Raw genomic sequence first — 113,468 nt, 5'->3', positions numbered from 1 at the left:
TGAGAGCCCTGCTGGGGGGAGTTAGTTGAGGAAGTGAGAGCGTCGCCTCTTTGCTGCGTGTGACTGAGATCTGTGCTTTACCAGGCCTAGAGTCTCTGGGTGGGGGGGGGGGGGGGGTTGAAGGTGGCCCCCTCATGATTAACTTGTGCTTCTAGCAGACGTCAAGGCAAGTTTATTTGTCGCACATTTCAGGGACATGACCATTCAAAGTGCTGAACATCAACAGAACATGACAGAAGTTCTAGTGGCAGGTAGAGAAGAGATGGACTATATAAAAGGAGTCAACAGTTTAACAGTTTAACTCGATCCAAAACAGCGGTGTTTAAAGATTTTCAAATGGTTCTCCTTGGGGAGGAAACATTTTCTATTCTGTGAAGCATGCCTCAGCAGCGTGGTCCTTAAAGTACAGCAAGCGCACAGAATGAGCCTGAACAAGCCAAGACAGAAAGACAGAAGACCACCAGAGCACTTTGTGTTGTCCCTGCACTGAAACCTGCTAAACAAATAAATTTGCCTTGCCCAGATCAAAACAGGACCAAAAGCCCCACCCCCCAAAGGGACATCGTAAGAAAACGCTTTAAGGACAATGCAACGGAAACTTTTATTCAAGCTTACTCTGATACTTTAACCTGGTCTGTACATTATCAATCTGGTTCTGCTCCCATCAAACCCATTCGGGGAAAGGAGGGAATTTCAGCAGAACTCTCTGAGCTGATTGGGCGAGCGACACCTAGTGCCCGCCTACCAAAGGTTGGTTTTAGCCAATCACGGTATCAGGTTAAAACAGAAGCAGGTCATGAGAAACCAGAACAGGTTACGCTAGTCAAGGCGCTTCTTCCTGTTCTTCTATCAAAGAAGAAGTCGTGGGTTCTGACCAATCAGATGTGACAGCAGCTACGGCCTCCTGTGGTGCCATGCATAGACATAATATAAGAGTAGACGCGTCATTGGGCGGGTTCTGTCTGCTGCGATGCGTCAGAGCGTCCGCCATCTTAAATGTGGCAAATCTGCAGTTACTCAGTCACTTAAACAGTATCAGAGGGACTTTAATCTCTGAATATACTTTGTATTCGTAGTATTTTTTTGTAATATTACAAGTTTATTTTCGTATCCCTTTAGCTTAATTCTCCTGAATTTATTCTCCTAAAGAATAAAAATATTTAAAATAATCTAACCTGGCCCTATTACTCCAGGAGTGAAATAATTCTGCAAACTGTGATTATTCTGGAAATGTTCCCCCTTAATTCTCATAATATGATGTTTTTATCATAAGATTATCACTTTTGTGTTTGTTTGTTTATTTTTACTTTATTGACCTAGGACTTTTTTTCCTCATTTTATTAATTTTACCTCTTTAATACTCACCCAAAAAGTCTGTTCCTAAAGGTTCACATGTGACACGGTTTTATGAAATAATGAAGACCATAATGTTTAGATTTAACAAATTTATCCTTATATTCATAACACATACACACACAAAAAAAATAATAAAAAAAATAAAAAATATGTATATATGTGTGTGTGTGTGTGTGTGTGTGTGTGTGTGTGTGTGTGTGTGTGTGTGTGTGTGTGTGTGTATTTATTGCAGCACAGGAATGAGGCATCTTCTCTGATCCACGTTCACAATAACAGAACTCAACTTTTTTCTGCCACATACAATATGGCGGTGACGTTGACGTGCGAACCTGCGCCCTATGACGCGTCTACGTATATATGTCTGTGGTGCCATGTTGGTTCAGCTGTGGGCTCAACCGCTCTTGCTTTCATTGTCTGTCCCGCCTTAAACATCAATACTGCAACGTGATTGGCCCGAACCGTTTTTGATTCGGACACAAAACGGTTGCAGTCGGTGCGACACAAGATGGATTCTCCTGTTTGTGAACGCACAAGTTAAGTAATCTAAATGTTATGTGAGATATATGGGAGGAGAACAACTACATTATGAGAACATCATTATTACAAGCTGCAGGGTCAGAATAAATAGCTACATTTAAAAGGTATAAAATAGGATGCAATCCTTCAAACTAAGATAGTATTCCTACAAGAAACACTTTTCCCTTCAACAGACGGACAAAGGACGGCCAGGTCAGGCATTCATTCCTCCCCCCAGGCTGGAGGGTTGCACCTCCTATAACTAGAGGTGGGTAGTAATTAGTTACATTTACTCAGTTACATTTACTTGAGTAACTTTTCCAGCAAGTATTTGCTGAGTATTTTTACCTCTTAGTCCTTTTTACTTTTACTTTAGTTAAGAGTACATGTGGACAAGTTAAAACGCTTTACAATTACATGCCATTCACCGTTGGAGTCATATTATTAAAAAGTATCACTACCCTTACTTGAATAGTTTCTGGCTGCTCTGTCCACCGTGAGGAACTTCACAGAATAAAGAAGAGACTTGTTTTGACCAGAATGCACCAGAAACACCCACAGTCTCTGTTAAAGTGAGACTTCTTGTTTGACCACAAGCGTTTGTTGTTTTAATGTTATTTTCTCTCTGCTGAGCTCATCCAGCCGTTTGCAGTCAAGTGAACATGCAGTAGAAAGTGTCGCTGGAAACGCTGTCCTAACACCCTGTATGTACATTAACTGCTGTACGGTATTTTTCAGAATATAAGGTAAACTTTAAATCCTTAAATTTTTCTCAAACATTGGTAGTGCGCCTTATAACCCGGTGCACATTATATATATGATTACTGTTGCGCTTACTGAACAATTTATGTGACTCAATGCACTGAAAAATGTGTTAAAATGTGTTAAATAACCGACCTGCTGCGGTCACCCCAGGTTCTTTTTCTGAATAATGTGCTATTTATATAGTAGACTTCTGTAGTAGCTAAAGACTGAAACCAGAACTATATTTTACCATATTTAATCTAAAAGGCAGAGGGATGTTTAGAGCTTCAATGCTGGACTCACCCATTCAGGGCGTGCCCAGGAGGATATCAGTGTTCCTTCATCACACTGGTGGAGAAGATGATGCTATAATGCAGATGTGTCCTAGCTGACACATTTCTGTCCAGTCTAAGCATGTCAGACTCTGTGTATCCAGAGTCTGTATATCTGTAATTTCCATGGTAACTGCCGTTTGCAGCCGTTCTCTGTAATCCGTAACAAAGTGTGAAACTCCCCTGAATTTTTATTCACCGGACACAGGACAGCTATTTACTGTATTCTGTTCTAGTTCTGGTCCGTTTCTCTAACAAAAATTTAAAAGATGAAATGAAAACAAATAATGCCAATTGTGGAATAAATTGGAGTTTAAATAAAGAAGTGCAACAGAAATTATTTCAGTTATGGCTAAACTGCAAATTTGGGACTAAGGAAGCCCCGAATAGAAAGTAGAAATAATTAACTACAGACCAAATATTCTAAGTCTGACCAAATTCTTTTTTCTTATATCTGTAGAGGTTATCTGCAAGTAAAAAAATATAATATTGCTGTCGTTTTTCTTTGGTTTTGTTCTGCCCCGAAAGAAAAAGTTTATTTTTCTGCTCTTGTAATACTCTGTTCTGCCACTAGAGGCACTGGAGTCACACCCCAGGCCTTCACTAACTGCTGCATGTGAATTAGAAAGAACTGACTAGATGTGGTTTAAAGGTCAAATTCATCATCTGAATCACAGAAAAGGAATTAAAAGAACATAAACTTTAAAAAAATGAAACAGCAGGGGAAAAAGTTTTCATTTGTCTTTTGGTGCTTGAGACAAAAACTTTGAAAGACTTTGGAAAAATAAACCAAGATTAAATAAAAAGTGTATTTTTCTTAATGAGTTTTTATTGAGCTGTTTAGACTGAAATATAAATTAATAAATGCATCATAAATACATAACATTAAAGGATTCTTGCCTTCTGATCTATTATACCCTTTTCTAATTTATTTTGAAGTAATGATAAGAAGATAAGAACTCCTTTATTGTCCCACAGCAGTTAAATTCAGCTAAAGACAGAAAAAGAAGAAGAAAAGAGGGGGACATTGTCCATCAGAGGTTCTCCTCCAGTTTTCTGTCTCTGGGTCCAGAGGACATCCCGGGTCAGAACCGGTCCTCCTGAGGACTTTATCAGCTGCTGCTCCATCAGACCAGAGAAGATGGCTGGTGCCTCCACAGAGTCAGAGAAGGTCTGCAGCAGCGCCCCCTGCAGGCCAGAAGACCTCCGCCTCCTCAGCAGGTAGGTTCTGCTCTGACCCGTCCTGTAGGACCATCAGGGTAATGGGTCCGGTCCGGTTCATGGTTCTGGAGTACACCCAGGTACTGAGGAGAGTCCACCATCTCCACATCAGTTCCCTGGATGTTCTCCTGGATCAGGGAGGTGGTTCTGGACCTGAAAAAGTCCACCAGCAGCTCCTTTGTTGGTGGTTCTGCTGGTACCGGTCCACAAAGTTCTGGATCCACTGTCTGGACTGCGATGAGAGCGACTCTGGCAGAGTCATCAGAGAACTTCTGCAGGAGGCAGCCTGGAGATGGAGAAGTCTGCAGAGTAGCAGGTGAGCAGAACCGGTACCAGAACAGCCCGCTGAGGTTCTCCTGTACATCCTGTCAGAACCACAGCCCCGTCCTCACATACCGGGTCGACCAGAGAGGTGATCCAGAATCCTCTGGGACAGGTGGAGGTCCTGACCGCTCCAGATGGTCCTTCAGGAGTTCTGGTTGGACGGTGCTGAACGCTCTGGAGAACCAAAGAACCTGATCCTGACGGTGCTGCCAGGGTTCTCCAGATGGACCAGAACCCGGTGCAGCAGGTAGATGATGGAACCATCCAGAGAAGACCTCACCAGGGGGAGATGGTTGAGGACCAGCCTCTCCAGGGTCTCCATCAGGTGTTGGTGGTACCAGCCTGTAGCTGCTGAGGTCTCTGGTTCCGGTACCATGCTGCAAGTTCTAAGGATGCAAGACGGAACGGTCATGATTTCATTTGTCCCTCAAATATCCTGGATCAGCAGGTGACTGTAGGTCCCAAGAACAACATGAAGTTCATGTTTCACTTTACAAAGATCTCATCTAGAACCTGGGTCTTGGAAACTGAGCTGGTTCCATCCCAGGTGGAACCGTGAAGGAACCGTAAAGGAACCATGAAGGAACCATGAAGGGACCATGAAGGAACCGTGAAGGAACCATGAATGAACCATGAAGGAACCATGAAGGAACCCTGAAGGAACCATGAATGAACCATGAAGGAACCATGAAGGAACCCTGAAGGAACCCTGAAGGAACCGTGAAGGAACCATGAAGCTTGCAGAGAAACGCTGATCTCAGGTTCCACATGCTGGACGTTCCTGTGTCAGAGGCAGAAACAGAGGCGTTCTCCTGTGAAGGAGCGAGGGAGGAGAAGGAGGAGGAGGAGAGACTGGGGCAGAGAAGGGAAAGTGTGAAGATGGAGTGATAAAAGCAGAGAAAGTGATGCAAGTGAAGGAGGGAGCTGGCAGAGAGAGATGGAGAGATGGAAGGAGGGATGAACGGAGGGGGAGCAGTCCTGCCTTGTTGCTAGGCAACAGAGCAGCTCCTCTTTGAAGTTTCCATCATTGTTTCCCTGACAATCAGGTCACAGCGGTAACCATGGCAACCGCCTTAGCACCACGCCTGCCGGCCATCCTGAGCGGGCCGACCCGGTCCACCGGTCCCAGCAGAACCCTCAGAACCAGAGGAGGTCCTGGGGTCCAGAACCAGGAGAGCCGCGGCGCCTCCTCCTCCCCCTGGGTGTGAAGGAGGAGGCGCCGCCTGGAGGGAGAACTAGGAGGAACCGGAGGAGGAAATGGAGGAAAACTCCAGAACCTGCAGGGATCCAAAGCGTGTCGGCTTCGTTCCGTCAGAACCGAGGTTTAGAACCGTCTGACGGTTTCTGGGCTAGCTTCCTCCTCCAGGCCCAGAACCGAGGCTTTTACAGCGCAGAGAGGTTCTGACCCGGCGTCACATAAACAGAGACAAACACTAGCAGATGTCAGAGGAACCTCAGAGGAACCTCAGAGGAGGATAAATACAGAGAACCGCTCCAACCTCATAAACTCCTAAACGCCACATGTAAGCGGCGCCGGCACCGCTCCAGATGTGCTGCTGACAGTAGCTGCTGCTCAGAACCAGAGCCACGCATGCTGCTGGTGGCTCCACGCCACAGAACCAGGGGGGGGGGGGGTCCTCCTCCTCCTCCTCCTCCTCCTCCTCCTCCTCACCTGGACCAAGCATCGGGTTCCTCCTCCTCTCAGGGACAGAAACAGGAGAGAGAGGAGCGGAGGGCGAGCCCCTCAACTGGTTTGAATTAAGGAAATTACAGGGAGGCAGTGAAGGCGGCTGATTACAGGGTGACGGTAGCTGCAGTCTGAACCTGAACCTGAACCTGAACCAGGACCAGGATCTGGACCAGGACCAGGACCAGCCCTCAGTCCTGCTTATTCTGGGCCGCCTCACCAACCCTCTGCCTGGCTTTAATAAAACCATCCACGTCTATTATTAGGCACCTTTCAGCCAATCACAGCCCTCTGAGCTGAGGCCACTCCTCCAGCAGACCTTCTGAAACATGCAGTCAGGAGAACATGGATGTTCTCTCTGCACATGGTTCTCCATAAAGGTCCGGTGAGAACGTCGGGGGAGCCATCTGTGCTCTGGGAGCCTGACTGCAGGCCGTCTCTGTGAAGCCACGTGATGCACCAGGACAACTTTCCATTCCTCATGGGTTCTGTTCCTCAGCCAAACCGTTTTCCACTGCAGCTGGACGCAGAGCTGCAGTTTTCATGTTTCCCTTAGAAAAACACAGAGGAAGCTCCTGAAGATGGTTTCTGTCTGGAAAAGTTCTCCTAGGAGTTAAGAGAGTTAAAATTAGCTCCATTAGCTTGTTGTTCTGTTTGAGCTTTGTTAGCTCCTGATAGCTCTGGTTAGCATCTGCTTGTTTTGTTAGTTACTTCTGTTACTTCAGTTCAGTTGTATTTCTAAAGCACCAATTCACATCACATCATCATCAAGGCTCTTTCCAAAGTCAGACTCCATCAGATCCTCCAGGTTGGTGAGAAAGTTTCCTCTCTAAGGAAACCCAGCAGGTTGCATCAAGTCTCTCCAAGCAGCATTCACTCCTCCTGAAAGAGCGTAGAGCCACAGTGGACAGTCGTCTGCATTGTTGATGGCTTTGCAGCAATCCCTCATACTGAGCATGCATGAAGCGACAGTGGAGAGGAAAACTCCCCTTTAACAGGGAGGAGAACCTCCAGCAGAACCAGAACCAGGCTCAGTGTGAACGCTCATCTGCCTCCACCCACTGGGGCTTAGAGAAGACAGAGCAGAGACACAGAAAGCACAGAAGCTCACATTGACCCAGGAGTACTTTCTATGTTAGAGAAGACAGAGCAGAGACACAGAAAGCACAGAAGCTCACATTGACCCAGGAGTACTTTCTATGTTAGAGAAGACAGAGCAGAGACACAGAAAGCTCAGAAGCTCACATTGACCCAGGAGTACTTTCTATGTTAGAGAAGACAGAGCAGAGACACAGAAAGCACAGAAGCTCACATTGACCCAGGAGTACTTTCTATGTTAGAGAAGACAGAGCAGAGACACAGAAAGCTCAGAAGCTCACATTGACCCAGGAGTACTTTCTATGGTAGATGGTAATAGAGGATGATCTGCCTCCCCTGATGATGTCACAGCTAACAGAACACCAGACCAGGTGTACCTTCTATGAAGAGAAAAATGACAGAGAACAAAAAGTTAAAAGCTGAAATAACAACAAACAATGCAGATTGGAGAGCAGTAGGAGAACTCAGCAGAGGGAGAGAAATAGACCCTGATGTCCTCCAGCAGCCTAAGCCTATAGCAGCATAACTATAGAGGTAGCTCAGGGTAACATGAGCCACTCTGACTAGAAGCTTTGTCACAAAGGAAAGTTTTAAGCTTAGTCTTAAAAGTAGACGGGGTGTCTGCCTCACGGACCAAAACTGGGAGTTGGTTCCACAGGAGAGGAGCCTGATAGCTAAAGGATCTGCCTCCCATTCTACTTTTTAATGTTAAACTCTCAGATGATCTGCTCACCCTTCATTTATAATCTGATTAATTTCAGGTTCCTGCAGCTGTTTTCTCCTGATCTTTCCTAGGTTCTTTGTTCCTGATAAAGTTTCATGTAAACGTTCCGTCCTCCTGATTAAAGGCCTGAGCTGAAGAGGCTGCCTGAACCTCAATGTTGAGGAGATGAAGTTTGTTGGTGAAAGCAAAGGAGTCCTCCCACCAGGAGCCACTGCTGCAGAGATATAGGCCATCATGTCTGCTTCACTTTACTGGAGTTCTACCAGGAGAACCTGCTTGTTATTGTTGTCTATTGTTATACAACAATAGACTGTCCCTCCAGATTAGGTAGGATTCCTCTTGGTGTGTAGAGCGCCATTTTCTCTCCAATTTCCTAACATTGTGCTTCAAGGAACGCAGCTCTGAATTAAACCAAGGAGCCAGCTTCCTGTGAATAATCACCTTCTTTTTCAAGGGAGCTACATTATCTGATGCAGAACGCAATGAGGAAGTCACATTGTTAGCAAAGATATCAGTTTGTGAACGGGAAGAACCAACATGGCCGCCATCTGCAGGGCCACACCAGGTCCTGACCAGATGCTCCTCCCCCTGATTATTTATTTATTACCTCAGACTTCCAACATTTTCCTTTTTCCCTTTAGATTTAGATCATAAATGTTTATGTTGATTATTTATGGTTTTAAATGTTTTAATACATGAATACTCCTCACTGTAGCCCGTGTGTGATGCTCTACAAATAAAGTTTAATCTAATTATCTCCTCAGCGTGTCTGTGGCTCCAGGAGCAGGGGCCCTCAGGGGCCTCTGCTCCTGGAGCCACAGCTTCACCTTCAGTGTTTTCAGGGTTAAACTGCAGACAGAGGTGATGAAGTGTGAATCTCCTCCATCCCTGGTCCCCCCCCCCCCCCACCCCCCACCTTTACCCCCCCCCCCCCCCGGGTTTTTACCCCCCCCCCTGCAGCTCCCCGGTGGCAGTCAGCGTCTCTCAGTCAGTCTCTCTCCACATCTGGATCAGGGAGGAGGAAAGCAGCAGATTAAGCCGCTGGACGGAACCAGGGGGCGGATGTGGGGGGGGGGGGGGGGGGGGGGTGTAACTTTGTGTGAAACGTGGACGCGCTTCGCTCCGCGCCCCCATCTAAACAGCTCTGCTGTGCGCGGGGCTCACATGGGCGCGCACAGAGCTGATTAGATCCGTTTAATTGGTTTATGTGGCGGTGCGTGCACGCGCACCCCCCCGCGTCCACGTGCAGGTGGTACGGTCCAATGGGGGGGGGGGGGGGGCAGTCCTCCGAGCAGGACCAGAGAGCCGAGCCGAGCTGAGCCGAGCAGGCTGAGAGAGTTCCGTAGCTCTGACCCCAGGCTGGATTATATTATCTGGTACCAGGTTCTGACGGTCCGGACCAGAACCTCCCCCCCCCCCCCCCTCAGTCCGCCAGGTCGGGGCTCCGCGGCAGCAGCAGCAGAAGAAGAAGAAAGCGGGGCAGCGCGTGGCACTTTGGATTTAAATACCTGATTGGACTTTCTGCGCGTGCTCGTCCAGGTAGGTCCGCGCTCGCGGGGAAGTCCGGGAGGTCCGGTCCGGTTCGGGTGGACGTGGATCAGGGTCGGTGGTGCTGGAGGGAGGGGGCGCCCCGCTCCGCGTGGAAATTTCCTCCTTTCCCCGTTAGCTGCTCCCTGAGTGGGGGGTGCAGGAGCGATGCTGCACCTCCTCCCTCTGTGGGCTCGGAACCAGCCAGGGTTCGGTGCTGGTTCGGCGCCTTCAGGCCGCCAGCGTGTTCTGAGCGGAGGGGGGGAGGCAGCGCGGCTCCAGACGCCGATCCATTAAGGAAGAACAAAGGGGCGCAGGAGACGGTCCAACCCGCAGCAGAACCCCAGAACGGTTCCGAACCGCCGCCTGCTGGTTCGGCCTCTCGGCCCACCTCCGTCCAGGGTCCACGGGCCTGAGGAGCAGAACCGACCCATTTTCTCCCCGGGTTCTGGTTCTGACCGTCGGCGCTGCAGACGGACCGGGCCGGACTTTATCACTTTATTGACCCGATTGCTTCCGTTCAGTTGATCGATTCGGATCAGATCCAATCAGTTCATGAAGAACCGAACCAGTCAGCAGCAACTGGACGGAACCGACTATTAGAAGCCAGAATATTGTGCAGTACCAGCCATTGGGCCGATGATCAATAGTCTGAGGGAAGGTCACATGTGGACCAATCAGGAACCAGAGTCCAGTCTCTGACGGGTTCTGACGGGATTTCCCCTGAACCCGACCAGAACCGCTCCACCGGCCCGGACCTGTTTATTTACACTCTGGGATCAATAAGCCACCAGCTGATCCACGCTGACCGTGTTCTGCTGGGATCAGCCCACGGCCCGGTTCCCCAGGCCCAACATGAATCCACTGGGTCGGTTCTGGTTTCACTGGATCTGATCCACAAACCTGGAAATCTCAGCGGTTCTGGCTCAAATTGACCCAATTGATCAGCTGATGAATCACTGATGAAGATGATCCACCGACAGAACTCTGAGGTCCGATCTGAGGCGGTTCGGTACCAACAGAACTCTGAGGTCCGATGGTTCGGTACCATCAGAACTCTGAAATGAGAGATTAGAAGTTCATTAAAAGAAGAATAAACGGGGGAAGGCGCCGGACTTTAAGGCCCGAAGGCTCGGTTCCAGGAGCAGAGGTGGTTCTGTGGTTCTGGACCTCGGTTCTGGTTTAACTCATTATTTCTGCATGCTTGATGCTTCCTGCATGGGGGCTGCTGCATTTTAGACCAGAACCTCCAGAACCAGAACCAACACACCTGAGACTTTGTGGTTCCTGCAGCCTTATCTGAACCAGCATCAGTTGAAGCCGGGTCAGAACCGTGGGTTCTGCTGCACGTTCGCTCACAGACCGGGTCGCAGCTTCCAAACCTGTGGAAGCTCGCTGGCTGGGTTCTGCAGTGAAGTTCTGCCGGGCCTGAGGCGCCGTCTTCCTGTTGAAGTGGACCTGCTGTGAACCTCTCCATAAATGTTTCTAGAGACGCAGTAGAAGATAAATCTGTTTTTTTTTCACGTCTCCAGAACCTTTAGATCAGAACCAACGACTGTTTGGACCCAAACTAAATATGGGCAAGAAAGTCAAACGTTAATGTGAGATAAATCAGCCGAAATGGACCAAAGCAGAACCATTCAGCCCAAACATCAGTCCCTCTCCCAGCCGTGGTTCTGGACCCAGTCGTGGTTCTGGACCCAGTCGTGGTGAGCTGGAGGTGAAGCTGCAGTGCATGCTGGGAAGGTCGGAGGGATCGGGCCCACTGTTTTGTTGGAGCGGGTCAGGGTTCTACGTGTAAACCGGTCCGGTTCTGGTAACCTGACAGCCGTTTAGATCAGTGTGATCTTCCTGTAGAAGTCGTCATTCAGGGCATCAGAACCGGGTCAAAGGCGGCTGTTCTCCAGGTTCTGGTCTGAATGCTGCTGGTCGGTTCAGAACATGAGGTCCAACACGAAGGACCGGTAGAACCTGGTGAGGTTCTCCTTCTGGACGTTCCTGAACCTCCCAAATCGGGCCGCTGGTGCTGATGCTGGTAAAACGCTGCAGGCGCCGTCTGAAATGGACCCGTCAGTCGGTTCTGTTCAGTTCAACAATACTTCATCAGTCAAAGGCAGCGCTGGGAACCGATTCAGATTTAAAGATTCGGTTCTGATTCTCAACATTTTGATTCTTTTCTCAAGTTGGATTTATTGCTATTAAAAGCTTTTTATTGACTTGGATCACATGACCGTATGGATCCTAGTATAATTTTAACTTTATTATTATTATTATCAAATTAACCTATTTATTATTATTATTATTATTATTATTATTATTATCAAATTAACCTATTTATTATTATTATTATTATTATTATTATTATTATCATCACATTAACCTATTACTATTATTATTATTATTATTGTTATCATCATCAAATTAACCTATTTATTATTTTTGTATTATTATTATTATTATTATTATTATCATATTAACCTATTATTATTATTATTATTATTATTATTATTATTATTATTGTTATCATCATCAAATTAACCTATTTATTATTATTTTTATTATTATTATTATTATTATTATTATTATTATTATTATTATTATCATATTAACCTATTACTATTATTATTATTATTGTTGTTGTTGTTGTTGTTATTATCCTTATTATTATTACCATATTAAACACAGTGAATGGATAAAGTAAAGACAGATCCAGGGTAGAAAACACTCTGGCTCACACCTTTAGGTTCACAGAGGAAAATTAATCTTTTAACGATCTTTGCTTTTATGAATCGATCTTTAATTAATGAGAGAATCAACAGATTTTCCTCAGCGCCACCCAGAGGGAACTGGAATGCTGGAGTTCCTCCTGGGTTCTTCAGGGGTTCTTCAGAGCTGCTGTAGACGCTGATGCAGGCAGGAAGGCTCTCCTGATGAAGAGGAGGCTCTGTTCTTCGTTTAATGGAGGATCCTCCTCTGCGCAGTCTTCTCTGGAGGTTCTGGAACGGTCTCCAGAACAGAACCTTCTGTGTCGGCTTCTTTAAGCCTGGAGCTGCTGCCCAGCACACCTACAGGTGGTACCTGCACCTGTAGAGCTCCACCAGCTCCAGAGATCTCCACAGCGCCTCACAGCACATTCAGCCGCTTAGACGCAGCAATCCCTCATAATGAGCATGCACGCAGCGACAGTGGGGAGGAAAACTCCCCTTTAACAGGGAGGAGAACCTCCAGCAGAACCAGAACCAGGCTCAGTGTGAATCTGCCTCGACCCACTGGGGTTTAGAGAAGACATCTGCCTGGTTTGATAGGCTGATGTTGCTGTGATGTCACAGTGCAGTGCATCATGGGAGTGTGGCCATTGTTACTGCTGGGCCACAGTCTGAAGAAGAGAACCAGAAAGGTTCTGTTGGGACCAGTCAGGTTCTGGTTGAATAACAACGTGTCTGAGAAGCTCCTGAAGTCTTTCTAAAATGAAAGTATTCTCAGAGCGACGTTCCATCACACGCCAAGAAAGGTTCTGTGGACCGGTTCTGGTTCTGTTGGGTCAGAGAGGTGACAGCAGAGAGGCATCGTGGTCACCCATCAGGTGGCTGCTGACCAATCAGAGTTCTGCTTTCTGGAAGCGTTCCTTAAATATGAAATATGAAACTCGATGTTCTGCTCCGTTTCTGGGTCGGACATTCATGCTGGTGGAGACGAAGGTTCAGGTTCTGATGGAGCAGGAGAAATGGACCGGACCAAAGCCTCGTATGTCTGAAGCTGCTCTGAACTTTGTTTCTCCATATAATCCAGCAGCTCAGGACTGCCAGATTATATGGATTATATTAGATGACAGGAGATTTGAAAATATGACTAATTATGTGTTATTAAAATATTATTGAAAATACCAAACAGTCTCTGAAAAAGGCTGTAAATACTGGTTTAACAAACAAACATCAGCTGTTTGCACTGAAGATGAAGCCTAAACATGTAACTCTGGTCACATTTAACATTAAAGTGTTAACTAGGAGCCCAGGAATAAAAACTAGAAGAGTTCTGCTGAGCTTTGACCTTCCAGAGCCTCTGGTGGTCCATGTGAGCCCAGAAGGTCCATTGTCCTGTTTTCTTCTGGGTGCCATGGTGGAGGGCAGCGCACCTTGGCTGTAGGTTCTACCAGAAGCTTCTATGAGAACGTGAGGATCCTTTTGGAGCCCGATGGTTGAGACACACCGGACAGAACGGCACAAAAAGCCTCGACTATAAAACAAAGCGTGTAAAATGTTAAATTTGCTAACATTTTCCTGGTAAACCGGCATTAAATGAATGTATGGAATATTATTATTATTATTATTATTATTATTATTATAGTCACATAATACTAGACATGCTTACTGCAACTAAATCTAGGGCCAACTACCAATTTTGGGTTAAATGAGTTAATTTCATGTTTACCATCGATGGCCGCGTAGGAAAGCTATCTATGCTAGCTTCCATGCTAGCTTCTATGCTAGCTTCCATGCTAGCTTCTATGCTAGCTTCCATGCTAGCTTCCATGCTAGCTTCCATGCTAGCTGCCTCACCTAGCCGTGGGTCGGCTAACGTTAACCAAATGGGCTCAGTGGCGTTGAAAGGAATGTAAGCATGAGATGAACAGGTGGTCCAGCAGTCAGTGGTCTGATATTTAGATATTTTTGGTGGAAAACTCAGCGTGTTCTCTAGAGAGAAGCTACGAGCGCCAGCATCAACGCATCAACGCATCAACGCATCGCGGCGGTAGAAGAGGCGTCAGTTTAAAAATGCTGAGGGAAGCTGGTGCCTCAGGGTTCTGGCTTTGGTTGGTTGGCAGGCAGGAAATCAGGACTCCATCAGTCCAGCCACGTTCCCCCTGCCTACGCTGTTTATTAGCCACCAGCTAATGCTACGTATGCAGCTTTAACTGCAGCTTTAACTGCAGCTTTAACTGCAGGAAACTGCGTCTGGTCCACGAAAACGTGGTTTCCAATGAAACCAGAGAGTAGACAGAACCTTACGTGATAGACAATAAGCACCACAAACGTCCATAACCCGCTCCACACCAGAGCCCCCCCCCCTTTAATTTCCATTTTTATGTATTTATACTCTAATGGGAGCAAAGTGGAACCCAAGTCAAACCTGGTTCTGACTGGTTCTAACTGGTACCGGTACCGTGTCTGACGAACTGGGCTCCAGGTGTAAACATTTTAACCCGCAGGTACCGACCCGCAGGTACCGACCCGCAGGTACTGACCCGATCTCCTGAACAACACCTACCACTTTGTCACCACAGTCATTCCTGGATGCTTAAACTTTATTTGTTTAAAGTAAAATCAGTTCCATGTTTACCTTTAAATAAAGAACAAAACGTTTTTAGGTTTCTCTGGACTGAAATGCAGGCTTCAGAACCGAGGTACCAGAGCGGGTTCCTGTGGAACCGTAACAAGCAGCAGGAAGTCCTGAAGCTGCTCCTGACCCATGAAGACCTCAGGAAGAGCCGAGGAAGCGATCTGCTCACCTCCTCACCTCCTCACCTCCTCACCCGGCGCTGCCGCCTCATCTGGCTCAGGAAGCTGATTCCTCTGGGCTGTGCTGACGGTCCGAAGTTCTGGGCTGTCAGCAGCACCTGCTGCCGTGTAGCTGTGAGCTGCAGCTTCTTTCCATTCGCTCAGTGAACGCTTGGAGCGTCTGAACTCCCAGTGACCTGCTGCAGGGCCTGCATGTGGCTGCAGAGCGCGGGCGGTACCGTGGGCGGTACCGTGGTTGGTACCGTGGTTGGTACCATGGGCAGTACCATGGGCAGTACCGCTGTGCAGCTGCCGGGCCAAAGAACGGCTTTCTGCTCCAACAGGGCGGCTGTGCTCAGGGTGGAGTCCCGGCTCGTTTGACCCATGAAAGGAGCGCTGCTGCCTCTGAGGAGCGGGGGTTAGGCGGCCTGCGACGGGAACGCCGGCCCGGAGCGGCGCCGCTGGTTCTGGGAGCAGCTGACAGCCCAGCTCCTGTTTTGGAGCCGGTTCTGTGAAGCCGACTCTAAAGACCTCGCAGGAAACGGCTTCGGTTGCTAGGCAACGGCACGTTAGGACACCGGGGCAATAGGTCAGGTCCAACTGAGACCAGAACCACTCCTCCTCCTCCTCTCTGCTTGGTTCCAACACCGCATTGTTTGTCTAACCGGGTCCATTGAGCTGGGTTCTACTGGACTTGGCGCTGCTGCATGTCCTGTCAGAGCCGGTTGGACCTGACCGGACCCAGAACCGAGCTGGTCGGGTCAAGCTGCTCATTTCTCGCAGGTTCTTCATTTAAAGTGAAGTTCTGGAAGTTCTGGAAGGCCCAGCTGCATCTGCATGTTCTGATGCTGGAGCAGATGAGTCGGATCAGCTGCTCCTCAGGCCCGGTCAGGATCACGGAGGACCTGACCAGAACTGGGTCTACACCGGCTGAGGAGAACTTGATGTAGAACCAGCTGTGCCAGTGCTCAGGTCCAGATGTGTTCTGGTGGTTCTCCTGCTGCTGAACAGGAAAGCAGCACCTTACAGGAGAATACGCTGACCCATAAGATGTTCTGGTCAGGAGTTCATGGACCCAAAGGTTCTCCTGGGTCAGGCCCTGAACAAACGGGTCTCTCCTGCAGGTCTTCCACTAAGGAAGCATGAGAAGAACCCTCAGGGTTTAAAGCTGATGGTTCTGGGAGTAGCTGCTGTGAATGGTTCTGGAGACAGCAGGTTCTCAGCAGAACGTTCTCCAGCAGCTCTGCGATTGGGCCGAGTTTCGTTCTCAGCTGCAAGGCGTGAAGTTTAAAGGTCCAAATGGGTCTGTGTGAGCATGAAGTCCAGCATGGGGGGGCGGGGGGGGGTTCAAGCCTGCAGCTGCTGGGTTCTGTTGGACCTCCAGGAATGCGGTTCCTTTCTGCCACCGGTTCTCAGGCCCTCACAGGCAGCCCAGGAACTTCTCAGGATGTTCTGGAGAGGCTGACTGAGCGTTCTCTTAGGCGGGTCCAGTTTTAATCAGAGTTCAGCTGTTCTGGTTCAGCCCGCTAGAGAAGGGAGAGCAGCCAGACGGCGTGTGTCGGGTTTCCTCTGCAGGAGCGGCTCTGACCCTCCCCCACTGAGCCGGGAGTCTTTGTTCCTCCTCCAGAGGACGGGTCTGCTGCCTGAGGTTCTGATCATCTGAGGTTCTGATCATCTGAGGTTCTGATCATCTCTGGTTCTGATCATCTGAGGTTCTGATCATCAGGGTTCTGATCATCTGAGGTTCTGATCATCTGTGGTTCTGATCATCAGGGGTTCTGATCATCTGAGGTTCTGATCATCTGAGGTTCTGATCATATGTGGTTCTGATCATCAGGGGTTCTGATCATCTGAGGTTCTGATCATCAGGGGTTCTGATCATCTCTGGTTCTGATCATCTGAGGTTCTGATCATCTCTGGTTCTGATCATCAGGGGTTCTGATCATCTGAGGTTCTGATCATCTGAGGTTCTGATCATCAGGGGTTCTGATCATCTCTGGTTCTGATCATCTCTGGTTCTGATCATCTGAGGTTCTGATCATCAGGGTTCTGATCATCTGAGGTTCTGATCATCTGTGGTTCTGATCATCAGGGGTTCTGATCATCTGAGGTTCTGATCATCTCTGGTTCTGATCATCAGGGGTTCTGATCACCTGTCGGACCTCATCTGCAGATTATTTTAAATAAAAACAAAGTAGCTTTTAAAGAAGTTAAACCAGGAAAAAAGTGATAAACTAAGATGATAATAATAATAATAATAATAATAATAGTAGTAATAATAATAATAATAATAATAATAATAATAATAATAATAATAATAATAATAATAATCCATTTTAATAAAATGGAGAATGAAGGAAAAGTAAAACTTTTCAATCCTGGATTTTTTAAGACAAAATAAAGGAACTAAATTCTTGGTTCTGGTCCAGCCTTGTTCCCCTCATGATGAAACCCAGTGGTGCTCAGAACCGGTGTAAATGTTCTGCTGGTTCTGGTCCAGCCTTGTTCCCCGTTAGGAACCACTGAGATGCTCTGCTGAGCAAACGAACGGTCAGAACCGACCGGTTCTGGCTGCTGGGGAACCAGAATCAGAGCCGGGAGTCTGAGATGTTCTGCTGGAGTCCGGCTCCGTCCGGCACCACTGGGTCCGATCCGCCCGGGGTAAATAAAGCTGCAGCCTGAGGCGCTGGCAGGAATAAACGTTTGGATTCCCAGCGGGTCTGTGGAGAACAGCGTGGCGGTTCTGATGCAGAGGAGGAGATGTTCAGATAGCAGCAGCTAAACCCACTAGCCTGCTGTTGGTTTAGTTAATTCAGCTGAAGGTGAATCTCTTTATTCTCCTCTGGCAGCATTAGAGGCCTTTACTACAATAATATATTTCCCATAAGCTCTTATTTGACCCTCATAGCTTCCCTTTCCTCCTGTTTTCATGCCTATCTTCCTCATATAAAAGCTGTTTGTGATGTTTTCACGGCAGTCTGGTGAACCCAAAGAACCAAAGGCCTTTTCAGAGCCGGAGGGAGGCGGGTCCAGAGCCCAGAACAGAACCAGTTCTGATAGAATTAAAGTTAAACTTTAAAGTTTCCTCCATGAAGCGCAGAGTGGAAAAACGCCTTTATCATCTGGATAATCTACAGGATAAACCTGTTGCTCAGCTCTGAAACGTTTAAAAATTGCTCTTTGATTATATCTGTTATTTAAACGGTGTCACTGTTTCTGCCCGGCTGGCAGACAACCCACACACCTGAATCTGCTGCAGGACGTCGTAGTTTAAGATAAAGTGAGAGAAAGTCCCATTTTCCACAAAGGGTTTTATTTTCTGCCTACCAGAGAAAACCTGTAGTTCTGTTGTTAGCTTAGCCGCTAGCCTTTGGCCTACATGCTAGCTGTGGAGTTAGCCTTTATTATTAAAACCTGTACACTCATTAGAAATGCATGTTCAGATTAAAGGCAACCTGCCTCAGTAGTGAGACCTTAAAGTTTACAAAATGTGCATAAAAACTACAAAAGATTAGCTACAGAAATGGGAAAACTGCAAACCCAGCAGGAATCTAGCTGCCTTAAGCCTTTAGCTTTTCTGATTTAGCCGTCGTGCTACATTCTGCTGCCTGGATTACTGTGAAAAAAGGATCCAGCATTTAGTCTGATAAAATCTATATTTCTCCAGGATAACCAGTTAAAGTCGGTTAGCTGCGGTAAGCCTGCATGTTGTTGTGATTCTGTTGGGTTTTATCTCTTCTGTTACGTTTTTTAAACAATTACTTCACAGTATTTGCTGCAGAGCTGCTTAACCAAGGCGTCCACTTCCTCCCAAAGCCGCCATTTTTATTTCTCTGAGTGATTTTTTAGTCCAAGCTGAAGGAATCTGAAGCTACAAGTGGATAAGTGAAAATGTTCGGTCGTTGGCCGTATTAACCCACAATTCATCACACCGTCTCCCAGGAAACTACAAAAATGGCCGAACGGGGTGGAGTGGAGCGCCCTGCGACCTGGAGGGGGCGGGTTAGAAGGCCGGCTCTAGATTTAAAGAGACGGCACCAAAACGAGTTGCTCTCAGACGCAGCTCAGCTCAGGGGGAAATAACGAGGGATTCAGACCAAAGCGTCGCTTTTAATGAGAAAAGGAAGGATTTAAAGCAGGAAACGTCCCCTTTGCAGGAGGCCTGCAGCGCCGCGTTAGCTTATCAGGCTGTAGCAGCTCCATTAGCCCTGAGATCTGCTCTTACCGCACATCTGAGGCTACACGCATCCTTCTGTCTGTTATTTCATTAGAGGCAAACCGTGTGGGTGATGTCGTGGCGCTTTAATGGCTCCGCCGATGGAAACCAGACACTCTGAACATGTAAACATTTCTGATCCTGAGCGGTTACCGCGACTTCAGTTTAAACAAGCTCTGTCCAGAAGGACCATATCTGTCCAGATAAACAGTCCCACAGAGACAGAGATCCCTCCTGAGCTTCTCCATCTTCCTTCCCTCTGCTGATCTCCATCCCAGCAATGAAACGTCTCAGGAAGCTGCTTACGCTGGCTTTAGGACCACTGAAGACAGGCAGCACCGTCTGGAGCTCCTCTCATGGATCCTCATGGATCCTCATGGAGCCGTGAAGCTCCTGAGGCTCTCAGCAACAGACAGGAGACTCAAATTAGACAAAGAACCCAACATTTCAGTCGGTTCAGTTCAGTTTGTGGAACGCTCTGGATGATTTTTGTGTTCTCCTCACAGCGCTTTGGTGTTTGGTACCTCAGAACCCAGCCAAGAGCTGCATTCAGACTGCTTGCTTGTTCAGGAAGTGTCTCCCCTGACCTCAGGACCTCAGCAGGTTGTTCATCCAGAAACGAAGCAAAACCAAAGAAAAAACAGAATATAAAACATTTCTGCTCCCGGCTAGAATCCAGCACAACTCCAGCCGGGTTCTGTTGTTCCTCACGTTCAGCTCAACGAGTCTGCAGCTCAGTCTGAGGTCCTCCAGAACCAGAGGCACCTCGGCCCGGTTCCTGCGCTGCTGGTTGGTAAAGCAACAGCCTGGGCAGCGTCAGTCCTGCTCTGGTTTAGCTCCAGCCATCAGAGGCGCTGAGCTTTCCAGATGGACCTGAAGGCATCGTGCTGTGTTGGCGTGTTAACTGTTAGCTGCAGAGCGTTGTAATTACAGGGCTGGCTGGGAGGAGGTTGCAGGGAAATTAATGCAACTCGTTGTGTTTAACTGGAATTAGCAGCAGATTAAATCAGAGCCGTCACTTTAAAGTTTGCAGACAGAAATCCTCCCTGGTTTCCTTCACTGCAGCATCACGTTGTCGTCTTTAGGGATAATGTGTCTGGTCGTTGGTCTCTGGTGACTTTGCTGTGGGGTTGTCACCATGCTGACATTTCACACACTATCCAGGAAAATATTCAATAAAGATGGGGATAGAAATATGACACATAATTAAAGGCCTCAGTCTCAACATGGAACTCTGCTTTCTCAGCAGAATCACAGACAGCAGTTAAATGTAAATAAATGCTAAATAAATACCCCAGATATCACACATGCCTAGTAGCATGCTAGCCACTGCTAACAATGCGGACCACCGGGCGTGCAAACATCAGTTTAATGTATTAAATTATGAAGGAGAGCTTTTATTAACCAGTCATAATTGATCATGAAGGCCAGGGTGTCGCTCCTTGAGATGTTTGTTGTGCTGCTTGACTTCATGTCCACCACTTTAAAGCCGTTTGCTCTCAGGCTGCTCAGGATCTTTGGGTTTTCCTTCTTCGTTTGCCTCGTATGCTAAACATTCAGCATGGTACCAGATTACTGTAGTATCCGCATACTGCGTTTGAGTAGCGATACTTCCCAGAGTATCAATACTTCTGCAGTCAGATCTCTTTGTGCCTCCTTGTGGTTCTTAATGTCCCACTTTGGGCATTTTGTGTTTTCGTCTGAATCTGAATCAACATTTTTCACCACGTTTGTGGATAAGGAATTTTTCACTTTGGATTCCAGCCAGTAAAAAACAGGAAGCAGAAGAGCAACTAGAATCTGTAACAGAAAAGACGTTATTCTGGGGAAATGGGTTAGAACAGGCCAGGATGTACGGCTGGCTGTTAGGTGTTCATCAGAGACCCCGCCTGGGCCAGAACCTGCTTCTGTGTCTCTCTAGCGCCGCCCTGGAGGTAAAAGTCTGAATAAGCTGAGCTGGGCCAGCAGCTATGCTAGCGGCCCTTTAACTGGACTTGTTGCTGCAGGAGGTCCAGTCTCTGCAGGATTCTTACATCCAGAGAGGAGGAGGTTCCTAGGAACCGGATGTGATTCACACCAGACACAGCGGGGTGTTTCTCAAGGCTCCCCACCCCCACCTGTTGCTGGCGGTCCGCTCTCAGGTCCGTCAGGAAGCCACTGATGGGTAGCAGGCGGCGCTGTGAGCTTCTGGTGGTTACTGGACTCTAGTGATGGTTCGTCTTCAATTGCTGTATCTCTATATTCATTCTTTCATATTTGTCTATTTTCACAGACGTTTCATAATCATTTTGTATTTTTAACCATAATCTGATGCCTCTTAGTTTATTTTGCGTCTCCTTGTGTTTTAGTTGTTGGTGTTCTGTGTCACAACGACTCCATCCGTAGTTCAGAGACGGCAGGAGAACTCTGGTTACCTGATGCTTGTATAGATTATAGATTAATGCGAGGCTGGAGGGATTTTTAGGGCTGGTGTGGATCAGTTAATCCAGGAGCCACTCTCATGGTGTAGTAGAGCACTCCACACCACAGCAATGCAGGAATGACGGCTAACGAAGGGTTCTGACGACCTGCTTGGTTCTGCTTTGGGTTTCTGGTGACGCAGCAGGAAGTGGCATCTGTTCCTAACAGGAAGCTGGAATTGTATTTATTTTTGGGGTTTTAGAGTTGGCTGAAAGCGTGAGCCAGAGCTGAACACCGGCGCTGGCTTTACAGCTCCTCCTCTGGCCTGGATGCCTGGTGGCAGCCTCAGTCTGGATTAGGGCCGCATGGTTTATAAAAAACAATATATATGATATATTTCTTATAAAACTCCAATATAACATTTTAGTAATATTTGCTTTAAAAAATAAAACTCAAAGGTACATAAAATCCAGAACGTCAGTCAGTGACAAATGCTGCAATCATAGACTGTTAGATGTATTGCAATATTGGAAATGTCCCCATTATTGAATAAAGTGATATCATGATATTGATAATTAATTATTGTCCACTCCTAACCTGGATCCATCCGCTGTGGTTCCAGGAACCAAGGTGGCTTTTAACCAGATTGTGGTGAGGAAGCTTAGTGTCAGACAGACCTTTGAGTTCACTGCAGAGTTAAAGAGTTAAAGTTCGGTGCAGCAGCCTAACCCACAGATGCAGAAAGAGACGGAGGTGACCTTCACACGGTCAAACATCTACGCCTGACTTGTAGCTGCAGCTTCCAGCTCTCTGCTGATCCTTCAGCACAGAACCACCCGGTCCATATCTGAGAGAAACATCTGAGAGAAACATCTGAGAGAAACAGTAAAACATCATCTCCTTAATCCAAATGTCAACCTGAGTCATTTCAGTTTGTGTCTCAGTCTGTGGATGGAAGCTTTGCCTATTACTGAGGGAGGGATGAAGATGGATGGATGGATGATGGATGGATGGATGGATGGATGAGGATGGATGGATGAATGATGGATGGATGGTGGATGGATGATGGATGGATGGATGAAGCTCTGAAGCAGAAACCAGGTTAAGAGTCGAGGAAAAAATCATGAATATAAAAACATTTATATCAAAATACTTTAATGTGTTTATTGGTGTATTTAGTAATTTATGCTTTTATGTATTATTTCCTTATATAAATTATAGAGGGTTGGTCGGATAGTGGCTAAGCTCGGCAGGCCTAGCCCAGTAATCTAAAGTGTTCTGCAGAACCAGAACCAGCACCAGAACGGAGATGTGCCCCCCCCCCCCCATAATCTGGTGATAACGGTGTTTCTATGCATTAGAGTTACAGCTAAAGCAAAGAAACACCATTATCACCGGTCTGTTTCTAATTATTAGGCTAAAAATGGACTTAATGAGGCATCACTCATTATCAACTTCCTCCTGCCTCACTGCAGCGTGCCTCTGAGCAAGGCAGCCACCAAGCTTCTGGTTCTGGTTCTGGTTCTGGGATGTTAGCAGCTGCTCCGGCTGGACCAGCAGACCCCTGAACGTGTCAGACGGTGGATTCTGGACCGTTTCAGCCAGAGAAGCTCCGTCCAGCTGCTGCCCCCCCCGCCCCCCCCTCATTGTGCTGCAGCTGGGAGAGCGGCTGCAGGGAGGTCTGATAAAGAAATGCCTGGAGGGCGGCGCTGGTCCGGGGAGATCCGGTCAGAACCAGCAGCTTTTAAACCTCATGGTTGTAGCGCCAGCAGCTGAAGCAGCGAAGGAACGCCTCCTGGTGAAGTTTAATGTTTCACCTCCTGTTTCATGTTCAGAAAATGTGAAATATTATCTAAAGTCATAAAATCCTTCCACCTCTTAACGCTCAGAGCTGGTGGACCCCCCCCCCCCCCCCCCCCCCCGTCACTGCTGCTCCATGGACCTTCTCCTGACTGACCCGGTCCTGCTGACGTTCTGCAGCACCAGAGAGGTTCTGCTGCACCAACATCTGGACCAACATCTGGACCAACATCTGGACCAACATGTGGACCGACGGAGCTGCTGAGAGCGGTCCATCTGAAGCTGTGAGCAGAACCGTCTCTGTTCTGCGGTTCCTCTGTAACCCGGTCCAGAGGAACCCAGTCAGAGGAACCGTGTGGCCCGCTGTCGTCACACACACAGAGGCAGTGAAAGATGAGCACATTAGCTAATTAGCCTGTGAGCTGAGAGGTCGACAGACGGACCGCAGGGCGTGTGGAGATGTGTGTGTCAGGGTTAATGTGGCGCTGGGCTTCCTGTGCGCCTCCACTGGACCCCCCCCCCCCCCATCATGTTCTCACAGCGGCGCCGCTGATCTGAGGAGGAACATCTGGCTTCACCAGACGTTCTGGACCACACAGAGGACAGCTGAAGTCCTCCAGGACAGCGTCATCTTCTCCGGTCCCACCCGGCTGAGGTCTGGACTTTAACTAGGCCATTGCAGCTGCTTTGTTCTAGACGCTGGGTTCTGCTGGTCACCCTCGGTTCTAGAACACTATTAGAAAGTTCTGTGAGGAACCCTGTGGTGAAGTTCTGGTTCTCTGTGCTCAGCCACCCTGACCTCGGTGAGCTGCTGTGTTTCAGCAGAACCTTCATCAGAACCATCATGTCTGCCTTAAACGGGTCACAGGAAGTTGGACTTTAGCCACTTATCTTTTTATTCTTTTTCCAGATTAAGTTTGAGAATCGTTTCAGATTTTCTCTGAATGTGCAGCTCAGTGTGACGATGGTTCTGACCCGCTAAAAATATTCAGAACCTTTGGGATTTACACCATGCCACCTTTATTTATAAAGCGCTACAAGGTAAAATACAACCATTAAAAAACTACGATAAAAAGAAAACAGCTAAAAAAAACAATAAAACGTTAATTTAAAATGGAAACGGGTTCTGAAGCAGCTGCAGACCAGAAAGCAGAGACTGATCCGGTCCACAGAATCCGTTACAGAACCCAGGCGGGATGATGGGAAAGCGTGGATCAGCGTTTTAAGGAGTTATCTGGAAGCTGATCCACGTCAAACATTGAATCTTTGGGATTTCTCTCTGCATCCAGACGATGGTTCCATCTGAAAACCCTCAGAGAGTCAGACTCTTCAGCCGGGGAGCAGGTCCACCATGATGCTGTCTGAGGAGGCAGGAAAGGAGCCTGGATGCTTCCTATCACGGCTCCTTTAGCCTAGGAACCTCACAACGTCCCTCATTGGTGCTTAGGAGCTAGGAAATAGGATCTACAGGAGCTAGGAACAGGAGCTAGGAACAGGAGCTAGGAAATAGGAAACAGGAGCTAGGAAATAGGAAACAGGAGCTAGGAAATAGGAAACAGGAGCTAGGAACAGGAGCTAGGAAATAGGAAACAGGAGCTAGGAGCTGTTATTAAGGGTGTTCTGATGGAGCCTCGATTCTCCTGCTGCTAGAGGACTTCCTGTTTTCTGTCCAATCAGAGCCCAGAGTGCATAGAGACTCTCTCCTTACCTCCCAGGATGGTTCTGGACCTGAAGGTTCTGAAGGTTCTGTTTAAGCTTGCAGATCTCTGACCCAGACAGAATGATGTGAATGTGAGGACAGACGCCTTCATCAGCTTCATCTGAGAAAACCAGGAGAGGAAAAGTTTCCCTGTCCAGCGCCTCTGATGTCCGAGTCCAAAGCTGTTATGAAGCTAAGGTCCAGCTGAGGGTTCAGAACCCACAGGAACAACAAGCTGCAGGAAGGAGCAGAACCTGCAGAACCTGCAGAACCTAGGCTCCTGCGTGGTGAGATGACTGGAGGGTGAGTAGCTGCCAAGGCAACAGATCAGATCTGGAGCAGATTTCCATCCAGCTCAGTTTTCCTGCAGCTTTTATTAGACAATCAGACGGAAACAGATCGATGGCTCTATCTGCCTGCATCTCTCCCTCACACACATCCTGGTGGAGGACCCGCTCTCTGGCCCCGCCCTGAACCCGACTCCTTAGTGCCAACCCCGGCCCAGAAAGCAGCCAGAACCTTTATTCACTCCAGAGTCCTGCTGCTGCTGAGCTTAAAGGTGATTCAGACGCTGCTGAGAGCGACGCTGACGAAGCAAATGACAGAAATGTTGACCAGGTGTGACGCCGTCTTTCTAGAGCTGTGATTGGTTGATGGTACAAGAAGAAGAAAGGAGAGCAAAGCGATTAGCCTGGATGAAGAAATGCGTGGTGATGATGACATTTAGATCGTCCCACAGCATGAAAATGTTTGAACGCAGCTTATTTCCATCCTGGTCATTACTCTGATGTGCTTGTTGACCCTCCAGTGGTTTTACTACCTTACCTGTCTGCCATTAACGCGCTCTCACCTGTCAGCATCCTGCTGCTATCAAGCGGTTGGATTTGGCAAAATAAGCCACATGAAATGGAGAGAAAAGGGAAAAGCAAAGGGCAGCGCACCTGTGCAGCTCTCTGGGAGGAGTGTTGGCAGGTAAACTGGTCCCTGCACTGGTGCCGGTGCAGATCCAGGGACTTTAAAGCGTCTTCCTGCAGGTCAGTGCGTGTTGTTCTCTGCGCGTCTTGGTGCTTTCTGCAGCCGCCTGGTGAGAAGCGCTGCGTGCAGCGATGAGGAGAGGAGATGCATCATGCAGGCACACCTAGACCACCGTTAGGCTGCTCACCTCATCATGCAGGACAGGAAACACTCAATCAGCTCTTATTCTCTCTGTCCAGGTGCATCAGCCAATCACCTCTTAGGTATTCTCTCTGTCCAGGTGCATCAGCCAATCAGCTCTTAGATATTCTCTCTGTCCAGGTGCATCAGCCAATCAGCTCTTATTCTCTCTGTCCAGGTGCATCAGCCAATCAGCTCTTAGATATTCTCTCTGTCCAGGTGCATCAGCCAATCAGCTCCTAGATATTCTCTCTGTCCAGGTGCATCAGCCAATCACCTCTTAGATATTCTCTCTGTCCAGGTGCATCAGCCAATCAGCTCTTAGATATTCTCTCTGTCCAGGTGCATCAGCCAATCAGCTCCTAGATATTCTCTCTGTCCAGGTGCATCAGCCAATCACCTCTTAGATATTCTCTCTGTCCAGGTGCATCAGCCAATCAGCTCTTAGATATTCTCTCTGTCCAGGTGCATCAGCCAATCAGCTCCTAGATATTCTCTCTGTCCAGGTGCATCAGCCAATCACCTCTTAGATATTCTCTCTGTCCAGGTGCATCAGCCAATCAGCTCTTAGATATTCTCTCTGTCCAGGTGCATCAGCCAATCAGCTCCTAGATATTCTCTCTGTCCAGGTGCATCAGCCAATCAGCTCTCTCCGTTTCCTCCAGCTTCCTGCTTCAGACTCTTCTAACATTTTCCACTTCAGCAGCTCTGAAGGCCTGAGATGTTTGGAGAAGAACTTTTATCTCACTGTAGTAAAATTCTAAGAAAAATCTTCTCTTTTTGATTTATGGAGTTATGAATAATCAACAAATCAGGAAAACTTTGGTGTAAATATGCCAGAATTCGTACAGCAGCTGAATTTCATCTGCTGTCCTAAGGTACCATTCGGGAAATTCTAAGATTTTTCCTAAAACGACATAAGAGCTGCTTTTAGTCTGAGGAATCTTTGTGAAAACAGGATCTATAGACCCCGTTTACACCCCCCCCCCCCCACACACACACACCTTTTTAACCGAGCCGAGAACGTTCCGAGTTCGGTAACTGAGATAACTATGGAGTGTAAATGGAACCCAAACTAAACTGAACCTCACAGACACCTGCAGGTGATCCAGGTGCTACAGACTCACTTCTATCCATAAACCTGTTATTATCTTCAGCTGTCACTTTCTACATGTATTAATTAATCCTGTTATTACCTCCAGCTGTCACTTTCTACATGTCGTATTAATTAATCCTGTATATTCTTCAGTGATGGTATCAGGTGTTGGTTGTTCCTGTAATACTTTATCAGCTGGTTCTGCTGTTCTTTATCTCTCTCTCTGCAGGTGTAGAAGCAGACTCAGAGGATGTTATATCACTCTCTACCTTTCATCTTTCTCCTTTTCTACCTTTTAGCATTTTGTCTCTTTCTCTTCTTTTTTCCTCTTCTACCTGTTTCTGTGTCCGTTGAACATAAAATATTCCCAGAATAAATTCTAATAAAGCTTCTTGGATAAATAAATCAAGTGGGGCTCTATGGAGAAAGCAGTAAGGCTCCACTGGTGAAAGTTAAACCTTTAAGACAATAATTCTTAACGCTGCCAGACAGGAAACACAGAAACGATCAGAACCTCATCGGACTTTATTGATGTTTATTTGTTTTCGTCTGTTTTTTGTTTTGTTTTTTTTAACTTTATTTTTATTGAGCTTTTTAGAATACAGACATAAGGCAGTCAAAACAATACAAAAGATAAGAAAATATAGAACCAACAAAACAAACATACTAGGGGGAAACTCTTATTCCAATATCTCAAAGATCAAGGGCATCCTTCATAACCTAAGTTAGTCCAGTAACGTTGATGTGAAGTTTATCCATTTTTCCTATTTGGCTTGACATTTTTCTTCCTGTGTTCTCAGTCTATGTGTTAGAACCTCCGTCTCATATAACATGTTTATAGTCTGTATCCATTCCTTTATAGTGGGGGGGTCAGATTGGCCCCACTTCCTGGTTATTACCTTTTTGGCAGCCACCAACAGAATTTTAAACAAATAACAGTCATTATTAAGAACAACATTGTCCAAAAGGCCTAGATATAGAACCAAACCGGTGTTAGGTACTTTTTAACCTAATATTGTTAAAAATCTTTCCGTGTATTTCGTTCCAGAACTGAATGATTTTAGAACAGAGCCAGAAATTATGTGCATGGTTAACATTAGATGCTCCACAATTTCTCCAACACAGTTGAACAGTAGATTTAAATTTACTGATAATTTAAGGTGTTATAAAAAATCTGATTATATTTTTCCAACAGTGTTCTCTCCAAATTCTGGAAGAGGATGTCGTAGTTTGGGTCCTCCAAATATTCGACCAATCGTCTTCCGTTATCTGAATTCCTAATTCCTTTTCCCATTTTGTTTTTATACCTAGAGTATTAGTGCCTATTTTCCAACAGATATTTATAGATTAAGGACACTGTTCTATATTTTTTCCTTTGTAGATCTCCATCAACATTTTGGCAATTCCATTTTCCTTTTGGTCTACTCTGTGTTTTATCTCTTTGTTATAGAAGTCCCTTAATTGTAGATATCTAAAATGATCTTGAGTTCCAAAGGCAAATTCTTGTTGTAGTTCCTGGAAGCTTTTAAAGTACCCATCTTTAAGAACTACACATAACGCTGTTAAACCTCTTTCTGTCCATTGTTTAAATCTTAGGTCCTGTGTAAAATATTTGTTGTAGGCTGGCCACTGAATCAAACCCAATTGTTCCTCTAATTTACATTTCTGGATTATATGTAACCATTTATCCAGGGTAAAACTGGTAACGGCATTAACTTTCTCAAGTATATTCTTAGTGGTCTCTATATCTCCAATGATACTCCGCAGTTCTCTTCCGTGGACTTTTTGTTCGATATTTTTCCATTTCGCCTCGTAATTTATGTCACTTATATTAATTATGGGAGTTAGTTAGGCAGCCTGGTAATATTCTCTAAGGTCCGGTAGTGCCATACCTCCTTTATCTTTAGGTAACTGTAAAGATACAATTTTTATTCTGGGTTTTTTGGCGTTCCATATAAATCCGGATATAATCCTGTTCCAGGTTTTAAACTGTCCATGTGGGATTTCTATAGGTAATGCCATGCAGAGGTATAATAACCTTAGTAATATGTTTGTTTTAATGGTTTCGATTCTAGAACTAAAATCTAGTGTTAAAGCGTCCCACCTTCTAATGTCCCTTTTAATTTCTTGGTCCACTCTAATAAAGTTAGCTTTATATAAGTCATCTATATTTTTTGTTAATTGTACTCCTAGGTATGTCATCATAGTAGAGTTCCAATTTAAATTATATTGTCTACGAATCTTTTCTGATGGTGAATAACCAAATGTCAAAACCTGTCTTTTTCAAATTTAATTTATATCCTGAATAGAAGCCAAATATTTCTGTCTGTTTGATCAGACAAGGCAGTGAATTTTCCGGGTTTGATAAATAGCAAATTACATCATCTGTGAACAAGCCTATTGTATGAAGTTTATTATGTATATTAATACCCATGAGTTCCTCATGTTGTCTTAAGTGTTGTGCCAGTGGTTCAGTATAGATTGCTAATAATGTTGGTGATAGACAGCAGCCCTGGCGAGTGGAACGCTCCAGTCTTATATTATCAGTTAGATTTCTGTTAATCTTGATTCTGGCCACTGGTGATTGGTTTAAGGTCCTTACACATTATACAGCCTGTTCATTAAAGCCACATTTTTCAAGTGTTTTATATCAGAAGTTCCAGCTTACGCTGTATTTCGTCTGTTTTTACATGAATAAAGTTACATGAGAATAAAATGTTTAACATTAAAGATGCTTTTATCCTGCTGGTTCTGACCCAGCAGCAGGGAACCAGCAGAACCGTCTGACTGTCGGACTCTCTGTGTCTCTGCAGCCATGATCCACTGAAGCTGAGTCTCCATCGGACCTGCAGCCAGATCTCTCCTCCTCCTCCTCCTCCTCTTCCTCTTCCTCTCTCTGTCCACCATGCTCCCCTCCTGTCCTCCCTCTCCTCTTCCTCTTCCTCTCCTCCTCCTCCTCTCCCTCCTCCTCTCCGTTCCGGCTCTGCCCACTCCTCCCTCCTCGGACTCGGGCAGGGCGGAGTTCCGGGCCTCCGACACGTCCTTCACCCACCTGACGGTCCACCAGAGGACAGGTGAGGTGTTTGTCGGCGCCGTCAATCGGGTCATCAAGCTGTCGGCGGGTCTGCTGGAGCTGAAGAGTCACGTGACGGGGCCGGTGGAGGACAACGCCAAGTGTTACCCCCCTCCCAGCGTGCGGGCCTGCGCCCACCGGTCAGTCTCTGGCCGTCTCACCTGTCCGCCGGCCCACGCCGGTACGCTCACCTGTCTGACCTGTGTCTCCCCCCCCCCCCCCAGCCTGGAGTCCACAGACAACGTGAACAAGCTCCTGCTGGTGGATTACACGGGCCACAGGCTGGTGGCGTGCGGCTCCATCTGGCAGGGCGTCTGTCAGTTCCTCAGGCTGGAGGACCTCTTCAAGCTCGGCGAGCCTCACCACCGCAAGGAGCACTACCTGTCCGGAGCCAAGGAGCCTGATGGGATGGCAGGTGAGGGGGGGGGGGGGCAGCTTTCTACAGAGCCGCTCAGTGACTAGCGACTCGTTACGTCTGAGCCTCCGTTTAACTCCAGCTCTGCAAAGAGGGAACTCTGAGTAAGTAAAAATGTTTGTGTATTTTTCATTGATTTGAGCAGCTAAATAAGATTATCTGCCAATGCAATAAGATATTAGCACTTAAAATAAGAACAATTCATCTCCATCATCTTATTTCAATTGCAGTTTATCTAATTATCTTATTTTAGGGGTAAAAATACTCATTCCATTGGCAAATGGTCTTAATTAGCTGCTCAAATCAAGGAAAAATATACAAAAAAATTTTACTTACTTTTAGTTCCATTTTGCAGTGAGGGTTCTAGTCTCTAACCTCCCAAAGTCTTCACTTCCCTGGGTTTAGTTTCCCTTCTCGTCCCGTTAAACTCAAAGTGGTTCAGAACTGCAAGGAGGAAGAAAGCGTTCATCATTTTACTAATAATTTAGTCTAATTCCCCGTTCTGAGTCAGAACTCAGTAGAACCCCCTGTGGCTGCAGGTTCTCTGCAGGTTCTCTGCAGGTTCTCTGCCAGGTTCTCTGCAGGTTCTCCTCCAGGGTTGTCCCTCAGCATGGCGCTGCCACCACCATGTCTCCTGCAGGATGGTGTGTTCAGGTCATGCTGTCCTCCATCATGCAGGCCAAAAGGTTGGGTTCTGGTCTCGCTCTGCAGCAGTTCTCCTACCTGAGGAGACAAACTCCTCCTCATCATCCTCATCATCCTCATCAGGAGCTACACCTGCAGGAGGTTCAGCAGCATGCAGCTACGTCTGCTGCTGCCATCAGGCTGCGAAGGCTCATCTCCCAGCTATCTGAAGCCATCGCCCTCCATGGAGGGAATCATGAGGTCATCTCAGCGCTTTCTGCTCCTTTTACCTTCAGCTGAGGAGCAACTGGTCCAGCTGCCTTCATGCTCAAACAGCCTGTGAACCTAGATGGTGTTTCCAGCTCTGCATTCGACCTGTTAGGTTTTTGTCTGATGGGACGTTCTGCATCAAACAGACGAGTTTTTGTTGACCCTGCTCCTCTAACCTGTGGGGTCCCACCAGCATTATTCTCCTCTATTATTATTCTCCTGGCATTATTCATGGTGTTTCTGACGCCTCCTATAACATCTATGCAGATGACGTCTAACTGTATCTGTAAGCAGCACCAGCTGGTTGTCCTCGTCTGTCTCTGATCAGCCATTGGCTCTCCCTGAGTCTGGTTTAGATATAATAGATATAATGTTTACTATATGTGGTTTTAGATTAGCATAACTTTAGTGTTTTATCAGGTTTTCTATTTTTCTCCTTATAAAACCGTGTTTCCCTGATAATCTCTAACAGAAGCTGTAACCCTTCAGACTCGCTGTGAACGCTGCTTTCATCTTTTTATTCTGTTTCTCCTGACTATAAAAAATGACTTTATTAATAAAGTTTTACTGAACGAGAAGTGAGGACCAAAGCGTCTGCGTGAAGGAGGTTGTAGCAGCTGCTGGATCAGGCGGTGGACCTCATGGTCCACATCTCCTGATGCATGAAGCTCTGGACGGGGTCTGTAACGTCTCCTCTTCCTCTGCAGGAGTGGTTGTGGGTGAGGATGACTGGACGGCCGAGTCCAGGAAGAAGAAGCCGGTGAAAGGCAGCAGCCGCCTGTTCATCGGCGCCGCCATCAACGGAAAGTCGGAGTATTTCCCCACCCTGTCCAGCAGGAAGCTGGTGGCCGACGAGGAGAGCGACAACATGTTCCTGCTGGTCTACCAGGACGAGTTTGTGTCCTCGCAGATTAAGATCCCGTCAGACACGCTGTCCACCTACCCGGCCTTCGACATCTACTACGTGTACGGCTTCTCCAGCCGCACCTACGTCTACTTCCTGACGCTGCAGCTGGACACGCAGCTCACCCAGATGGACGCCGGAGGAGAGAAGTTCTTCACCTCCAAGATAGTGCGCATCTGCTCCAACGACACAGAGTTCTACTCGTACGTGGAGTTTCCCCTGGGCTGCACCAAAGACGGCGTCGAGTACCGGCTGGTCCAGGCTGCCTACAAGCAGAAGCCGGGCCGGCGGCTGGCCCAGGCGCTCGGCCTGTCCGAGGACGACGACATCCTGTTGGTGGTCTTCTCACAGGTGACTCTCCTTCGTCTGGTCCTGTGTGGTCTCTGAGCACCAGCTGCTTCTCTCAGACTCTCAGACTCTGCTGGTGTGTTTCTGTCCAGGGTCAGAAGAACCGCTCCAACCCGCCCAGAGAGACGGTCCTCTGTCTCTTCACCCTGCACGACATCAACCTGGCCATGAGGGAGCGCATCAGCTCCTGCTACCGTGGCGAGGGCCACCTCACCTTACCGTGGCTGCTGAACAAAGAGCTGCACTGCATCCACACTGTGAGTAACGGCTCATCTCAGCAGAACCAACCGTCCAGGTCCGAGTCAGACGGCCTGAAGCTACGAGTCCAGGCGCAGCTTCCGCCTTAGAGTCGCAGTAGAAGCTGTTTATGGCCTCATCAGCTCCTCGTCCCAGCAGGACACCAGCACATGAAGACTTCCAGGTCTTTCTTCCTGCAAACCTGTGTTCTGGTGTCCCGTAAGACGAGCTTGTCCTCGTTCTGGTTCCTTCATTCAATCTGAGTTGAGAACGGGTCGGTACTGCAGGCAGCCCAGTCCAGCAGCTGGACCCTCCTCTTCCTCAGCCGGCCCCTGGAACGTGGCTCTCTGTGGTCTTGGTGAAAGTTGCTGCAGGTCTCCAGAGAAGATGTGGTTGTGAAGGCAGCAGATGTTGCTGTGGAACCTCTGCTGGACCTTCCTGGGTCAGTGCTGCACCAGAGGAGACGATCCAGTCCAGACCCAGCAGGATCAGGATCCAAGCTTTGTTTGCAGAGCGTCAGCTGTTGACGCAGATAAATGAGTCCCGTTAAATAAAAGATGAAACTTCTTCAGTTCCTCTGCAGTGAAATGAACTCCACTTGTTTCTACTGCAGCTTTTCTGTTTAAGGTGAAAAGGCTCTGCTTCCTTTGGTCTCCAGCAGCAGCAGATGAATTCAAAGTGTCCAATCTTTATTGTCTTAGTGTGGATCTGCTGTTCGGCCAGCAGCTGCCCGCGGCCGTAGCGCCAGCATTCACGCCCCCATCTCTGCAGAGCATTTCACCTCCACTAATGTTTCCTACACATGATGCTTCATCGCACAGTTTAAGCATTTCTATTTTTCTGTGGCTGGAATCAAATCAAATCCCCAGATTTGCTCCACAGGAGCTCAAACTTAGTCGTTTTGTGGGCGAGAAATAAAAGAAGAGCGGAGCAGAAGGAAATGTGTCTCAGTGTGAGTCTGCAGCGGGTTATTTCAGGTCGGGGGTAGATGATGTTCGTATTCACGGCGCTAATGGCCTGCAGTCGAAACCATGGCAACCGGGCAGGCAAACTCTGCCAGGCGCCGTTCTGGGCCGGGCCCGGTTCCGTGGGGAGGGAGGCGGGAACCGGCCCTCCAAGTGGACCCAGCCAATCAGCCACACGCTGCTGAAAGTGAGGAATTGTCAGAACCGATCTGGGACCCGTTTCCAGGGGGAGTCGGGGGCGGGGCTTGTGTCCAGCTCTGACCCGTTTCTTTCAGCACCAGCAGCAGCGAGTGTGTTCAAGCGTGCATGTTGGGAGAGAACGTGCCATTGTTCTTCACTAAGTTCCAGCAGCAGGCTTCCTCAACAGGCCACAATCTGTCCTCTGTGTGGACCTGTGTGTTGGTGCCGCCCCATCTTCTGTTTCAGAGAACCAGCCTCTGGGTTTAGATTCTGGGTCTGAATCCAACCACCGAGGTTCAGGGCTAACTCCTGCTTTTCTGCTCCAGGTCGTGTCCAGTTTTAAAGTACAAGTGTAGTTCATTATTATTATTATTCAGTGCTTTATTAATGGTTTAGAGGGGTTGTGATCAACCATTTTCAGATATTCTTAATTTTTGACTGTTGCAGAAATGTGGAAACAAACATGAGACATGCGTCATCCTGCAGCTGATTGGTTTCTCCACTCTGATGAGATCTGATTTATTAGTGTAGCTACATCTGCAAGATTAGAGAACTGAGATCACAGATAGAATGGTGCAATAGATAACACTTCTACAATGGCTTACAACAATCAACAATAATAAATACACCAAATTTTGAAACAGGATTTTGGAGTCATTATTGCAACATAGTTACAACATGGTAATTATAGATCAAGAAAGTGATTAGAATATTTGAAGCAACTACAAAATTATTACAGAAACAAAAAAGATTTGCTTGCAGTGAATTCCACAATTTGAATGTCTTGTGTTGCTATTAAGCTAAGTTACACAAATCAAGCTAAGCAATATAAATAAAAAATAAATAAATAAATCAACTAACATAAACTCATAAAAACGTGAAAAATAAACTAAAGTCTGGTAAGTTCAATAAAGTAAAAAGTACCTTAAATAAACTAAACCTAGGTGTGCAAGCTTAAATTCGTAAAATAAGGCAAATTAAAATAATATAAACTAAGTGAATCTGAGATAAATAAGCTAAGATGAACAAAATAATGCTGACATAAAAAAATTACACAAAGAAAAATTAAGACAACATAATAATCCAAGATAATCTATGGTAAAATAAAATACAACACTAAAATAAGGTAAACTATGCTAGGGCAACATAAACTAAGCTAAACTAAGGAATGCTAACCCAACATAAACCAAGATGCAATAACCTATGCCATGACAACAGAAGCTAAGCTAACTTATAATGAGCAAAGCTAACTGTAAACAAAAGAAGGTAAGATAAGTTATAAGCTAAGCTAAGCTAACTGTTAACAAAGGAAGGTAAGCTAAGACTAAAATTAGCCATGAACTAAGACATGCTCAGCTAAGCTAAGTTATAATGAGATAAGATAACTGTAAACAAAGGAAGATAAGCTAATTTATAATGAGCTAAGCTAACTGTAAACAAAGGAAGGTAAGCTAAGCTAATTTATAATGAGCTAAGCTAACTAAAAACAAAGGAAGCTAAGTTATAATGAGCTAAGCTAACTGTAAACAAAGGAAGCTAAGCTAAGCTAATTTATAATGAGCTAAGCTAACTGTAAACAAAGGAAGCTAAGCTAAGCTAATTTATAATGAGCTAAGCTAACTTTAAACAAAGGAAAGTAAGCTAAGCTAAGTTATAATGAGCTAAGCTAACTGTAAACAAAGGAAGCTAAGCAATATCCGTCCAGGATAAAATAACATAAACTCATAAAAAAATGAAAAATAAACTAAAGTCTGGTAAGTTCAACAAAGTAAAAACTATCTTAAAGAAACTAAACCTAGGTGTGCAAGCTTAAATACGTAAATAAGGCAAATTAAAATAATATAAACTAAGTGAATTTGAGATAAATAAGCTAAGATGAACAAAATAATGCTGACATAAAAAAATTACACAAAGAAAAATTAAGACATTAAGACAACATAATAATCCAAGATAATCTATGGTAATATAAAATACAACATTAAAATAAGGTAAACTATGCTAGGGCAACATAAACTAAGCTAAACTAAAGAATGCTAACACAACATAAACCAAGATGCAATAACCTATGCCAAGACAACAGAAGCTAAGCTAACTTATGAGCAAAGCTAACTGTAAACAAAAGAAGGTAAGATAAGTTATAATGAGCTAAACTAAGCTAACTGTAAACAAAGGAAGCTAGGCTAAGACTGAAATTAGGCAAACTAATTGAAGCCAAGCTAATTTATAATGAGCAAAGCTAACTGTAAACAAAGGAAGCTAGGCTAAGACTAAAATTAGGCAAACTAATGGAAGCTAAGCTAAGTTATAATGAGCTAAGCTAACTGTAAACAAAGGAAGATAAGCTAATTTATAATGATCTAAGATAACTGTAAACAAAGGAAGCTAGGCTAAGACTAAAATTAGGCAAACTAATGGAAGCTAAGCTAAGTTATAATGAGCTAAGATAACTGTAAACAAAGGAAGATAAGCTAATTTATAATGAGCTAAGCTAACTGTAAACAAAGGAAGCTAAGCTAAGTTATAATGAGATAAGCTAACTGTAAACAAAGGAAGGTAAGCTAAGCTAATTTATAATGAGCTAAGCTAACTGTAAACTAGGGTGACCAAACGTCCGTATTTCCCGGGACATGTCCGTATTTCACGTCCTGTCCCGGGCGTCCCGGGTTTTTTTTATAAAGTGAGGAAATGTCCTGTTTTTTAAATTACCTTCATTGGTACGTCACGCTGCGTGTGACGTAATCCCTGAGCCGCGTCAGTGTGGGCAGCCCTCCCTCGCGCTTGTCGGCCGCGCTTGTCTCTTCCCCCCCCCCCCCCCCCCCCCCACCCACCCCCCGGTCGGCCGCGTTTGCCTTACAATCACCCCCAACCCCCCCCCCCCCCCCCCCCCCCCGGTCGGCCGCGTTTGCCTTACAACACCCCCCGCTCCGAAGTGTCCTGGTTTTCCCAAATGAAAATATGGTCACCCTATGTAAACAAAGGAAAGTAAGCTAAGCTAAGTTATAATAAGCTAAGCTAACTGTAAACAAAGGAAGCTAAGCTAAGTTATAATGAGCTAAGCTAACTGTAAACAAAGGAAGCTAGGCTAAGACTAAAATTAGGCAAACTAATGGAAGCTAAGGTTAGCCATGAACTAAGACATGCTCAGCTAAGCTAAATTAGGATAAACTAAGGTGGGTCATTGTCAGTTAAGGAAAGGCTAAACTGGGGCGTAGGAACCCCGTCCTCTTGCCTGTTTGAACCCTGCTCCGTTCATCTCAGTCCTTGTGTCCTTGGGCAAGGCACTTCACTCACTTTCTCTGCTGGTGGTGGTAAGAGGGTCCGGTGGCGCTGACTGTCTGGCAGCCTCGTCTCTGCTCCAGGGCAGCTGTGGCTACAATGTGGCTCACCACCGTCAAGGTGTGAATGAATGGATGGATGTGAAGCGCTAGACTAATACAGGACAGTTAAAATTGATGCAATTATGTCCATGTTTAAAAGTAATAAGAAGAGGTCTAACAGCAGCTACATAGTTTTCATTTTAATCAATAAATTACAAACGTTCTAACAGAAATGACAGCATTTGTTTAAGTTAATCAGGCAATGATGACGTTTAGAGACTTTAATCTACCTAATGTAAGGTGACCAGACGTTTTGGATGATCTGTCCCCGGCTAAAGTTGTCCCCGGAGACGTCCCCTATGTCAGCGTTTTATAAATGAGAGAAAATGTTGTGCACATCAGTTGTCATAGTAGCTGGTCGTGCTGCTGTTAGCGTTGCAGACAGAGCAGAAGAAGAAGAGCCGTCCTACCCCCCCCCCCCTCCCCTGGAAAAGATCCAGTTCCTTCATTCTGTCTCAACATTTCAGTTTTTCATTTCTGAGCCTGAAATGATTTAATTTGACAAACCTGGTCACCGCTACGTAACGACAAGTGTTCGGTTCTGGGGGCTATAGTTCTATCACCTGTCAAACTGGTATTTTTGGGTTTTCTCAGGAATTCAGTCAAGCAAATTTAGAGTAAAACTACATGTTTTATGACAGGATGTGGATAACAAGAGCCTACAGTTCTGGTCTCATTCAAAACTCAGGAGCATTTTCTCTCAATGATCTCTAAGATCTTTACAAATTGTCAGGCGCTGTGAGTGACAAAGCAGCCAGAGGTCAAGGAAATAAACTGAAAGGCTCTCAGGAAGCCTGGAATGACCCAGACCACTTTAACAGATGAGAGGAACCTTTGATCACAGGAAGGAGAACGTGAAGGGATTAGGAGCCCAATCTTAAATGTAAAACCAGGTCATGTGACGCAGTGTTTATGACTGCTGTCATACTGGAATGATTTAGAAAGGTTTATAAAAGCAAACCAGCAGTGGCCAGAATTTCTCCATGAAATGAGGCATTCTTCATGTTCCTGTAAGACTAAAACATAAAATCACGTTATATACGAGTAAAAAGCTGCAGTGTGAAGTCAGCAGAGGACTAGGTCCGACTGATCTGGGATCAGCTGGAGGTCCACTACCAGAGAAATGTGCCTGGAAGCTGCTAGCAGCTGCTGCAGCTCAGATTCTGCATGTATCCTGTCGTATTGATCCGCCTGCAGCAGACCTTAGAGTTTAAACGTGTTCTACAAATGTTCAGAAGAAAGTCAGCAGACCTTAGAGTTTAAACGTGTTCTACAAATGTTCAGAAGAAAGTCAGCAGCCGTCTGGTTGTTGGAGGCAGAAGTTTGTCAGAGTTTCCTCCCTGCGCTTTAACCCGTTAATGATAGGGTGTTAGCCGACCTCTGAGCCTTTAATAACTCGTCTCCGCCCTGCTCCAGCCGCTCTGAGCTGTGGCAGCTAAACAGGAAGCGCGCTGACAACCTGAAATTTACCAACAACGTCGCTGACATGTGGCCTCCAGCGCCTCCAGCCGGTTCAGACATCAGAACCTGGTTCTGATGGAACAGAATGTCTGATCGGGTCCTCATGTCTCCACAGCCCAAGCAGATCGGAGACGACTTCTGCGGTCAGGTTCTGAACCAGCCGCTGGGAGGCCTGCGGGTCATCGAGGGACAGCCGCTGTACGAGGACCGGACCGAGGGCATGGGCGCCGTGGCCGCCTACACCTACGGAGAACACACGGTGGTGTTCGTGGGAACCCGGAGCGGCCAGCTGAAGAAGGTAGGATGGAGGGAGGAGGAGGGAGGGATGGATGATGGAGAGATGAGGGATGGAGGGAGGGATGACTCTGAACAGGGTGGATGAACGTTTGCTGCTCCTTGTACCGTGTACCGGGTCGGGGTTCTGGCTTCAGATCGGATCAGATGCTCTTCAGGAACCTGTGGAACATCTTGTTGTCTTCAGGCTGGATCAGCGGTTCTGTAACGTTCTCAGGTCTCACGTTCTCCTTCAGGGAGTTTCTGAGTGACTCTTTGAGTGGAAACCGTCAGACGGCAGATTCAGGCAGCGGTTCTGTTGGAGTTCTGGAACCAGGCTGGAGTTCTGGAACCAGGCTGGAGTTCTGGAACCAGGCTGGTTCTGCTGCAGTAACTCTTGATTATTAATAAGGTCTCATCCAATCGTTCTTCTGCTTCATTTCATGTTAAGGTTTCATTTCTTCTCCATCGAGGCTAAACCGACTCGCAGTTCATCACCAGAACCGACTCGTAGTTCATCTCCAGAACCAACTCGTAGTTCATCACCAGAACCGACTCGTAGTTCATCACTAGAACCGACTCGTAGTTCATCTCCAGAACCGACTCGTAGTTCATCACCAGAACCGACTCGTAGTTCATCTCCAGAACCGACTCGTAGTTCATCTCCAGAACGGACTCGCAGTTCATCACCAGAACCGACTCGTAGTTCATCACCAGAACGGACTCGCAGTTCATCACCAGAACCGACTCGTAGTTCATCACCAGAACCGACTCGCAGTTCATCACCAGAACCGACTTGTAGTTCATCACCAGAACCGACTCGTAGTTCATCTCCAGAACCAACTCATAGGTCATCTCCAGAACCAACACGTAGTTCATCACCAGAACCGACTCGCAGTTCATCACCAGAACCGACTTGTAGTTCATCACCAAAACCGACTCGTAGTTCATCACCAGAACCGACTCGCAGTTCATCACCAGAACCGACTTGCAGTTCATCACCAAAACCGACTCGTAGTTCATCACCAGAACCGACTCGTAGTTCATCACTAGAACGGACTCGTAGTTTATCTCCAGAACCGACTCGCAGTTCATCACCAGAACCGACTCGTAGTTCATCACCAGAACCGACTCGTAGTTCATCACTAGAACGGACTCGTAGTTCATCACCAGAACCGACTCGTAGTTCATCACTAGAACGGACTCGCAGTTCATCACCAGAACCGACTCGTAGTTCATCACCAGAACCGACTCGCAGTTCATCACCAGAACCGACTTGTAGTTCATCACCAAAACCGACTCGTAGTTCATCACCAGAACCGACTCGTAGTTCATCACTAGAACGGACTCGTAGTTTATCTCCAGAACCGACTTGCAGTTCATCACCAGAACCGACTCGTAGTTCATCACCAGAACCGACTCGTAGTTCATCACTAGAACGGACTCGTAGTTCATCTCCAGAACCGACCCGTAGTTCATCTCCAGAACCAACCCGCAGTTCATCACCAGAACCAACCCGTAGTTCATCACTAGAACGGACTCGTAGTTCATCTCCAGAACCGACTCGTAGTTCATCACCAGAACCGACTCGTAGTTCATCACCAGAACCGACTCGCAGTTCATCACCAGAACCGACTCGTAGTTCATCTCCAGAACCGACCCGTAGTTCATCTCCAGAACCAACCCGCAGTTCATCACCAGAACCAACCCATAGTTCATCACCAGAACCGACTCGTAGTTCATCTCCAGAACCAACCCGTAGTTCATCACTAGAACCGACCCGTAGTTCATCACTAGAACGGACTCGTAGTTCATCTCCAGAACCGACTCGTAGTTCATCTCCAGAACCGACTCGTAGTTCATCACCAGAACCGACTCGTAGTTCATCTCCAGAACCAACCTGTAGTTCATCTCCAGAACCGACCAGCTCCTGGATAAAACAGAACCTTGAAGCTGGACTTTGTAGGAAGTGTGTAGAACTTCCGTAGAACTGAGGTCCAGTGAGACCTTTTTCACCTTAACTTTGTTTTATTTCAGAAATGTTCTGTGGTTCTGGTCGGGTCTACAGCCAAGCTTTCAGAGGCTGAGTCAGAAAGTTCTGTTAATGGGTTTGCACTGGCATGTTCTGTTAAGGTTCTGTTAAGTTTTTGTTAAGGTTTTGGGTTGGCTCCATCCAGCACCAGAGCTGGTGTTGTTGGGTTGAGTTCCTCAGATACCGCTGAAACGGGCCAGGACCATGCTCCTTCCATTAGAGCCAGCAGGAAAAGGTTCTGCAGACGTTTCTGATCCCGGGCTGGACAGAACCCCCAGAACCATCTCTGCTCTGCAGGTTTTCTGATGTTCCTGAAAACCCAGACTGGAGTTAGAACATCCTGAAGGTTCTGAAGCTCTCTGGTGTCGGAGGATTTCCAGAACCGCTGCAGTTGGGTTTGAGTTCAGTCAGAAACCAGAACATTTCTGTTGGATTCATCAGAGCAGAACTTGGTGCTGGAAACCATGAAGACCTCCTGGTTCTGTGTGGACTGGGCAGCAGAAGAGGACAGCTGTGGCAGAACCGGTCCTGTCCCGGTTTAACTGGGTCACACAAACAAGGTCCAGGTCCATTTCTGCAGATCCCAGTTAGACAACGGGTTCTCTGGAGGTTCCATACAAGGAGACGCTGGAGCGGGTCAGAAACAGGAAGGTTCTTCCAGAAGAACGGATCTTAACCAGTGGGAGCAGCAGTGAAGGTCCGCTGCTGGGGGCGGAAAGGCGGACCTGAACCCGACGACAGGAATGACTGAGAGGAGCGGCTGGTGCTGATCCACTAAGGCCAGAAGTTCTGGAGAGTCCAGAAGGTCCGGATTAAGACGGCAGGATTTTATTCCACTGATAAAGTTCTGGTTGAACTGCGGTCCAGTTTCTGTCCAACTAGTAGTCAGAGCGGCTCTGATTGGACGGCTGATAGTGAGTCAGAGCGGCTGTGATTGGACGGCTGATAGTGAGTCAGAGCGGCTGTGATTGGACGGCTGATAGTGAGTCAGAGCGGCTGTGATTGGACGGCTGATAGTGAGTCAGAGCGGCTGTGATTGGACGGCTGATGGTGAGTCAGAGCGGCTCTGATTGGACGGCTGATGGTGAGTCAGAGCGGCTCTGATTGGACGGCAGTGCAGCGTGTCTCCCCTCAGGAAGCACAACCAAGCTTCTCACACACCCTTCCTCCTGGGACCCCCCAGCCTTCCTGCCGCCGCGCTCCCTCCTAACACTCTGGTGACATCACCCTGCATGAGCCAATCAGCTGTCAGATCAGCTGATGCAACCCGTCCACTACTCCTGTCTCCATGGGAACGGCTGCAGCTGCCATGCTTCACTTCAGGAAATCACCAACAGCTTCTCACTTTTTCCACAAGTTTTTCTCTCTGGCAGAGTTTGTGGTCGCTGAGCGACAGCAGAACCAGCAGAACCAGCAGAACCAGCAGAACAGCACAAACCCACCAGATCACCTCCTCAGAGGACCTCAGAGGATATCAGAGATCTTCAGAGGTCCTCAGAGGTCCAACCTCACGTACACTGAGCTGAGATGAAGGCACCAGAAGCAGGAAGCCGTTGAACGAGCTCCACACCTGGATTAATCAGGCCCAGGTTAGCAGCTGCTAGGTGGCAGAACCTTCCAGAACCTTCCAGAACCTTCCCACGGGAAGGCAAGCTGGCCTCAGTGTGACCTCTGCTCAGATATAACTCAGACTTTCCAGCTGTATTTCTAAAGGCCAACTTTCAGCATTTTCTACTCGGTAAATGTTTGTGAGTTTGCGTTAATTTGCATAAATCTGCATTGATCAGAGCAGAAGAAGAAAGCTGCAGCTTGTTTTCTGTCTCCTGAATAGCAGCAGGTGTTATCAAGAGGAGCATCGTGCTTTGGTGGCTGTGATGGTGAAATAAAGATTCATCTCCATCCAAATCATTACAATTATCTGGCATAGCAACAACATCCATCCCAGTCAAACGGTCCTCTGCATGGAACCCGTCCCCTGGTGGGGGGGGGGGGGGGGGGGGGGGGGCTCAGGAAATCTGTTTGTGGTAAAAATCATCATCATCATCATCATCTTCACGGCAAACGGCTTCAATAATTAATCTCCGTTAGATCCTGGAAAACCTTTAAATCCTCCTGAAAACAGACATAGAGGCTGAAAATGGAGATTGTGAGACGTGAAAGAACCTTTTAAGCAGGAGTTCATCATCAGAGCTGGACTAGATGCAGGTGAGGTAGTTCACCTGTTGGATTCAGGTGTGGAGGACATCCTGGAGGACGCCTGCCTTGATGCTGGAGGATTTCCTGGACTGTAGCAGGTCCTGGTGCTGATGGAGTCCAGCAGGTCTCCACCCAGAGACCCACAGCCTGCAGGCTCTAGTCGACCCACATTGTCCTCCCTGCATCTCCATCCTGGATCCTGCTGGGGTTCTTTGTCTGGTTCTGCAGATGTTCTCGCAGCAGGGGGAGAAACCTTGAGGTTGTCTCCTCTGGGCTCTCTGCAGCCGCTCTGCAGCGATGTCCTTCAGCTGCTGGGTGCTGCTGTGGACCTCCTGCACCCAGAAGCTTCCTGCAGACCCGACGTCTGCAGAGGAGGCGCTGAGCAGATCCAGCTGTAATTACAGGGAAACTGACGGGGATTGCTCATGTTGCCTCTCGGCTGAAATCAGCCCCAGGGAAACACTGATTGCACAAATCTCTGATTGTAATTGGGATTGGTCATGCTGCTTAATTCCAGCAGCAAAAACCCGTTTTAGCTTGAATCTAATTAGATGTTCTGCCGCTGCAGCTCCTCGTGTCAAAGAGGAAAACCATGAATTATTGTCATTTTTTGGTCTCCTCTCTGCAGATTGAATCTGACAGACTGAAAGCTTTTCCCTTCTTGACAAGAACACTTCCTCCTCTCCATTAGGACAAAGTGAATTAGCGGAGGAGAGTCGGCCAATCAGCTGCGCCGTTCACAGGGAACAGAGCCATTATTGGCTAATGAGACGAAGGGGAATTAAAGCTTTTATTCTAATAACAGTAATGTCTGTTTGTAAGAGAGCCGCCTGCACCTGCTTCCCGCTTCTTCCAAACACTCGCAGGGAAATGAATCTGTTCCTTCGGGTTCATACGCAGGATTATTATAATTATTATCAGCACACAGCTGCACCTGTTTGTCTCTTTCAGCGCTGAGCAGAACCGCTGAGCAGAACCGCTGAGCAGAACCTCAGACGGCTCCAGAGCGGGTCAAAGAGCTCCCAGCTGTTCCTTCTAGTGTTGATGAGCTGCAGCTCACCTGGGAATGCTTTTCATTCCCACCTGCAAAACCTCTGAAGACCCACAGATCAGGACCTGTCAGCCAATGGTTCTGATCCGGTCCACATGGTTCTGGGAAGATCTACATCCACCCACAGAGACTCTGAGGAGCTGAGAGCATCAGACCAGGTTTCAGAAAATGGACAAAGTGCAGAGAACCCCCCCCCCCCTTTGCTTCATCCAGGATCTGCTGATCCGATTCTTCATCATCATCATTATTGTCACCATCATCATCATCATCATCATATCTTCATCATCTTCTTCTTCTTTATCATCATCACCATCATCATCATCTTCTTTTTATCATCACCATCATCATCATCATCATATCATCATCATCTTCTTCTTCTTTATCATCATCACCATCATCATCATCTTCTTTTTATCATCACCATCATCATCATCATCATCATCATCATCATCATCATCATCATCATCATCATCCTCCTCCTCCTCATCATCATCATTATTGTCACCATCATCATCCTCCTCCTCAATATCTTTTTCTTTATCATCATCATCTTCATCATCATCATCATTATCATCATCCTCAATATCTTTTTCTTTATAATCATCATCTTCTTCTTTATCATCACCATCATCATCATCATCATTATTATCATCATCATCATCATCATCATCATCATCATTATTGTCATCATCATCATCCTCCTCCTCAATATCTTTTTCTTTATCATCATCATCTTCATCATCATTATCATCATCCTCAATATCTTTTTCTTTATCATCATTATCTTCATCATCATCCTCATCATCATCATCATCATCATCATCATCATCATCATCATCATCATCCTCCTCAATATCTTTTTCTTTATCATCATCATCTTCATCATCATCATCATCTTCTTCTTTATCATCATCATCATCACCATCATCATCATCATCATCATCATCATCATCATCGTCGTGGTCATTTCCTGCTGCTGAAGGAGGTTCTGCAGATGTTGGTCGTCATGTGAGGACCTGATGAGGAGCAGATCATCTTGATCCAGTAGATCCAAGCTTTACTGTGATGTAGGTGAAACCAGTTCCTCTAGAACCTGAAGCACTTTGAAGTTTAAACATTAAAGCCCAAAGGATTCAAACGAGGTAATCTGGAAGGTAATTATGGTCACAGACGCGCAGGAACCGAGGAAATCAGCTGGAAATTAGTGGTGAATAAATTTCACAGCCTGAAATTCAATCAGGCTGACAGCTGATTCCTGTTACTATCGTTTACTGTCAGAAGGCTTCATGGAGGCACAGCAGCCTGAGGTTCATCCATCCATCCAGCATCTATAATCAGTTATCCCCGGGGTGGGGGGGGGGTCTGGAGCTCCTCCTTTATTCCTTCATTGCTTTTAAATCCACACGGATGAATCCTAACAAGACAACTCCTGAATGAGAGGAGGACGCTCTGCTCAGACCACATCACCTCCCCCTTAACTCCTGCCACCTGGTAAACATGGCGGCGGCAGCATCATGCTGAGGGGCAGGAAGCAGGTCAGAGGTGCTGCAGGTGGATGGAGGCTGCAGCAGACCTGAGACTGGGTGGAGGTTCAGCTTCCAGCAGGGCGGCTTCTCGTCTACGGCGGCGTGAGAATCCGCCGCACTGACAATGTTCACGGCGCCTGATGCTCCTCCACCTGTGGGCCTGCAGCAGCGCCGCCGCCATGTTGGTGATCGTGACCAATGGGAGTTTTTCCTTTGATTTAAACCTGGAGGAATGCAGAGAAATGTCTTCAGGTTCTAACTAAGGAATCTGGCTGAAGACGCCTAAATGTGCTACATTTCCTCGGTGGTGAGGAGGAAACACCTGAAAGCAGCGACTGCAGCTTCTGGGCAGGTAGGCGACGTTTACGTGGCTTTTTCTCAGCGGCTTTAAAACATCATATAATCCATGAAGGCTGTTCATGTGAGCTTCAGTGTTGCTTTAAGTCAGTTTTTTATCAGAGACTTTCTGCTTGTTTTTCTCTAAAGTCACTTTCAACATTAGAAAGTCGGCGGCTGCAGCTTTTGGGCTTGTTTTTGAACGTGAAGTCGTTTATTTGGGCTTTTAACACCATTTCTGGTTATCGCACAGCAAAACCTGCCGGGCTAAAACTGTGTGAATACTTTTACAGGTTGCTGCACAGGTAGATGTAAGAGATCTTAGCTGATTGGTTGGTTTAGAGAAGCCGTTGCATTGGTGTGAAACCCGGTTCTGGTTCCGCTCTGTTCTCTTCAGATCATCAGGATGAGCTCCACTGATTGGTCCATCAGGTGAAGGTGACTTTATTATGCCGTACGTTTATTCTGTTACTTTACATCAGATCCACCAAAATGCTGATTCTGATCCGAACCCGAAGTTTCTGCATATGGACCCAGAACCGGCTGCAGTAATCAGCCAATCAGCTGCGAGGCCTGGAGGTTTGAGATGAACCGGCTCTGATTGGTGTGTGATTGCAGGAGGAAGCTGCACACCTGGGCTCTGTCACACCTTCTCCGTCTGAGGAGCAGCTGCTGTGTTTGTTTCGCTCTCCATTAGAGATGATTGGCAGTTTCTGGGCCCGGTGAGTCCAGGTCCAACTCGCCGTCGGTTCCTGTAAAGATCCCGCTTTAGATGATCACAGAGACTCCAGTGCCACTGAGGCTGAAACGTGAATTAAACGTACCTGAATGCAGCACGACTTCATGTGTTCCTGCAGATTTATCAGGGCAGCAGCTGAAATAAATCATTCGGTTCTGGTCGGGTCCGTTGCCCGTTCACACTGACTGGGTCTGAAAATCGCTCCTCTTCTCCTGCAGAGACGGACCTCTTGAGTTTGTGAGTTTAAATGTGGCAAGAGGTCCAGATTAGATGAGCGCTGACGTCCGCCCTGGAAAGCTTCCTTCTGCAAATAAACACGAGAAAGAAAAACAAACACATGAAAACTTTGGAGCGGCGAGCTGTTCCTGTTTGGTTCTGATTCCTCCAGGCCTGCCGCTGTGTTTAAACTTCATGTTTGGCCTGAAATGGTTCAAAGTGACAGAAGCTGAATGAAGAGTAAACCCGTTAAAGGGAATATAACTAACATTTCTTGGGTTTAAATTCTTCTTCTTCTCTGCAGCGCTTTGGTCTGAATTCTTCGTGCTTGTCGCCCCTCAGCTCCATTTTTTGCCCCGTTCCTCGTTTTGGCGCCGTCTCTTTAAATCCAGAGGAGGCGCTTTAAACCCCGCCCCCTCCAGGTCGTTGCACCTCACCCCGTTCGGCCATCTTTGCAGTCTGCTGGGGGAAGGTGTGACTGATCCACTAGTGACTGATCCACTGGTGACTTCAGCTTCCCTCAGCTTGGAGCACAAAATGAGAAAAAATGGAGGATTCATGAAGGTGGTCAGCTGGATGTTTAGCAGCTCTGCAGCAAATGCTTTGACATAATTGTTCAAAACACATAATAAAGAAGAGAGAAAAGTGAACGGATTGAAAAATGGGACCAAACAGAACCTGAAGCCCTCTCTGCAGGTTCTGGGCAGATTATAGTCATAATGTCTGCATGTAGCAGAACCAAATCCCTTATATTCACCTTTCTGCGCTCCTGCAGACTCCAAGGACACAACATTCATTTCAGGGATGAAAACGTGGATTTAGCAGGACCTGTCCATGTTATGGACGCTGGATGGCGGCTCGGTCAGCTCCATGGTCTGATTTGGACCCAGCTCCAGTTGCCCGCCTCCCGCTAATCGTCTCTAAATGGGTCGGTGAGAGCCGGCCGGGTCTGGGTGCAGATTTATGGGCCCGGCTGGACGAGCTGCTGCTGTCAGGAGCCGGCCAGACGCTCGTAAATCCATCCTCCTCCTCCTCCTCAGGTTCTGCGCTTGTTGGGCCGCCCTGTGTGAGGCGGTTCTCCTGGATGGGACGTGGTTCCTGTCGCAGTGTGGGCTAAGCATGTGGGGGCGCTGAGCGCTACAAAGTCTGCTGACGGTGCCGGTTCTGGATGGCTCCAGGTGATCCAGTGACTAACGGACTAACCGACCCGCTGAGGAACTCGTTTCTGCAGACCTGGTATGGTTCCCGATGCTGTGCAGCACTCTCCGTTCTGCACAGCATCGGTCTGGTTCTGCTCCTATCGGATCCGTCTGGGGAGAGGCGGGACATTCAGCAGAACTCAGCTAACGAGGCCCAGAGGCTCCACTAAACACCTGCATGGGTTTATTTCCCCTTTACACCCTCATGGTTGTTTAAAATGTTCCTGTTTATTTCATTTTACGTTCTTTCATCAATCAGCTAAATGTAGTTTAAAGTAGATTTTATGTTCAGATATAAAAATATACCATCAAATAATATTAATCACAATGCCATTTGTTTATTAGTAATATGTTTAACAACTTAGACCCTAACCCTGTTAGGGTCTAAGTTCTCTACAAATAAAGCTTATATCACTTTATTTGTAGAGAAAATAAAGTAACCAAACATTAACATTAGATGTCGTCTGACTGAGTCAGAAATCCAGCGGCCGTTTAAAAGCCACGTCCCGGGAGAAAGGCGCTCTGTCTCGGCCGCCGGGCCTAAAAACCTTTCATAAGTTAATTTTATGTCACAGAAAGCGTAATATTTTCACTCCTCTCCACCATTAATTTCCGGTTAAACAATCCTCCGTCATATCCGGCTCACGAAGGACGCAGTCCTGAATTTGGTCACAGCCCTAGTCCCGCCCACCAGAGGCTGGTTTGAGCCAATCACGCTATCAGGTGAAAAGCTACATGTGACGCACATGCCAGGATGTCCCGCCTTAAACCGTAATACTGCAACGTGATTGGTCCGACCCGCCGGAGCGGCACAACATGGTTCCAGAGTTCTTTAAGGACTGGTTCTCCATAACCCTCAGGGGAGTATTCTGGTTTTCCTACATCTCCAGATCCAGCTGAGAGTCTCCTCCACTGAGACTTGATGGCTCCTCTGTTGCTTTCTGAGTTTCTGCAGAGGTTCTCAGAGCAGGAGGCGGTTTATCTGCTCAGATCTCTGGACTGGACTCCTTATGTCTGCAAACACGTCTGCATACCATCAGTCTGACGTGCAGAATAAACCTGCCGTCTTACGCTGACAGTCACAGACATGAGTGGAGGGCTGATATAAAACCTGCAGCGAGTTTGAAACCATCTTCTTCTATTTCTGTTTGACTGTCTGACGTTCAGAACACATAAAACCTGAAAGTCGTGTCTCAGTCTGCTGCCTAAAAAGGCGCGACGCTGCAGCCTCTCGTCTCTGCAGGCGGCGGGTGGAAGATCTTTGTCTCATCATCCGCCCAGAGAGCGTCTCTGCTGGTGCTGATGAGCGAACGGGTCTGAACCTGTGGCAGCGCGCCGTAATGATTTACTCTGTTTACCTGACCTCCTGACCCCGCTCTGTGTGTGTGTGTGTGTGTGTGTGTGTGTCTGTGTCTGTGTGCGTGTGTGTGTGTGTGTGTGTGTGTGTGTGTGTGTGTGTGTGTGTGAGGGAGAACATTCCTGCACGTTTTACTACTAAAGTGGGGACCTTCTCTGGTCCTGACGTTTTGGGGCCAGAAGTTCGTTTTAGGACTAAGGTGTCAGTTAGTGTCAGTAAGGGGTGAAAATAATTGGGAGTCAATAGAAGTCGAGGCTTGATTTCATTAAGTATTAAAAATACGGATGTCTTTACTTCTTTACTTGTTTATCCATAATCACGTTGCGTCTGAAGACGGGCCGGCCCAGTTTTAACAACACAGAGTCCCGTTGTCAGGGTTCTGGTTCCAGCGATCATCTGGATAAGGTTTGGGTTAGGGCGGTAATAACTGGGCACAAGTGGAGTTACTAAAATTTAAGAAAATCAGTAGAGACTGTGTATACTGTAACGTTCAATGTATCTGTTTGAAGACCCTGGTAATTATTAGACATATGAGGACTCTGGTGGAATATTCTGAATATTCTGTTCTGTTTAGATTGACTGTTCAGTTCAGGATAGGAGTCATTGAACAGTGTTTAATTTAGTATTTATCATTAGTATTCTACTGTGCCAACAACCAGATAAATACTACATTTATGACCTCTCTCGGTGTTTGTGTACCTGGAGCCACGACTCCTGCTGCATTCATTCCCAGCGCTGCTTGGAGTTTGGAGTCGGTTCTGGAAAGCACAGCAATGAGACCCACTTAAAGCTACGCCGATTTATTTTCTTGGAACGTTTCTTGGAACGTGTCCCTTTTTGAATAAATACGTTAGACCATCTTAGCTGCTTTTCAGGGGAATCGCGTGAAAGAAATCCTCTCTGGTTTTATTTATTTCTACTGAGGCCTTCCTCTTCTTCTCTTAAATATTAATGCAGTTCGCTTCTTGCGGCTCTCAGCCATGTTCAAAGTCTACGGTGAGAGCAGCGGAGCTACAATGAACGGCTAACATTGAAGCTAGCCGCTAAGCTAACCGCTAAGCTAACCAGATACATAAACACTAGAAGTGTGCAGCCAGCAAGCAGAAACTATGAAGGAAAGAGCACGCTAGCGTTATGTGAGCGTGTCAGAATGATGGGATGTGGGACAACCTGTAGATAAGATGATTCATTCAGAACCAGAACTCTGACCAATCCTGGCCCTTCAGGACGAACAACAAATATTAGTTTTTACAGGCCTGCAGCTCCCAGAGTGAAGGATTTTTTTCTGAATAGATAATATATTTACTACCATCAGGATGGAAGGATGATTTTACTCAGTGTAACAAAAAGTGTTTCTGAACAGGATTACCAGCTATAGCTTTACTCTGGAGCAACACTTGGCTGTTTCCGACATTTCAAAATAAAGGCTGTTACTGCTACATAAAGGTTACTGCCACCTACTAGACCAGCATAAATTTCCTATATTCAAATTTTTTTTAAACTGGTGAGTTTTATTCTGGTTAAAGATTTCAATCAATCAATCAATCAATCAATCAATCAATCAATCAATCGATCAATCGTCTTTATCATCCCCAAGGGGGACAGATGTGCAGCACAGTAGAAATAAGAGAGCAGTCATCCTGAAACGACAACATATAAGAAACCATATCAGGTCATTTTAAGAGACCATTAATAAATGTTATGACGTCTGTCTGTCCTGCAGAATCGTACCAGCGTCCAGCTGGAAGCAACATTATGCATTAAAGAAGATCGTTTTGCACCAGTATCTGTTTTGCTTCTTGATGACTGGAACAGGGGCGGCGGGTCCAGCAGGTTTATTCCAGCAGTGTTTCTACATATTTTAGTGATTTCCTGCAGTCTATTCCTTTCTCTGACAGTTAAAGGTCCAAACAGGTCAAAGCAGACTCACTTTAGCTGTTTGTGACGTTTATGTCAGAAATCACTGCAGGTTGCGCTTCAGTGTCGTTCCTCCTAATATCTATAATAATCTCCTCTGCTTTGGAGACGTGAATCTTTAAAAAATGTGTTTTAGAGGAAGTAATAATATTATCTACAGTGGTGTCTGCTGCTGAGGGGGAATCACTGCGTCCATTTATGTGTTCATCCTCCTGCTTCACCTTGGGAAATGACTTCATCTCCATGTTTTTTATTTCTCTCCTCCTGACGGTCCTCCTCACCCTCTCATAATATATGACCCCCCCCCCCCCAGCCCAGCCCTTGTTATTGACTTTGTTTTAGAGATAAATCCATAAAGATTGTCTCCAGGGAGGCATTGTAGCTTGACGTCAGACACAAATAGAGTCGTATTAAAGCCGCGTGGTCTGCAGGAGGAGGAGGCAGCAGGTGATTGTAAAACAGTTTAAATCTCAGCATGCTCACAAAACCCTGACCTGCAGCACAGCATCTCCGTCTTTACGCCTTTGTCTTTGACTCACTTAGGTAACCCCCCCCCCCCACAGAGTGACCCGTCCTCTGTCCTCTGTCACCGTCCCTGGAGGGGGGGGGGGGGGGTCTGGTGCTGCAGCAAGTGAAGCAAATCTTTAATTAGTGTTTCATAATTAAAGAAAGGTCAAAAGGGGATTTTAATAGTGAGTTATTTTAGCTACACTTTATTTCCAGCTAAAGGTTTGATTTGCAGAATATTTAGTGGAAGAAAAGCAAAAATGAACATTTTCCTCTGGTTGCTATGAAAACATTTACTTTATATAATCCTGGCTTAAAGCTGCTTTGCTGTTATTTATGTTCACAACATGACTGCTGGTCCAGGTTAGAACTGGCCTTCCTATTCTGCTGTAGAGCATCATGGAGCTACTTTTTCTCTTTTCATTGATATTTTCTTATTTTTGAGCGGTCAGTGCGTGACTTTTATACGACCAGCGACCCTAACTCCACCCAGAACAGACATGAAACTATGCCTGCATGCAGGCTTTTATTGTGACAGGCTTCTGAAGAGGAAGCTCTTGTCTCTGAACAACTAACATCTGATGAAGTGACAGGAACTCTCTGATTGATCCAAAACCAGAGGAGAAAATCTACCGCTGTGGAACAACTGGATCGTAATCATCTCACATGTAGCATGAAGTCTCTGAGGTCCGTCAGACGGAGAAACAGACGGAGTCTTTGCTCAGAGACCAGAGTCTTTGGCCTCAGCAGCTGCAGGCTGGTGGCACCAACACCTGATGGAGACGCTGGAGATGCTGGTCCATCTCAGAGCAGGTGGAGGAGAATCAGGCTGTGCATGGAGCTGCTGCAGAGCTGCTGCAGAGCTGCACGGCTCCTTCCTCCCTGCAACACTTTACATCCTCTGCTGCTCCCACCGCTTGCATCATGCTGAGGGTGGCGCCGGTTCTGATCCGATCAGAATTACTTCCACGTCCCTCAGATACTGATGTCCATTTGAACACGCGTCTCTGAGGTGGTGCAGAGGTTTCTCACATCGCTCTGAACCTCAGCTGCTCTCTTTCCTCTTTTATCTGAAAATGTTGGATTATTTACCAATAATTGCTATAATTATATATAATTCTTTCTTTTCTGCTTAACAACTTAACTTTGGGTGTTTTTTCTCGCTGTTTTCTGATCTAGTGTAGAACTGTTTGTTTTTGCCACAGCAGAGATGTACGGGAAGCAGTGAGGGACAGTAGAGTTATTTCTATTCTGATCTATTATCGGGTTTGGCTGCAGAGACTCATCAGAAAGCAACATTTGCCTCTGCAGCAGCGAGGGACGATGCAGAGGAAGGAGGGAAGGAAAGAGAAAACGGAGGACAGCGGGGCTGGAGAAGAGAGGGATGAGGAAGGAAGAGGTGAAATAAGGGAGGATAATGGATGAGCCATGAAACAGAGGGAGGAAATGATGGCGGAGGCCTGAAAGCGTGGAGCTGATCCCAGAACAGGCTGGGCGAGCAGACGCCGATCCTTTGCTTTCCTGGAGTTTCATCACGCCAAACGCCGCCAGAGTCACTTCCTGCTCCAGTTAATCAGCTTTATGTCTCCTGAGCGCTGATCCAGGATCTGTCTGATCCCCGCTAACGAGCTCTGGATCTGATATCCAATCAAAACACTCATCTGGATTTAAACAAATGAGCAAAGGCTGCAGCTAATCTGCTGCCACTGTTAGCAGCAGCTCTGAGGCTTTTAACGGGAAATAAAAGTTCTGCTCCGTCCTGGTTGGGCTGCGTTCAGGAATCAGGCCCATGTTGGGTCAGAACCAGAACCATTCATGGTGACCAGGCTCAGAGCAGAGATCTCTGCAAAGTAGCCCTAAATTAAAACCACCATACTAAAGTACCTGAAATGGTTTATTTCCATCCGCAGACTGGACGGGTCCAACCTGAACCGGCCGGTACCGCTCGGCCCGCTGGACCGGGTCTTTGTTCTAGAACCAGTTTTATTTATGGATTTTTGGTGAAAAGTTGAATCATTTTGTTGCTGCATGAATGAATGTGACATTAATACTAAAGTTATATGAGCTAAAATGTTGACTTTTTATCTAAATATAAAATGATGGATGTGCAACGTTTTAATAAATTCACGATTCACAGTTTCACTCTCGGCATCAATTATTTATTTTCTGTCTTTAAACAGAGAATGAGAGTAAAAAAGGACGAATAAAGACACAGGAGGGAGTTCATGCTGTAACCGGCAGGTTGCTGGTTCGAATCCCCGCTCTGACCGTCTCAGTCGTGTTCTTGGGCAAGGCACTTTGCCTGCTGCCGGTGGTCAGAGGAAGAGCGTTGGGTCCTCAGGTTCTCCAAATCGTCCCGCTGTGGGGACATTTGGTCTGTTATTTTATTTTGCTGCTTTTATCTTATATTGTTTTTATTGTTTTATATTTAATTCAATTCAATTCAATTTTATTTATATAGCGCCAAATCATGAAACATGTCATCTCAAGGCACTTTACAAAGTCAAGTTCAATCATATTATACAGATTGGGTCAGATTATACAGATTGGTCAAAAATGTCCTATATAAGGAAACCAGTTGATTGCATCAAAGTCCCGACAAGCAGCATTCACTCCTGGGGAACCGTAGAGCCACAGGAAGAGTCATCTGCATTGTACATGGCTTTGCTGCAATCCCTCATACTGAGCAAGCATGAAGCGACAGTGGGAAGAAAAACTCCCCATTAACAGGAAGGAAAACCTCCGGCAGAACCGGGCTCAGTATGAACGGTCATCTGCCTTGACCGACTGGGGTTACAGAAGACAGAGCAGAGACACAACAAGAGAAACAAAAAAGCACAGAAGCACACATTGATCTAGTAATCTGTTCTACATTAGATGGAAGTAGCGGGTTAGCCGTCTTCTCTGGATGATGTCACAGTTAGCGTGTTTTATTTTGTTGTACAGAGCTTTGGAAACCTTGTTTGTTAAAATTGTTCTATATAAATAAAGCTTTAACCTTTGTCATTAAATCTGCTCTCCGGCGGTTAGAAGAAGGAAGATCCTTAAAGTTAGATGTGATGAAAATGACTTCTACATTAAACACAGTATTCAAACATTTCATTAAAATAAGTAGTTTGTCAATAATGTTGCGTTTAGATGGACTGTTGGGGGGGGGGGGGGGGAAACATGGCGTCGGTGTGAGCCGTGATAAAAATGGCCGACGTGTTTTAGTTTCCTGATTTCTGGGCTTTAATCTCTGCCTTCCTGGTTCTGACAGCGGGACCAGCAGTACCGGGGGGGGGGGGGGGGTACCGATCCGACCGTCGGGGCCTTCAGCTGCTGTGATCCCACCCGGCATTTTAGGTGGACTTCCAGGTGTCCGGTTCTGTTGGGGCGAGCTGCCACAGCAGCAGAACCCAGAACCACGAGAAGCTGAACGGGTTTGGTTCTTCAACGGTTCGCCTTTAGGGGAAAGGCGGTTAGCGGTTCTGGTCCAGGATGATCCGGGTTCTGGTCCAGGAAGATCCGGGTTCTGGTCCAGGATGATCCGGGTTCTGGTCCAGAAGAAGCTTCAGGGGGCCGGCTCCTGCCAACATTCCTGTGGGTTTGGATCGCTCACAGTTCTGGTGCCGCCTCCCTGTTGAAGGAAGGATGCGTGAAGTTGCATCACCGCCGGCGCCGCAGATTAATTATTATTCGGTTGCCACGGAGATGATGGAGGAAGGAGCGAATCCCTGAAGAGGCTCTTCATCCTCTTCATCCTCTTCATCAGCCACGGCGTCCAGGAGAGGAGACGGGGGGGTGGGTCCCTCAGGAACCAGAGCAGAGTCCGGGCCCGGCACCGGCTCCAGCAGAACCTGTTTATGGAGGATTTCCAGGTTCTGCAGGACCGGTTTGCTCAGGTGACCCGACTGCTGACAACACAAACCGCTGTTGTCCTGAAAACTCCTGGGTTCTGCTGGGTTCTCCTGGGTTCTCCTGGGTTCTGCTGGGTTTGACGTTTACTGCAAGACTTGCTGGGCTGAACCGGTTCTGATCCAACTGTCTGAGTAACAGGAAGCAGTGAGGGACAAACATGAGGATTTGGGAGAGGCTTGGTGGTCTCGCTGCAGCGTGTGGGGGATGGGCCGGTCCAATAAGCTTAACAGCCCCCCCCCCCCCCCCCCTTCACCCTTCACTGCCCTTCCTCCTCCTCCTCCTCCTCGTCTTCCTCCCCAGGGGTCCGATGGCTGACTGAACAATGTTTACTGTTGCCGCCTCCTCCTCTTTGTCTGGTCTGTGCTCAGGAAGGCCCGGTTCTGATGAATGGATCGGTACCAGCAGCTGTGGGGGAAGCCCACTCCTCCACAGGCAGGATGTTCCAGAACCGGACCCTTCATCACAACCAGAACTCTGACGAGGCACAAAGCTGCACGTGTCCCTGAGAGGAGAAGCTCAATCTGAGGTTCTGAGAGTCGGGTCGGGTTCAGACAGATGCTGCATGGTTCTCCAGAACTTGTGGTTCTCCAGAACTTGTGGTTCTCCAGAACCTACGGCTGTCGCTGTGACGACGGAAGGCCTTATTGTCTAATTTGTCCACATTATGGGGAACATGGAGAGGCAGCAGCAGCTGCAGGTGTTGAGTTTCAGGCTCTGCTAATGTGAATGGCAGCGAGAGGCGGACAGATCGAATGAGCCCAATGGGTCCGCTAACAGACGCTAATGGTTCTGACAGAACCGTCGGTTCCTTTAAAGCCCAGTTCAGGGTCCTCACTGAGAGAAAACTTAGCGGAGGGAATGTGACACAAGAAGAAAGTCAGGGCTGGTCTGGTGGAGGCGGGTCGCCACACAGAAGCTGACCCAACAGAACCGATATTGGTTCTGTTGGGTCAGTTTCTGATCAGCTCTCTTTCTGTCATCATTGTCCATGTCTGACGGGCTTCTGGCCCAAGTTTGCTCTCATTAATACGTCGAAGCACAAAACCATGAATGGATCCTGGAGAGTTCTGCTAACGAGGTTCTGATGAAGGTTCTGCTTAAACGCAGAAAAGGTCCGGATCAGTGGAGCTGCTGCCGATGGAGACCTGACAGTGTTATCAGCACCCAGGCTGTATGGTATCGGTTCTGGAGTCAGTTTATCTGAGCCGCGCCGACAGCTTTGCTCCGGCCAGCGGACCGGACCCGCCCACACACGCTGAGGGGTTCTGTTACAGAGGAATGCCGGGCCGCCGGCCCGTACGTGTGTGAGCGGCACCAGATCGGGTTTCCAGCAGAATGTGGCCCGCCGAGCAGAACAGTGTAAATGAAAAAGCCCGTTTAAAGCAAACTGGACCAGAGACAGTTTTATGCAACTGGTTCTGACTCTGGTTCTGACTCTGGTTCTGACCCGGGTTCTGACTCTGGTTCTGACTCTGGTTCGGACTCTGGTTCTGACCCGGGTTCTGACTCTGGTTGGAATGGGTCAGAAATGGGGAAATAGTCCAGAAGCCAAAGAGGTATAGAGACTCATGCTAAAGCTAATCGGGTGCTGAGCTGGTTCTGGTCACATGATCCCGGCGGGTCCGGGTCTGTCGGCGCTGCTCCCATCCCAGAACCTCCTGCAACACCTCCAGAACGTGGAGGTTCTGGGGGTCCGGAGGGGTGATGGCTGGCATGTGTTAACACAGGAAGGAGCAGCGTCATTGGGCGGGTTCTGCCTATGCTGCAATGCGTCAGAGCGTCCGCCATGTTGAATGAGGCAAATCTGCAGTTACTCAGTCACTTAAACAGTATCAGAGGGACTTTAATCTCTGAATATACTTTGTATTCGTAGTATTTTTTTGTAATATTACAAGTTTATTTTCGTATCCCTTTAGCTTCATTCTCCTGAATTTATTCTCCTAAAGAATAAAAGTATTTAAAATAATCTAACCTGGCCCTATTACTCCAGGAGTGAAATAATTCTGCAAACTGTGACTATTCTGGAAATGTTCCCTCTTAATTCTCATAATATGATGTTTTTCTCATAACATTATCACTTTTGTGTTTGTTTGTTTTCACTCTATTGACCTAGGACTTTTTTTTTCCTCATATTATTAATTTTACCTCTTTAATACTCCCCCAAAAAGTCTGTTCCTAAAGGTTCACATGTGACACGGTTTTATGAAATATATGTATATATATATATATATATATATATATATATATATGTGTGTGTGTATTTATTGCAGCACAGGAATGAGGAATCTTCTCTGATCCACGTTCACAATAACAGAACTCAACTTTTTTCTGCCACATACAATATGGCGGTGACGTTGACGTGCGAACCTGCGCCCTATGACGCGTCTACGTATAAATGTCTGTGGCACAGATGGTCCCTTTATCTGAGGCTGGGGGTCAGAGGTGGCGTGTAGGAGAACAAAGCTGCCGGTTAGAATCCCAGCCGGGAGGCACAGCTCAAAGGTCACAGGTCACTTCCTGTATTGCTCCATCAATGAGAGTTCCTCCGTCTTTGGCTTTCATTCACACCTCTGAAGCAGAGGAACCGGGTCTAGAACCAGGTCTGGGATCAGGTCTAGAACCGGGTCTGGTACTGGGTCTGGGACCGGGTCTAGAACCGGGTCTGGGTTTGCAGAACCTTCCAGGACGATGACGGCTCCTGCAGCTCAGCCGGTTCTGCTGCAGTGTCCTACTTTAGCGTCTCCTCCTCCGCTGCTCTCCGTTAAACGTGGGAGAGAGAGAGAGAACTCGTCAGCTCTAATTAAGGCGGGCGGCTTAACGAGCAGACAGCTAATTAACTACACACTCGTCCTTCGTCCCTCGTCTGACTTTCCCTTCCTACATCATCCTTCCTTCCTCCTTTCCTTCCTCCCTCCTCCTCTTCCTCAGCGGCGGTGTTTTTCTGGGTCAGGTGGGGGAGGGGTGTTGGGAGGTTTGGGGGAGTCTTATTTTAGTTGCTCCACATTTTGCAGCGTTCCTCTCTTCATCGGCTCGCTGCTGCGTTCAGCATCCCTCCTCCTTCTCCTCCTCCTCCTCCTCGCTCTTCCTCTCCAGTGAAATCTAATCCCATTACTCAGGCTGACGTCCATAAAACGGCGTTTTAATGCTAATCAGACGTGAGGCCGTGGCTCTGCTGCAGGGAACGGCTTTTATTAAATCTGGGAGGGATTTTCATCTCCTGAGGAAGACCATGAGGAAGGTGGTCATGTGACTGTTGTCGGGCAGACTAACGGATCTTTCTGACCCGTTTAACTTTGAATTCATCTCTGGAGCTCTGCTCACCATTCGCTTCTGATTTTCAGAGTCGTCCAGGTTCAAGATTTTTCTGCCATAAAGAAAATTAATTCTGCTCAGGTTCTGAAGTCTGGGAGGTTTTTGGTTTGGATCAGACTTTCTGATCTGGTTCTGATCTGAAACTTTCCAAACTGGTTTTAATTTGGAGTTGCCGGTGGTTCCAGTTTGGATTAGTGGTCTGATGCCCTGCTGGGTTTCAGCTGGTTCTGACCTGTTTTGGCCATTTGGACCCGGTTCTGACCGGTTAAACGTTTATTCCTTTAGGAAAACGGGCCGTCTCACTGTCACTGATCAGGTTCTGGTTCCTGTGTTTCAGATCCGCGTGGACGGGATCCCGCCGCCGGCCCAGAATGCTCTGCTGTACGAGACGGTGACGGTGGTGGACGGCAAACCCATCCTGAGGGACATGGTCTTCAGTCCGGACCATCAGTACATCTACCTGCTGAGTGACCGGCAGGTAAGAACACCTGGAGAGGGGGCTGTCAGACCTGGACCCGCAGCCGGTCTCTAGGTGGCGGCACCAACTAGTCCAGCCTCGGATCTGGTGTCTAGTTCTCTAACAACACGTCCGTGTTTCTGGGGCAGCCAGTGGGTTGAGCTCCGGTCAGGATCAGCGAGGTTCATCCTCCTCCCAGAGTCCAGACTCTTTGGTCTGATTCCTGGTTTTAACCACATTCTGACCTGTTGGCCAGAGATCTGTGTCCCCGGATCACAGCAGAACCGCTGCGGCGCCAGGAGTCATTACAGACGACCCGGTTCACACCCCATTAACGGCCTCCGTAGATAACGAGCTTCAAGGAGCCGTTATTCTGGTTGCATTGGGAATAACTGGGTCCCCACAGAGAGCGTAGGAACCCCAGCAGCTGGTTGCATCTGTGCACCAGGACCAGTTCCTGCATGTCGGACTCACGTTTCTGCTCAGACTGGCGTCAGCAGCTGTCCCTGCGCTGACTCTGCCATGGTCTCCTAGTTTAGGACTGGAGATCTCCATGGAAGAACCTCTGACGGTCCAACCACACGTTTCCAGATCTTATTCCTAGAACCAAAGGAGACGACAGTAAAATGTTAGAATCAAAGCCCCGCCTGCAGCTGCAGATGTTCTCCATGCTGCTGCAGATGTTCTCCATGCTGTGAAGAACCTGCTCACCCTATCTGCTCCTGGACTTCAGAAAAGCTTCTGATTGGCTCAGAGCTGAATATGTCGTCGGGTCTGCGTGGAACCGACTGATCCTGTTGTCCTGATTAAAGCGGAGCGGGTCGGGAATGGCTGGACCAGTTCAGGACGTTTCCAGCTGAGTCAGCAGGGTCTAAACTCTTGTTGAAATGAAAAATGGTCGGAATGAGAGAATAAGAAGAAGTGAGTCAGCAGGTTGGCTGCAGCGGCGCCGTCGCTTTAAGAGAAAACTGATAATGAGGTCAGAGAGGAGACGGAGCCGTCTGTGAGACACAATGAATGGATTCATGTGTGGACGGATGAATGGACCGCTCAGTGTTCCTCCTGTTTATGGTCCCCGTGCTGCAAGGACTTCTGGGTAAAACACACAAGGTTTGTGTTTCTGTCCTTGTGAAGACGCCCAGTGAGCGTCTGAGGCTGAGGCCAACAGGCTCCCAGTTTAAAGCTGCAGGACGTAACTTTAGATAAATGTATTTTTTACATATTTATTGAAAACATCACTTTGTCCTGACAGTAAAATATGAGACAGATTAAAAAAAAATCCAGCTTCCCTGGCGCCTCCCAGTGGTCCTGCTGCCATCTGCAGAAATCCACCGCTCCTGGTCAGAGCCAACCAATCAGAGCCAGGAGGCATGTCTGGCTCTGATTGGTTGGCTGTGCTCCTCCCCTCCCCCGCCCACCGCTGCCATCATCCCAGCTCCAGACAGCTGGTGGCCTGCAGCGGCGGAGAAACAAGCTGCTTTACAGGAAATCTGCTGATTTCTGCAGCGGCTCCTGCTGCAGCAGCTCAGACGTTCTGAGTGGTAACCTAACATAACGTTAGTGGTAACCCAAGCTAACGTTAGTGGGAACCTAAGCTAACATTAGTGGGAACCTAAGCTAACGTTGGTGGTAACCTAAGCTAACGTTGGTGGTAACCTAAGCTAACGTTAGTGGTAACCTAAGCTAACGTTGGTGGTAACCTAAGCTAACGTTAGTGGTAACCTAAGCTAACGTTAGTGGTAACCTAAGCTAACGTTGGTGGTAACCTAAGCTAACGTTAGTGGGAACCTAAGCTAACGTTAGTGGGAACCTAAGCTAACATTAGTGGTAACCTAAGCTAACGTTAGTGGGAACCTAAGCTAACGTTAGTGGTAACCTAAGCTAACGTTAGTGGTAACCTAAGCTAACCTTTGTGGTAACCTAAGCTAACGTTAGTGGTAACCTAAGCTAACCTTTGTGGTAACCTAAGCTAACATTAGTGGTAACCTAAGCTAACGTTAGTGGTAACCTAAGCTAACCTTTGTGGTAACCTAAGCTAACGTTAGTGGTAACCTAAGCTAACCTTTGTGGTAACCTAAGCTAACATTAGTGGTAACCTAAGCTAACGTTAGTGGTAACCTAAGCTAACGTTGGTGGTAACCTAAGCTAACGTTAGTGGTAACCTAAGCTAACGTTAGTGGTAACCTAAGCTAACGTTGGTGGTAACCTAAGCTAACGTTAGTGGGAACCTAAGCTAACGTTAGTGGGAACCTAAGCTAACATTAGTGGTAACCTAAGCTAACGTTAGTGGGAACCTAAGCTAACGTTAGTGGTAACCTAAGCTAACGTTAGTGGTAACCTAAGCTAACCTTTGTGGTAACCTAAGCTAACGTTAGTGGTAACCTAAGCTAACCTTTGTGGTAACCTAAGCTAACGTTAGTGGTAACCTAAGCTAACGTTAGTAGTAACCTAAGCTAACATTAGTAGTAACCTAAGCTAACGTTAGTAGTAACCTAAGCTAACCTTTGTGGTAACCTAAGCTAATGTTAGTGGTAACCTAAGCTAATGTTAGTGGTAACCTAACGTAACGTTAGTGGTAACCTAAGCTAACCTTTGTGGTAACCTAAGCTAACGTTAGTGGTAACCTAAGCTAACGTTAGTGGTAACCTAAGCTAACCTTAGTGGTAACCTAAGCTAACCTTTGTGGTAACCTAAGCTAACGTTAGTGGTAACCTAAGCTAACCTTTGTGGTAACCTAAGCTAACATTAGTGGTAACCTAAGCTAACGTTAGTAGTAACCTAAGCTAACGTTAGTGGTAACATAAGCTAACGTTAGTGGTAACCTAAGCTAACGTTAGTGGTAACCTAAGCTAACGTTGGTGGTAACCTAAGCTAACGTTAGTGGTAACCTAAGCTAACGTTAGTGGGAACCTAAGCTAACGTTGGTGGTAACCTAAGCTAACGTTAGTGGGAACCTAAGCTAACGTTAGTGGGAACCTAAGCTAACATTAGTGGTAACCTAAGCTAACGTTAGTGGGAACCTAAGCTAACGTTAGTGGTAACCTAAGCTAACGTTAGTGGTAACCTAAGCTAACCTTTGTGGTAACCTAAGCTAACGTTAGTGGTAACCTAAGCTAACCTTTGTGGTAACCTAAGCTAACATTAGTGGTAACCTAAGCTAACGTTAGTAGTAACCTAAGCTAACATTAGTAGTAACCTAAGCTAACGTTAGTAGTAACCTAAGCTAACCTTTGTGGTAACCTAAGCTAATGTTAGTGGTAACCTAAGCTAATGTTAGTGGTAACCTAACGTAACGTTAGTGGTAACCTAAGCTAACCTTTGTGGTAACCTAAGCTAACGTTAGTGGTAACCTAAGCTAACGTTAGTGGTAACCTAAGCTAACCTTAGTGGTAACCTAAGCTAACCTTTGTGGTAACCTAAGCTAACGTTAGTGGTAACCTAAGCTAACCTTTGTGGTAACCTAAGCTAACATTAGTGGTAACCTAAGCTAACGTTAGTAGTAACCTAAGCTAACGTTAGTGGTAACATAAGCTAACGTTAGTGGTAACCTAAGCTAACGTTAGTGGTAACCTAAGCTAACATTTGTGGTAACATAAAGTTAGTGGTAACGAGTGACGTTAGCATCATCGTCACCACCAGGGCGTCGGACTCACCACCAGGGCGACGGGCTGTGGGTCTGAGATGCTTTTATACCCGAACACGGGGGCCATGGTGACGAAAGCATCAACCATTTGAACCAACTGCAGTAGCACCGTCCAACCCTTAGAGGGCAGCACTGAGACGGGTTTAACACAAATGTTGCGGAACTAAAGAAGCTGAGAGGAAATGTAAAAGATTTCACAGTAACATTAAAGTAGCACCTTAGACCAGTTTATCTGCTTAGGCTTTACAAAGAAGCTGCGTCATCTCTACTGTGCGTTTCACCGAGGCCCCCTGGTGGCCACACGTGTTAAAACCCACAATTAGCTCCTCCCAGAACAGGTGATGATGAGCCCAACCTGAGAGCGTCTACCTGCCTCTGTCCCCAGGTGAGCAAGCTGCCGGTGGAGAGCTGTGAGCAGTACAGCAGCTGCTCCGACTGCCTGGGATCAGGAGACCCTCACTGTGGATGGTGTGTCCTCTTCAACAAGTAAGAGGTCCTTCTTCTCCTCCTCTGTAGCTGCTGCTCTGCTCCACACAGGTTCATTAGATGGTCCGCACCAACTGCACACAGTTAGGAACCACTGAGTGGACGGAGAACGGATGTCTGGAATTTGTGGAGAAGGTGATGGAGATAAAAGGTTCTGGCATCTTCAGCCTGTGCTCATCCAGGATGGCTCCTGTTGAGCTTCATCAGCTTCATCCATTCCTGCAGTCTGAAAAGATTCCCAGAGATTGTTCTCAAAGATTTTTGCCTTTTTGTAACGTCTCCATTCCTCCTCACATCATCTGGAGCTCTTCTGCCTCTGAGGAGCTCGGTGCATGAAGGTCCATATTGTCTTTGACCCTCAGCCCTATCCAGCAGCTGGACCCTCCTCTTCCTCAGCCAGGCATCAGGAACGTGGTCGCCATCATCTTGGTGAGAAATGATGGATGTCCCTGGAGAAGATCTGGTCCCGAAGCAGCAGATGCTTCCATCAGAGAAGAGGAGGTGGTCCAAACCCAGACCATGATCTGACCTCCTACCATCCCAGAACCTGGCTGCAGGGACTGGGTGCTCCTTTCCCACCAAACATCTGGAGAACAGGTCCATCCTGTCCATGATGGTCCGTTCCAGAAGCTGGACCTCCTCTGAGGAGAACATCAGGCTTCTTCTCTGCTCAGTGAAGGCTGTGAATGCAGCTCTGGATGAAGGTTCTTTAGAACAACCCAGGTTCTAGCAGCTGGTGACGAATAAAGGTTCTGGATCAGAGATCATTGCTCTCCAGCTGAATCTGCTCCCTGAAGGTCCTCCAGATTCCTTCAAAGCTTTCATGATGTTCTGCATCATGAAAAACCTGCAGATCCCATCCTTCATTTCAAAGATTGTTGGAGCTCCTCCAAACATCTGGAGTCCTCAGAGACTCTGCTTTAGGACCACCTGGTCATCAAACACCTGAAAGCATCATTTTACCTCCATTGTTCATCAGCATGCAGTGCAGGAACGAAGCTCCCGGATGAAACATCTAGATTCATCTGATCTGCAGAGGAATCATCAACCTCAGCAGTTCTCCATCTTTAGTTTCTGCTTTCATGAAACAGACACAGCAGTCGACCCTTAGAGGGTTGTCCCTGAACTGCTGCTGTGAGTCCAGGTGGTCCTTCCTTCAGGTCCGGTTAATCCTCCATGTCCATCAGAACCGGTTCTGTTCAGGATGGATGAGAGAAGCGGATCTTTGTGGAGGAGCAGCGATGATGGAGGCGGTGGGAGGGCGGACTGTGTGTGTTCCCCTGAGGCGTCATTAATGTTGCTATAAATGGTTCCCTCTCATCAGGATGTTTGATGTTCAGCATCCAGGCAGGTGGAGGAACTTCCTCTTTGGAGTTCCATCAGTCAGCTGTCCCTTCAAAGTAAAAGCCTCAGCTTGTGCAGCTCACTGATGATGAAAGCAGAAGCAGGAGGCGGTTTGTTGTCTCTGAAGACCGCTGATGAGTTTCAGCAGGACATCTTTGTGCGGACATCAGAGTCTCAGCTTGAAGGCTCCTATCTGAGCTGTGATTGGTTGAAACCTGAGATCCTAACGAAGATGGTATGATTGGGCTGATCACCTCAGACTGAGCAGATCAACATGGCACCACCCCCCTTTACTCTTTACCCTGAGCTTTGTCTGCCAGGCTCCATCTCGTGCGGTGACCTTGAGTTAAAGGCCCGGTTCTGAGTTTTCCTCAGAAAACCCAACAGCGGCTGATTGTGTTCATCATCCTTCCTCCTCCTCCTCCTCCTCCTCTTTCTGTCCATCTGCTGTTAATTAGAAGTAAACAGATCATTACTGCAGGCTGCCGTGTTGTTGTGGAGCTGCATATGTTGGAGCTGCTGCTCTCTGCAGACTTCACCTCCGCCTGTCGGCTGCTGCGACTCCACCTGCAGCGCGCCGATAACTAAATCGCTGCCTCCTTTTAATTAGTTCTGTCATTAATCACATTCAGCACAGAAGACAACGAGTTGGGTCACCGAGGAACAACCTGCAGGTCCTGCTCTCACGTTAGAATCTAACATTTAACGGCTTCATTTAAATATTTAAAATAAAGAAAGGTTAAGATGAAAGCAGGAAAACAGATCAGACATTAACCACCTCACCCTGCCAGGATAAACGGGAATGAATGGATGGATGGATGATGGATGGATGAACGGATGGATGGATGAGGGATGGATGGATGATGGATTGATAATGATGGATAGATGGATGGATAACAGATGGATGATGGCTGGATGGACGGATGAGTAGATGGAAGATGAATGGATGAATGATGGATGGATGATGGATGGAGGAAGGATGGATGATGAATGGATGGATAAGTAGATGGAAGATGAATGGATGGATGAATGGAAGGATGGATCAAAGATGAATGGATGAATGATGGATGGATGGATGATGGATTGATAATGATGGATAGATGGATGGATAACAGATGGATGATGGCTGGATGGATGGATGAGTAGATGGAAGATGAATGATGGATGGATGGATGGATGATGGATGGAGGAAGGATGGATGATGAATGGATGGATAAGTAGATGGAAGATGAATGGATGGATGAATGGAAGGATGGATCAAAGATGAATGGATGAATGATGGATGGATGGATGATGGATTGATAATGATGGATAGATGGATGGATAACAGATGGATGATGGCTGGATGGATGGATGAGTAGATGGAAGATGAATGATGGATGGATGGAGGAAGGATGGATGATGGATGGATGGATGGATAATGAATGGATGGATGAATGGATGGATGATGAATGGATGGATGGATGAATGATGGATGGATGGATGAATGATGAATGGATGATGGATGGATGAATGGATGAATGGATGGATGAATGATGAATGATGGATGGATGATGGATGGATGAATGATGGATGGATGGATGAATGAATGATGAATGGATGATGGATGGATGAATGGATGGATGAATGATGGATGGATGATGGATGGATGAATGATGGATGGATGAATGGATGGATGGAGGATGGAGAATGGATGGATGGATAATTGGATGAATGGATGGATGGATGGATGAATGAATGAATGATGGATGGATGATGGATGGATGATGGATGGATGGATGATGGATGGATGAATATTCTCAGGCTAAATTGTGTCCTACAACTCGTTGGTTTAACCTTTCCAGGTGTTCCAGAAAGGAGTCATGTGACAAGTGGGAGGAGCCTCAGCACTTCAACACACGTCTGGACCAATGCGTGGACATCTCCGTAACCCCGAGCAACATGTCCGTCACCTCACCTGCGACTCAGGTGAGCAAACACACCTGGCGAGCTGAGGTGTCGCGGCCGCTCTTCTGATTTGACGCTCTGCGCCTTCGTTTCCTGCATCCAGCTGACCATCAGGGTGCAGAACGTCCCGGAGCTTTCAGGCGGGGTCACCTGCGTGTTCGAGAACCTGACGGAAACACCTGGACAGGTGCAGGGTAAAGGTCAGGTGGTGTGCATGTCGCCGTCGCTGAAGGACCTGCCGGCACACAGTCCTCCTTACGGTGAGTTCTGCTTGTTGATGCGCCCTGAGCTGCTGCCAGAGCATTGGCTGATGATCATGTGACCTGCAGGAGAGAAGCGGGTGGTGCAGCTCAGTCTGCGCTCCACAGAGACCGGCCTGCAGTTCATCTCCACCACCGTGGTCTACTACAACTGCTCCGTGCTCAGCTCGTGAGTCCAGCGTCTCCTCATCGCCTGTCAGCTGATCCCTACAGACCAATCAGAGCCTCTCCCTGTCCCCTCAGGTGTACTTCCTGTGTCAGCAGCACCTTCCCGTGTCACTGGTGTAAATATCGCCACATCTGCACCAACAACCTGCAGGACTGCTCCTTCCAGGAGGGGCGAGTCAGCAGCATGGAGGTAAACTCAGAGCTGAAGCCACCAGCAGGTCAGAACAATTCTGGAACCAGGAGGAGATCCAGTGGGCGGGGCCTCTGAGGCCTGAGGTTAGGGGGCGGGGCCTCTGAGGTGTGCGGTTTGTGGGCGGGGCCTCTGGATCATGCGGTTTGTGGGCGGGGCCTCTGAGGCCTGAGGTTAGGGGGCGGGGCCTCTGAGGTGTGCGGTTTGTGGGCGGGGCCTCTGGATCATGCGGTTTGTGGGCGGGGCCTCTGAGGCCTGAGGTTAGGGGGCGGGGCCTCTGAGGTGTGCGGTTTGTGGGCGGGGCCTCTGGGTCGTGAGGTTTGTGGGCGGGGCCTCTGAGGCGTGTAGTTTGTGGGCGGGGCCTCTGGGTTGTGCGGTTTGGGGGCGGGGCTTCTGGGTCGTGCAGTTTGTGGGCGGGGCCTCTGAGGCTTGCGGTTTGTGGGCGGGGCCTCTGAGGCGTGCGGTTTGTGGGCGGGGCCTCTGGGTCGTGCAGTTTGTGGGTGGGGCCTCCGAGGTGTCCTTGATGTGATTGGTGCTCGGTGTCATTACATTTGTGGGCGGGACTTGATCCCAACTGTTCACGCCTTCCAGAGTGAACTGTAAGCAGCGGAATCCTGGTTCAAACACAGCAGCTAAGCCAGAACAGGTTCCAGGTCCACGCTGCGGTGGGACCTTCAGAGAGCTGAGCAGGAACCTCCATGAGCTGAAGAGAGGACCACACCTCCTCCATGCTGAGGAGAGGCTGACGTTCTGCTGAAGGTTGCCTCGTCCGTCCCTCTCTCTCAGCTGTCTGAGGTCAGGCTGCTGCCTGGCTGTCATTTCATGGCTCAGTGAACACCTGCAGAACCCCAAGCAGTCCGTTTAAATCTGGCCTCGCTGATGCGTTCAAGGACTCAGTGACTGATGGGACGTCAGAGCTGGCTGCTGAGGAGAAGCTGAATGTTCAAAGGTTCCTGCTGGACTCTCAGCCGTCTAGGACAGTTCTCCCTGCATCCCCATCACAGAAAGTCAGCTTGTTCCCACCTGTCGTGTTACCTGCTGCAGGTGTTGCTGACCCAACAGGTTCCCCCCATCAGCTACTGGCTGCTGCGTCGCTCCTCTAACGAGCTGAGCAGCATGTAGTCGGCTCGTTGTCTCGTTAGCAGAGACCACGGCGAACTGGGAACCTGTTGTTGACGTGTCCTTGATGTGATTGGTGCTCGGTGTCATTACAGTGCGACAGTAACAACCCCTGATTGGCTAATTAGTTAATACAAGATGAATAGTCACTTAATTGACACGAAAGCGTCCAATCACAGCAATTAATGTTAATTACTGGGCAATTAGGCAGACTAGAGGGAGGAAGAGTCAGAGCTGAGAGCTCGTTTAACCTTATTCATCCAGGTTCAGCTGGAGGAAGGTCCGCTTACAGGCGCTGCCTTCATGATGGCTGCTGCTCCTCGCAGATCTTCTTCAGAAGCTTCTCACTTAACATCCTGAAGAAGTTCTTCTGGAAAATATCAGCGTGACCATCTGAAGACTGACAGCTTCACCATGTTTTTACTTTGTTGGCTAATTTTTTCACCGCTGCAGCACAGCAGCTGGGAGAAAGAAGGTTTGAGCTTCTTTCTCCCTACGAGACGTCGACCTTTTAGAACCAGTAAAAACCTCTAAAAGTCTGAACGTTTGTCAGATCTGCTGTTTTAACGGCTGACGTTGTCAGATCACGACGGAGATGATCAGAAACGTCTACAGACCTCTGCAACACGTCTGTAGACATTTCATGGATATTGGGGAAAGTTGTGGAAAGATGAATAATACTGAAATGTTTGAGAATAAGGAGCAGAAACATGAATAATGCTGAAAGAAAGGAGGAGCATTTCTGCAAGATGTGACGTTTGGTGAAGATTTTTGTAAAACAGGAAACTTTAGTGAAACGTGGATGTTGCTGGAATCTTGAGAAGTTTTAGGAAATATTGACATTTGTTGAAAGCACGTTGAAGATTAAACGTAGTCGGAAGCTCGCTTGGTGTCTGGTAGGCGGAGACGGGTCTGGAGATGGAAATGACGTTGGGAGATGATGGAGAAGTGGGCATATTTCTGGAAGGTTGGAGAGGACGGAGATGTTTGTAGAGCCAAGCTGATCTTCAGCTGCATTTTGGACTTTCCTGCAGGAGAAGAACGGTTCCTGCTGGACAGGAACATGTCCTGGCACAGTCATGTCTCATTAGCGGAGGCAACGATGTGGAGGACAGGATGTCTTCAGGATTTGAGCTTGCGTCTCCTCGTGTTTCTGTGTGAGAGGAGAGGCTGAAGGGACAGACTCTGTGATTAAATGAGTCTTTTATTCACAGGCAGGAGTGCTTGCAGTCGCTGCTCCGCTTTGGTCCTCTTCCAGTGGAGCTACAGTCTTCATGTCAGTCACTGGCCAATTAATTACCATGGAGACGCTCGTTGATAAAGGCTTACCCCACTGAGGCACGCAGACAGAGTGTTTGTGTGCATCTGTCACTGACTGTGCGTGGCTGCACACTGTGTCTGTCCTCGCTCAGAGATACAGGCTGATAAGATATCTGCCGTCGTCAGCTCTCTGGTGTCTGTGGCCAGATTTGATCTCACTACCAGTGACCAACAAAGAGAGGACATCTTTAGGAAGCGAGGTCAATCCACTACAAACACAGGAAGAAGGAAGTCTTTGGAAAGTGGGAACATTTTTGGAAATTCATCAGTTTATAGAATGGTGGGGGGCGGGGGGGATGTATGGACCAAGTCAGAGCAGGTCCTGGATCCTGATGTACCTGAGTGATGGCAGGATGGAGGAGACGTGGTTCAGAGCTAGATCAGCAGTAATGAGGACATCGCTGTGGTCGGTGGTGGTGAAGAAGGAAGGAAAGGTCAGAACATGTAGCTTTAGTTACATTTATTCAGAACCAGAACTACAGGTATACGGACCTGACAATACCTCAGGTTACCTGAGGAGGAGCTGGAGAGCAGGTTGCTTTGGTTTCTCTCCTAGATCCTAGATCACCTCAATCAATGGAGGTTGGTGGATGGATGGAGGTATGGAGGGATGATGAGTGGATGGATGGATATAACTGTAAGCAGGGACTGTTAGGAGATCAGGATTAGGGGGTACAGTGTGTGTATACGGTGTAGGTAGTGGGGTGTAGGTGTAGGTAGTAGGGTGTAGGTGTAGGTAGTAGGGTGTGGGGTGTAGGTGTAGGTGTAGTTAGTAGGGTGTAGGTAGTAGGGTGTAGGTAGTAGGGTGTAGGTAGTAGGGTGTGGGTAGTAGGGTGTAGGTAGCAGGGTGTAGGTAGTAGGTAGTAGGGTGTAGATAGTAGGGTGAGTCTGATCAGTAGCAGCGTCTGTCCACAGCGTCCTGAGGTCCTGATCGGGGCTTTCTGGGAAAGTGAGGATGATTCTGGAGGACGAGAATATTTTGGTGGGAATCTGTGATTTCTGGATAAAACTGGGAGATTCTTGATATTCTTTGATATTCTTCTTTAGTGGAAAGTCTGGAGTTAATCTGGATGATGAAGGTTGGACCAGCTGTAGAAGTTGGTGAGACGTTAGGAAGTTTGTGGTGTTTCTGTGGATCTAGTAATGCAGAAAACAGAACCATACAGTCACAGCTAACACCCCCTCTGTCTCCACAGGGTTGTCCTCAGATCCTCCCCACCGCCAACATCCTCGTCCCCGCCGGGATGGCTCGTCCAATCACCTTGCGGGCTCGTAACCTCCCCCAGCCGCAGTCGGGTCAGAAGAACTACGAGTGCGTGTTCAACATCCTGGGGAAGGTGCAGCGCATCCCTGCTGTGCGCTTCAACTCCTCCTGCATCCAGTGTCAGAACACCTCGGTAAGAAGCACTCCATTTCCCAGCATTCCCTGTCTCCTCCATTTCCCAGCATTCCCCGTCTCCTCCATTTCCCAGCATTCCCTGTCTCCTCCATTTCCCAGCGGTCCGGACCGCAGGTTGGGAAGAGGGACAGTGATCAGAAAGTCCTGGCGCCGCCATGGGGAGAGTGCAACCTTTGAGGCTGACGCTGTGGCCCTGGTGTCTGGTTCCCGGTTTCTGGTTCCCGGTGTCTGGTTCCCGGGGTCTGAGCCTTTGTGTCTGGTTCCCGGTGTTTGGTTCCAGGTGTTTGGTTCCCGGTGTTTGGGTCCTGGTGTTTGGGTCTCGTTATTGGGTCTCAGTGTCTGGTTCCCGGTGTCTGAGCCCAGATGTTTGGGTCTCGGTGATTGGGTCTCGGTGTCTGGTTCCCGGAGACTGGTTCCCGGTGTCTGAGCCCTGGTGTCTGGTTCCTGGTGTTTGGGTCTCGGTGTCTGGTTCCCGGAGATTGGTTCCCGGTGTCTGAGCCTTGTTGTCTGGTTCCCTGTGTCTGGTTCCCGGTGTCTGAGCCCCGGTGTCTGGGTCCAGGTGATTGGGTCCCTGCTGGGACGCGGTCAGTATGTATGAAGTTCATTAGGTTTCTGCAACAGAAAGAGGTTTTTCCTCCACGCCTGTTATCGGCTCAGTGAGCCTCTGCTGTGAACAAACGAGGAGGAGTCTCCCGGTGGATAAAAGGGTCTACACAAAGACTCCAGGTGAGGACAACCTGTCTTCTGTACCACCGGCATCGGTATGCCACGCCTCCTTTCTGTGAGAATCCACCAGCAGGTCACAACAAGTTTAACGTCCCAACCTTCACATTTATCCACATCTCTGAATATCCTGAACATCGTTAACCAAAACCATAACTTTCATAAAAAGTTATGGTCTAAACGTCTTCCTGTTTCCAGAAAAGTTATCAGAATATTGTCTCTATACCGTCCCTCTCCTGAAGACATCTCTTGTTCAACCTTCAGAGGAAAATAATTCCCATAGACCTACCAATGCTTCCTGTGTTTTAAAGATATCTAAACTCGTTATGTCCACAGATCTGCCACGATAACCTAAAATTAAACATTCATACACCAATTCCCTACTTTCCTCATTAAATCAGTGCCTTTTTGTTCCTCTTGAGTCTTTAACATTCATTTGTTGCAGACTCCACCATCGTTTCCAACATGTCGACCCTAAAACCCCTGAAAACATCTGCTTAGCGTGTCCTCCCCTCCTCTGAACCGTTCTCCTCTCCGGTTCCCACCCGTCCCTGCAAACAGGATGCTGTTTATTTTTAAAGCTGGTTCTGAAGCGTGCTCTGGTCGGACCCGTCCTTGAGACGATGTCCCCGTCCTTGACCCGGACCGGGTTCCTGGCGCAGACACGTGCACGTCTCCAGGGCGACGCCACAGATTGATTAGCGCGGTCTGCTCGGACGACACTCGCCATTTGTTCAGCAGACGCACACTCGCCAAATGTTGTCCGTCTGCTGGCGCTCATTTCCTGTCCTTCATCTGTCTTCCTGTCGGCGAGGCGGCCGGCTCACGCGCGCGGACGGACGTGCCACTACAACGGCTCATACATGCATACAGATGGTCAGTGTGTCTGTATTTAATTAAATTGCTGCTCCCGGTGGAAATTGGCCATTTAGTGCAAAGGCCCAAAGAATTGCTGTTGCAGAGGCGCTCTGTCGGCCTCGGGACGTTTTCCTGGGCTTTGTGTGACTTCTCCAGCTGAAAGGGTTTCGTCTCTGGATGCTTTGTTTCCAGACGCTCCCTGGACGCATTTACTGAAGGCTGTTGGCCCACAGTTGTGGTCCAGCTTCCATCAACTCTCCCAGCTTTCAGCCAAACGTGGACTCAGCAGACGTCTCTTCTCCATTTCACCACGTTTATGAGGAAACCTGCGCCTCCTGCAGCAGCTTCAGATAGCAGGTCCTCCATCTCCACCTTCACGTCTTCCAGCTCTGTCATGTTTGAACCTCCTGCTGGTTCCTCGCTGCCTTCAGCTGCTTTCCCTTCCCGCATGGTGGAGGAATCAGGACGTTTGGCCCGACGATGTGCAAAATGCTCGCTGGGTTTCTCGTTTCACATCAAGGTTCCCGTCCTTTAGTCCGGCAACATTAAAGCAGTCAGAGCTGCAACAGCAGAGGCCCTCAGACAGGATCCCTGTAGTTGCTGGCAGTGACCGTTGACCCATCAGCAGACATACAGGAAGCAAGCAGGAAGTGGAGGTCAAAAGGCTCCTGGAGACACCGGAGGGCTCTGCTGGTTCTGACATGGCCGTCAATGGCGAGAACCGCTACAGGCTGGAAGGAAGATGTCTAGCAAAAGTATTCACACCCTTTCCCACATGACAACACTCAGTCTAAAAGAGATTTATGTTCTAGACACGGAGTGCATGCAGAGGAACTTTCCTTGCTCCTGCCAGAGACCCTTAATCCCACAGCATGATGCTGCCACCGCCCTGTTTCACCCAGAGGACGGGTTCATAGTCAGTAAGGATGTCACCGTATCTGTTTCAGTTTTAGCAGTTTTCACTTAGCTTGTGAACCTCTGGTTGATCTTTCCTCCACTGAACGTCATCAATCACCTGCACAGGTTTCAGCTCCCAGAACCAGAACACGTGCAAATTCCCACTGTGTGTCCGTCAGTAAACGCGTCGCTGCTGGAGTCAGCGTGCTGCGTTCAGGTGCATCTGGTGAAGCTGTGGGAGCAGCAGAGCCTCGATCAGAGGCATGGAGTCACATGGTGGACCTGGACCGTGTCTGCTCGCCTGACCGGGCCTCACGGTGTAGGTGTGTGTGTGTGTGTGTGTGTGTGTGTGTGTGTGTGTGTGTGTGCGTGTGTGTGCGTGTGTGTGTGTGAGATCATGTTTCTCTGGCGGGCTCAGCTGGCTCCTTTTAATGGAAAACCAGGATATTAGACTCACAGCTCTGCTGATATTTCATGTGTTACAGTTTGGTTCTTATGACTAACACACACACACACACACACACACACACACACACATGGTATTGTATCTCTAAAGGACCCTCAGAGCTCTCTCTGCACCACGCTGTCCCCAGCTGACCCCTGGGTCCTTTAATGACTGACTGTCCCCACTGATTGCTCAGACCGGTCCTCATAAAGAGGGACAGAGATGCAAACAGACATGCATGCCTTTCCTGATCTCTTGATGCAGCTGGGCTGTCGTCTGGCTCGCTCTGACCCATAAACTCAGGTCTCTGTGCTGCAGCGTATAGTGTCAGCAGACTGCGGCTGGTTGTCCTGCTGACGTGAGACGGCCCCTGGATCCTCGGTGAGTCTTTAGGACCCCGCTTGTTTCCTCCTTCCTCATGCATGTGGTTCTTACATTGTTGGGTTATCTGGTGCCGACACCTTCGAGGCGCTGCTTCGTTGTTCTGAAGACGTATTCTTCATCGCCCAGAACCCCACATTGTTCGGATTTTCCTCCATGCTGTGTAGCTCAGATGAGACACGCAGCATGCAGTTTGGGTTATATCGGCCCGTTTAGTGGTTTCTCTCTGTTTCTGCTGGTTACCACGGAGACCTGCGGCCACCATGACAACAGCTTCCAACCATGTGTGCTCATTTTCCCTCTTTTCCTTTAAAGCTTAGAAACAGAAATATTGAGCGCTATATTTACAGGGTGTGATGACTAGGATACCTCCCCTCTCGTCTATCAGAGATATTTGTAAACCGTGGAAGGTCCAGTGAAGCAACAGGTTCTGGTTCTGATGCTGGGCATCTCCTCTGAAGTCTCCATTAAAGGATGCTGAACATTTGCTGTAAAGCTGCGAGGCAGCGGGTTTCTGATCTGGGTTTAGTGACTCGACAGCCTCAGACATTCACTGCATGTTAAATGTCTGCGCCACAGGAACCTGTTCAGGAACCAGCGTAGTTTTCTGGGTCCGTTTCTCTCTGCAGGAACCAGGATCAATCCAGCCCTGAAAGCTTTTAGCGTTAGCTGCCTGTCCTCCTCTGCAGGTCATATCCGCCGTTTAAATTCGTAGATATCAGAGTTTTACAGTTTATATTGAAATGCATCGATGAAATCCAGCATCCTTAGGGGAATATTTCAGGAAAGGAGGCCGGACGGCTGCTCTCAGCGTCTCCATGGAGACAGAGAGACCCCATCAGGACCGTTTAAGCAGGCTTTAACTGCTCAGGTTACACATTTTAATGTTCAGAGAAGCAGTTAAAGCCATCAGTCTCAGGGTTGACCCGGTGAAAAGAGCAGAACCGCTCAGCCTGTTGGTTCCGTTCCTGTTTCAGACACAGGCTGGAATTAAGAAAGACCTCCTCGGAGCTGCAGATCATTTTTACTTCACTTTTAGAGCTTTTCCCAACTTCTTACATCTTCACTGACTTTGTTGGACTTCCCTATAGTTTTTCGTATCGGTCGGTTCTGTCAGACGGATCCGGATCAGCTGGGCTCTGTCATGATCTCTAACCAGACGTCAATGGGCCCTGGTCAGGTTTAAGCACATCCTAGAACCTTCAGAACCACTTGTTAGCAGGTCAAAGGAAACTCTGTCCTTCGTCTCCTCGTCTCGAGAGACGTCTTCAGTCTGAGGACTTACTGATAAACTCACCTGTTAAGCAGCACCTTTGCACGGCGGCTCAATGAGGTGATAGGGACAATCAAAGCTTGTCTTCATCTACACACCAGGACCATCAGCCCACCAACGCACGGCCACCTGAGTCAATAAGTTGTAAGAGGGCACAACCGGACCCGCAGGCCTCCGCCTGTTTAACGACGGGCGGTCTGAACATATTTCTATATTAATGTGTTTTAATCATTCCCACCCCGCCTCCAGTAGACCAGATTCATCAGCATCCATTAAGCCTCATTTACAGGACTTCTGCAAACTAAAGGATGTTGATTCTAAAAGCCCAGATCATTGTGGAGGAGTTTAAACTGTAAATAGATTATTGCTCGGTTAAACCCTTCTGTGCATCTCTCTGGTTTCTCGTTTTAATTGAGATGTTTTCCTGCTGACTGGTTGTTATCAGCAGGAACGTTCATGTCTGAAGGCCTGGTGGTGAAACATCTGTGTGTGTTTCTGCAGTATACGTACGAAGGAGACGAGGCTGGAGATCTCCAGGTGGACTTCTCCATCGTCTGGGATGGAGATTTCCTGATCGACAAACCTGCCTTCATGAAAGGTATTCCTTAACAAAGAGAGCATTCACGTTTTCTACAATTTATCCTCTGTTTTACATTAAAATAAGAATGTAAAAGATAAGATGGAGCTCGATGGATAATTTGTCTGAGAAAATCTGAAGTAGGGTTAAAAATGAAGGTTGTGAGCAGAGCCTGGTTCTGATTGTGTGTGTTTGGGTCGGTGGCGTTCTCCTCAGCGCTGCTGTATAAGTGTGAAGCTCAGCGCTCCAGCTGCGGGCAGTGCCTCAAGGCGCCGTCCGTCTTTGAATGTGGGTGGTGCATGGAGAGCAGGAAGTGCCTCCTGCGGCAGCATTGCCCCTCGGCCGAGCAGAACTGGATGCACCACGGTCGACACAACGTGCGCTGCAGCCACCCGCGCATCACCAAGGTAGATCTGCTGCAGCACCTGGTTTTAATTAGTGTAAATGATCCGGTTATTACCTGACGGCGCTCTGCTGCAGATCGATCCTCTGACCGGACCCCGGGAGGGGGGGACCCGTGTGACCATTGAGGGGGAGAACCTGGGTCTGCAGGTGAAGGAGATCACTCACATCCAGGTGGCCGGGGTTCGCTGTAACCCGGTGCCGTCGCTCTACGTCAGCGCTGAGAGGTCAGTGGAGGCCGTGTGAATGAGAGGCGGCTCTGAGGCGAGTTTCTGACTCTGTCCCGCGTCGTCTGCAGGATCGTGTGCGACATGGCTGAAGCCCTCCTGCCCCACTCGCCCGGCGGACCCGTGGAGCTGTGCATCGGTGTCTGCAGCGCCGAGTACCGGACTCTGTCAACCCAGACGTACTCGTTCGTGGTGAGTGTTCCTCTGGTCTGGTTTGTTCTGCGGCCAGACAACCGTAACCTTTAAAGCCAGACTCAGCACTGGAAGCAGAGGTGCTGCTTCAGCATCAGGACATGTGATTGAGACTGATCGGGTTCTATGCAGTACAACTTTGTAGCACAGCCAGAACTTTTGTGGGCGGTAATTTGTGCAAACTCGTCCAGATTTTAGATAGGAGTTCATTTTATTTGTTCCGTGGTGAAAAGTTGCTGGAAGGAGACCTTTAAGTCCTTCCTCCGGTTCCCCCTCAGAGCCCGAGCTTTACCAGGATTCGCCCACTGAAGGGGCCGGTTTCTGGAGGAACCAGGCTCACCGTGATTGGTCGACACCTGGACTCTGGCAGCGGCGTCACCGTCTACATCCACAAGGAGGAGTGTCTCTTTGTAACGTGAGTCCATCTGAGCAGGTCACTTATTTTTATACTTTACGGAATCTGAAGGATCTACCTGGATCAAGGTAGATCCTTAAAAAAATTCTCACTTAAAGCAGCACTGTATAAATTCATTTGAGATATATTCAGTGATTTTCAGGTGAGCATGCAGCACCTGGTGCGTATAGATGCTCCATGCAGGCCGTGCTTCTCAAAAACTCACCTATGTAACTTGAGAGGGTTGGATCCGGCGCTGAATGGGGTCACATGACCCATTCTGACCCATTCTGACCCATTCTGGGTTACGGCAGACTGAGCTCACGCTGCCATAACAAAGCAAAACAGAAATTACCTGATCGGCCATATTTGTGGTTCTCTGATGGAGGATTTGGTCTAGGGGTGAGTGAGGCCTCGTCTGTGCAGTTCTGCCAGCGGCCACTAGGGGCGCTAGACCTGCAAGTCACAGGTCTAGCGCCCCTAGTGGCTGAACGTTACACGGTGCTGCTTTAAGACAAGAAACGTGTTCACTGAGGCAGAAAATAGCAAGAATATGAAAAGAAAAACAAAAGAACTTCAATTAATGGTGACCCATGAAACCACATGAACATCAACCGTTACGCTGAACTCCTCTGTTGCTCCAGTAAAACTGACTTCAGCCTCCCAAAGGTAACCAGTTCACACAGTTTAAGGTCCGTTTGTCAACTATTATAGCATCAAGGAAAGACGGGAGAGTTTCAAGTGTTTCATGTACTATCAGAGAGGACCAGTAGATAATTGTGTCATCTGCATAAAAATGTATCTCAGCATTTGAGGAAGACTCAGAAGATTAAAGTTACAGAACCCTATATGGAACCCCGAGGAACTAATAATAACGATTTTCTTCTTCTGCAGACGCACCAATCGGGAGATAGTCTGCATAACTCCCGCCTCCTTGTCTAGCACTGGCCCCGCCCCTGTGCGTCTGATGATCGATAGGGCCGAGGTGACCAACTCTGACGTCAGCTACATCTACACCGAGGACCCGACCATCTCCAGCATCGAACCCAACTGGACCATCCTGAAGTGAGTCCTCCAGATCAGCTCAGTAATGGATGATAACACAGATTCCCACTGAATGTTGTTTAAACGCACTTTATGAAAAGATCCATTCAGTTTACAGAAATACACAAACAGATTTAAAGTTAATTACGTTATTTTAGGCCAGACATTATGCTGTGTCTGGCTGCTTTCTGAACAGAATTTCATTATGGTGACATAAAGATTGTTGGTTCTGATAGACACAGAGGCACTGATCCAGGAGTACTTTCTATGTTAAAGAAGAAGTAGCTGCTGTGAAGCTATAAGCTGAAGTAACGAGCCTTATCTGAAGCCAGTCTGTGTTTCTCCAGTGGCAGCACAGTGATAACAGTGACAGGAACCCACCTTCAGACCATCCAGGAGCCCAAAGTCCGAGCCAAATATGCAGGAGTGGAGACTAGTAATGTAAGAACCTTTCATCGCCCACTGTTGCCTGCTTCCTCGTTGTTTCCGTCCCTCCTCTTCCTCACGTCTTTCTCTCTGCCCACCAGTACTGCACCGTGCTCAACGACAGCACCATGACCTGTTTGGCCCCCGGTCTGATCTACAACAAACCCAACCCGCCAGAGGGGGCGCTGCGGCCCGATGAGTTCGGCTTCATCTTTGACCAGGTGAGGCTCGGTCAGCGAGGGATGCTGAGGAGGTTCTGCATCAGCAGACTGCTTAGACACGGCCAGCATCTGCAGAGCAATTAGAAATATACCGGAGTGTAGCGAGAAGCTAATATTCACGTTTGGTTCCTGATGAACAGGAACCCTCCACCTGCAGAGTAGAGACACTGCAGGTAGTTCCTTTGCTTTCCTTTATTGGTGTGAAGCTGCAGGTTTGGACCTTGTTGAAGTTTGGGTCTGAAATCATTCCTTTAATCTAATGATCAGGCCGATGGCCATCAGAGAGCACTGCAGGTGGGTCATTATCTCCTGGTAGTTGCAAAGGGCTCCTCCGGATCATCGGTTCGGATCAAAACAGCCTCAGGTGAAGGAAACAACGTGGATCATCAGGAACGTCAAGATGAGCGGCTCCACTGCAGAGAAGAACGTTCAGAGAAGTCCGAGAAGCTCCAGGAAATCTTCTAAGGCTCTCCAAGGTTTTCTCCACACTGGCAGCATGGCGGCGCATCAGCAAAAAGGTTTCTTTTGAAAACCAAGGACAGATTAAAAGTCCAAGCCAGCTGAAGACTGGGGCTGTGATCTTCTTACTGAATGTCTGGACATCTAAGAGTGTGGTGCCCAGGATCGTGGTCCGCTGCTGCTCCTCCAGGCATGAGTTGTGGGATCGTCCTCCAAGGCCAAACATCTAAGAAGAGTTTGGTTTCCAGTGTGATGGAGCACTGAGGGTTAATGTGAGAAGATCTTCACCTCTCTGGAAACCTGAGAGCAGCTGAGATCAACTCTGGTGCTCAGGTCTCGTTTCAGAGATGCTCCAGAAGTCAAGAAGCAGACCAAACAAATCCAGACCCTGTTGCAGATTTACAGACTTTAAGCGTATTGTATGCATTATTTATGTTCTCTTTAAAAAGCTGAATCTGTAAAATATAATGTTGGCTTGTCTGTAAATTCAACCTGTTTGTTATTTTCTCCACCTGTGCAGGTGTCCTCTCTACTCGTCCTAAACTCCACCCCTTTCACCCACTACCCAAACCCCACATTCGATCTGCTGGGAACCTCTGGGATCCTGGAGGTGAAACCGGGCTCCCCCATCATCCTGAAGGTGAGAGGTCACAGGAAGTGATGCGGCGGGCTTTCACCTGAGCCGGCCTAACGGGCTCGTTGTGCGTTTCAGGGTAAAAACCTGATCCCGGCGGCGCCCGGCAGCAGCCGGCTGAACTACACGGTCCTCATCGGGGAGTCTCCCTGCCTGCTGACCATCTCTGAGAACCAGCTGCTCTGTGATTCTCCTGATCTTACCGGAGAGCAGCGAGTTGTGGTGAGCAGGATGATAAATAATCATAATCTGGAAGAACCAGCATGAACCAGTATGTAAATACTCATTGATCCAGTAGGGAGATGACTCTAAAGTCTGGGAGGAAGGATCTGTGATGACGCTGCTTTATGCACCCTGGATTCAGACGTCTGTCTCTGAAGCAGCTCTGCATCTTTAGAAATGCAACCAATGATCTGATCACAGTAACTCTAACTATTCCTATCGTCCCGTCCGTCCATCCTCCGCTTATCTGAGATCGGGTCCAGGAGGGAACCCCAGACCTCCCTCTCCTCACTGACTTCCTCCCAGCCGTTCTCAGACCGGACATTTAGTCCCTCCAGCGAGTTCTGGGCCTTCCTGAGGTCCCCCCCCCCCCCCCTCAAAGGGAGGCACCCAGGGGCCAGACCGGTCAGACATCACTATTACATGTCAGTCAGGAGGCTTAGGTCTTATGTGACAATCTGAACCCAATGTTCTCCTCGTCTTTGTGGCTCCTCACCAGGTCCCCGGTGCAGCTCAGCCGGGTCAGAACCAGCCTCCCAGATCCAATTCCTGATTAAGCCCTGAAAACCGTCCAGGGATTTATTTCCCAAACCTGCGGTGGCGTTAGAATTATTGCCAATTATATTTCCAGACTTCAGATAAATTCATTGTCCACGCTTCTGCTTGAGTCCTGCACAAAGTCCTGCTGGCATCTCCTGGTTTTGCTGGATGATGGTTCCGTCGGGCTTGTCGGATCTCCAGTCTTTGATTTTTTCCAAAACTTTTTTCTGTAGCAGGGGCGACATTAAATTCAGCAATGCTGATTGTAATATTTATTAATTTCACCTAGCAAACGTACGTGATTGACTATTTCGCTGCACTTCTGGGGCGCTGTCAGTAGAAACAATGCAGTCTGATGTGGAAATTCACTGTTAAATGAGAGTAAGTTAATGGAAATATTGTTTAAAAAATTCAGATTGCATGTAGACACACACTATTAAGACTGAGATTGATGGAATAAGGCCTGCTGCGCCCTAGCGCCCCCTATGGGCCAGCTGCCACCGGCAGCTCCTGGGCGGGTTTACAGCGGCAGGAACGTCAGGATTCAGTGTGCAGAGCATAAAGCAGGAGGAGGAAGCGGTAAAGGTGAAAGTCATTAAGTTTAGCCACAGGGAGTCAAGGGTAATTGCTCTGATATCACACATTGCACACAAACACACACAGATTTATGTTTGCATCGCCTCAGAGGACGTAATGAAGCCGCTTCTCCACGACCGGCTTCAGTCAGTGAGCACAACAACGTTCAAACAACCAGAAGAAAGCTAGATAATCATAATGATTTTAAAATAACGTCTAAAGGCTGTTTTGAGGAGCTGCAGAGCCATCGGTGGAATAAAGAGAGGCGGCTTTATTTCTGCTGAGTCAGCGCAGAGAGACATGCGTTTAATATGAAATCACTGACAGCCATTCATCCATTATTAACATGATTGATTATTAAACATCAGAGGCTCATCATTAATTCATCGCTTTGTTCAAACGACTTTCAGCTGCTGATAAATCGATATTTACACGCTGCAAAGAAGGAAGGCTTTAATGAAACATTAATGGTCCAAAGAACTGAGATATTATTAAACTCACCTGAACGTCAGCAGGAGCTGGAAAACACCTTCATGCTTTCATTAAGGGCATTTATTACAGAATTCAATATCAAGAATAATATAGCTTTCTTGTCTTTCTATGGCATTGTTATTCATTGGTAAAATGTATTTCTGCATTTCAGTTATAAAAATGTTTTACAGTGATGCTTTGTAGCTAACAAATAGCATTTCTAATTAACAAATATCTCTATTTTTTAAGAATCGTAATAATATATACATTTAATACATAGATTTAAGATTTAAATACAGTAAAATATATGTATTATTATTACTGATTTCTTTGTGTTGACATGATTGTTTTATTTTTTTTGTGGGCAAATTGATATTAAAAAAACATTTTTATCTAAAAACTAAGTATTTTTAAAATATCTATAAAAAATTTCTAATTTCAATTCAGTTTATTTCTAGAGCTCCAATTTGCAACACATTGTCTCACCGTTTATTATAAATCAGACTCCATCAGATCCTCCAGGTTGGTGAGAAAGTTTCCTCTCTAAGGAAACCCAGCAGGTTGCATCAAGTCTCTCCAAGCAGCATTCACTCCTCCTGAAAGAGCGTAGAGCCACAGTGGACAGTCGTCTGCATTGTTGATGGCTTTGCAGCAATCCCTCATACTGAGCATGCATGAAGCGACAGTGGAGAGGAAAACTCCCCTTTAACAGGGAGGAGAACCTCCAGCAGAACCAGAACCAGGCTCAGTGTGAACGCTCATCTGCCTCCACCCACTGGGGCTTAGAGAAGACAGAGCAGAGACACAGAAAGCACAGAAGCTCACATTGACCCAGGAGTACTTTCTATGTTAGATGGTAATAGTGGATGATCTGCCTCCCCTGATGATGTCACAGCTAACAGAACGCCAGACCAGGTGTACCTTCTATGAAGAGAAAAATGACAGAGAACAAAAAGTTAAAAGCTGAAATAACAACAAACAATGCAGATTGGAGAGCAGTAGGAGAACTCAGCAGAGTGAGAGAAATAGACCCTGATGTCCTCCAGCAGCCTAAGCCTATAGCAGCATAACTATAGAGATAGCTCAGGGTAACATGAGCCACTCTGACTAGAAGCTTTGTCACAAAGGAAAGTTTTAAGATTAGTCTTAAAAGTAGACGGGGTGTCTGCCTCACGGACCAAAACTGGGAGTTGGTTCCACAGGAGAGGAGCCTGATAGCTAAGGGATCTGCCTCCCATTCTACTTTTAGAGACTCTAGGAACCACCAGCAGACCTGCAGTCTGAGAGCGAAGTGCTCTGTTAGGAACATACGGGGTAATCAGAGCTCTGATATATGATGGAGCTTGATTATTAAGGGCTTTATACGTTAGAAGAAGAATTTTAAATTCTATTCTTGATTTAACAGGAAGCCAATGAAGGGAAGCTAAAATTGGAGAAATATGATCCCTCTGGTTGATTTTCATCAGAACTCTTGCTGCAGCATTTTGGATCAGCTGAAGGCTTTGAACTGCATTTTGTGGAATTCCTGATAGTAAAGAATTACAATAGTCCAGCCTTGAAGTAACAAATGCATGGACTAGTTTTTCAGCATCACTCCTGGACAGAATGTTTCTAATTTTGGCGATATTCCGGAGGTGAAAAAAGGAAACTCTGGAAACCTGTTTAATATGGGATTTAAATGACATGTCTTGGTCAAAAATAACACCAAGATTTTTTACTTTATTACCAGAGGCCAAGTTAATGCCATCCAGATTAAGTGATTGATTAACAAGTTTATTTTTTGAGGACTCTGGCCCAAAGATTATAACTTCTGTCTTGTCAGAATTTAAATGCAGGAAATTTAAAGTCATCCAGCTTTTGATGTCATCAAGACATGACTGCAGTCGAAGTAACTGATTGGATTCATCAGGATTTATGGATAAATATAGCTGAGTATCATCAGCATAACAGTGGAAATTAACCTGTCTGATAATTGTACCAATAGATCCAGGTGGGTGGTCTGGAGTACTATCCAGGTATTCTCCATATTTACTCCGACAACACCCTGACGCTGCCCGCCATCATCGGCATCGGAGCGGGCGGAGGCGTCCTGCTTATCGCCATCATCGCCGTGCTGATCGCCTATAAGAGGAAAACTCGAGATGCTGACAGGACGCTGAAACGGCTGCAGCTGCAGATGGACAACTTGGAAAGCCGGGTGGCGCTGGAGTGCAAAGAAGGTGCGTCCTTCTTTCCTTCCTTGTCTCCTTGGTGAGTCAGTGATGAATCTAACGGCCGTCTCTCCATCCGACAGCTTTCGCAGAACTGCAGACAGACATCCAAGAGCTGACCAATGACATGGACGGAGTGAAGATCCCCTTCCTGGAGTATCGCACCTACACCATGAGGGTGATGTTTCCTGGTATAGAGGAGCACCCCGTCCTCAAAGAGCTTGATGTGCGTATGACTGAAACCCATCCCAGCCTGTCACTGATCAGCACTTCAGTCACTCACAGCTGCGTTGTTCCTGCAGTCTCCTGCTAACGTGGAGAAAGCTCTGCGTCTCTTCAGCCAGCTGCTCAACAACAAGATGTTCCTGCTCACCTTCATCCACACCCTGGAGGCTCAGAGGTCCTTCTCCATGAGGGACCGAGGGAACGTAGCCTCGCTGCTGATGGCCGCTCTGCAGGTATCAGGCTGAAGCCTCAGACCCGGACCAGAACTCACGCAGCTTCTGTGGTTGTTATAGGTCAGGAAAAGGCGTGACCTTCCAGAAGCTCAGCAGGAATCATGGTGTCTGTGTCTCCTCAGGGTCGGATGGAGTACGCCACGGTGGTGCTGAAGCAACTGCTGGCCGATCTGATCGAGAAGAACCTGGAGAACAGAAACCATCCCAAGCTGCTGCTCAGGAGGTCCACTATATTCTGACCGATCCAGGCCCGGATCACTGAGTAGATCCCCGTCTGACCTTTGACCTTTCTCTCCTCAGAACGGAGTCAGTTGCTGAGAAGATGCTGACCAACTGGTTCACCTTCCTGCTGCATCGATTCCTTAAGGTACTCCATCCCCTCCTCGCCCTTTATCCTGAATCAGCTGACGTCTGAAGCTCCGCCCCTGGAGTCCAGCCGACCAATCAGATTATAGGAGAAGTGCATTTATTTAAAGCTGACCTGCTAACGCCCCCCCTCTCCTCCAGGAGTGTGCCGGTGAGCCTCTCTTCATGCTGTACTGCGCCATAAAGCAGCAGATGGAGAAAGGTCCGATTGACGCCATCACAGGAGAGGCTCGCTACTCCCTGAGCGAAGACAAGCTCATCCGGCAGCAGATCGACTACAAGCAGCTGGTAAAGCTTCTCCCTCATGAGCAGCGTGTCCATCCGCCGGCTCGCCACTGACAAATAGTTCCCTGCAGCTAAGCTAGGCTAACTGGACCGGAACCAGCCATAAATCGACTTCATGAAAGTGGGTAGATATGGAGTGAGCCGGCCCAATCGGACCTTCAACGGCTGATCTGTACGTCCCTCTTCTCACCCGGATTATTTAGACTGAAATAAACTAAAGGTTGTGGATCCTTTTAACTCCTTCCTCAGGGTTCTGTTGCACCGGTCCCAAGGGTTCTGCAGCTGGTCTTCATCTCCCCAACATCCAGTTTCAGAACCTAATTAGATTAGATTTAACTTTATTGTCATTACACAGGTACAAGGCAACGAAATGCAGTTTAGGTCTAACTGCAATAGCAGGAGGATATTACTGTGAATAGAGTTTTACAGATATGTACAGTAGCATAAATACAGATGATTATTATAACAGAGTTTAGATGTACTATGAATATATGTACAGGTGGCTATTACTATAGGCAGAATTGTGTTTCTGTGAAAATTAGGACATTTCAGTTCAAAAGTCTCTTGCTGCATGTAATGTTGAGTTGTTCAGCAGCGACCGTACATTGGCAAGGAGAATGCTGGGTAAAGAGAGCCAGTTTGGTGTTAGCTTTAGCCTAGCTCTTAGTCCTCCGCGTTTCCCCCGCTTTGTTTACAATCTCTGCGCCACCTAGGGGCACTTCCACCCGGCCGAGCTGAGTGCGAAGCCTCGGGTGTTCTGCCGATCTCAGGAAGGAGTCGAAGGTTGTCCATAAAACTGTCAGAAGTTCGTAATCCAATATCCAAAAGCTCACATCGGGTGTACGATGTAAGCACACAACTGTTCTGCACATTTAGACCCGAAATGAGCAGGAAAAACACCACGAAACTGCAGAATCTGGAGAGACCGTGAGCCTCGCGATGTACTCGCGCCGCCATCTTGGTCTTGGTGGAGTCTGGCTCATCACTGAGCCTTAAGGGATCTTCCACGGCCCGCTCAACCAGAACCGTAGAAACCTGTCGCTTTCTGTGGTGCTGCTCCCAGATCTGGACCAGGACTGGGTCAGACATTAGGCTCTAGTCTCACCGGGTTTCTTAAACCATTCAAAGATTTCTGGATATAAGGAGAGTAATTCAGAACCAGAACCATAGATTCACTGCAGATGGTTCTGGAGCACAAAGCTTTCCCTCTGTGACGTTGCCGTCTCTCCTTCAGACGCTGATGTGCATCCCTCCGGAGGGCGAAGCCGGAACCGAGGTGCCGGTGAAGGTTCTGAACTGTGACACGGTGACCCAGGTCAAAGACAAGCTGCTGGACGCCGTCTACAAAGGAATCCCGTTCTCTCAGAGACCGCAGGCTGACGACATGGACCTTGGTATGTGCTCCTGACCACGTGACTTCCTGACCACATGACCTCCTGACCACGTGACTTCCTGGTCACATGACTTCCTGACCAACTGACTTCCTGACCACATGACCTCCTGATCACGTGACTTCCTGATCACATGACCACCTGACCACGTGACTTCCTGATCACATGACCTCCTGACCACATGACTTCCTGGTCACATGACCTCCTGATCACATGACTTCCTGATCACGTGACTTCCTGACCACATGACTTCCTGGTCACATGACTTCCTGACCACATGATCTCCTGATCACATGACTTCCTGACCACGTAACTTCCTGACCACGTGACTTCCTGGTCACATGATATCCTGGTCACATGATATCCTGGTCACGTGACCTCCTGATCACGGGACTTCCTGGTCACATGACTTCCTGGTCACATGACTTCCTGGTCACGTGACCTGATCACGGGACTTCCTGGTCACATGACTTCCTGGTCACATGACCTCCTGACCACGTGACTTCCTGATCACGTGACTTCCTGACCACATGATCTCCTGATCACATGACTTCCTGACCATGTAACTTCCTGACCACGTGACTTCCTGGTCACATGACTTCCTGACCACATGATCTCCTGATCACATGACTTCCTGACCACGTAACTTCCTGACCACGTGACTTCCTGGTCACATGATATCCTGGTCACATGATATCCTGGTCACGTGACCTCCTGATCACGGGACTTCCTGGTCACATGACTTCCTGGTCACATGACTTCCTGGTCACATGACTTCCTGACCACGTGACCTCCTGACCATATGATCTCCTGATCACATGACTTCCTGACCACGTAACTTCCTGACCACGTGACTTCCTGGTCACATGATATCCTGGTCACATGACTTCCTGGTCACATGACCTCCTGGTCACGACTTCCTGATCACATGACTTCCTGACCACATGACCTCCTGGTCACGTGACCTCCTGACCACATAACATGCTGGTCACATGACCTCCTGACCACGTGACTTCCTGGTCACATGACTTCATGACCACGTGACTTCCTGATCACGTGACCTCCTGACCTCATGACTTCCTGATCACATGACCTCCTGATCACATGACCTCCTGACCACATGACTTCCTGACCACATGACCTCCTGATCACATGACTTCCTGACCACGACCTCCTGATCACATGACTTCCTGATCACGTGACCTCCTAATCACATGACCTCCTGATCACATGACTTCCTGACCACGTGACTTCCTGGTCACATGACCCCTGATCACATGACCCCCTGATCACATGACTTCCTGATCACATGACTTCCTGACCACGTGACTTCCTGATCACATGACTTCCTGACCACGTGACTTCCTGGTCACATGACCTCCTGGTCACATGACCCCTGATCACATGACCCCCTGATCACATGACCCCCTGATCACATGACTTCCTGGTCACATGACCTCCCGATCACATGACCTCATGCTAGAGCAAAGTCTGACAGCTTGCTGGAGGGTTCAGGGGCGTTTCCGACCCGTTCCTACGTTCAGGTTTTGCTTCTGTGTTGTGTCCTCAGAGTGGCGGCAGGGTCGACTGACCCGGATCATCCTGCAGGATGAAGACGTGACGACGAAGATAGAGAGCGACTGGAAGAGGCTGAACACGCTGGCGCACTACCAGGTACAGCGTTTCTGGTCAGGAGCAGGTCTCTACTGCAGAGATCTAAACCCGTTCAGAAGGTTCTGCTGCTAATCCTGATGGAAGGAGCAGTTTCTGTTCAGTAAGGAGTGACACAGTCTGGTCATAGCAGGTGCTGCTGGGCTGAGGCGGGGCTGGGTTCACTGTGACGGTTTCATTTCCTAGCTGGGCTCAGAGCCAGGATGGCTGTTTGTTCATTAGAGCTCAAATGTGGAAACAGCAGGACTGAAGGGATGATTAGAGCCGATCGCAGTCAGAGGAAGATAATTATACTGAGAACAGCAGCGGGTCTGAAAACATTCCCTCCTGCTGAATTAAAACGTCAGGCGGACCGCGCTGCCTCGCTCTCAGGCGGACCTCCGGATCAGGCCCGCTTCTTCATCAGCTCCTGCAGCGACTCGCTCACAGTACATCGAGATTGTTGACAGGATAAGAATCGGCTGATTGAGAGGACAATTAGTCCGCTGACTGATGGCGCCGCTCGCCGACTGACTGATGTGTGGCTGTGCGTTGCCAGGTAACAGACGGCTCGTTGGTGGCGCTGGTCCAGAAGCAGGTTTCTGCCTACAACATCGCCAACTCCTTCACCTTCACCAGATCCCTCAGCAGATACGGTAAGCTGCACCTGACCATCCTCCATTGAACCTGGTCTAATTTACCAGCCTGTGTGTAGATGGATCAGAACCTGGTGGGTCGTCCCTGGAGCCCAGCTAACCTGCAGAGCTCATCAGAACCCCGCTGCTGTTATTTCCTAACTCTTTCAGCAGGGTTCAGTGAGTCTGGAGCAACACCAGGAGGGCCTCAGATTAAAATAGCTCAACTCCAGCATCATTCACGTGACTGTAGGTGGAGATGATGCTGTGCTGGAAAGATCCCTGGGATAGAATCAGGAGCAGAGAAGCTATTAAGCTCTTTATAGGTCCTCAGAATCCTAACGCATTTCCTGAAAATACCGTTGTTAGTATAAATAAAGCAAACAGTAAAAATCGAATATTTCCCTTTCTAGTCCCACAGAGGGAAAACTTACCTAAATAAATGACTTGAAGTATTTCATCATTAGTGTTATTATGAAGCCCAGGAATCGGTCAGGTCTCCCTTTTTTCTTAAAGAAACCCAAGGAAATTACAATAAATTAAATATAATTGTACTAAAATGCATCACCCTTTAACGCACACATTATTATCCAGCATTAATTAGTTCTTGTTGCACGGCCCGATAATCAGGAAAAGAGGCTCTGTTGGAAGAAAGACCAGCCCAATTAAGCAACTTCACATCCGAAAACAAGCCCAAAAAACTGCAACTCACGAAATTTACAAGCTACTTTAAAGATAATTTAAAGTAGCTTGTTAAGTCCGCTTAATTTAAGCCAATTCGCTTAAAATAAGCGGACTTGGCCAAAGCTGAAAGCCGCACCGTGCTTTCTGCTTCGATGCTAATTCCTTATTTAGGTCTAGGTGAGTGAGGCAAAGAGTGCGTTCTAGTGTTCATAAATACGCAGGCTGCAGTCAGACTACGGGACGTCCCGGCTAACACGGGGGGGTGGGCAACCCTAGCGATTAGCTCTGCCAGCGGTGAAGATTGGATAGTAGGGAGCGGTTCCTGTGAAAGGAATGCCCATAATGTGATGTTTAGACGGAAAACATTAGCAAAGTTATTTGATGTCATTGTGCATCATTGTATTAAACAGTTAGCATGCTAATGATAGCATGCTAACGATAGCATGCTAACGTCCGCAGTCTCTTACTGTGGGCATTGTAGTCGTGCCCGCTTTGTCTTAGTGTACAATTTCTATTTCTACACTTTAACCTGTTGTTAAGGTTTACAGCACAACAGACACATGGCAGGTTCCTTTAAAGAACCAGCTTTATATTTCCCTAAGAACTACCAAACATTTTGTCAAACTGAGGTTTTGGACCAACAAAGATCCAGAATCTGTTTCTACCTGATTCGAGCTTTGAAACCAGTTTGCTGTGGGTAAAAAATAAGCATGTTGTAGACACTGAAAAAAAGAATGTTATGCTGAATTCAAAGTAAAACTTGTTTATGTTGGTGTTTGAATGTGTTTGCCAGTACATGTAGACCATAATTCTGGTTGTTTATGCCATCAGAGTCCTTACTGCGGACGTCCAGCAGTCCCGACAGCCTGAGATCCAGAGCTCCAATGATAACCCCAGACCAGGAGACAGGTACCACCACAACAGGAGCATGGCATCACTTTGTTGGACAAAATATATGCATTTTTAATATTTAAAACCTAAAAGGTTTGGTCCTCGTGGTTCACTTTGTTCCCCACCGGAGAACCAGATGTTATGGAGTAGACTTGAATCTTTCTAAGGGCTTCTGGACTTTGCAGGTCCACTCAGTAGACTTTGCTTTGCCTCGGATGAAACTCCATCGTTGCCTGTTTGCAGGAACTAAACTGTGGCACCTGGTGAAGAATCACGAGCACAGCGACCAGAGAGAAGGAGACCGGGGCAGCAAGATGGTCTCTGAGATCTACCTGACCAGACTGCTGGCCACCAAGGTAACACCTCCAGAACACATGATAAAATATGATCATCAAGGTTTGAGTAAAAGCCAGAGTTACTTTTTTACACGTGTTCTGTCTGGCAGTGTAGCATTAAGAATAATTGTCTTGATACCAAAACGAGTCCAACAGGTTTTACTTTCACCAGTAGATTCTTACTGCTTTTACCATAGAGCTTGATTTATATCTGCAAGAAGCTTTATTAGATTTTATTCTAGGACTATTTCATGTTCAATGGAGACAGAAACAGGTAGAAGAGGAGGTTCAGGTGTGAGTCCATCACTACTCCCAGGTTTCAGGCCTGATCAGTGGTTCCTAGCTGAAGCTGCTGAAGCTGTGTGCTAACTCTGGATCTCTCCTCTATTGGTCCAGAAATTATTCCTTCAGTTTAGTTTTTATTCAGTTAAAGAACATTTAGTCTCCTCCTGCATTGATTTCTTCTATTTCCTCAGAGGCTGAACTGGTTCATAGTCACCTGGTGACATGGTGATGTAGAGCTGTGTGTCGTCTGCATAGTGATGGTAGCTGATGATGTTTATGATCTGAGCTAGAGGAGCATGTAGATCTAGAACAGGAGTCTGAGGGCAGGTCTGTTGTCTCTAATCCTTCTTTTGGATAGGTTTCTAAGTTGTAGATTATTTAACTACTTTATGGGCTCTGATGTAGAATTCCAGCTTTTATTTTAAGGAACAGGTTGTTTTTCCTCCAGTTTTCTGAGGGTCAGTTCCTGACAGACACAGCAGCTTTCCTAAGAATCTGGCGTAAATGTCAGGTTATATGTTTTTATTTTGATGCTTGCTGTTGCAATGACCCAGATAACTGAGAACTTGCACAGGCATCTAATTTAGACTTTTTATACAAGATGTTTTATCGTTTTGACTCTTAAATTCATGTCTGTATGTTGGTCCTTTCATCTCCAGGGGACTCTGCAGAAGTTTGTGGACGACCTTTTTGAGACTGTGTTCAGCACCGCCCATCGCGGCTCTGCGCTCCCGTTGGCGATTAAATACATGTTCGACTTTTTGGACGAGCAGGCGGACAAACGGGCGATCACCGACCCAGATGTGCGGCACACCTGGAAAAGCAACTGGTGAGTCCAGATCCTGTGAATGTTCTCCCTGGATAGCTTTCCTGCAGCTATCTGAGTAAAGCCTCTCTGTGGTCTGCAGCCTTCCTCTCAGGTTCTGGGTGAACGTCATAAAGAATCCTCAGTTTGTGTTCGACATCCATAAGAGCAGCATCACGGATGCCTGCCTGTCGGTGGTGGCGCAGACCTTCATGGACTCCTGCTCAACATCTGAACATCGACTGGGCAAAGACTCACCGTCCAACAAGCTGCTCTACGCTAAGGACATTCCCAACTACAAGAGCTGGGTGGAGAGGTAGAAAACATGTTGGCTAAACTTTCACGTTACAAAGTCACGCTTCTAAATGTGGGATTTATTGTATTGTAGTTTTTTAACCCAAACTTTAGAAGCATTACGGGCATTTTACAGATGAGGTCAGGTAATAAACAGTTACCAGATGGTTCATGTACTTTATTATTTATTAAAAAACAACGACATCGTCTGCATACAGCTTTACTTTGAGACGTGTTTCAGCAGCTTTCAGCTCAGTGACGTATAATTTCAAAAGCTATTGGTCTGATAATATGATATGACCACATGTGCTGGGTTTTTATAGATTATATTGTATAATGTTGCTTAGTTTGACAAATTTAAATTAGCATTCAGACGTTTTAGCTAACTTTTTTCTTTCAAACTGTTATTTTTAAGTTTCAGTCATCTAGTTTCAGATTTGATGATGGAAGTAGGTGTAAAATAGCCTTAAGATTGGGCAGATCCAGACTTTGCTTCATTTAGGACCAGAAGCTGGATTATTATCAGATCTTAAAGCGCTAACCACAGATTGTTTCTTTCTAAACCCTGTGTGTGACGTTTGTGTCATTAAGGTACTACAGGGACATCTCCAAGATGCCCAGCATCAGCGATCAGGACATGGACGCCTACCTGGTGGAGCAGTCCCGCCTTCATGGCAACGAGTTCAACACACTGAGCGCGCTCAACGAGCTCTACTTCTACATCAACAAGTACAAGGAAGAGGTGAGACTGTTTAACGTTTGGAGGTCCACCTCCTTCAGTCCTGCCACTTAAATTACTTTTACACCTTTTGCTGCTACTGCAGGTCAAGTTAGAGAGTTTCAGTCTGTTTAGCTTCAGTTTGTTAAACCCGTCTGGCCCTTTCTCTGTACTGGCAGAGCCACGCCTATTTTATCAGGCATTGCTGATTGTCCTGAGGAGAGCTTTCAATTATTAACCCTATCCCCCCCCATGTTAGCAGGCGTTCTCTGGGTGTTAGATCCCTGACGGACGGATGTTTAGACTAAAAGGCACGATGCGCAGCGGGGAACTTGGCAGTTTTCTTCTGTAGCCCCCCAGGGTACCATAATATGCAAAAACTAAAAGTACAATACAGACGAATCGGCCCGATTGTTCCTTCAGAAATTAGCTACGTTTGTCTCCAGAGCAAATCTGTTAAAATTAAAAACAGGAAGCGTACTTAAAATAACGAAAACGACAGATCCATAGATTAAAGTCACACACGGCTCTAAGAATCCTGTAATCAGTGCCGTAGAAGAGAAACCCAGATGGTTCTGGTGTTCCATGAAAATGAGTTCTGAGCCTGGTGCTGTGTGTAGGAGGAGCAGCAAGGTCCCCAGACAGGCGCATCCAGCAGACAGGTCTTAGAATATCCCGTGTGAATAGATCCTGACCCGCTCTCTGCCCCCCCCCCTGCAGATCCTGACGGCGCTGGACCGGGACGGTTACTGTCGGAAACACAAGCTGAGGCACAAACTGGAGCAAGCCATCAACCTGATGTCTGGCAGCAGCTGAGACCAGGCGGCGGAGCGACGGGGCGCAGGAGGAAGGAACGGGGAGGGGCGGGTAGTTGTTCTGGACAGTCAGCCCAACCGGGCCGGGTCGGACCGGGTCGGACCGGGTCGGACCGAACGGACAGCAACACTTTCAGCATCACCAGCGATCAATCTATCAGTAATTTATTGGTCTGAAGGTGGATTGATTGGCTGATCAGGACCAGACTGTCTCCTGAGACACACGGATTCTTTTACAACTGGACCGGGACCAGCTGGATCCGGTTCCACCAAACCAGGGTAGCGAGGAGCAGTGGGGGGGGGGGGGACCCATCAGGACTTTAGGGCCAGGACTTGGACCTGGTCTCATGGTTACAGAAGGGTCTCCTCTCCGAGCGGATTCACCCGGACCGGGAAGGATCTGGTTCCGCCGCCACAACGTCAGGCTGCCGGTGTTGAAGGAAAGAGTCCGGTTCTGATCCGGAATGTGTTTTTTGTTTTGAAGCTTTAAGGAAGGAGGATGACGCTGAAGTGGACGAGCCTCGCTGATGCCAGACGTCGGTTCTGAAGCCGAGTCAGAACTTTTCTCTGGACAATCAGCTTTTCCACAGCACACTGAGCCCCATGCGTACCGACCGACCACTTCCTGTCTCCGTTCCTGCCCCCCCCCCCCCCCCCCTGCTGTCTGACCCCGCCCCCTGCCTCCTCATTGGTCAGCCATGCTGGCCAGGAGGAAGTACTGCCCGACCAATGAAGACTGTGGACGTCACCGAGTCGTGACACAAACTGATACATTCCAGCACAGGTACGCCGGCAGCGTCTGGTTTACAAGCTTTCAGAACCACTTTCAGGGCCAGAACCACCTGGGATCCGGTCTGATCCACGCGGCCAATCACAGCCATGCTTTACGGCGCCACGCTAACCGTGCCCCGGGGAAAATACTGTGCAGAAACACAAGCCCAGTGCCATGCAAAGACCGGACCAGATCTCCCTCAGGACTGGACTGGACTTGGACCAAATCCGGATCCAGAACAAAGAGAATGGAGGCTAAACTGGACCGGACTCCAAGAACTCTTAAGACTGGTGGCCATAATTGTAAACAAGAAAAAAAGAAAGAAAATGAAGCTAAAAATGATGTAAAAGTATAAAAAGCTGAAATGTTAACGTGTAATCAGAACTTTGTGGATTTTAGAGCCGAACTTGTATAAAGCTGAACGTAACTTTACATCTGAGCGCGGAGGAGGACGGAGAGCCTGAAGACGCAGAACCCACGAGACTTTTTGGTACTTTTCTATGAGCAGAACCAGAGTTCAGTAGGTCCGCCTGCAGGGTTTGGACCACCTGAGACACCTGAGCCCACTGTGAGATGCTCTGATTGGGTCTGCTGTGCTTCAACGTTTTCACATCACACAGCCGGCTCCGCGGTCCCGCTCAGGTCCGCTGGACCGCTACCTTCTGTCAGCAGTACTTACTGTTCTGGTTCTGGTTCCGTCTCTGCTTTTAGCTTCTTCTTTTTTACTGGGTAGGAATGAGACGAGCCGATGCGCAGAGAGCCGCGTCTCAGGCTGCTAAATGCTCTCATTAAGTCGTTTAAATTCTGGCCCAGAACCGGGTCAGGTCCAGTAAGCTGGAGCCGTTTCCTTTCAGTTCTTCATGGCGTTTCGTAGCCGACAGATCCTCATAGAAGACTTCATGTTCAGTGAAATTTGTTTTAATTTTAAAGCGGTAGAAATAATTTGTGGGTTTGGGGTTTATTTAGCATCAGTGACTGCCATCTGCTGGTCAGGGTGGGAACTGCAGCGGTCAGCCTGCTACGTTCCCGCTTTGATCCGACAGAAACGTTTCTTTATTCATTCAGTTATCTAGAGAGGAGCAGGTCGGCGGATCAGAACAAATGTGATTCTTGTTTAGAACCGAGTCGGGACCTGAAGTCCCTGCAGAGGCGGAGCATCCAGACGTGTGATAGAAAAGGTTTCGGCACAGCTGAACTGTCTCTTTGGGCTCTCTGTGATGCCATAAAGATACGAAGCACCTTTCTTTTCTTTCTTGCTGATGTTTCACTGTCATTTAAATCTGTTTGGGGCCAAAAGGACCTGAGGGAGGAGGGGTTCTGGTTCAGGACTGCCTTTTGTGATGATTATTGATAGCAGAGGGAGGGAAGCCACTAGCGTACCAACACCACTGTTCACCCACCGCTGTGTGTCTGCGCCGCCGCGCCGCTGCAGTGGAAACTCAGCCGTTAAGCCACCGATCGTATCTGCAGCTCAATTAAAATCCCTTTTCTTCCAGAGTCGCTGCATTTAAATCACCTGATTCATATCGTTTCAAATCTGCCATCAGATCCTCGCTTTGCTTCCTCCTTTCTTTGTAATAAGGCTGCAGGTCGACCTCATTAGTGAGGAGGTCTGAACGTGTCCTCCTCGCTGTCCGGACCGAGATGCTCCACAGCAGCAGGAGAATGTGGGTGAAAGGAGGAGACGCAGCTGGAATAATGAGCAGGAGGAAGACTGCTCAGTATTCTGGTCCTCCTCTCAGGAGGACCAGGATGGTGGATGAGGTTTGGTGTGGATGGCTTTTAAAGAGGAAGAAGAAGAAGAAGAAGAAGAAGAAGAAGAAGAAGAAGAAGAAGGAGGTCCTCCACCACCAAACCTTCCTGCTGTTTCCAGCAAAGCTTTTCTTGCTTTTCCAGCAGCAGCCGTCTGCTGGGCTTCCTGACGTCTGGCTGAAAACTTTCCGTTTCTCTGGTAACGAACCGGCCAATCATACGAGCCGCAGATCTCTTTGCATAACCGTGATTGGCTGGATTTCCTCTGTGGCGGTGCCTCCTCTGGATGCAGCTGAGGAGGCAACAGACTGAAGGCCTTATGGGTGGGCCGGGTCTAATTCCTGGAGAAAGCAGGGCAGACTGACGTCACAGACACTCAGTGGTGGGATATTTATTATTTTAATTTATTTCTATGATGGTTTTTATTTATTGTGGGAGGGTTTGGAGCGCAGCAGCTCAACGCGACCCGCCTCTCATCCATCCTGGTGCTGGTTTAAACTGGCTGGACCCCCATTTTGTTCCCTCTCTGTTTGGGTTTTATTGCTCGTTCAGAACCAGAACCAGAACCAGGCGAAGCTCAGACTTATGTTCTGAAATGTGAGAAATGTTTGGATCAATCCCTCAGATTGATCCGCCGTCGGTTTCTCTCCACCTGGAGCGACCCGATCGATCTGATTGATCAGAACCGCTCTGTGCAAACAGACTGACACCGACTGCTGCAGGTGCTGGACTCTTCGTCCTGATGAAGAGGAGTTCTGAGGTATTAAAAACCAGGAAATGGTGCCATTAATCTTCACAGCAGAGAGAGAGCTGCTGCTGAAACCAGTTAAATGTTAAGGTCTGGGAGTTAGCAAAGTGTTACTTCTTAAAATGATTATTTCTACATCTGCGTGTCGTTTCAGTTTTAGTTTGATCAGCAGCTGATCAAACCAGAATGTTGTTTATATTTCATTTAGCAGAAAAACTAAAATGCTTTGTCCTGACTTCCTGGTTCAGATAAAAGGGAGGTGCCTAATTAAGCCCCGCCTACAGGTGCACACCTGGCCGCTGGTTGGCTAGCCGGCCGGGTCGTATCATAGCAGCAGCGTGTGACTGATGGGGGGGGGGGGGGAATGACTCGCTGCCCGCAGCTCTGCAGCGCCACCATCAGTCCATCCATCGCTCTGCCTGCAAACATCTACGTTCCCTCTGAAAAGCTGAGGGCTGCCGCCTCCATGCAGCGCGGTCCAGGATGTAGTCAGGCCCATCGTTGATGCCATTGCCTTGTTTTTATTTGTGGTCTGATTTGAAATGTATCGTTGCAGATGAATCATGTAACGGCCTGAGTCCGTTTTTATATCATTGCCTTCTGCTGAGTTTGTATATTTGTGTGATTTCACTAAAGTGTAAAGAGGAAAACTGGTCTCGTTTCTGTTAAATAACCCCCCCCCCCCAGACACACAGCAGCATCTGCCACCACAGGCGGGCCACCAAGGGTACAGGCTAATTAATGGAGAACAATGATGGGGGCTTTGCTGCCTTATCAGCAGAGGCGTTATCACAGGTTCCTGTTATCAGGAAAAGCTCCTGATTAGAAAACGCTCTGAGGGACACAATCTCAACTTTCTCTCATCTGAACATTATTTCCTGGTAAAACTTTACAACTTCAGTCCCAGAACCACTGAAGATCCAGATGGATCCAAACGGATTTATTTATCTGTTACTGGATAAATCAGTTTCTAACGGCGCTTTATTCAGAGTTAAAGAGGATAAAGATGAAAACCTTTCTACAAAATCAGAACCTTTTCTTGGTGAAAACTGTTTAACAGTTTGATGTTTTCTCTAATTTCAGCAAAGTTTCAGATTTCTCTCGACTTCCCAGCAGATTTTTCATGTTTTGATAAAAACATTTTAGCTCGTTCTTCATGGTCCGGTCCGTCCAGCGGCACCAAACCTTCTTCCCTGCAGTGGGCAGGCCTGCTGCTTTTGTCCAAACGTGGTTCTGTGCATCATGACCGACCATCGCTGCTTCGGTACCGTCGGTCCAGAGCACGTTGTTCCAGAAGTCTTGGAACCTCCGGGTCTAAAGGTGAAGGTACCAGGCCCGGTGAGTCTGGAAGTAACTAACGCCTCCATCAGCATTTAGAACTTCTTGGTTGTAATGCAGTATTAAGCTTTCCCCACAGACAAGAAGACCCGGCCCGTTTGGACCTCCATAGCTCAGACACCATTTTCATCAGAACCACCATTCACAGTTTAAACGGGCCACAGAATGTTGGACTTTACCCGACCCAAGAATCACTTTTCTGGTTGAAGTTTGGTTCTTAAATCCAGAACCTCTTGGATTCAAACAATTTCTCCATCCAATCGTAGGTCTTTCTGTCTCCTTCCATTCTGGGGCTCCATCAGAACATCTCTATTGGGTCAGAACTCTTCAGCCAGAGCAGAACTGGATCAGCGTCTCCATGATGCTGTCTGAATAGAGCACTCAGTGATGAATGCTTCCTATCAGGGTTCCTTTAGCTTAGGAACCCTCACTGGTGCTAAGAAGCCTTTAGGTTTCCCACAATCCTTAGCGTGACATGATGTATCAGCACAGCCCACCTCACAGAAACCAACTAACACCTCCACAGAGAAGAGAGCGTCTCTAGTTCATGTCCAGAAGGCTGTAGGATCTGACTCCATCCTCCATGTTTCTGACTCCATCCTCCATGTCTCCGTCACTAATGACGTCAGAGTTAAAGTCTGGAATCAGCTCAGCAGCTGAAGCTCCTTTCCTCCCTGATGGAGTTCTGCTGACCCAGGAAAGGTCCGGGAGCAGGAAGTAGGAGGTAGGAGCTAGGAGATAGGAGCAGGAAGTAGGAGCTGTAATTAGGGTATTCTGATGGAGCCTTGTGTCTTCTACTGCTAGAGGACTTCCTGTTTTCTGTCCAATCAGAGCCCAGGATGAAGAGAGATTCTCTCATCCACTCCGGGCAAAGCCCCCCCCCCCCCCACGCCCTTCTTATGAGGGTGGGAAGTTGCCATAGCAACCAGGGCCTGAGCGTTTCGTGAGCCTCTGTATTGATCCATCAGGTGAGTTCTTATTTGTTCCAGAACCGACAAACGGACCGTGATGAAAGTTGGATCATGCCTGAAGAAACGACAGATGACTGTAAGCAGATCTGTGTAATTAATGCGTTGGGAGGTATAACCGGGACGCTTTCCTTTCCTAGCAGCTCAGCAGCGGGACACACGATGGCCCGGATCTAGAACCAGATCCAGAACCGGGGCCAGAACCGGATCCAGAACTGGGGCCAGAACCGGATCCAGAACCGGATCCAGAGCCCAGATCCACACCCAGATCCAGAACCAGACCCAGATTCAGATCCAGAACCAGACCCAGAACCAGAACCCGGCCCGCCTCAGGTTGCTCCTCTTTAGCCTGACGAGTTGCAGCAGAGAAATAAATGAGCGTCTCTTTTATTTGATTACAGCTCGGCGTGTGTGGCTGCAAAGCCCCGAGTCAGGCTGTGTGCCAGTCCGCCGTCTGCCCACTCAGCATCCACAGGTGACCCCCCCCCACACACACACACACACACAGATGTGTTTTACACACTTACTGAGGACCCTGCATTGACATCCATTCATTTTCAACCCTTTCTATGGCAGAAAGACGCCAGGCTGGGATTTAAACCCAGGACCTTCCTGCTCCAAGGCAGTGGTGCTGCCAACTGTCTCACTGCGCTGCATCACTGAAGGCTCCGCTACCTGAACACCACCTGTTAAAGCGCCCGGCGTCTGAGAGCCATCAGTCCAGTCCAGAAGCATCAGTGATGGTTGCAGTTGGCCTGAAGCGCTGATGCAACACGTCCTGATTTATCCCCACTGGTGGAAATGTCCCCAGAATGCGCTCATTTCCCCACTTTGCCCATAAGCGCCGTCGTACGTCATGGTCCCACAAAGATGGCTGCATAAGCAGAGGCACGCAGCCACTCTCCCAAATTAACTGTTAATCATAAACGATCAGAAGAGCTGAGTCAGAAGATCCCTCGCTCACACAGACACGCTGTGCTGAATGTCAGCAGCTTTTACTTCTCGCCTCTCTGAGGCCAGCTTTTCTCTCGCCGCCTTTCTCCAGTGCGTCACATGATTAGATTAATTGTTCCAGGACGGCCTGTCATGGCGGCTGATTAAAGCTCGTTTTCTGCTGGAGAACGTCTCCGCTGAGTCGACGTCTGCTGGCGACAGCGACTTATTTCACGGCTAAATGTGCTGAAGCAGGAAACCAACAGGGATTATCTGGATTACCAGCCTAATCTGGAGGGTTTGCTTTGGATCTGGATTTGGTTCTGACTGGATAAAGTCTTAAAAATGGATCAGTTGTGAAAGTTTAAAGGTGATTTAACTCTCCACCAGTGACTGAACATGGGCATCAGGGAGCGTCAAGGGCTTTAAAAATCTTAAAGTGAGCTGGAAATAAAAAGCAACAAAAGTTTGATTTAGAACATGAAAAATAAAACGTTACTAACAACCAGAACCAGTTAGAATTGGGTCGGTATCTCCTCCAGTAGCAGAACCGTGTGTGGTTCTGGTTTCTAAGCAGAAAATGATCCAGGATCCTGGATTAAAGGAGCTCCAGGGTTTTCTACCTTTATACCACGCTCATCTGGACCAGAACGTCTGGTACCAGGTTCCTCCTCAGGTTCCTCCTCAGGTTCCTCCTCAGGTTCCTCCTCCACAGATTCAACCATTAATGGTCGATGCATGAAGGATAATGTGGATTTAAACGGTCAGTGATCGTTATTTCATGGTTACGGTGAGAAACGTTCCAGAGACGACTTTATTAAACATGTGGATCAGAGTGAAAGCTCACATTAGAAGAAGCTGATAAATCATTGGTCCACACCTCCATCCACAACTTTACCGTTTAAACAGTGATGGTTCTACGCTCTGCGTCATTAACTCCTTTAAACAACGATGGGTTGAGGTTTTTCTCGTAGGAGCTCAGAGACGCTGAATGAAGCCGGACAGCAGAGACTAAACTCCAGCTACTTGGTGCTTTTGCTAAAAGGAAACAGATAGAATAGGATTGATGTTCGTGTTGTCTAGTGTCAATCAATGGTTATTCATTTCATTTCATATTTCTCTTTTCTTAGTGATCTTAGCAGGAGTAAAAGTGTCTGAATTCAGCTGAAAGCTTCAATAATAGCATAAAACGTTAGTCCAGCGCTAGAATCCCTGATTCATAAATAAATGAAGTCCCTAAATGTTTCTGACAGAAAACAAAACGGGCTTTAAAGTAAATAAATGTCCTGCAGACAGGAAGGTGTGTTGTTCACGTACCTCACAAATGACGAGTTTTTCTCTTTTTAGACCAGATACTCAGAGATCCTGGAGCCTTAAATCGTAACATTTCTGAATTATTTGCTGGTATAAACACCAACGCTGCTGATGAGATAGAAACCAGCTCAGCTCTCAGAATGGCTACAGCTCATGATGCTCAGTCCACTTATGCAGGTCTGGAGATTCAGAACAGGCTCGGTTCTTCACCGTTCTCTTTAGAACGGTCTCCATCTCTCACAGCACGCATCCTGGAAAATGGCGACTGCATCCCACAATGCATTGCTGATTTGAAGGTCAGCTGACCCTCATGGAGCTCCGTGTTGAACTTCCTGTCGTCTTGAAGGCTGTCATGAAGTCTCTTCATCATCTGCATGGCCAGTTTGGCCGGAGGTGGCGTGAGGGTTGCACATCCTGACCTCCAGGTTCTTTACGGATGTCTGCATGGAAAGTGACGCAGAGACAGTCACCAACTCTAGAAACGAGCCCAGAGGACCTAAGCTCTGCCAGAATCCTGCAACCCAGACCCAAAGCTCCAGGTTTTCTGTTTTAGAGTTTCCTGCTCAAATTAACCCTGATGGTAAGAAGTGGGATTGCCTGCCTGACAGCTGGCTGCGTTTGCATGTTCCTGCTGCAGAAACTAAACCCTAAATAAATGGAATCTATTAATTAAGCTGTAAAAAGACCAGAGTCTGTTTTGCTCTCTTGCTCTAACCCCATTAAAGCTGTAGGACAGCCAGTAGCTACTGCGCTAACTGGCAACTCTGGGTCTGTCTGCCTGTGCAGAGCTGCTGCATCACGCCAAGAAGGTTCTGGCTTTGCTTCCAGCTTCCTGCATGCAGTCTGCAGTCAGCGTGTTCTCCCATGCATGCTAGGTCCAGGTGGCTTTAGGCTTTAAGGTGTGTTGCCTCGTGCGTCTCTGTGAGGGGTCACGACCTTCACACGACCTTCACACGTTAATCCAGAACTTATTCTGCAAAGTTACCTCAGCAGCAGCGCATGGATCCACCTCTCTGCACCAGAACAGGTTCTGCTGGGATGAACTGGGCTTTTCCTGTCGTTGGGCCACTTCTGCTCAGCCTGCTGACGTTTCTGGTTGGTTCTGCTTGTTTGCCGTCTCTGTCGGACATCAGTGTGCTGGAGAGGAATATGTGTTGATGCGTTCATCTTTCTGTCTGGCCCAGATGCTGCGGTTCCTCCACGCTGCTTGATGTCGCTGATGGTATTAAAGTTAACGATCACTCTGGCTCGTTAAGCCCTGATAGGTTGGGTCACAGCTTCATTTACAGTTCCATCATCAGCAGGCCAGATCTGTTCCTGCTAATTACAGCGACCAGGGAAAGATCTGCCCTCCAGCAGCTTTAACTGGAACCACAGCAGGATTTCAAACTGGATCAACGGTAAATGTTGCTCCAATCTCACTCTAATGCCTCTTTTCCATCGACGGCTTCAGGCTCTGCTCTTCACCTCCACCTGCAGCAGACCTGTTTTTAATAAAGCTGGACCTGCAGCCGTACGAGGTTCTACAGAGTTCTGCCTCTAGAGGAGCTGAATAGAAATATGCGTCACACTTTTCAAAATAGCATTTGATTTGAAAACCTCAGTGTTCAGCATCACCAACTGTTGGTTTGTCACATAAAAATAAAAAGATCTGTAGAAGTTTGCGGTTCGGTGGTCTTAAGGCAGGAGAGTGCAGCTGCTGCAGGCCAAGTTTGTCGTGCAAAAAGACTCCTTTAAGGAAACTATCCAGGATTTCACTAAAACATGGTCTGTCCAGCCATGAGGGCCGGTGCTTATTTCCAGCAGTCACATGATAAGAGGCAGGGTCAGTTTTACAATATGAAGTCTAAACAGAAAGAAACTAATATAAATTTGCAGCTCATCCTGTTTTATTAGAAATGTGGATATAAATGAAAGGTGTTTAGAAAGCAGCTTATTTTTCTTTGAATGAATAAATAATCTGTTTAGTGTTATGGTTCTGATTCTCTTCCAGATCTTTCCTCACATGCTGAAGTCATTATTCTGGCTGTGTGACAACATAGGCAGGGAGTGGTCCATATCAGTCATTAATAAAAGATGCTCGTCATGGGAGAAGCTCGTTAATGGAGCTTTTTAACAGCACAGAAGACAGACTTATCATAACGGGGTGAGACAGATAAGGCAGCGGTCTCTGGAGGATCCTCTTCCTGCTTCCTAGTTTGGATTCAGACTTTCTCTGCTTTTCTTTTCCAGGGTGAGAAAATGTTTCTGGTTTTCATAACAGAAGTTTCTCCTTAGACACAACGGAAAATTCCCCTCAGATCTTCATTAATGGTATGACTACAACCCGGAAATCACGTTATTCACTTCAATAAAATTTTATTTCTACAGCTCCAATTCACCACGTATCATCTCAAGGTTCTTTCCAAAGTCAGACTCCATCAGATCCTCCAGGTTGGTGAGAAAGTTTCCTCTCTAAGGAAACCCAGCAGGTTGCATCAAGTCTCTCCAAGCAGCATTCACTCCTCCTGAAAGAGCGTAGAGCCACAGTGGACAGTCGTCTGCATTGTTGATGGCTTTGCAGCAATCCCTCATACTGAGCATGCATGAAGTGACAGTGGAGAGGAAAACTCCCCTTTAACAGGGAGGAGAACCTCCAGCAGAACCAGAACCAGGCTCAGTGTGAACGCTTATCTGCCTCCACCCACTGGGGCTTAGAGAAGACAGAGCAGAGACACAGAAAGCTCAGAAGCTCACATTGACCCAGGAGTACTTTCTATGTTAGAGAAGACAGAGCAGAGACACAGAAAGCTCAGAAGCTCACATTGACCCAGGAGTACTTTCTATGGTAGAGAAGACAGAACAGAGACACAGAAAGCTCAGAAGCTCACATTGACCAGGAGTACTTTCTATGTTAGATGGTAATAGAGGATGATCTGCCTCCCCTGATGATGTCACAGCTAACAGAACACCAGACCAGGTGTACCTTCTATGAAGAGGAAAATGACAGAGAACAAAAAGTTAAAAGCTGAAATAACAACAAACAATGCAGATTGGAGAGCAGTAGGAGAACTCAGCAGAGAGAGAGAAATAGACCCTGATGTCCTCCAGCAGCCTAAGCCTATAGCAGCATAACTATAGAGGTAGCTCAGGGTAACATGAGCCACTCTGACTAGAAGCTTTGTCACAAAGGAAAGTTTTAAGATTAGTCTTAAAAGTAGACGGGGTGTCTGCCTCACGGACCAAAACTGGGAGTTGGTTCCACAGGAGAGGAGCCTGATAGCTAAAGGATCTGCCTCCCATTCTACTTTTAGAGACTCTAGGAACCACCAGCAGACCTGCAGTCTGAGAGCGAAGTGCTCTGTTAGGAACATACGGGGTAATCAGAGCTCTGATATATGATGGAGCTTGATTATTAAGGGCTTTATACGTTAGAAGGAGAATTTTAAATTCTATTCTTGATTTAACAGGAAGCCAATGAAGGGAAGCTAAAATTGGAGAAATATGATCCCTCTTGTTAATTTTCATTAGATGCAGGAAATTTAAAGTCATCCAGCTTTTGATGTCATCAAGACATGACTGCAGTCGAAGCAACTGATTGGATTCATCAGGATTTATGGATAAATATAGCTGAGTGTCATCAGCATAACAGTGGAAATTAATCCAATGCTGTCTGATAATTTTGCCAATCGGAAGCATATATATAGTAAATAGAATTGGTCCAAGGACTGAACCCTGTGGTACTCCACAGGTGACCCTAGAGTTTGAGGAAGATTTATTATTAACATGAACAAACTGGAATCTGTGCGACAGATAAGATTTAAACCAGCCTAATGCTTTCCCCTTAATCCCTACAGTATGCTCAAGTCTTTGTAGGAGAATATTGTGATCAACTGTATTCCTGATGTCCTTTCCAGGGATTAGACGCCACCGAACCTTTCTCCCTCTGTGTTCCCTTAATGAAGCTGTGAGGTTCCCCAGAGAAGCTGCCCGGTCACTCTCCTGAGGTTAGACTGAACAAAGGGGACATTCACTGAAACTACTCAGTCATTTCTAATTATTTTAACTGGCTGAAATTACTTTCTTATTTACATTTTCAGGGCCTTCTTTGGCCCAGAGGACCGCTCAATTAGTTTATCGTCTCCAGAGGTGGTTTTCTCTGAGCAGACATCTGACTGTTCCTGTTATTCAGGTCAGACTGCATTCAACTCAACAAAGTTAAAATTATTCATTAGACCCTGAATGGTTGCTGGAAAAGAGCGTGGAAAGTTGCAGGTCTTTCCCAGTGATGGACCGCTCCCATTGGGCCGGTCTATTGTCAGATGATGACGGATGTCATCCAGAAAGGAGAGCGGACCACATTAACCTACATCCCTGCAGGAGCTTCCAGACCAGGAATTACACTCGCAGTGATGGATGAAATAAAATACACCCTGCTGAACATGATTTGAATCTAGCCTGGGGTGTAAACCCACACAGCAGATTCAGTCCTGTCTTTATAAACCAAGATAAAGCCAAAGAGGAACATCTGTGTGAAAAACTAAGCACAGCCCAGCAGCTTGGAGAACCTTGTCTGTTCTTTGGTTCAGTTCATTTATAAATCACCAATTCACAGCACGTCATCTTAAGGCTCTTTACAAAGTCAGAATCAAATCCTCCACACAGGATTCCTGTTGTTGTAACTAAACTCTGAAGCACCTAAAACCTGGATCCTCTGATCCTGGATCAGTCCCAGATGGTGCCCTGCTCTGACTTTTGGTTTTCCAAATTTCCTGCTGCTCACTGATTGATGTAAAGCACTTTGCATTGTCTCTGTACTGAATTGTGCTATATAAATAAATTTGCCTTGCCTTGCCTTGCCTTGCCTTGCCTTGATGACTAAATATTAAAGTCATCAGTAATAAAGGAGGGGTGGCCTAGTGGTTACAGAGCCGGGGGTTTGCCCTAAAAAAGTGAGGACCCGGAAAATGTCCTCACTTTGCTGGTAAAATAAGACAAATGGTCCTCACTCAGCAGCAATACACACACACACACACACACACACACACACACACACACACACACACACACACACACACACACACACAGAGTCCTCAGTGGAGCTCCAGCCAATTAGCTAATGGCTCGTTAAGGTTGACGTCCATTAGAGCTCCTAATCAATCAATTAACTCAACAGACGAGGATTTAATTGATCTGCTTCTCCTTGGGAGCTGAGGATGCGGTCACCATGGCAATCCCATGGGTCAGAACTGAGAGGCTGAGTCAGCAGGACGACCAAATGTAGTTACAAAAGAAACAAATATTCTAAACATGCTTACTGAATTAATAAATGCAAAGCCGACGTACTGAGGACAGCGGCAGGTTAGAGACCAAACCTTCGCAGCCGCATGCTGACCCGTTTAATGAGCGACTGGAATCAGCCAGGAGAGACAAAGTGTGTTTCTGAAAAGTGAGGAGCTGCACCAAACTGCCCAGGCTTCTCGCTCTTTTCCCACAGTTTTGGCTAGGGGGCGCTGTAAGCAGACGAGTGACCAGAAATGACGTGTCGGGGCACCTCCTGTGTTTACATTATTGTTTACAGTAGCTTGAGTTTACCTTAAAGTTACACAAACAGCATTAAATCGTTAAGACGTTAATGTCCCTATGAATGGTGTAATAATGCTCATAGCACCCTGGGAAGACAGCAGAGACACAGAAAGCAAAGCAACACGCACTGAACCAGGAGTACTTTCTATGTTAGATGGTAATAGAGGATGATCTGCCTCCCCTGATGATGTCACAGCTAACAGAACGGCAGACCAGGTGTACCTTCTATGAAGAAACTCTCACTTGAATACTCGGTCTTGCGAGTGCGGTGGTCTGTCGAGGGATCTTCTATGTAGCCAGAATGTCAGGAAAAAATGACCTTCAGGGCGAGGTGGTGGAGCGCATGGACAGCATCAGGTCCCTGGACTGAGAACACCTCCCACCTGGTGAAGAAGGCCCAACAGCAGCTCTTGTTCCTCAGGAACCAGAACCGGTCTGGACTTCCCACTAAGCTGCTAAAGAACTTCTACAGAGCTACAATAGAGAGCGTTTATGTCTCTCAGCATAACTGTGAGGTCTGGGAGCTGCACCGTCCAGGAGAGGAAGGACCTTGCACAGGTGGTGAGAACAGAGCAGGGGATTATGGGATGCCGTCTGCAGGATCTAGACTCAATTTATGCAGAACGAGTCCAGAGAAGGTTCAGACGCATCTCCACTGATCCCCCCCTCCACCCAGAAAATAAATGATTCTTGATTCTAGAAAATATCTGAACACACTGTGGAGGTTTGGACGGCAGCAGCGTGTCTCTGCCTTCTGTCACCTTTTCTCTCTGCAGATGGTTGTCCTCAGCCATCTCAGGACTCGGTGCTGTAGCTTCCATACCTTGGCCACCTTGGCTGTGCCACATCTGCTGCAGGCATCACGTGTTGGCGGTCCTCCTGCCTGGCTGTCTTCTGTGCCTCCTCTGCATCTTTGGTGCCATGTGGGACATCTAGTCACGGTTCTAAGTGGTCATCCACCTGGCTCTGGTGTACATGCAGCGCATGGTAGCGGTCTCCATCACCTCTGTGTTGCTGAATTTGTCACTTTCCTGACTGGCGTAGATGGTCCAGGTCTCACTGGCGTAGCGGAGTGTCCTGGTAGACATCTTGGTCTTCTCAGCGAGGCTGACATTGTTCCTAACTCTCTGATACAGTTTGGCCATGACTGCTGACACATTGCTAATGCTCTTGTTGATCAACGGAGAGCAGGCTGGAGACGGCGGACCCCAGGCAGGGGAAGTTTTCAGCTACTTCCAGTTGTCTCTATTGATGGTCCACAGGGAACTCTGCGTCATGATGTTTGACTGATGACTGGGAGAGGCGGCTGCCAAGATGCTGCAAGCTGTGTGTCGACAAGACTGCGTCAGCAGGGTAGCTCACAGATGACGTGAGATTGACGTCAGGTTGGAGAGGAGTCTCTGCATTCAGCAGCAGGTCCAGTTTCCTGGTGTTCCTGGGTGACTGCGGGGCGAGGAGCAGACGGGCGTGGCCTTCAAGAAGGATGAGTCGGTTCCTCAGACGTTCCTTTAGCCAATGGACATGAGACATGACACATGGACCAAGATACAGACATGGGTGCCTAAAAGAGTCAGCTGAGCCGGTAGATCTCATCACACGACGCTCCCCTTAAGACTTTTCTGGGCACAATCCACCGGGATTTTTGACCAATCTGTATAATCTGATTGATTTGACTTTGTAAAGCGCCTCGAGATGACATGTTTCATGATTTGGCGCTATATAAATAAAATTGAATTAAATTAGTTAAGAAATGGTTTTGTAAGGTTCTGGTTGGATGGAAAGATTTTACTCAGCTTATAGTCCAGAACACATTCAGAACCGGGACTGGAGTCGTAGGAGTTTACATCAGGAAGGTCCAGATGGATCTGTGCAGATGGACAGAGGAACTGTGCAGCAACCACTCTCAGAATCCCTGTCTTGGACCCAGATTCTGCAGTTCTGCAGAAGGAGAACAGACCGACTGCCCAGTGGAGGTTCTGGTTCTGCAGCTACAGGTAAATGAAAGGTGCTCCAGGTGAGCAGAAGCAGCAGGTAAACGGTTCCTTCATGGATCCAGCGGACCCTGATGGGCCCCGTGCGGTCAGTCAGAACAAACTGGGTTCCTGCGGGTTCCTGCGGATCCAATTAAAGGTTGGACTGTTAGAACTGCTTCAGTGTGAGCTCATGTTGCTGCAATGAGAAATATGATTATTTTAGGGCTCGGTACCGTGGGGGGGGGGGGGGGGTGACATCATGTGAGGTCATAGTTTTCACCGATGGAGGCAGTCGCCATGCCAACACAGAATATTATATCAGAGTGTGTGTGTCCGCTGGGTTTCTCATTATTAATACATGTCATCACTTCCAGTCGCAGAGTTTCTGACCTTCATCTGCAGCCTCCATGTTAAACACAGAGTTCTTCGTTTCGCTCTATTTTCTATTAACAAAGATCTGATTAAAAACTATCACAGAACCATCAATGCTCAATTTATTAGCTATAAAATCAGTTATGGTGAATATTTAAGATTTGAATTTTTTAGATTTTAACCTGATTATGGCGTCACAGACTTATAAAGTCAAAGGTTTTCTCCTCATGTTTATTTACTTCAACCCATCAGATCGGTAACAGGTTACATGTGGGGGGGAGGGGGGGTTGCTGCATGAACCCCCCCCACCCCCCACCCCCCCATGTCAGATTGCTAAAGTCACAGTAAAATGAAAAAGTTGAATAAAGCTCGTTTTGTCAGCATGTAATTCCATCTGTGGTCTGATTTTTTAACCTGCCTAGCAACAGCTCCACAGCTGTTAATCATTTATGACTGGCTGTCAGACAGTCACATGACACCGTGGTTCATATTTAATGATCAACGTCTGCTCATCAACTTCAGTTCAGACAGATGGGGGGGGGGGGGGGGGGGTGTGATGGAATCCTCCAACCATCCGTTCTCTGAACCTGCTTATCTGGGCAGAGTTGTCGGGGGTCTGGTTCCTAACTCTGCAGGTACTGAGCGAGGGGCGGGTCCAGTCCGCCACAGGGCAGCACAGACACACCCAACCATGAAGAGAACCAGTGGGAGGATGGCAGAGTACCCAGAGAGAACCACACATGCACCGGGAGAACATGCTGCCTCAGGTCAAACCAGAGCTCCAGCTGTGCAGCACCAGAACATGCCGACAGGATAAGAGAGAAAATATTTAGATATTTATACACCTGTTCATTCTTTTTCTGTCTCTCTAAACCTTTGCACCTGTGACTGCCAGACGATGGCGCCGTTACTCAGTGACCAGTAAAGTGGTTCGTTTTGTCTGCATGTTAGTGGGAGTCAGCCATCTGCAGAACGTCGTCCATACTGTGGTAGGGAAGTCTAGAATATGTAGATCTTCTTCTCCCTACCTGGACAGTGGAACATGGTGGCGGCAGCATCATGCTGTGGGACGTTTTCAGCAGCAGGGACTGAGAAACTGGTCTGAGTCGAGGGAACGAGGGTTGGTGCTGAATGCAGAGATGTTCTAGAGCAGAACCGGAGTCAGTCTGCCTGTGATCGGAGGTTCTCCTCCAGCAGGACAACGAGCCGAGGCCGACTGCTGGAGCAGCACTGGAGGGTTTCAGGGGCAACATTTAATGTGTTGGAATGGCCTAGTCAAAGTCCAGACCTCCATCCAGCTGAGAATCTGAGGTCAGACGTGAAGATCTCTGCTCAGCCTGGAGGATCTGCAGAACCCCAGAGTCCAGATGAGGCGGGCTCCGGATCCAGAGCGTCTGCCAGCTGGAGCTGCTGCTGCAGGATCTACCAGACCGACTGCAGGGGTGTGAATAGTTCTGCTAGTTTGTTTTTTACTCCTTCACAATAAAAAATAAAACATCTACAAAGTCGTCGGCAGGTTCTGTGGATGAAACGGTGAAAACTATCAAACGTTTAATTTCCCTGTTGGGAGAAAGAAAACATGAAAGATGCTGAGGAACCGTGTTTTACACCAGCAGAGATCCAGAGAGAGTTGGAAGCATTTAGATGGAACCTGCAGAGAACTTCTCGTCTCCGGAGAACCCGAATGCAGGCAGAACCCTGGTACTGATGGTGTGAGCCGGGTCAGGAGGTCCGCTGGTCCTCTGCTGCGGTCAGAACCATCCGGAGCTTCAGCTCAGCCTGTGGAGATGATATGGACTCAACACACAGAACAGAACCGGTCCAAACACACCAGCAGGTCTGCAGAGAGGACCGTCAGGGAGGACCTTCCCTCCATCCAGAACCTCAGCAGGTCCAGCAGAAGACCCAGGCTGGTTCTGATGGACCCAGAACAGCCAGAGTGGCTCGGCTCTGCTGGGAGAAGTCAGCCTGCCTTCACGTTAATAAAATAAATAAAATAAGCACAGGCTCCGTTTATTTACCTATTTTATTAAACCAGGACAAAATTTCATTGAGATTAAAGAAAACTCATTTTAAAGGGAGTCCAGGCAGCAAAGTCACACATTTAGCAGAGATACATCAGATTAAATGACGAGTACATTAAAAAATACATTAAGTAAAACAATTACAGATAACTGAGGCCGTCTCAATTTCTCTCATTTTCAAATTAAAAGCATTTAATCCTCCATCCTCCATCCCTCCATCCTCCACCCCTCCATCCTCTCTCCCTCATCCCTCCATCCCCCATCCCTCCATCCTCTCTCTCTCATCCCTCCATCCTCCATCCCTCCATCCTCCATCCTCCATCCTCCATCCCCCATCCCTCCATCCCTCCATCCTCCACCCCTCCATCTTCCATCCTCCATCCCTCCATCCTCTCTCCCTTCCTCCCACTCATGCCGTCCTCCTCATCCCTGCATCCCTGCAGCGTGACTCTCTCTCTCCCTGCAGCAGCAGGACACATTAGCCCCTGCATGAACCGGCTGAGCCCTGCCAGGTCCAGGGTCTGCAGGCGGCTGATAACCGTCTCAGGAGGCCCAGCCGGCCTCTCTGCTGTCAGGCAGCAGCGGCGCCATCGATCTGAAACATAATTCTGTCAGAGAGGAGCAGCAGATCCTCCTGAAATAAAGAAGCAGCAGCATCTGGAGGAGAAGCCTGAGAATCCTCCTGCAGCTGCTGGGACTTTATCACACAGAGCAGAGAAAACAGCGTTATTCCTAAAGCTGTGAGGGCGAGCGCCCCCTGCTGGCAGCCGCTACACCAGCATGTTTA

The 113,468-nt window shown here is 47.6% G+C and overlaps 1 protein-coding gene across 1 annotated transcript; it reads left to right on the top strand.

Moving 5' to 3' along the window:
* Positions 1 to 9,265: 9,265 nt before the first annotated feature.
* Positions 9,266 to 97,481, top strand: plxna3 (plexin A3). The gene is made up of 38 exons (XM_036143551.1): positions 9,266 to 9,541; positions 30,204 to 30,603; positions 30,688 to 30,878; positions 32,480 to 33,027; positions 33,117 to 33,281; positions 39,360 to 39,542; positions 60,143 to 60,283; positions 64,291 to 64,391; positions 67,580 to 67,703; positions 67,786 to 67,942; positions 68,012 to 68,111; positions 68,186 to 68,300; positions 71,936 to 72,136; positions 77,217 to 77,313; positions 77,509 to 77,699; positions 77,773 to 77,921; positions 77,993 to 78,113; positions 78,392 to 78,528; positions 79,402 to 79,572; positions 79,899 to 79,992; positions 80,079 to 80,198; positions 81,178 to 81,297; positions 81,370 to 81,513; positions 85,085 to 85,319; positions 85,394 to 85,536; positions 85,613 to 85,768; positions 85,891 to 85,991; positions 86,069 to 86,135; positions 86,276 to 86,422; positions 87,654 to 87,813; positions 89,381 to 89,484; positions 90,020 to 90,116; positions 91,611 to 91,688; positions 91,914 to 92,026; positions 92,950 to 93,119; positions 93,199 to 93,411; positions 93,981 to 94,131; positions 94,828 to 97,481. The coding sequence occupies exons 2-38, from the start codon at positions 30,296 to 30,298 to the stop codon at positions 94,921 to 94,923; spliced, it is 5,709 nt and encodes a 1,902-aa protein (XP_035999444.1). The 5' UTR covers positions 9,266 to 9,541; positions 30,204 to 30,295; the 3' UTR covers positions 94,924 to 97,481.
* Positions 97,482 to 113,468: the final 15,987 nt, after the last annotated feature.

This window comes from Fundulus heteroclitus, chromosome 1 (genome assembly GCF_011125445.2).
Source record: "Fundulus heteroclitus isolate FHET01 chromosome 1, MU-UCD_Fhet_4.1, whole genome shotgun sequence".
NCBI classification, from domain to species: domain Eukaryota; kingdom Metazoa; phylum Chordata; class Actinopteri; order Cyprinodontiformes; family Fundulidae; genus Fundulus; species Fundulus heteroclitus.
This window is presented reverse-complemented; position numbering and strand designations above follow the sequence as displayed.

Coding starts and splice junctions, on each gene's coding strand:
- plxna3 (XM_036143551.1), top strand. CDS start 30,296: ATGCTCCCCTCCTGTCCTCCCTCTCCTCTTCCTCTTCCTCTCCTCCTC. Junction 39,543..60,142: donor GGAGCGGCCAGCTGAAGAAG/GTAGGATGGAGG, acceptor CCTGTGTTTCAG/ATCCGCGTGGACGGGATCCC. Junction 77,700..77,772: donor GCCACCCGCGCATCACCAAG/GTAGATCTGCTG, acceptor GCTCTGCTGCAG/ATCGATCCTCTGACCGGACC.